Source organism: Bos mutus, chromosome 23 (assembly GCF_027580195.1).
Source record: "Bos mutus isolate GX-2022 chromosome 23, NWIPB_WYAK_1.1, whole genome shotgun sequence".
Classification (NCBI taxonomy): domain Eukaryota; kingdom Metazoa; phylum Chordata; class Mammalia; order Artiodactyla; family Bovidae; genus Bos; species Bos mutus.
The window spans coordinates 32,972,744-33,084,634 of NC_091639.1; the positions used below are offsets into that span (position 1 = coordinate 32,972,744).

Genomic DNA, 111,891 nt, shown 5'->3' on the forward strand with positions numbered 1-111,891 from the left:
CGGAAGAGCCAACTCCGCTCCTGCTAATCCTTTCCCTTCCGCTCGGCCCACCCCGGGCCGAGCGCTGGGGGTCACGTGTTCGCCGGAGGAGGGGAAGTGGGCGGCTCAGCGGCCGCCATCTTGCCGGCTTGGAGGCGGAGCGTGAGGAGCGCAGGTCGCGCGCTTCTCCTCCCCTCCCCTCGCTCAGCCTCGCACCGCCCTCCGTGCTCCTCCCCACTTCTGGCTCCCTTGGCCGCTCCCTGAGTGGAGGAACGGGGAGCCCCGGAGGGCGGGGGGGTGTGTCGGGCCCGTGATCGCGCCCTCCAACCGCCAGCCGCGGCCGCGGGGGCGCGCTCGACCGGGCCCCAGGGGAGGCGCGGGGCTGAGGGGAGGGGGCTGCTCCGGCTGCGGGGGCGGCGCACGGCGGCCGTGGCGGCCGGGGTTGCAGCTGCGGCGGCGCGCTGGGGGCCCGCGTCCGGGGCGCCCCCAGGTCGACGCTGCCGCCGTGGCCGCGGCTGCCAGAGCCATGTACCGCAGCGGCGCCCGCTCCTCCGTCTCTTCACACCGGCCTAAAGAGAGCGGCGGGGGCGACCCGCGCACCGGCCGCAGCTCCGGCTCCTCCTCAGGCCCGGCTCGCCGCACCTCACCGCCGTCCTCCTGCTCCTCCTCGTCGCGGACGCCGGCTCGCCGGCCCCGCTCTCCCTCCGGGCACCGCGGCCGCCGGGCCTCTCCGTCCCCTCCGCGGGGTCGCCGCGCCTCCCCGTCTCCGCCCCGCGGCCGCCGGGCCTCGCCGTCCCCGCCACGGGGTCGTCGCGGCTCCCCGTCCCCGCCGCGGGCCCGTCGCGGCTCCCCGTCGCCGCCGCGGGGCAGACGACTCTTCCCGCCGGGCTCGGCCGGCTTCCGAGGGAGCAGCCGGGGGGAGTCCCGCGCCGACTTCGCCAGGGACGGCCGCGGAGACCATCCAGGCGACAGCGGCAGCCGGGTAATCCCACCCTTTCACCCGGACTCTGTGCTCTAGCCCCCTCGCCCGGGATTCCCGCTTTCAGAAACGCCCGCCGCCCGGACGACCCGAGGCCTCCAGGCCGGGGTCCCCACATGGAAGGCCCTTCATCCCCATGGGCCCCCTCAGCGACGCCCGAACCAGGAGGTTCCTGGTCAGCCCCGGGAACTTCATTTGCACAATAACGGATTCGGGACGCGGCCGGGCGCCGGCTTGGGACGCCGTGCTGCGTTTCCTGGGAATAGGCTGGTTCTCTCCCTCTGTGTGAGGTGTGAAAAAGTTTGCCGGGCGAGGGGAAGCTCCTCCACGCCGTGTGCCTGGTACTTTTTCAGTAGTTGGTGTCCTTAGAGTTGGATGGTTTTGTGTGTGTCCCGCTAGAACTGAGCTGCGCCCTGGATCTGAAAAGGGTGAAATCTCTTTGTGGCGACTTAGGGTGGCTTAGACAGTTCCCAGGGTAGACACCGAGAGAATGTAACCTGTTCGTACTCTGTGTTGGAGCTGCTTCTCCGAAATCGAAGTATGGGTATCTACAGTCGTTGTAATAGGTGCCTCCACTTAACCTAGTTGTGTGGCAGGATTGATGCTCAGCCCTTCACTTTACACGTTCTCTGTGAACATTCACGCCCTTTCGCGGGGGGCGGGGAGGGTTCCTCCTTATCTAACAGCTGAGGAACTCACAGAGATTTAAGAAACTTAATCAAGGTGATGCCTGTAAGAAGTGGAGTGTGATTCAGTTCTTTACCTGGTTCCCAGTACCCTGAATTTAACTGTTAAGTTTCCCTGCTGAAGGGACAGAGCGTGAGGTTAAGAAGGTTAGTTTAGAGGTAATACTGACTTTTCATGCATCTCTCTGTTAGTAGAGCCTCTGGGCAGGATCTGGTGTTTTGGTATTTTTTTTTATTATTAGTTAACCAATCCTTTAAAAAAGGTGACAACGTTTCTGTTTTATTTAGTGGCTCTCTAACAGTATTTGGGTACTCTGGTCATAGGTGAATTGACTTATTAAGATTTTAAGATTTTCATAGCTGAGTATGATAGTCTGAATGTTAATCACTACAGAGAAAGTAAGGAAAACAAAAAACAATGAGTTTCCATAACTTCTCCTTTCTTCTCCAATGCACAACCTATTTGCTCCAGTCTTTTGTCTCAGTAAATGACATCACCCGCTGCTCAGCCAGAAACAGTGATCATCTCCCTTCTCCCAGTCTGTAGGGATAACTTCATCTATCAAACTATCAGCTCTACCTCCAAAATACATCCTCCAAACTGTTGTCTTCCTGCCATCATTCTTATCTAAACTTTATTATCTCTTGCTTAGTTTATTGCATTAGGCTCCATTACACTCCACTTTTGTTACCATCCAGTTTTTTTCTATACCTAGAAATAAAAATGATTTTTAAAGACATCCATTTTATGTATTTGAGAAATATTTATTGAACCCTTACCATGCTGTTCTGGGCACTGGGAATATAATAATGAACAAACCAGTCAAAAACCCTGCCCTAGTAGAGCTTATATTCTGACAGGGGGAGTTGGATAATAAGAGAAGTAAAGTGTCTTGGCATGTTAAATATTAAGTGTTAAGAGAAAAAACAGAAAGGAGTTACAATTTTTGGTAAGGTAGCCAGAGAAGGCCTTCTGGGAAGGTGATTTCTTAATAAAGACCTGAAGATGAGGATGTGAACAGAGTGAGCATCTGGAGGAAGTATGTAGTAATGTCACTCCCTGCTTGAACCCCTTCTGTGACTTGTTAAACTAAGAATAAAAATCCAGATTTCCTAACTGTGGCTTCTGCCTGTTTTGTGTCACTTCACTGCAGTCATGCTGGCCACATTTCTGTTCCCCCAAACATGCTAAGTTCATTATAGAACATGCTCTTTTGGCCTGAAACATCTTCCATCTGTTCTTTGCAAGACTGATATCTCATCATTCAGGCTCCAGATTAAATGGTATCACCTCAGAAAGCCTTTTCTAATCATCTTATCTGAAGTAGCTCCTTTTCCCCAGTCTTTCATATTATCATGTTTTAATGACTTTATAACACTTCACAGTGCCATCAGAAATATTTTTTTTTCTTAACCTGTGTTTGGCTTGTCTCCTTTAGTGGAAATGTAAAGATTCTGGTAGCAGACTTAATTTACTCCTCTGGCCCCATTCCTGGTACCAGGAAATTAAAGAATTTAGGAGGATTGGAAGTATGGACTTTCATCTAAGAAATTGATAATTTAAAATGTGTATGTGTGTGTCTGTGTGTATATGTATATGTGTGTATATATATATATAAATGTTTGTTTATTTGGCTGCACAAGGTCTTAGTTGGAGCATGGGAATACTTTAATTGTGGCATGTGGGATCTAGTTCCCCAACCAGAAATGGAACCCAGGCCATTAGACCACTGGTGAAGTCCTTGATAATTTTTTTAAAATCCTTTATTTTTGGAGTAGTATCTTACCATAATCATCTCTCACCCTGTGGACTATAGCTTTAGAAAGGAGAACAGTTTGAGTGTAGGAATGTCTTGACCCTATTGACTGTTACTATCTTTTACTCTTGTAGAGACGCTCTCCTGGTCTGAGATCTGACTCTTCTTTGGAACAGAGCTTACGGATCACAGTTGGCAATGACCACTTCTGTGTTGGCATACCAGAACGGAGGCGGCTTAGTGATCGACTGGGGTCACCAGTGGAAAATCTGGAGGATGCAGACAGGTAGGCTTCATCTGAGACAGGGCACTTCATATGAGTACTTGAAGGTAGAAATGTTGCTGTTTTCTGAATGATGTATTTGAAAGGGTGGTGCCAGCACTGAAGTTTATGCCCTATGTCCAGTACAAAGTATTACATTGGAAAGAGTGGGGTAGACTCTGTTGCTGAAACAATTATGTAGAAAAAAAGACTTTAAAAGATCTAAGACTTCCCTAGTGGTCCAGTGGTTAAGACTCTGTGCTTCCACTGTAGGAGGCATGGGTTCAATCCCTGGCCAGGGAACTACGATCCTGAGTGCAGCATGGCATGGCCAAAAAAAAAATGGTCATCCTGGCCCCAGCTGGAAAGGGGGAAGTTGAGGGAATATAAACAGTCCCCCAAATTAAAAACAGTTGAGATGATACAGATTCTAAAATAGTGGAACTAGGGGGGTCCCTTCTGCAAAGGAAAGTTCTGAACAAAATAAGATATCTAGGAAATCTACTTATTTATGGCTGCACTGGGTCTTCATTGATGCAATCGAGCTTTCTTTAGTTGCATTGAGTAGGGGCTACTCTAGTTGCAACCCACGGGCTTCTTACTGCAGTGGCTTCTCTTGTTGCACAGCACAGGCTCTAGAGCTTGGACTCAGTAGTTGAGGTACACTGGCTTAGTTGCCCCACAGCATATGGAATCTCCCGGACCAGGGATCAAACCTGTGTCCCGTGTATTGACTGGCAGATTCTTAACCTCTGGACCACCAGGGAAGTCCTTAGAAATCTTTGTTTAAATGGTGTTATTTTTTAGCTTGTCCAGGATGAAATATATATAGATTCAGAAAAGGTTTAGATAAATTCATGTTTATTATACACACACACACACACACACACACACATATAGGCATTAATAGAAAGTTAGAGATCTTTAAAAATGTTTAATTTCAGTTATTACTTTACAACCACTGAGGGCTAAGGAAGGGCAAATATACTCCACAGGGTGTTAAATATAGATTTCAGGTACTAGGAACTTAGTTATGTATGGGAAGTAAATAACGCATTACATGTTTTTCACCTCGCAAAAGTAAAAGAGCTAGAATGGGAGTGCAGGGAAAGCACTCTTTCTGAGAGCTGAGAACCATGTCTGTTAACGGTTTCTGCCAAGTATATTGGGAGTTTTCACAAATGTTTAGCAGTAGCAGTAAATCAATATAATGTTCTTTTAAACTGTGACTCTCCGTGAAGTAGTGCACAGAATATAGGCAGGCAGGTGGGGGACAGCTGGGCAGGAAGTGTGAGGACCAGTGCTGCCCTTTGGTAATATTTACTTCAAAGCTTCAGTGGCTATTCAATGCAGTGAAGCAAGGCAGGACAATCATATAACACAGAAGCTTCTGAAGATAGAGCTTCAAGGTATGTGACTATATCACTTAATTGAGGCAACAGCCCATGCCCTTCTAGCTGCTTCTATTTTGGGAGATGATTGAGTAGGCAGGCAGTCCGAGTAGGTGGTGCATGATGTGATTCTCTTCCTTCCTTAGGAGCTCAGGTTTTGGTGTGACTAGCATTTCCTCTTGCTAGTTCTAGGGTGTCAGCTCCCCTTTCCATAAACTTTGTTATGCATGTGTGCTTCAGGTAAACGATTGTCTGTTTATAAGTTATAAAAATTAAAAAAATTTCCTCTCTGTATTTAAGGTAGTAATTTTCTCCCTTGAATCCTATTTCAGAGAGAGAAATTTATTTTAGAGAAAGTGAGATTAAGGTTCTAAAAGGAGGTTCCAGGCCATTCTTTAGACTTTTTTGCCCTCAGCACTCTTGCTCAATCTGCTTTGTGTCGATAATTACTGTCTGCTAAAACCAGGCCATACGAACGTTGACATTCGCAAAGTGTCTTCCTGACTGTGAGTCCAGCCTTCAGCTAATGAAGCAGGCCATTTCCATCGTTTGTATGTAGGTGTGTGTTTATTTTTTCCTGAGACCCTGTATTCTTTCTCTTCCCATATTCGATCTGTTAAATTTTATACCAGGTTTAGGTTACAGTCAGATTGCCAGGGTTGTCAGTCTCCTCACCACAGCAGTTCTCTGTGCAGGACTGTAACTTATTCTGAAAAGGAAGTGTGAATAGGTTGTGTGAATAGGTTGTGTGAAGACTCTGAGTTTCTGAATAAGTGTAGATGTGAGGTTGATTTCCCTTGTTTATCAGAGTATTCTGCACATTATACATTCCATTCATGGTAGTCTCATCTCCTGACTCCTTCTTGCCTTGATGTAGGGAGTAGGATTTTTCCCTGTTACTTGCCTTAGGGAAAAGACAGAAACACAACAGCTTTCTTCAGGCATTTTGAGGAATCAGCACAGGAAAATAATGGGAAGTTTGAGCTCTGGAGAACCTTTTTTTTCTTACCATATACATTTTTTAGCAGCTTTTTAATTTAGCCATAATTCATATACCATGCAATTCACCCATCTAGAGTGTACAGTTCAGTGATTTTTAGTATATTCATAGAGTTGTACATATACCACTGTGATCAATTAAAAATTTTTTCTTTTTGCCTTATCCTTAGTCTCACCTACCCACCCCCCAGCCTATCACTAACCTTCTTCTGTATTTATTCTGGCCATTTCATATAAATAGTATCATACAATGTGTGGTCTTTTGTGACTGGCTTCTTTCACGTAGCATAATGTTTTCAAGGTTCATTCATGTTTTTACATATAACAGTGCTTCAATTTTTTTATTGCTGATAATTTCATTGTATATGTATTTTGTTTATCTGTTACCAGTGTTGAGTGGATGGATAGCATTTTAGTTGTTTCTACTTTTTGGCTGTTATGAATAATGCTGCTGTGAATATTGGTGTACAAACTTCTGTGGACATATGTGTTGGTTTTTTTTAACTTGCTTAAGGGAATTTGTAAACACAGAAAAAGTAGAATAGTTCAGTGAGCCTCTAGGTACCCATCACCTACATCATTCAGTCAATTTTTTAAGAAAAGAGTTGGACTTGACCAAAGCTTTCAGAGAGAGTTTGTCACTGGACTGTTCTGAGCTGCAGGAGATGGGGCCCTTTTTAGGACTCACTTTTATTGCAGTCAGTTCTCTCTCATCCTTTGGGAAAACTAGGGAAGGAGGACATGAGCTTCTAACAGGCAACCTGATTTCTGCCTGTATTTACACATTAGCGCATTCTTTTAACTGTTTCTATTCCTCCTTTTATTGGTTTTTGCCTCCTTTTGCAGGAGATTGCAGGTTTGGACTGAGTCTTTCTGAGAGCCATTTCATTATTTCTAGCTTCTCGATGTTTAATATTGGATTAGATTTGAGGCTAGTATGTCTCTTGGTGGAGAAAGCTGAATATAGGAGCAATGGATGAACTTGCCTACTAGCCATGGAGCTTGTAATTTTCCCCTATGCTAATGTGATCAGAGACTATGTATATAGATGGTGGTTTGGCAGTGGAGTGACTCAACTCATGGACATTCCTCCCTGAAAAAAGATGTGTTTATGGCTGGCAGACCTGCAAAGTAAAATATTTTACTCTATTTATGTTTGATTTCAGAGATCATCTTTGGTCATTCTCATTCTTTCCTATTATTTCATAGTACATTGAGACCACAAAATTCCCTAAATACTTGGGGAGGAGGTGAGTAACAGGAACCTCGATTCCCATAGATGACATTCTTATAGAAGAGGTGATAAAATTTATCCTTTATAGTCTTTCATAAAGTTACTTATAGCTGTAACCTCAGTGTAAAACTGAACAAGGGCTGTGCTAGTGAATGAGAAAAAGCAGCTCTTTGATGTTCTACTAACTTTAGTCCCAGAAATAGGAAAACAACTGTCATAAAAAAACAAAAGTCATTTTTCGAAACTTCAAAAAAGCAGAAATAGCTCCTAGAAACTGTAGAAGACAGGAATAATTACCATCCTGTAGATAGTAATTCACTCTGAAATGTGAGTGACGTGTAAGTTTTTCTAAGTTGTATGCTTAAAGTGCTTCATTCTTGTTTAGCTGCTCAGTTGTGTCCAACTCTTTGTCACCCCATAGACTGCAGCCTGTCAGTCTCCTCTGCCATGGGATTTCCCAGACAGGAACACTGGAGAGGGTTGCTATTTCCTTCTCCAGGGGATCTTCCCAACCTAGGGATCCAACCCAAGTCTCCTGCATTGCAGGTGGATTCTTTACCACTGAGCCACCAGAAAAGCTTGAAGTGCTAGGGGATCTTTGTTTCTGTGATTTAAATCAGAAACTTTTAGGGGGCAGTAGAAGCTCCCTGGGGCTTACCTGGTGGCTCAGTGGTAAAGAATCCATCTGCCAATGCAGTAAATGCAGATTCAATCCCTGGGTCAGACAGATCCCCTGGGGAAGGATAAAGCAACCCACTCCAGTATTCTTGCCTGGAGAATTCCATGGAAAGAGGAGTCTGACAGGGCTGCAGTCCATGGAGTCTCAAAGAATCAGACAGGACTTAGCAACTAAACAGCAAAAACAGAAGCTCTGTGACCATAATGCCCCAGAAGATTAGGATACTGTATGTGGTATAGAGATCTGAGCTGAAAGGACAGATGTTCCATCCTGTATTTTTACCTTCATGCCTTAAAAGTCTAAGACCTTTTTATTTCTATAATAAATCTAATAGAAATATATAGTGAGATAACCTTCACATACTTTTTTTCTGGGCTCAAGATTAACAAAATGCTTATGGATATTCAGGCAAGGCAGGAAAGAGTATAACAAAACAGACTGTGAGGGAGTTTTGTGGTTTTTAATATATGATCCAGTGAAATGAAGCAATTGCAGAAGCTTCTAAAACTTACAAGAAAATCGTGCCAATTGGATAGATCAGTGGTTAAAAACAATTTTTTTTCCCACAGTGAAACTCTTTTTTTTCCAAATGAAATATTCTGTAGAATTTGACAATATAAACAGGTAAAGTTGGCCTGCTCTAACTCAAATTTTGTTTTTACAGTTTTTGTTTTACACCTTAAAATTTTTTTTTTGGCTATACCCGGCATGCAGGGTGGTACCTGAGAATCTGCATCTCTAAAAAAAGTTCCTGGGAAATACTGATGTTGCTTATTCAGACCAAAGTTTTAGTAGCAAAGAGCTAGTGTGAAGTTGTGTGACCAGGACTCTTTGTAGTCTGGTAGTGGTATTTTCACATCTCTAAGACCTTTGCATGAGACTCTGCATCCCCAAAGTCTAATCAAAGAAAGAATTCTGTCCAGATAGATTAGCAATCTCTTCCATTGGTTAGAGGCTGCAGCTGCATATGCTCTGGGAAAAGGGAGAAGAAATGTTGCATGTATATATGTAGATTTGTTCTGACTTCATGATTACTGTCTTTTGTTCTAAGCATTCTACAGCCCCCTTGCCAGATGTCAGTCTCTCTTAGCCTTGTCTGGTCTTGCTCTTTCCAAGTCCATTATATTCAGTGATACTTGTCTCTTTCCTCAGGGATGACCTGACTGATGATTCTGTCTTCACTCGAAGCTCCCAATGCTCTCGAGGTCTTGAACGATATATTTCCCGGGAGGAGGCACCTCTCAGTCCCTTCTTGGGACAACTTGATGAGGACTACCGAGCAAGAGAAACTTTCCTGCATCGATCTGATTATAGTCCTCATATCAGTTGTCATGATGATCTGTTGCGGGGAACAGAACGGAATAGAGACAAACTCAAAGGCTCCTACTCTATACGACCTGAGGAAAGTAGCCGGGAGGCCAAACGGCCCCGCTATGATGACACAGAGAAGATGCACAACATGGGAAGTGATCACCCGAGTTTTACATCAGGGACTCGCAACTATCGACAGCGTAGACGGAGCCCAAGCCCTAGGTTTTTAGACCCTGAGTTTCGAGAGCTGGACCTCGCCAGGCGAAAACGAGAGGAAGAGGAGGAACGAAGTAGGAGCTTGAGTCAGGAGCTGGTGGGAGTTGATAGTGGCGGCACTAGTTGTCCCATCCCTGGATTGTCAGGTGTCCTAACAGCATCGGAGCCAGGATATTCTTTACATCGGCCTGAGGAAGTATCTGTGATGCCCAAGAAGTCAATTCTGAAAAAGCGGATTGAGGTGGACATGGAGCCTTCCTTGCAGGTCTATGCTGTGTTTCTTCTAGGGTGTCTTGCTTGTTTCTCTCAATATTTTAAAGCCTAGTTACTTTCCCGGGGGCTGTGTCCCTAAGGTATCTTTGGAATATATGTTGGCGTAACATTGTTATGCTTATGAGCTGTACCTTTCAGGACTCTAAGGGAATTGTAGGCCTCATAATGCAGTAATAGAGGGCTTCTGTTGTTATGTATTAGGCTTCCTAAAGGGCCTCCCTGGTGGCTCAGACCACGGAAGAATCTGTCTGCAATGCAGGAGACCTGAGTTTAATACCTGGGTCGTGAAGATCCCCTGGAGAAGGGAATGCAAACCCCACTCCAGTATTCTTGCCTGGAGAATCACATGGACAGAGGAGCCTGGCGGGCTGCAGTCCATAGGGTTGCAAAGAGTCAGACATGACTGAGTGACTAAGCACACAGGCTTTCTAGACAGACGTTTTGGAGAGTATCTATTATATAAAGTTTTTTTTTTCCTCTAAGTTGGCTAGTCCTGTAGGATCTTTGAATATAGGTTTCTCGGAAATGAAGCTTGAAAGCAAAGGGAGGAGCTGATTGAATTTTCCTCATCTCTTTAAAGAGAGGAAAAAATGTGTGAGTGGTAGGACACGAGCAGAAATCAGATAATTCTAATTCTGGATCCATGTCTATCACCAACTTGCTGTGCGATTTTTAGACAAGTCACTTAACCATTCTGGACCTTGATATTTTTTCCTCACTTACGGAAAGATGGTCAGGCATGAGCACTTGTTTTTACTTGTTCTCCTAGGAGCTAAATGTTTCTGAAGTGCCTAAGGGCACTTAGGAAAGTAAGAGAAGACTGATCAGTTAGGGATCAGAGTTTCCTGACTGTACTTCAGTCGTCAAAGTAGCTCTGCTTGTTTTTTTTTTTTTTGAAGATTCATAAAAAGAGAAAGCAAGTAAGCTAGGGCATCTCTAAAGTCCTTTTGAATTCAGATTCCTTGTTAAAGACTACAACAAATGGGCAAAAGTTAAGATTCAATCTGCCTTCTTTTCTATTTCCCTTTACTACAGCAGAACCATCTGGAGAAATGGGAAACCATATCTTGAACCTGGCTAAGGACCTCCCTTGCATCCACATGTATCTTTGCCCTGTTAATTCAAGAATCACAAAGTATTTATTTTAATCTCAGTTACTAGTTTTCTGAGATTCTATGTAGAGGCTAATTTAGTTATGTTTATCTTTGCAGCTTGAGAGTTTTCCCAGCAGTACCAGCTCCAGCCAGGATCACCCTCTTTACTCTGGACACTCATCTCTTCCACTAAGTGGTGCTATTGCTGCTTTTGCCTCAGAGGTTGAAAACAACAAGGGAACTATGGTAGAGACTACCCTGAAGGAGTCTCAGGGCAACCTCTACCAATGGGGCCCCCTCCCTGGGATACCCAAAGACAACAGTCCCCTCAGAGAGAAGTTTGGAAGTTTTCTGTGCCACAAGGAAAAATTGGATATGAAGGCTGAGGGACCAGAGCGACACACAGACTTCTTGCTTCCTCACGAGAGAGCTAGCCAGGATGGCAGTGGTTTCTCCTGCATTCTGAGCATGTTAGCAGATTCTACCAGTACGCAGGAAAAAAGGCGACTTAGCTTCCCTGACATTGAGGATGAGGAGAAATTTCTCTATGGGGATGAAGAAGAGGATTTAAAAGCAGAATCTCCACCAAAGCCCCTTGGGAGCTCTGAAAGTGAAGTTATGAGGCAGAAGGCAAGCTCCCTACCCTCTTCAGCTCCAACTGTAAAGCTAGAATCAATAGAAGAGACCAATCCAGAATATGCCAAGATTCATGACTTGCTCAAGACCATAGGGCTGGATATTGGGGTAGCCGAGATTAGTAAACTGGCTGCACGCACACAGGAACGACTTCATGGCAAAAAGCCGTCAGGTTCCTCTGCTGACCGCCGTTCCTCTGCTGACCGGCACTTTCCTGCAGACCGCTGTTCCTCCGTTGACCGCCGTTTCTCAGCTGATCGGCGCTCTGCAGATCCTCACAGACTGGAGAGCGTGGAGGTGCACCATAGCAATACCCACTCCCCAGAAGTGTCCCGTCCACACCAGGTCTCCCCTGTGGACCCTTACTTGCTCACAAAAAACAGCCCCCCGTTCTTAAAGTCTGACCATCCAATGGGTCATATTGTAGGACCTGAGGTGGTTGGCAGTGGGTTTCAGTCATCTGTTGCAGTCAGGTGCATGTTGCCATCAGCCCCATCTGCCCCAGTTAGACTTCCGCACCCTGCTTCTTTATCTCAGTTTCATGTGCCAAGGGCCTCTCAGTTTGCTGCAGCTCGGATACCTCCAAACTACCAGGGACCTGCCATTCCCCCTGCTTCCTTTGATGCCTATAGGCACTACATGGCATATGCAGCCTCAAGGTGGCCCATGTACCCTGCCTCCCAACCCTCAAATCACCCTCTACCAGACTCACACAGGACAGTGCCAGTTAGCAAACAAGCTACCCGCAGCCGTCCCAACCTCCGTGTGATCCCCACTGTGACTCCTGATGAGCCCAAGCATGAGGAGTCAGTGCTGGGCTCAATTCCTACTGCCCAAGTGCCTGTCCATGTGTCCATCCCATCACTCATCAGATATAATCCAGAGAAGATTTCTGATGAGAAGAACCGTGCTTCCCAGAAACAGAAGGTGAGTGTTAGCTTTGGGCCTCCTGTGCCTGCATCTTCTATTTTAACATAAATTTGTATTTGTCTTTTAGAGGGAGCTAAAAATTTGCAAGGTCCAAGGCAATCTTTAGAGACTGCTGTTATTACCATAATTTTTTCTTTTACTGTTTTCTCATTTGGCCTAAAGTATGGCCCTAGGTCCCACTGTGATTGCTAGACTTCTTTTTCCTAAGTTTATTTCTCTATCTCAATTACCAGCCTTAGTACACTATGGGTAGGAGCTGGGAGCCTTGAAGTCTTCAGTATGACTCATCAGAGAGTGAGGAACCAAAATTGGGTTCCTTTCCTGATTTCCATAGAAATCAAGGAATCTGTGTTTTATCCCAGTGAATTTTAGATCTTTTTTCTGTAGTGATTATGGAGTTTAAAAACTATTGACTAGTTGTTGCTTGGTGACTAAACCAAGAAATAAGCTTTGTTTGTTCTGGTTTAACTTAGAGTCCAGGAATAATAATATATTTTATGACACTTTTTTAAATTAGTTTTTATACTGTCAAGGTTCATTGGGTTCCTTGACTATAGAAAGCAAGCAGTGGCTGGGGTAAAGATATAATAATTTAGATGTTTTAAAGCAGTAGGTAAAAATTACATAGAGGTGAGGAATACAGAATAGAATTTTGAATAGAAAAATTAATATATACTGTTTATTTTAAAGGTACTTGATAGCTTACAACTCACTTGGTTAAACACAGTGACCTAAGGACCATAAAATTGTAATATGTGTTAATTTGGTTTGCTAATAAAATAATTAAGACCTGAGGAGAAAAATAGAAAAGGTGAAATTGGAAGGCTAATCTGATTTTTTTCTAGTTTAAAAGAAATTTAGCTAATCCTTGAGAAGACCAAAAACACCTCTTAATTTTCCATTGTACTTGGGTACCCTGAACTTCAGTGTTTTGTGTTTTTTGTTTGTTTGTTTTTTTGAAGTCTTTTGGGAAAGAGAAGAACTTCCATACAACAAAACCTAAGACTGCAGAGATACTCTCTGAAGACTAGTGCTTTTCCTTTCTTTTACCTTTAAGACCCTAGTACTAAAGTCAGGGCTGACAGTACACAGGGTTTTCACTTGAGTTCCTTATGGACAAGCCATATTTGTTTTTCCCGTTAGGTGATAGTAGTATAGTTGAAAGACCAGAGGCTTTAGGGCATGTATACCTGGATTTAAAATCATCTTACTATATGATCTTTGGTATGTTACTTAGTCTTTTGCAACCTCAGTTTTCTTACTGTGAAAGAGATAATATCATGATTAAATAAGATGATACATACAATGCAACTAACACAGTGCTTCATCCATAACACATATTCATTCCCTTCTTGATGGTTCCTTTTGGACTCAGAACTACTATCTAATAGTGTAGTGCTTCTACAAAAATAGTAGTTTCCAATCAATACAGTTCTGGAAAGGATAATTCTATTCTGGGACTTGAATTGGAATGAAATAATCATCTTCGTTATAAAGTCAGAGCCTCTGTGTGCAGGTGTTTGTACTCTTGCATTCAGATGTTATCTAGTATGATGCTTTCTGGAAAAGAACAATAGAAAAGGGGGGATGTTGTAGGCTAAAGGGTCTGTTACCATTTTTTATTTTGCAGGTTATTGAAGAGAGGGAAAAGCTGAAAAGTGACCGTGAAGCTCGCCAGAAGAAGATGTACTATCTTAGAACTGAGTTGGAGCGGCTTCATAAACAGCAAGGTATCAGACACTCCTAGGCTGCCCTTTTGTTGTAACTTTAGTAAGAGATCCAAATGAAGAGCCTTGGGGACTCTCAAACAGGTTCATTGACATTGAGGCTTCACTTTCAAAAAAATTTTGATATAATTAGACTTATAGAAAAGTTGCATTAGTAGTGTAAAGAATTCTCAGGTGTTTTCCATTATTATTAGCATTTTACCATATTTGCTATATTCGTTTTTCTCTTTCAATTGTGTGTGTGGGTGTGGGTGTAATTTTTCCTGAACTATTTAAGAATAAGCTGTAGAACGATACTCCTTTAATCCTAAACACTTAAATGTGTATCTTCTTCTTTTTGTAAATATTTTAAAATTTTTTGGCTGCACTATGCAGCATGTGGGGTCTTAGTTCCCCAACCAGGGATTGGGGTCTTAGTTCCCCAACTGTGTCCGCTGCAGTGGAAGTGGGAAGTTCTAACTCCTGGACCGCCAGGAAGGTCCCAAGTGTGTGTCTTCTGACTACAAGAATTCACTTGTATAACCATAGTACACTTACCAAATTAGAAAATTAACAGTAATATACCAGTCTACCAATCTTATTCATATTTTATCACTTGTTCCAACGATGTCCTGAAGCAAAAGAAAATTAAAGATTATGCATTGCATTCAGTTGTCATGTTCTTTTAGTCTCCTTTAATCTGTAACAGTTCCCAAATCTTGAGAGGAGATCACATGTTTTGTAGAATGTCCTCTAATTTTGATTTGTCTGATGTTTCCTTATGATTAAATTCATGTTGTGCATTTTAGCACAGGAACATCACAGAAATGATGCTAAGTTCGTAACAGGTGTTGATTTGTCCCATGCTGGTGATGTCAACTTTGATCATTTGGTTAAGATGATGTCTGCCAAGTTTCTCCACTGTAAGGTTACTATTTTACCTTTTTCAATTAGTAAGTATCTTATGGGGGGATACTTTGAGACTGTGTAAATAACTCAGTTGCTCTTCAGACTTTGGCCCACTAGTTTTAGTATTCATTGATGATTTCTTGTCCAAATCAGTTATTGATTGTTACATAGTAATTTTCTAATTTCATCATTCCATTTACCTTAATTGGTTAGCTTTCTACTATGAGGAGGTGCTTTCTACCCACCCCTCCTCCCCCATTTATCCATTTATATAATATTTTACTATTATTATTTATCTTTATGCTCAAACTGCCCCAAATTTGGCCAATGAGAGCCCCTTTAAGTTGACTCCTGTGTCCTTTTTTTAAAAGTTATTTTTAATTGGACGATAATTGCTTTACAGTGTTGTATTGGTTTCTGCCATACATCAACACAAATGAGCCATAGGTTTATACATGTCTTGTGTCCTTTTGATGTATCCCTATCATTTTTTGATTTGTGGGTGTACACAAAAAGATGTTGTATACACCCACAACAGAAAGATGTTCCATTGTGGCACAAAAAGATGTTCCATTATGCCTCTGTTGAGTATACCTCTTCACCAGTGCTTTTAGGATTTCATATATACACTAAGGAAAGAACATAGAATATGACAACTTGGTGATAACAGAAGAGCAGAGAGTGGGAGAAGATGTAATTTCTTGTTTGGCTTTGGACTTTTTAGGAATGAGAAGCTTAGTTATTAATCCTGTGAGGGTTAATTCATGAGAATCTGAAGTTTGAAATAACATCAGATGAACTTACGGTAAAATGTAAAACTCAATGGATGTGTTGGTGAAGGGTCCTTAAATCAGATAAAGTCAAATATGTGAATAATTATTTGGTTCTCTGAAGAGAACAGCCACAGAATGCATGTGTTACAGTTACAGCATATATTAACCTTTTTGGAGGACACATGCACATAAACTTGTATATACCCTTTTAGGGATACATGGAGTCTCTCTTTGAAACCTGTCCATAGATCTTTAGCTAATAACCCCTACCTAAGAGATAATGTAATCACTCAACCTTTACTTCCATAGGAGCATCACCTAAACCGGCCCATGTGGAGGGCCAGTCTCACCTGCTTTTGGATGTTTCATGGAGAGACATTTTATGAGCATAAAGTCTTAAGAATTAGTATTTATGACTGAAAAATGGCTTGTTAATTTTCCTGTGTTTCTTTCTGTTGACATTTGACTACTCAGGGGAAATGCTGCGTAAGAAACGAAGGGAGAAGGATGGTCACAAAGATCCACTCCTAGTAGAGGTGAGTCGGCTTCAGGATAACATTATGAAGGACATTGCAGATCTTCGACAAGAGGCAGAAGAGGCAGAAAAAAAGCAGTCTGAACTGGACAAAGTGGCTCAGATCTTGGGAATTAACATTTCTGATAAATCTCAGAAGTCTTCAAGCGACAGTAGAGAGCCTACAGAGAAGACTGGGAAAGCAGAAAAATCCAAGAGCCCAGAAAAAGTGTCGTCATCCTCAAACTCCTCTTCCAATTGCAAGGTAATGACTCAACTTTTCCATTTCTATTGTATCTTTTATTTCCATGGACTCCTAAAGCAGCCTTCTAACTAACCATTTTCTTAGCTTCCTTTTCCAAACTGTTCTTACTCTTGCTAGTTATTTTTGTAAAACATAGTTTAGATCGTGGTACTGTCCTTCAGAATTTTAGCAGTTCCCCATTGCCTCCAAAGTAGAATTCTGGGCCCTCCATGTTCTGGATCTAGCATTTACACCTTAACTCACTTCAGTCTAGCTTCTAGTCTTCTCACAACTTGAAATCCTTTTTGGTTCATGTTTAGCAACAAGGTCACCACCATGTTGAACAGCCTCAAATTTCAGTTCTTAAATCAGTATTTGATACAAGGAACCACTGTCTCCGAAAAACTGTCTTCTTCCTTTGGCTCCCATCACATTTCTTTTCCTTCTTATATGTTAGCTGCTGTGCTTAATTTCCTGATCTTTGAATATTTTAGTTCTTCAGGACTCAGTTCTAGCCCAGGTCTCCAGAATTCTGCTTTTTCCGTAGGTCATTTCATTCAGTCCTCTGCTGAAATACCATATTGACAACTTTCAGTTTTATATTTTAGCTCAGGTGATTCTAATAAGGTTCAAGTCTGAGTGTCCAACAGACTACTCACTATTTCCACTTGATTGTCTCTAACACCTTAAAATCAATGTATTCTAAATTAAACTAAGATTGTGCTCAGCCTCCCTCTAATCTTTCTTCCTCTGCTGTTTGTTACCTGTCTCAGTGAATGACATTACTGTCCAACAGTTTTTATGCCAACAAGTGGAAAAGCATTCTTAGTGCTCCCCCTTCCTAACTGCTCCACACGATTACAGAGTCTGCCAGTTCTCCATCCAAAATAAATCTCAGTTCCGTTCATCTCATCATCTCTGTTGCCATCCAAGTTCAAGCCACCTTCAAGTTTTTTTGCTTGTACTGCTACTCTCTTAATTCTTTCTCCACATTCAGCCAGTGGTTATGATACTACTTTGCCTACCTCTTCAGCCTCATTTCAAATCTTACTTTTCCTTTGCTCTCTGTAATTTCATTACTGGCATTTTCATTCCATAAATGTTTCATCATCTTTAATGTCTTTGTGTCCTCTCCTCCTACTAATTACTACTCTTCTTACCCTGTGTTCTCACTCAAATTCATCCTCAGATTTCAGTTTAAATTATTTCCCTGACTCCCTTTCTTGATTTTCCAGGTTGTTAAATTTGCCTCATATACACTCTCATACCTTCATTTTCCTTCTTAGCATTTATGGCCTTGTAATTATATTATTACATGTGTTCCCCAATTAGATTTTAAGGTTCAAGGGATCAGGGACCATATCTGTCTCATTCTCCAGTATAGTCCCCAGTACACAGTTCAGTACCTGCCACATAGCAAATAGATAGCTCTCAGGAAATCATTAATAATCCTCTTAGCCTGGAATGATCTTTCTCCCAACTCTACTCATCCACTAAGGCCCAACTTGAATACTCCCCTCCTCGGTGCAGAATTCCTGAATTCCACTGTGATTGAGTCAGACCTTTTTTTAGCATTCCCATAATATATTACTTTGTTCCTTTATAAAATGTATTTCATTCTGTCTTACTGAAAGCATGATTAAACTCATGCCTGATTTCATGCCTGTCTCTTGCACTAAATGAGAGCTTCTTGAGAATAACAGAGTATAACTTATTTTTGTGTTTTCCCATGACATCCGGTATGTCTAGTAGATAGTAGATGGTCAGTTAATATTGGGGTTAGAGAAGAAGATACTCTGTATTCTCTGTCAGCCAAGCTTTAATTTTTTTATGTCTTCCTGGGAGAGTTCTCTTTCTCAACCAGGTAGGACTATTTTCTTATACCAGGACCACTGAGTTCAGGGCCTTTGATGGGAGAAGAGCTTGTAGTTGACTTATACATTATTTGGGGTTCCGCTTAGGCACCAACCCCATGATAAACTATCATCTTGACTTGAGTGAGAGAATGTTCTCTGAAGTTAACAAGAATATGTTGCAATTTGATTTTCATTTCAGCAATAAGGAATGTTCTCTCTGCAAGCTCTGTTTTCTACCTGTCTTTGGTCTTTCTTCTTTCTTTGCCTCTTTTTAAAATGTGTGGTTAGTTTGATTTTCTTTCTCTTAAATAGCTCATTTCATAAAAGTAAACACATGCACATTTCCATAGTTCCATTCACTTAGACACAGTTGTTACTAATGAGTTGGTATTATTCCAAATTACCTTCTTCTGTTCATTCATTTAATAAATATTTCTTGGTCTCCAAAAAAGTGCCAGACAGTGTTTAGATATGGGAAGTATAAAAAGGAACTATGTAGTTGGTGGTGGTGGTGGTGGTGGTGGTTCAGTCGAAAACAGGCTAAGGAATATGGAGTAGTTAGGGAAAGTCTTTTGGATAAAGTGACATTTAACATTCTGTGCCTAGTCACATATCTGTATTGATTATTCAAATACATCTTTTAATAGATTTGTGTTGTTTTTTTTTTTTTTTAATTGGTTGCACTGGCTGTTTGTTGTTGTGCACAGATTTTCTCTAGTTGTGGCAAGTGGGGGCTACTCTTCATTGCCAATGCATGGCCTTCCCATGATGGTGGCTTCTCTTGTGGAGCATGGTCTCCAGGGCACACTGGCTCAGTAGTTGTGGCTCATGGACCCTGGAGTGCTTGGTGCTTGGGTTTAGTTGCTCCACAGCATGTGGAATCTTCCCAGACCAGAGATTGAACTGGTGTCCCCTGTATTGGCAGGCAGATTCTTATCCACTGTACCACCAGGGAAGTCCTATTCAAATGTATTTTGTTATTTCGTTGTTCAGTTGCTAAGTCATGTTGACGCTTTGCAACCATGGACTACAGCATGCTAGGCTCTTTTGTCTTCCACTATCTCCAGAGTTAGTGGGCGATAGTTGCTCACATTCATGTCCATTGAGTTGGTGATGCTATCTAACCATCTCATCCTCTGCCGCCCACTTCTTTTGTCTTCGGTCTTTCCCAGCAATGGGGTTTTTTCCCAGTGAGTCAACTCTTTGCATCATGTGACCAGAATATTGGAACTTCATCATCAGTCCTTTCAATGAATATTCAGGGTTGATTTCCTTGAGAATTGACTGGTTTGATCTGCTTGCAGTCCAGGAAACTCTGAAGCGTCTTCTCCAACACCACAGTCTGAAAGTATTTGTTACTTATTCTTGTAGTATTTCGTGACAGTCTTTCCATGTCAATAAATAGACTTATATAATACCATTTTAGCAACCTTATTTTTATTGTTGTATGGATAACAGTTTAACCAGTTAAATCACCCGTAGTTTGACGTAATTTCCTGAGGATAAATATCATGGAATAGAATTGCTTGGTCAAAGGTATAAAGAATTTTGAGGTATATAATTTGTGTTCCTCAATTGTCTTCTGGAAAGGTGGTGTCAGTTAGTACTCACCAGCAGTGTATGCATGTGCCCATCCCTTACCTGCTGGATATGATCTGTTTAGTGACCCTTGAATAGGACTGTAAATGGGAAAGATTATTGTTGAAATCTCAGTTGTTTCCCTTTCTCTATTTAGTCTTCCTTTCCCCACCAGCCAATATTCCAGGTGCTCCCTTCCCTGATTGTGTCTACTGTGGAACCTCCTTCATACTCACCTTCTCTGTGTTCCAGGATTATCTTTTTTATGTGCCTCAGTCCCCAATATTATCCAGAATTCTTATTTCCTGAATACCTTGTTCTCAGCTTGCTGAAAAATGAATTCATATTATTTATTATTGATCACTTAATGTTGGAGAGTTGATATATTTTAAAAGAAGATTCATGTTAACTGAAAGATGTTAAATTCTAATGGTGACATTTTAGGCAGTTAGAAACATTTTACCCAGATTCCTGTAAGTTATCCTAAATAGATGACTATCCCCTTTATCTATGCCAGCCTTGTTCTCTAGTTTTCTGTACTGGATGTGTCTGTGATGAGAGAGTTCACTATCATCTGGTTTGTTTGTTTTTTTTCACTTGCTTAATCTGTCAATTACCTTTTCCATTTCCTCTTCCCTTCCTAGTTGTCATCATGGTTGATAAACTTAACTAATGTATTTAGTTGTATAGGTAACACATTTAACATCTACCAAAGGTGATACTATAGAAGATTCCTATCCACTCTTGTTCTCTACCTTCCTCCCCAGAGGCAGCCAATGTTTCCATAATCCTGAGTATTCTTCTAGATATTTTCAGATATATAAGTAAATATAATGTCATTATGATTTATTCTTCATAATGACATGACACTGGAATCAAATTAATTCTCTTTGAGTCTTACAGACAGATTTCTCATGGGGTTTTCCCAGTTTGTGCAGCTTTAGGCAGTTTTAGCATAAATATCATCATACGGTCCTATTTCCGTTATTGCAGTAGCTACCTGCTTTTTCTGAGGGAAGACAGATCTAGATTGTCTTGAATTCCTCCTTAGTACAGGTTTTTCCCCCTCTAGGAATCAAAGGTAAACAGTGAGAATTCCCATACTAAGAGCCCCAAGCCTGCTGAGAGCCCCCAGCCAGCTAAGCAGTTTGATCAGCCTGTTGCTGCCTATGAGTATTATGATGCTGGCAATCACTGGTGCAAAGACTGCAACACCATCTGTGGGACCATGTTTGACTTCTTCACCCATATGCACAATAAGAAGCACACACAGGTAGGTATCTTGCCCTCTGTTATTTCCGTTCTTGCCCTCTTTCCCCTCAAACTCCTATACCCCCATCTGTATTACAAAGCTGGAAAATGCAACATTCTCATGTGGGCAGGAGCCCCAGTCTGAAGAATCAAGAGGTACCAACAAAGGAGACATCATCCCCAGGGCTCAGTCCAGGGGACCTGCCTGTAACTAAACACCATGGCAAGTGTAAGTGAGGCTGCTGCCTCTTTTGATTCCTTGAGTACCTGATTATTTGTTTCATTTTATCCATTGCTAGTACTTGCTCTAACATATGTTTACCTTTTCCACAGGTGATTTCCGTTTAAACAGTTGGCAGAGTGGGTGGGGGTGGGCAGCTGGGGGCTTCTGGTCCCCCCTGGTTGTTGGGGAGAAAAAGAAAAGTGGGTCATTGAGATTTTAGTGCTGTGTGTGAGCGCCTCTGCCTCTTGCAAATAGACACTGGATCCCTACAACAGACCTTGGGCTTCAAAGACCCAGAATGAAGCCAAGCAAGATGCTGTAAAGCGCACTGACAAGATAACTGTTCCTGCAAAAGGTAAGTTTCCTCCCTGCCATTTTTGTGGTTTCCTTACATTCAGTCAGGGAAGAGGTATCCCTGAATTAAGGTGCAAGGAAGCAGCATAGAGTGAAACATAACCAATACTTTTAGCAAAGCTGGAATATTGTATTCCATGTGCACAACTAGGTCCTAAAGAAATAAAGAGAGCTATAAGACAGGAACAATCTCTACCCATATGGCCAACAATCTTAACAGATGTTAAACACACACATACCACTCTAAAATAAAACTTTCTTTGTGCTCGCTTCGGCAGCACATGGACTAAAATATGACTTTCTTCACCACTGACTTATGTACTAAAACCTTATTTGAAATCCAGGGGAAAAAGAACAGTAAGAGGTGTAAAATAACTGCCTTTTTAGCTAAGAACTATAAAATATTTTTGAATAGTTGTTATTAGGGGCTAAGTTGAGAAATAGAAAGTTTCTTTGTCTTTAAACTTCTCAGTTTCTTACCTTTGTAAGTAGTCAGTGCTTCTACATCCTTTATATCTGTAGAAGATAAATTTCTAAGTAATTAATACCAACATGAGAGATTCTCATACAAATGGTACTGGGCTTTTGGGGAGTATAATTTTTAAATCTCCTAAGATACTTAGTGCTAGTTGGAATTTGAGGAGAATCAGCAACAGAAATGAGTCTGGCACAGAAAACTCCTGAATTAACCAGTTAGGGGATTAACCAGTTAGTGTTCCCAAAATGTAGAAGGGATGGAGGTCCTGAGTTTAGGCTTTAAGTTGGAAAAACACCATTGAGATTCTAAATGCTCCTTCTGACTTGAAAGTGAGTAAAGTCCTTTATACTGTTAATCATTTTACTGCAAAAGGGAAGTGGGATTTCCTTTGGTTGCTGTCATCTTGGGTAGAAATGACTTACTTTCTTGACTTTGTTCTACTTCTTACAGGCTCTGAGTTTCTGATTCCCATCACTGGATATTACTGCCAGCTCTGTGAGGAATTTTTGGGGGATCCAATTTCTGGAGAGCAACATGTGAAGGGTTATCAACACAATGAGAAATATAAGGTTGGTCTTTGTAGTAGCCTATGGAGTTTTCCTACTTTCTACAGTAATCCTTTTGATGTTGTCAAGCTCAGAGCAAGAAAAAGTCCTTAACACTTCAAATTCTGTATAACCACAAGGAAGTTCTCAATCCTAGTAAGAAATGCTCACCTTAGAGGACCATTTATTTATCCTTGAGGAAGGTGACTCAGAATTTTCATTAAATGAGTTCTAATAGTGGTAGGGCCAAATTTTCTCTCTTAAAGTATTTTGCCCAGTTATTGAGCCTTTATCTTTTCTCTTCCCTAGAAATATGTGGTTGAAAACCCATTGTATGAGGAACGACGGAATCTGGACCGCCAGGCTGGCTTGGCCGTGGTCCTAGAGACAGAACGGCGGCGGCAGAGTGAGCTGAAGCGCAAGTTCAGTGAGAGACCAAAGGAAGAGAAGAAAGAAAAACAGGCAAAGATTATGAAGGAAGTAAAGGAGGACGACAGGGTGTCTGAGGAATTAGAGGACCAGCTTTCTGAGGGTAGAAACTCCCCTGAAAAGGCTGAAAATAGAAAGAGGCCTAGCATCAAACTCCAATTAAAAGAAGAAATAAAGAAAGAACCACCAATATCTTCCTCTTTTGGGAAATTCAGCTGGAAGAAGCCGGAAAAAGAGGAGGAAAAAAGTTTAGTGATCCCAAGTATTCCCAAAGAAGAGATTGTGGAAAGTGGTAAGGACAAAGAGGATGGCAAAGCTGATCCTGGGAAGACAAAGCCTATCAAAATCAAACTCTCTGGGAAAACTGTTGTTGCACATACTAGTCCTTGGATGCCTGTAGTGACAACTTCAACCCAGACTAAGATCCGACCCAACCTGCCCATCCCATCCACAGTCCTCCGCAAATCAGGTTCAGCCACAGTAAGCAAGCCAGCTCCGCTTAACACGTTTCTATCCATCAAATCTTCTGGAACCACTGCTAAGCCTCTGCCAGTGGTTAAAGAGTCTTCAGCTGATCTCCTCTTGCCTCCCGACATCATCTCTAAAGCATTTGGAGGGGAAGAGGTGATTTTGAAAGGGTCTCCAGAGGAAAAAATGGTGCTGGCTGAAAAGAATGAGCCATCACATATACCTGAACAAATGCTACCACCTCCTCCACCTCCACCTCCACCGCCACCTCCACCACCTCCAGTTATACCTCATCCAGCTTCCCCCTCTCCTGCCCAAGCAAATGCTATTTTGGCTCCAGTGAAATCAAACCCAGCTGTATCTCACACTGTCATCCCTGGCTTCCTGGGTCCTAACATTTTGAACCCAGTATTACCGGTAGCCATCATGGCCTCAGCACAGCCTACTGCCATTCCTTCTGATGAGACGGCTCCTGGGGTGAGTGAGAGTGACCGGGACCAGACCCTGTTCTCTGTGTTGGTGCGTCCTCCACCTCCCCTCTCAAGTGTGTTCAGTGAACAAGCCAAAAAATTGGAAAAGCGTAATTCATGCTTAGCCACAGCCAATGCTAAGGATCTGTATGACATATTCTATAGTAGTGGTGGAAAAGGAGCCCCTGAGACTAAGCTGAGTGGTGGTCCATTAGCCAACGGGGAAAATAGAGCTGAAAATTCAGATGCCTCTTCCACTTCTACTTTGAACAGCAGTGCATCCCAAGAGGAGTTGCCTTCAGGTAGAAATTTGGTCTCTGCTCCTATGGTCAGCAGCTCTGAAAAGCCCATTTCAAAACCTCTGGTGTCCCTAGGAAGATTGTCAGCTGTAGAAAATGTAGATTCCAAAAACAGAGGCAGCAGCTATGGCTTCCTGCAGCCTCTGACAAGGTTGTGCCAAAACAGGCCTTATGAAACTATTACCCCAAAGACAGAGACTTTGGCCAAGTGGGCCTCTGGTTCCTTCCAGAGTGATGCTAATAAGGATGTAGCTCCAGTGAGGAAAATTGAACTTGACCTGGGAGACCCTGGGCCACCAGGTGTGGAGCCAGCCTCTGAGCTGTCAGATACACAGTGTCATACCATGCAATCTCAGAAGTTGGTAGAAACCCACCTTGTGGAATCTAGTAAGCAGCAAAGCCAGGAGCTCCACCAACCTAAGGACTGTGGGAAAAGTGAAGTAGAGACAAGCACTGAACTAAAAGAAGAAGGAGTGAAACTCTCTGAAAGGACAGTGAGAGAGGGAACAGATATCAATGTTGGGCCCAATAGCATAGAGGACTCTAATTTGAACAGTGGGAACAGATGCATGTGGGAGGAAGAAGTAGAACAGCCCAACTTGCATAGGACTGACAAAAAGGCTAAACAGTCCAGGAAATTGATAACAGAAAGTAAAACTCAAGGTAAAGTAGTACCTGAATTGAAGACACAAACTGTCTCTTCCACAAAGGCAAAAATAGACTCATTTCCGTCAGAAGTTAGGTCTTTACTCCAGAACCCACAAGATGTGAAAATTTCTGCCCCAGAATTGCTTCTTCAGTCCCCATACAGATCAGATATGTGCTTGAAAGACCATGAACAGAAGCAAGGAGTCCCAGCTTGTAGTGAGGAGTGGCTAGAAAATTCAGCACCAGAATCAGCTTCCAGAACTTCTAGGTACAGAAGCCTCAAACTGAAGAGAGAAAGATCAAAAGACTTGCAGGCTAAAATGACCTATAAACTGACTGACTGGGATGAGAACAAGAATCCAGAAACCTGGGAGAGCCCAGAGAAACCAAAAGCAGAAGCCCTGGAGCCTCGAGATGTCCATCCAGAACTAACAGTGACAATAGAGAGCAAGGCCTTAGAAAACTTTGAAGTTACAGATTTAAAAGTAGAAGAGCTTGCTGCCCTGGGAAGCCTGGGGGATATTGGTGTTGATTTCTGCAATACTCGGGTAGACCCAGCACATAGATCCCCAGTTGCCCTGTCTCAGAAAGTATGTGAAGAAAATTCTGTGTCTCCTCTAGGAGGTAATCCCTCCACTCTCACCGACTTTGAACCAATACCATCCTTTTCTGAGTTTCCCTTAGATTCTCCCAAAACCCTGGTGCTGAACTTTGGAGCAGAGGGTGAACAAAACTCATCTAATCCCAGAACTGGGAGGATCGCTCCTAACATTTTGAAAACTGGACTTCCTATAGAAAATGTTGGCCTTGGCTTGGGGAACCTAGAGGGAACACACCAGGCCCTGGACCTGTTAGCAGGAGGAATGATGCCTGAGGAAATAGAAGAAACATCTAAATTAGAGAAACAAGATTCACTCAGATTGGAATCAGAAACAATTAATCCTTTATGCCTTGGGCCATCTCCTTGCCTTCCAGACCTTGTTGATTTTGTCACACGGACATCTGGAGTTCAAAAAGAGAAGATACGTTCTCCTCTCTCTGAGCCAGGTGACCCTCCTGAGTGTAGTTCCCTGGAGATGGGACTACTGCAGCTAGAAATACCGAATGCATCCATCACGGAAGTAGCAGTTCCTCAAGTAGATGAATATAGTGACAACCCTTTGAATGTGGTAAAATCTGTGGCTTCAGGGTCCCATACAAGGGAACGGGTAGCCGGAGGCAGTACGATCCCTCAGGAAATAGCTGCACAAGAAGCTGCTGTTGATGCGCTCCAGGACCACACGGAATCCAGTGTTCACAGCTGAGAAAGCACTTTCAGAGCTACTTGTGGATGAATCCTATTGGCTTCTAGAAATCAGGTGCCCAGGTGACCCAGGACTAGTTGGATCTCATCTGGAACCTACACTAAGAGATGCAGTCAGCATCTTAGAGTAAATGTTCATGGAAGCTAAAAAATTTACCTCCGTTCCTTTTTTCCTTAAGAAACCAGACAAATCAATCATAATTTCTATACATATCTGTAAAAAAAGTATTTTCTGTTAATTATTATTATTTTTTTTTTTTTTGCCAATTTATTTTCTCCAACTTTGTCATTAAAATCAAATGTCTATCTGGCTCACCACCTAGTGTGCTTTGATTGTATTTTGGCTTTGACTCTGCCATTTCTGGGGGAGGAGGGAGACAGAGCTGACTTCTCCAATTGCTGTGTTGTATTCCCACCCAATTTCTTGGGCAGCTGATGGATCTCTGGGAGAAAGACAAGAAAGCCTGCTGAAATGGAAAACTACTGATGAAGGAAGGATTGTTCATCTCTTAGGCTTTCCATTTGGATGGGCCTGCCTTAACATTGTTTGAAATGCAGTGTGAGTAGCCCTTTTGTTTACTGTTTATTTCCTTGTGGCATGTCAGTCCCCACACTTCCTTCATTCTGTTGCCCTTTCTTGAGCTGGTCCTGCTAATCCACAAACCTATTTGGAAATGACCTCAGTAAACATAGAAGAAAATCTACCAGGCTCATTTTTGGAAGACAACAAATCGGTAAGGCTTATTCATGGCTTAGTGCCAGGAGCAGATATGCTTTTGGGGTCCCTTTTGTTTTTGAAATGGCCTTTGTTCATTGTACTGTGATCCACTGACACTTTGTGCAAATTATTTAGCAGCCATTTTCTGTTCTGAAGAGGTAGAGGATCTGAAGCTTGTTTTGGGATTGTACTCCTTCTCTGTTCCACACTTATATGTATTCCTCCCTCTACCTCTCCCTTTCCCATTTTTTCCTCCATAGTGTGATGTTTTGGGTTGTACATTTGTTCAAAAGATTAAAGATTTATGAGTTGACTTGGACAAGTTTAACTTTATTTTTATTGTGTTAATTACTTGGAATAAATGCATTAATCTCATGTTTCTTTCTGGATTTTTGTTTTGCAACCACACACATTTGAATTTTATAGGAAAGCTAGAACAATGAACTTCCTCTGCCCTATTGTCTGTCTCCCCCTCCCAACCTTCTTTCCCCAGTTGTTAGGGCTACTTCTGTTCCGATATTGTCTGTGCCCCAGTGCTTCCTGGATGGGTAGTGAGTAGGCAGCAGAGGTCTGGTTTTGGCATCTTTCTGTTATGCAGCTTTCTATATACTTTTATGTTGACTCTCCCAGTGCTCCTCTGGGAACTGAGCTCCCCAAAATACTCAGGTTCTTGCTGAGGGTGTTCTTGGGCAACAGGGAGCTTGGTCCTTAGATTTTCTAATATCTGTCCCAGTTTCCTCTTGACACTGTAACCTGGCTCAATAGAGGCTTTGATGTCTTATTTTCCCACATGCCTCAAAAATAATGCAAAGTTGCCGATCTTTTTTCCTAAGAATTCTTGTTTTTCCTGTTCCTTGTGTGCAGAGCTGCAGAATCCCTGAGTTAAGTTTATGAAGGCTATTTTTCTTCACTGATTTAGAAATTTAGAAGTTGTCCTGGCCTCCCTTCTTCATCTTGTGGAAGGGGCACAGATTTGGAGTAGTTAGGTCCTTGGATGATCCTGGGCCATTTGCCTTACTGTGGTTTCAGACGAGTTACTTTGCCACCCTGTGCCATAGGGATTTTTTTCTTTAATACGGAGGATCATTATCTCCATCTCACACCAGATGTGTACAAGGTCAGCCATCCTGAACTGTCTTCCAAAGTCTGCTTTTTAGGCTGAAACCTGAGTTCAGTGCATCTTTTTGGCCTGGAAACCATAAGCAGATTCAGAAGGTTCCCTTTAACAAAACATAAACCAAGGTAAGCTTCGGAGATAGATTTGTTTCTCCAAAGAACTGCTGCTCCCTCTCCATTCTAGGAGTTTATTTACAGGAATTCGGAGAACATAAGAGTTTAAAATGCCAGTTGTTACTGATTTTCAGGACTGTTCACTTAGTAAGTTCCACCTCCCTTTGGGGAGAGATGGGTGAGTTTAGGGTAAGCATGGAGAGGGGTTAATGCTATACAGATCCCAGTGCTAAACTCTTGGAGTCAGAATCTTACTCTCTGGTTAGAAGCAGGCCAATTGAGAAGGATGGGGAAGGGAAAAGACAAAATTTAGGAAGGGCAGAACTAATTTAGGGTCAGGAAGGTCCCCTGGAGAAGGGCATGGCAACCCACTCCAGTATTCTTGTCTGGAGAGTCCCATGGACAGAGGAGCCTTGTGGGCTACAGTCCTTGGGGCCCAAAGAGTCGGACACGACTGAAGCGATTTAGCATGCATGCGTGAACTAATTTAAGTAACTGGGGCTGGAGTACTTTGCGAAACTCTCTTGATAAAGGGCCCCTACCAATCTTAGGCTTTTTCTAGAATAATGCCCACTTTTAAGAGCTGAAGCAATGTGTTCTTCATATCTGCTTTAAACCAGCAGAAGGAGAGCTTTTAGGATTCTGTAGTTTGGGTGGAAAGTGTTGGTAGCTTCCTCTTTGATCAGTGGGATAAGGTTTTGGAGCTTATCTAGAGAAGCCATTTGAAAGGAAGGGCAGAACTTGAATCCAGTTGCTAGCACCTAGAGTCAGGGCCTGTTTCTTTTTATTCAGTACTATCACAGTACTGAGTAAATTTTCATCTTAGGAGACAGGCACATGGAAAGAGTGGACCCTAATCTTTACATGTGGCTTGTGGTGTCACATAACTTTTAAATATCAAACATCAGAGACAGTTTTTATTTGACTCCCTCAATTATGAGAACAGATGATCAGCAGTTGGGTTTTAAATTTTGGCAAACACCAAATTTTACCTAGGTTGTGTAAATAACCCCCTAAAACTTCCCCTTGGCTTTGTGAATGGAGGCCTTTGCTTTGTAAATCCTCTTTCTTTGCAGCTAGCTTCAGGGCACATAATATTCTTAATAACCCTTCTGCTAAGTATACCTGTTTGACGCTATGCCACTCCATCTCTGAAAAATGTCAACATGTTAGCTAATGTTTTGGTAGTAAACACACTAGAGTGTATACCCATTTATCAGACTGCCAGGTTAAGAGACTGAGGAAGAATGGGGAGGTGGGGCTGGGGAGTTTGGACATATAGAATGCAGGTGTCCAGTAGGGACATTAAGTGTTTTATTTTAAAAAAACAAAAATGGCAGGGGATCGAGGAGGAGACAGTAAGGTGGGATTTTGTAAAAATACATATTCCCAAGCCCTGGTTTTAATTTCCACAAAGCTTACCTTTGTTCTAACCTACAAAGAACCTAAGCAAGTTCTTCATTAACAATTCTGTGAGAAGATGGACAAATAAAAATAACTTGAGATTGTGAGCACATTTCTTCTTTATTTACCCTTAATTTTACAATAATGTCTGTAATTTTTAACCAAAGATTACCTATATAATAACAGTATTCATTGATATGCTGAGCACCTGAATTTACAATGAAAACCTACCCTTGAAAAATATCATCACCCAGATTTGCCCTCAACCCTTAACACTTTGCAAGACCATGTGCATTTACATTGTAGCACTTATTGTGGTTGTACTTTTTTATTTATGTGTTTCTTTGATTAATATGTGCCTCTTTCCCACTCCCTTCCCCCAACTAGACTATAAATTCTTGAGAGCAGGAAGTCTGTCTTTGCTTACTGTTTTTTATCTTTGTATTCACAGTACACAGTTGCCTGGCACATATAAGAGTGCTTGATAAAAATTCAGTAGAAGAATTAATTTGGTAGTAGTAGCTATTTTTTTTTAATTAACTGAATACTTAGCAATTTATAAGTGAGTAAAAGCTGTAAATTGCTGATTGTATTTGCTGGGTGCTTAATACTTCAGAAGCTGACTGTCCTCTTGCTTCTGTCCTGGATCTTTATCTACAAGGTACTGCCTTTAGCAGTGAGTGAATATCAAGGCTGCCATCATTTCAACAGCATTCCAGAATAAGGATTGGGACACTGCCCCTGAAGCTCCTGCAAGAAAAACAGGATGGGAAGGGGGCAGTGCATTGACTGGAGTTCACAATAAAAGACTCTGGGACTCTGATTTTCAGATGGCTCCCTTTCTCCTTTCAGCCAGATTTTATAGGCATGTTGAAGTAAATTAAGCCCCAAATCCTTCTGATTTAGCCAAAGGAATAATTCAACCTTTCACAGCCCAGCATCCTGTTGTCACTTCGTCAAAATTATAAAACAAGCTGTCAATTTTATTTCTGGAAGGAGACAACCAAAAGAGTTGCCTTTGGAAAAGGAAGGAGTGGTGCTTTCACTTTTTATTTTGTATATTTTTAGTTTGAACATTCTGACCATGAAAATGCATTTTATATAAAATACAAATATTTTATACCCATATAAAATATGTACCCATATAAAATATGTACACACACGGAATTTTTATGTCAGTGAGACTTATCTGGTGCTGAGAATTGTAGACCAAATTTTTTTTCCCCTTCTGTATATTTTTATGTATGAAAAAAAATTAATTTTTAAAAAAAGTTATCACTCAGGGTATTCCTGTCTTCACGGTCATCAGTTTTCTGTTATTACAAATAGGTCTTGGTGCTTTTCCCTTAAGACTTCTAAATTCCTCTATTTCCGTCAAGGTGGGGCAATATACATTGAAGAATACCACTCTTCTCTTCCTCTAACCTAGCTGTAGTTCCTACCTCTATGGAACAGGTTACGCATTTCCATTCATGCTGTATGGGCACTTAGACATTAAATTATATAAATCAAGATACCTGTCTTCACAAAGCTTACTTTAATGCAGGTATACAAAAGATACCACAAAGTCTTTGTTGCATTCAAAGGGACATAAGATAACGTATCTAGATGTGTTGATTAAAAGCTTTACAGGCTTTTGTTCCTTCCACTCATAAAGGATCAGGCAAGAAAAGTGTTTTGTAGTAAACAAGGGAAATTAGCATGTTTAAGAGAAGCGAATGAGCAGAGTAAACATAGAGACAGAGGGACTTCCCTGGGTATTCGGTGGTTAGGACTCTGTGCCTCCACTGCCTGGGGCACGGGTTCAATCCCTAGTTGGAGAACTAGGATCCTGAGTGCCGCACAGTGTGGGCCGCCCCCACTCCCAACCCATCAAAAAAAAGACAGTTACATTATGGTAGAGGAAGGTAGCAAAAAAATCGACCATGTTGAGGTACTGTTTTCTTTCGTCTTCTCTCCGATACTTTGCCCCTGCTAAAGTTCTATCCAACCCTCCATAGCCTGCCTACATAAGGATGATTATGATGACATTTACCGACTCTAACCCACTTATCTTCCTTTTTTTTCAGGAGCAATTGCAGAAGTCTAAAGATTTCTAGAAGGAAGGACTGCAGAAGACGTTTTTGTTCAAGGGAGGCAGGGACAGAAGCCACAGGAACAATGAGTACCCCTGGGGCCAGTGGGCAGCGTCACCTCTAGGTCTGACTTCCAGAAGGTGCGTATGATTGCTGGAGCAGGAATGGGTTGTGGAGAAGGTCCTGTTATTTTCGCTGCCAGGAAATGGTGAGTTGGGTGAACAAAATGTTATTTATGTCTGTATCTTTGTACCAGTAGAGGAGGAGCAAGATGAGGATAGGAACAGAAAGCATATATTTTAAACTTACCACTCCTCATCTCGAATTATCTCCTAACTTCTCTCTCTCATTTTGAGATTTTTTTTAATTCATTTATGGCTGCGCTGGGTGTTCGTTGCTGCATGCAGGCTTTGTCTAGTTGTGTCAAGCCGAGGCTACTCTTTAGTAGTGTGTGGGCTTCTTATTGTGGTGTCTGCTCCTGTGGAGCATGGACTCTAGCGTGAGTGGGCTTCAGTAGTTGTGGTGCACAAGCTTAGATGCCCCATGACATGTGAAATCTTCCCAGACCAGGGATCAAACCTGTGTCCCCTGCATTGGCAGACAGATTCTTTTCCACTGAGCCAGCAGGGAAACCCTCGTTTATGTCTCATTTTATGCCCTGATACTTATGTTACAGCTGTGGGTTCAGACCTTCTTATCCATCCTAGGCCCTGGGCCCAATGTTCCTAGCTAATAGAACATCTCCCATCTCAGTTTTAGCCTTCGTTACTGGTCCATACAAAAATCCTTGGAGGATTGGAAAGTGTTAGTCACTCAGTCGTGTCTGACTCTTTGAGACCCATGAACTGTAGCCCGCCAGGCTCCTCTATCCTTGGAATTTTCCAGGCAAGAATACTGGAGTGGGTTGCCATTTCCTTCTCCAGGGGACCTTCCTGACCCAGGAATTGAACTCAGGTCTCCCTCATTGCAGGCTGGCTGAGCCACCAAGGAAGCCCGTCCTTGGAGGAGTGGGATATAAATAGACAAAGGAGTCTTAAGAAAGGGGGAACGATCACAGAGGATATGTTTGAAAAATCCTGGGATTTCGGACTTCAAGACTACTATTAGCAGTTTCCATTCAGTCTTACTTGTCTTCTACACACAGTGAAACTTTTGGTATACAGAAAGAAGCAAGCATTTCAAAATACCAAGGAAACACCTTGTTCTCTGTGCATCTAAAATGCCTGTAGGTGCTTCTTTTACTCCCTTCTGTGCTTTGAAACTGGACTCAGGAACACCGGATGAGAACTTGACTTTTAGGACCTTCAAACTCTTAAGATTTATTTAAATCTGAGCTGCCCCAACTCCAGATTTACCTTTAAAACTGTTAGCCTAGTTTTGTTTATGATTTGTAAACCTGGTACTTTTAGAGCCATTGAGGTCCACTGCCCAAATAAATCTGTAGTTTGGATAACTTTGAGGACTACTCATAACACTATAAAGAACTTCATAATGTACAACCAAAGCCATCAATAGAAGAAGAAAGAAGTAAGGAGTGAAAAAAATCTCACAGGGCCTCTTTTTGCTGAACTTATATTCATTAAGGACTACTCATTCCTCAGGCATGACCCTGTGGATGAAGCAGTGGAAAGCAGCCTGGTGCCAGGGCTGCCAACACTTTGTCACCACTACTTTCTATCCCTTGCTCCAGCTCAAAATGTGTTTTTCATCAGCTACCACATTCCTCTGCTCAGGGACAATCAGTGGTATGGGTCACAGCTTTCATTCTAAAATGTGACTCACCTACCTACCAGCCTCTGCTTTGCTGCTTAGACCTCCCTTTGTCAGTGATGCCTGGGGGTCCGCCTTTGAGGTATGCTGATCTGGGGCATGGGCAAGGGAAAGCAAACATTTTTTAGAATAATATTTTTCCATTTGGAAAAAGATTTTCCCTTTTAAAATTTGATATGCTAGAGTTCACATGTTATTAATGAGTAATAATTAATTATTGATTAATAATAAACCTTTTTAATTGAAATATTTCTATAACATTAAATTTCACATAACATGATTCATCATTTTAAAGTGTACGGTCCAGTGGTTTTTAGTATCTTGAAGGTTGTGCAGTAACCCCCATTGTCTAATTCCAGAATATTTCCATCACTCTCTTAAAAACACATCCCAATTAGCAGACATTCCCAATTATCCCCTGCCCCAAAGCCACCAGCAGTCATCAATCTGCTTTGTGTCTTTATGAATTTACCTATTCTGGACAATTCATTATAAATAGAGTCATATAATATGTGGTCTTTTGTATTTGATTTGTTTCACTTAACATTTTCAAGGTTCATCCATGTTGTGCTATGTATCAGTAATTCATTAGTATTTTATAAGTGTAAGTGTTAGCTTCTCAGTCATGTCTGACTCCTTGCAACTCCATGAACTGCAGCCCGACAGTCTCCTCTGTCCATGGCATTCTCCAGGCAAGAATACTGGAGTGGGTTGCTGTTGAATAATATTCCCCTGTATAGATATGCCACATTTTGTTTGTCCATTAGTTGGTAGACATTTGGATTACTTCCACTTTTTGGCTATTATGCTGCTGTGAACATTTGTGTACAGGTATTTGTGTGGATGTATTTTTCAGTTCTCTTGGATATGTACTGGCAACTGCTTTTAAAAAATACAATTTTTATTAAAGTATAAAGTGCATACAAAAAACAAGCACACACATCACAAGTGTTAAGCTCAGTACTTTTCACAAAGTGTAACACTTTGTGTAATGCTTTGGGTGACCAACACCCAAATCAAAAAATGGAATGTGACCAGCACCCCTGAAGTCTCTCTCATGTTCTCTTGGCAGTCACTACTTTCCTGAATGTAACTGCTATCTCAAGTGGGTTTTGTTTTTGTTTTATGGAGGTGAAATTCACATAACATAAAGTTAGCCACTTTAAAGTGAGCAAGTCAGTGGCGTTTAGTACATTCCCAATGTTGTACATCCAAAACCTCTGTCCAGTTCTAAAACATTTTCACTACCACAGAATAAAACCATTATACAGTTAGTTCCCATTCCTGCCTCCCCTGGCAATCACCAGTTTTCTTTCTGTCTTTCTGGATTTACATATTCTGGATATTTCATATACATGGAGTCACACAGTGATTTTTCTGTTTTCTTTCACTTGTAATAGTGTTTCTGAGGTTCATGGATATACCATGTATCAATGTTCCATTACTTTTTTATGACTGAACAATATTCCATTGTCCGTGTATACCACAATTTATTGATACATTCATCCGTTGAAAGACATTTAGGTTGTTTCCACCTTTTGGCTACTGTGCATATTACTGTTATGAACATTTATGCATAAGTACTTGTTTTGAGTACCTGTTTTCAGTTATTTTCAGTATGTACTCAGAAGTGGAATTGCTGGGTCATATGTTATATATTTAGCATTTTTAGGAACCACCAAACTGTTTTCCCAGCACCTGAATCATTTTACGTCCCTTCCAACAATCCAGTTTCTCCATATTCATGTGTGCATGCATGCTTAATCACTCAGGTGTGTCCAACTCTTTGTGACCCCATGGTCTGTAGTCCCCAAGTCTCCGTCCATGGGATTATCCCAGCGCAAGAATACTGGAGTGGGTTGCCATTTCCTCCTACAGGGATCTTCCTGACCTAGGAGTCAAACTGGTGTCTCCTTTGGCTCCGGCACTAGCAGGCAGATTCTTTACCACCGCGCCACCTGGGAAGTCCCTCCATATTCATAGCACTGGTTAAATTCCTTTTTCATGTATTATAACCATCCCAATATTTTATTGTGGTTTTGCTTTGTATTTCTTGATGACTAATGATATTGATCGTCTCTTTGTGCTTTTTGGCCATTTATATATCTTTTTTGGAGAAATGTCTAATAAAGTTCTTTTCCATTTTTAAATAGTATTATTTGCTTTTTATTGTAGAATTCTGAGAATTTTTAATATATTCTGGATACTAGACCTTTATCAGATACATGATTTGAATATATTTTCTCCCAATCTGTAAGTTGTCTTTTCACTTGGTTTTGTTGGCTCTTTTTTTCCTAGTCCCTCTAGGTGTAAGAGTGAGGTTGTTGATTTGAAATCTTCTTTTTAAAAATGTTTACTGGACTTGGGTGGCAGTCCAAGACTTTACCTTCCAGTGCAGGGGGTGTGGGTTTGATTCCTCATTAGGGAGCTAAGATCCCACATGCCTGTGGCAGAAATCCCAAAACATAAACCAGAAGCAATATTGTAACAAGTTCAATAAAGACTTAAAAAAAATATTCACAGCTATAGTTTCCCTTTGAGCACTGTTTTCACTGTACTCCATACATTTTGATATGTTGTGCTTTTATTTTCACTCATCTCAAAGTATTTTATAATTTCTCTTGTGAGTCCTTCTTTGAACTGTTGCTTCTTTAAGAGTGTGCTGTGTAATTTCCACATTTTGTGAGTTTTCCTCCTATTACTGATTTTTAGCTTTATTCCATTATGGTTGGAGAAGACACTTTGTATAACTTTAATCTTTTTAAATGTACTGAGACTTGTTTTGTGACCTAACATATAATCTATCCTGGAAAATGTTTTATGTGAGCTTGAGAAGATTGTGTATTCTGCTGTTTTGGGGTATTCTGTGTGTATCTGTAAGATCTAGTTAATTTAGTATTGTTCAAGTCCTCTATTTCCTTAGTGAACTTCTGTCTAGATGTTCTGTTCATTATTAGAGTATTGGAATCTCCCAGTCTCCCACTATTGTTGTAGAACTGTTTCTCCCTTCAATTGTGTCAATATTTGATTCATGTATTTTGGGTTTCTGTTTGACACGTACGCATTTATAGTTTCTATATCATCTTAATGAGCTGACTCTGTCAATGTATGATGACTTTCTTTGCCCTTTAACAGTTTTTAATTTTTTTATTTAAAGTCTACTTTTTATTTTTATTTAAAGTTTTAATTTTAACACGGCTACCTCAGCTCTCTTTTGGTTACTATTTGCATGGAATATCTTCTTCCATCCTTTCAACTTATATGTGTGTTAGGATCTAAAGTGAGTTTAAAGTGAGTCTCTTGTAGACAGCATGTAGTTGATTTTTTTTCATCCATCTGCCAGTTCCTGTCTTTTAATTGACGGGTTTAATTTCTTTATATTTAAGGTGATTATTGGTAAGAAAGTACTTAATGATATCTTGCTATTTATTTTCTTCTGTCTTATGTCTTGTCTTGTTTCTTTTTTGTTTCTCAGTTCCTTCAATACTGCATTTTGTTTAATTTATTCCCAATGTATTGTTTTGATCCTCTCATTATTTCCTTTTCTATATATATTTTAGATTTCCTCAGTGGTTACCATAAGGATTATAATTAACATCTTAAATTTTATAACAGTCTCATTTGAATTGATACCAACTTAGCTTCAATACTGTACAAAAAATTCTTATTCTGCTCCTATATAGCTCCATCTCTCTCCTTATGTTTTGTCACAGATTACATCTTTATATATTATGTGTTGATTAACTAGTTTCATAATTATTGTTTTGTGTGTTTGTCTTTTTTTGTTTGTTTGTTTGTCTTTTTTAAATTAATTAATTTATTTTAATTGGAGGCTATTTACTTTACAATATTGTAGTGGTTTTTGCCATACATTGACATGAATCAGCCTGTGTCTTTTAAATCATATAGGAAACAAGGAGAGTGGTCACAAACCAAATAATACTGGCTTTTATATTTACCTATGTTACCTTTCCCAGATTTCTTTCTCTCTTTGTATGGCTTTGAGTTATTGAGTTACTGTCTGTTGTCCTTTGATTTCAACCTAAAGACTTCCCTTTAGCATTTCTTGTAGCCTGGCATTGTCTAGTGGTGATAAACTCCCTCAGCTTTCACTCTCTAGGACGGCTTAAGGTTTTAATTTCCTCTTTGTTGTGAAGGATAGTTTTGTTGGATACAGATTCTTGGTTGAGAGTTTCTTCTTTTAGCATTTTATGCCACCCCAGTCTTCTGACCTCCATGACTTTTGATGAGAAATCAGCTGTTAATCTTATTGGAGATCCCTTGTACATGATGAGTCACTTATCTTGTGCTGCTTTCAGTATTCTCTCTTTGTCTTTTGCCACTTTGATTGTAAAGTGACTTGGTCTTGATCTCTTTGAGTTTGGTCTGTTTGGAATTTGTCCTACTTCTTGGATATGTAGATTCATGTCTTTTGATGAATTTGGAGAGTTTTCAACCATTATTTTTTGCCTCTTTTCACTCTCTTCTCTTTCTGTAACTCCCATAATGCATATGTTGGTCTGTTTGTTGGTGTTCTATGCATTCTTTAGGCTCTGTATCACCAGATGGTCAACACCAAAATCAGATTGATTATATTCTTTGCAGCCAAAGATGGAGAAGCTCTATACAGTCAACAAAAACAAGACCAGGAGCTGACTGTGGCTCAGATCATGAACTCCTTATTACCAAATTCAGACTTAAATTGAAGAAAGTAGGGAAAACCACTAGACCATTCAGGTATGACCTAAATCAAATCCCTTATGATTATACAGTGGAAGTGAGAAATAGATTTAAGGGCCTAGATCTGTTAGATAGAGTGCCTGATGAACTATGGAATGAGGTTCGTGACATTGTGCAGGAGACAGGGATCAAGACCATCCCCATGGAAAAGAAATGCAAACAAGCAAAATGGCTCTCTGGGGAGGCCTTACAAGTAGCTGTGAAAAGAAGAGAAGCGAAAAGCAAAGGAGAAAAGGAAAGATATAAGCATCTGAATGCAGAGTTCCAAAGAATAGCAAGAAGAGATAAGAAAGCCTTCCTCAGCGATCAATGCAAAGAAATAGAGGAAAACAACAGAATGGGGAAGACTAGAGATCTCTTCAAGAAAATTAGAGATACCAAGGGAACATTTCATGCAAAGATGGGCTCAATAAAGGACAGAAATGGTATGGACCTAACAGAAGCAGAAGATATCAAGAAGAGGTGGCAAGAATACACAGAAGAACTGTACAAAAAAGATCTTCACATCCTAGATAATCACGATGGTGTGATCACTGACCTAGAGCCAGACATCCTGGAATGTGAAGGCAAGTGGGCCTTAGAAAGCATCACTACGAACAAAGCTAGTGGAGGTGATGGAATTCCAGTTGAGCTATTTCAAATCCTGAAAGATGATGCTGTGAAAGTGCTGCACTCAATATGCCAGCAAATTTGGAAAACTCAGCAGTGGCCACAGGACTAGAAAAGGTCAGTTTTCATTCCAATCCCAAAGAAAGGCAATGCCAAAGAATGCTCAAACTACCGCACAATTGCACTCATCTCACATGCTAGTAAAATAATGCTCAAAATTCTCCAAGTCAGGCTTCAGCAATATGTGAACTGTGAACTTCCAGATGTTCAAGCTGGTTTTAGAAAAGGCAGAGGAACCAGAGATCAAATTGCCAACATCTGCTGGATCATGGAAAAAGCAAGAGAGTTCCAGAAAAACATCTATTTCTGCTTTATTGACTGCCAAAGCCTTTGACTGTGTGGATCACAATAAACTGTGGAAAATTCTTCAAGAGATGGGGATACCAGACCACCTGACCTGCCTCTTGAGAAATCTGTATGTAGGTCAGGAAGCAACAGTTAGAACTGGATATGGAACAACAGACTGGTTCCAAAAAAGAAAAGGAGTACGTCAAGGCTGTATATTGTCACCCTGCTTATTTAACTTATATGCAGAGTGCATCATGAGAAACGCTGGACTGGAAGAAACACAAGCTGGAATCAAGATTGCCAGGAGAAAAATCAATAACCTCAGATATGCAGATGATACCACCCTTATGGCAGAAAGTGAAGAGGAACTAAAAAGCCTCTTGATGAAAGTGAAAGAGGAGAGTGAAAAAGTTAGCTTAAAGCTCAACATTCAGAAAACGAAGATCATGGCATCCGGTCCCTTCACTTCGTGAGAAATAGATGGGGAAACAGTGTCAGACTTTATTTTTCTGGGCTCCAAAATCACTGCAGATGGTGACTGCAGCCATGAAATTAAAAGATGCTTACTCCTTGGAAGGAAAGTTATGTCTAACCTAGATAGCATATTCAAAAACAGAGACATTACTTTGCCAACAAAGGTCCATCTAGTCAAGGCTATGGTTTTTCCTGTGGTCATGTATGGATGTGAGTGTTGGACTGTAAAGAAGGCTGAGCGCTGAAGAACTGATGCTTTTGAACTGTGGTGTTAGAGAAGACTCTTGAGAGTCCCTTGGACTGCAAGGAGATCCAACCAGTCCATTCTGAAGGAGATCAGCCCTGGGATTTCTTTGGAAGGAATGATGCTAAAGCTGAAACTCCAGTACTTTGGCCACCTCATGCGAAGAGTTGACTCATTGGAAAAGACTCTGATGCTGGGAGGGATTGGGGGCAGGAGGAGAAGGGGACAACAGAGGATGGGATGGCTGGATGGCATCACTGACTCAATGGATGTGAGTCTGAGTGAACTCCGGGAGTTGGTGATAGACAGGGAGGCCTGGCGTGCTGCGATTCATGGGGTCTCAAAGAGTCGGACACGACTGAGCGACTGAACTGAACCCTTTTTCCTTTCTGATACTCACATAATTTCAGTAGTTCTCTCTCCCAGTTTACTCATTTCTCTCCTGCCAACTTGAATCTAAAGCTGTTGAACCCCCATAGTGAGTTTTTCATTTCAGCCACTGTACTTTTCAGTTCTAGAGTTTTATTTGGTTCTTTTTATATCCTTATATTGATATTTGTTCATTCTCCTGGGGTTTTTTTGTCCATTAATTTCTTTAGCTCTTTGAGCATATCCAAGACAGTTGATTGAAAATATTTGCCTAGTAAGTCCAGTGTCTGGGTTTCCTTGGTGATGGTTTCTATAAATTTCTTTTTTCCCTATGAATGAACCATATTTTCTTTATTCTTTTTATACCTTGTGATTTTTTGGTTTAAAACTGGACGTTTTGACTATTATAACTTGTCACCCTGGGAATCAGATCCCCTTACCAGGGTTTGCTGTTGATTATTGAAGTCTGTGGCCATCATTTGTTTATTGAATTTTCCAAACTGTTTTTGTTAAGACTGTATGTTTGTGTGTGATCCTTAAATCTCTGTTCCATTATCACAGCAGTCAGTGACCTGATGGAGATTTCTTTAAATGCCTGGAGTGGAAAATCAGATAAAAACAGACTAAAACCCCACCTCTCCTGGTCTTTGCAGACACTGACCTGGGGGGCAATACTTCAGTGCTAAGCCAATTTTCCTAGAACTCTGCCTTAACCTTCACCTTCTGGCTGCATGAAGCCCAAAGTTTAGCTGAACATGCAAGCCTAAGGTCCTCTCAGGTCTTTTCTGAACCTTTATCTGTCCTTGGGCATGTATTTTTCATGCTGAATTTCCCCATACACCTGGTAGCCATCTAGAGTTCTTATTTCCCTGTGTGTCTTCCTCCTCAGTCTTCTCCTTTCCAGACTTTTAGATTTGCCTCCTGGTTGTTCGATTCATTGTTTCTTTATCTAGGCAGCCGCTGGTAATATATGTCTTTAAATGGTTTCAGTGAATGTTTTGAAAGCTGCTCCAGCTTGAGGGAAGCACAACAGGGTCAGCCTTAGCACAGATCCTTCAGGGAACCACCAAACAAGGCAGAATTCACAGCTACGATCTTTTGAGAACAAGGTGCATATTGCCATATTGCTTTCTCCTGGCACTAGCAAGCTATACCAGAAATGTGGACTGCTATCCCAATAGCCACCTCCAGGCTGTGGAATGAGACATGTTGGATAGGTAAGCAAAAATGCTGCAATGCTTTTTTTTTTTTGCAATGCTTTTTTACTGAAATTTTGCAGCTACTTTTTTCATTAAGCACACCACTGGTTGGACTCCATTGTAAAATTTTTATTAGATTCCAAAGTTCTCAAGAAGTTGATTCTGTCAGTTTTTGCCAGCTTAATGATAACTTCAGTGGAGGAGCTGATTCTTGGAGCTCTCTGCTCTGCCATTTCTGTGAAGTTACAGTATATTACTTTTTGAGAAACTGTCAATCTGTTTTCCACAGCAGCTGTACCACTTTACATTCCTACCAGAAATGTGAGGTTTAATTTTTTTCCACATCTTTCCAACACTTTTAAAATATATATATATATTTAAAAATTTTTTAAATCTATTTATTTTTGGCTGTGCTAGGCCTTCATTGCTGTGCATGGGCTTTCTCTAGTTGTGACAAGTGGGAGCTATTCTCTAGTCATGATGTGTGGGCTTCTCATTGCAGTAGCTTCTCTTTTACAGAGCGTTGGCTGTAAGGCACACAGGCTTCATTAGTTGTGGCACATGGGCTTAGTTACCTCATGGCACGTGGAATCTTCCCAGACCAGGGATCAAACCCTTGTTCCTTGCATTGGCAGGAGGATTCTTAACCATTGGACCTCCAACACTTGTTACTTTCTGTTTTTCTTTTTTAATTATAGCCATTCTAGTGAGTATGAAGTGGTATCCTTATTGTTTAGATTTGCATTTCTTTAATGACTAATGATGCCAAGCATCTCTTTATGTGCTTATCAGCCATTTGTGTATCTTCTTTGAAGAACTGTCCAAATCCTTAATTAGGACTGTTTTGCTTGTAACAGAAACTGAACTCACACTGCTTAAGAGAGAAAAAAAAAAAAAAAAAATGAATAGGTGGTAATTTGTGGTTTGGTAACTGGGAAACCAAGTCAGAGTTAGATCCAGGATGTCAGAGGTGTCATTGGGCCTCTTTGTTCCCCATTTCCTCCCCTCTGCTTAACTTCTCATTTTCTCTTCACTAAGGGGCAAGTTAAGCCCTGCAGTCTCAAGTTGCAATTGTTTTTACAGGCTTCTAAGTAGGAAATGAGACTGTATCTTTCCTTATAGCTCCAAAAAAAAATCTCAGGGAGGATGTTGATTCATGTGAATTGGGCTACATTTCTATCTTTAAACAACTACTGTGGCCAAGTGGATGAAGTATCCAGACCAAGCCCCGGTCATTAGCTCACCCTGGGAAGGCAGGGTCTACCTTACTGAGGAGTCTAGACTAAGTTGAATTAATGTGCACTAAGGAAAATGAGATTCTCCAAAAGAAATGCTTCTAAGTAGAAAATAAAACGTTCATTTAGTACCTTCTTTGTTTGTAGCCTTCTTCTTTGTGGCTTTTTATCAAAAGATGGGTGCTCAGGTTTTTATCTCCACTAAGATACTAGTAATTGCTGCCCTTTTTTTGGTGGTGAGGTGTGGGGTATAAGAGATTAGACATAAAGACCTTATAGCTCTACGTGTTCCGAAAGCTCAGGAGAAGAGGAGAAAGAACCCAATCATTTTGGAGTTGGGAAGAGGGTAGAACTTGGCTCCTGATTCTGTGAACTTGAACTTCATAGAGGAACTGAAAGACTTCTCTATAAAAAGGTAAGCATTTGCATTTATTGAAATTCATAAGATTAAACTGTTTTAGTCTTATCACAAAGTCTCATGACCTGAAAAGACTATTCTTGTGTATTATATATATAAAAAAAAATTTACCCCCAGACCTTAGCGAGAAGATGAGGAAGTTGCAGATAGTTTCCACCAAGGAGCACTGTCACCATCTATCAGATTTGTAAGTAAGCTGACCACCAAGTTTTACTCCTCTTCTCTGTTTCCAGCATATGGATACATTTTTCATGCTGCTGATTATTTGGAGGTCATTTTAAAATATACACTTTCAGATGAAATGCACATTCCCAAGTAATACTTGAGAAGCCAAATCCATCTTTGCATGGAAAACCATCATTTAAAGCTGTTATTGATTTCTTCACAAGCGTATGTTTTGGGCTTCCCTGGTGGCCCAGTGGTAAAGAATCCACCTGTGATGCAGGAGATGCAGGAGACATGAGTTCGATCCCTGGGTTGGGAAGACCCCCTAGAGGAGGGTATGGCAACCCACTCCAGTATTCTTGCCTGGGAATTCCCTTGGGCAGAGGAGCCTGGTGGGTTACAGTCCACAAGCATATGTTTGAAGGCAGCCATGGTGAAGGGTCAGGAAGTCCTTTCTGACAGTCTTGATTCTGAATTAGTCCAACTGATGCCACTGAGTCACAAAATGTAGTTCTCTCAGTTGCCCTAAGCAGCTAACCACAAGTAGCTAATACACAGTGCTCTCAACAGGTTCATCTGATGGCAAGTTGATGCTGGGAAACAAAGGAAAAATTGGACAGACTCTTGACAGCTTCATAAATAATGTTGATTATGCAGCAGCAATTATCTACAAGTGGGAGGATTAGTGTATTGTAAGAAAGTATTTCAGTTTTGTGTGTATGTTTCTATTTTTGTGGGGTTTTTTTGTTTGTTTTCACTTTTTGTTTATAAAAAGTACAGCTTTCTAGTTGGGAGGGGATATTCAAAACATGGAGTGAGAAAGCACAAGGGTTATGGGTAATAAAGGTTGAAAAACACAATGATAAAGAGATAAGACTGATTTTTCAATAATATACAGAACTGAGTGAAACCTTTTAAAGGAGTCATTGTAGATACAAATTTTGATAATGCCTTAAAAGTCACAAGCATATGACCATGTACTTGAACAAGTCTACAATAGTATAAAATGAGTGATTTATAGTTGTAATTAAAACTCATTGCAGCACTAACCTGACACATGATAACAACCATATCAGTAAGGTGCTTTACAGTTTATATAACACTTTCCTGCAGTCTCTCTTTTGCCATATATTTAATGATGGCATAATTGTGCTACCTGCTAATTTGACTTAATTAGTAAGTTCTTGTGAATAACTGTAATTAGAGGGACTGATTTACTGCCCAAGCAAATTTTTAGTTCTCTTTTTACTTTATTAGTTACCTAATATTTATAATTAGGATCAGTTTAAATCATATTCCATTTTGCATCATACATGCTGATCCTTATGTATATTAAGAAACAACTACTGATTCTCACTCCTTGACAGCTGAACTCCTCTTGCTCCAGGGCTTTTGTTATAACAAAACTTTCAACCCCTACCAGTCCACTGATAACTGTACATATCTCCCAGTGGTCCTCATCTACTCACACTAGAGGGATACTTGTGTGCAACATTTAACATTCATTCACCAAAAAATATTTATTGAGCACCATGTGCCAGAAATTGAGCAAGACACTGGAAGCATACATAGTCCTGGGTCCTGCCTTCCGAGGGTCACAGACTACTGGGGTAGACAGAGCCTAGATTGTGGCAGGAGAGGTGGGCAGGAAGTTGGCAGACCTATTTTTCCTCATTTGATTCAGCACTTAGGAAGGGAAAACATAGCTATCATAGGTTGCACTCCCTCTACCCCCAGCACAGGATGCTGTAGGAGGGGGTGCCTGGGGTGAATAGCCTGGTACTAAATAGGTGAGAGGGAGAGCTGAGGTTAGGCAGGAATTAGTGAGGTGAAGATATTGGAGAAGCAAGTTCCCAGAAAAGAGGTAGCATCTGCAAAGGCCCTAATGCAGGAAAGAACTTGGCAGATTAAGAAGCTTATTTAGTATAATTACAGAAATTGAGGCAACAGGAGAAATGGCTTAGAAGACTGGAAAGGTGGAGAATCCTAGAACCAAGTTGAAAATTTTATCTTGAGGGACTTCCTAGGTGGTCCAGTGGTTGAGAATCTGCCTGTCAGTGCAGGGGATACAAGTTTGATCCCTGGTCTAGGAAGATCCCACGTACTGCAGGGCAGCTGAGCCCACGCACCACAACTACTGAAGCCAGCATGCCTAGAGCCTGTGCTGTGCAACAGGAGAAGCCACCACAATGAAAAGCCTGTGCACCACAATGAAGATTCTCTCCCAACGCCACAACTACAGAAGCCCTGCACATAGCAACAGAGACCCAATACTGCCAAAACATACATTAATTAAAACAATACTTTATCTTGAAGGTGCTAAGAAGCCATGGAAAAGTTTTAATGACATTTCCCTGCCTCTTGTATCTCAACCCATTAGTTACCTGGATAGTCCCTCTTATCTTCAGGTACAGAGATGCTGTGCAGACAAGTGTAGTATCCTTTCAGACTGAAACACATGGATAGCTTGGCAGAAACCATACTTAGGAGCATCAGGTAGGAAAAGTATGAACTCAAGAGTCAGAATGCTTGAAGGTCTGTAATGTATAATGTTGAACACATTTCTTAACCTCTCCAAGCCACTTTCCTTTTCTGTACAGTTGGTAATGTAACATTGAAATCCATCACCATATTGTTAGATCAGAAATAACAAATACAGTGCCTGTGATTGCCATTCCATAGGTGTTAGCTGCCACTATTTTAGCAATGCTCCCTTGCTAACACAAATTTCAAACCCTCTTGGGGAATGGAATCACAAAATAATATATCATCAAATTGTGAAGAAACCTTAAAGATATCTGTATATGATGCTTGGATTCTTTCTGCAACATTGATGAACAGTTGGTTTGTTCTCCAGCATTACTTGTAACATCCAAAGACAGGAAGCTCACTACTGTCTGAAGCAGCCACTCCATGTTTGGCTCTATTAGCAGGTTCTTTTCTTGGACTGAATCCACATCTGCTTCCCTATGACTTCTGTTCAGGGGCCTCAGTAGCAGTTACACCTCTCCCCTGTGACAGTCCTCCAGGTGCTAGAGGTCATTATCTCCATTTACCACTCACCTAGAGTTGAAAAGCTTGTTTCTTCACCTAACAACAACAATAAAAGGGTCAATTAATCAAGAAAACAACAATTATACAACATATATATACCTAACATGGAGAAGGCAATGGGACCCCAATCCAGTACTCTTGCCTGGAAAATCCCATGGATGGAGGAGCCTGGTGGGCTGCAGTCCATGTGGTCGCTAAGAGTCGGACACGACTGAGCGACTTCACTTTCCCTTTTCACTTTCATGCATTGGAGAAGGAAATGGCAACCCACTCCAGTGTTCTTGCCTGGAGAATCCCAGGGATGGGGGAGCCTGTTGGGCTGCCGTCTCTGGGGTCGCACAGAGTCGGACATGACTGAAGCGACTTAGCAGCAGCAGCATATACCTAACAATACAACACAAAATGTTAATGGGAGATTTTAATCTTAGCTTACTCCTTGGAAGGAAAGTTATGACCAATCTGGATAGCATATTAAAAAGCAGAGACATTACTTTGATAACAAAGGTCCATCTAGTCAAGGTTATGGTTTTTCCAGTGGTCATGTATGGATGTGAGAGTTGGACTGTGAAGAAAGCTGAGCACTGAAGAATTGATGCTTTTGAACTGTGCTATTGGAGAAGACTCTTGAGAGTCCCTTGGACTGCAAGGAGATCCAACCAGTCCATCCTAAAGGAGATCAGTCCTGGGTGTTCTTTGGAAGGATGCTGAGGCTGAAACTCCAGTACTTTGGCCACCTCATGTGAAAAGTTGACTCATTGGAAAAGACCCTGATGCTGGGAGGGATTGGGGGCAGGAGGAGAAGGGGATGACAGAGGATGAGATGGCTGGATGGCATCACCAACTCGATGGACATGAGTTTGAGTAAACTCCCGGAGTTGGTAATGGACATGGAGTCCTGGTGTGCTGCAGTTCATGGGGTCGCAAGAGTCAGACATGACTGAGCAACTGAACTGACTGACTGACTGAGTAGTTGTTCAGTTGCTTAGTCATGTCCGACTCTGTGATCCCATGGACTGCAGCATGCTAGGCTTCCCTGTCCTTCACTATTTCCTGGAGTTTGCTCAAACTGATGTTCCATTGAGTCAGTGATGCCATCCAACCATCTCATCCTCTGTCGTCCCCTTCTCTTGCCTTCAATCTTTCCCAGCATCAAGGTCTTTTCCAGTGAGTCGGCCCTTCCCATCAGGTGGCCAAAGTATTGGACTTTCAGCTTCAGCATCAGTCCTTCCAATGAATATGCAAGATTGATTTCCTTTAGGATTGACTGGTTTGAGCGCCTTGCAGTCCAAGGGACTCTCAAGAGTTTTATCCAGTGCCACAGTTCAAAAGCATCAGTTCTTCAGCACTCAGCCTTCTTTGTGTTCCAACTCTCACATCTATACATGACTACTGGAAAAACCATAGCTTTGACTGTATGGACCTTTGTTGGCAAAGTAATGTCTCTGCTTTTTAATATGCTGTCTAGGTTGGTCATAGCTTTTCTTCCAAGGAGCAAGTGTCTTTTAATTTCATGGCGGCAGTCACCATCCACAGTGATTTTGGAGCCTAAGAAAGTCTGTCACTGTTTCCATTGTTTCCTCATCTATGCCATGAAGTGATAGGACCAGATGCCATGATCTTTGTTTTTTAAACGTTGAGTTTTAAGCTAGCCTTTTCACTCTCCTAGTAGTAGTGTACTAGTAATAATAACTATCATTTGCTGAACACCCCCACTAAACTTGGTACTATAGATACTCATAAGTAAGTCTCAACCTGTCAACTGAAGAAAGTTAGAAAAGTAAACAAGTATAAAACAATATTACAGATACTATGACAGGAATGTGCAGGAAAAAGCAGGGGGCAATTAGGGAAATAGTCATCTTGATAAAACCTGCCCTTAGATGGTATAAACTATACCCTCTCAGTTGAGTAGGTAATACTTAAACACTCAACTGGACTTATTTGTGGTATTTGTTAAAATATTTTAGAGGCTTTAGTCACACAAAGTATTCAAAACAACCACCGTCAGTAACTGCAAATGCATTCTTACAAGAGATGTTAATTTTCCCTGTTAATATTCTTTACAAAGACTCTTGGGTTAGAGTCAGAATAATGGAAGCCAGGCAAGGAAGAAGAGTGGAATACTGTGATTTGCTGTACCTGTACATGGATGGCAAATACTTGGAATATTTGAAAGTATTTGAAAGACTAGACTTGGCTAGTCTTTCATAAGCACTGAAATAGAAAAGATGAGGCATATTATGTTTGTTGTGGCCATTCAATATAGGAAGGCCACAGAAGATGGGGAGCAGTAAAGGACCTGCCCAGTTCAATGCTTGTTTCTTTGTGTGGAGCCCTATACTGGATGCCAGGATAAAGAAAACCCAACCAGGAGCCTGAGGCATGGGCACAAGGTGACCCAATGCAGGAAGAGGTAGGGAACCTTAGAAAAGGATTATTTGATGTGCCCTGGAAATTCTGAGGACAGATCCTTGGACTGATGAAGTTAGCCTTCCTAAAGGAGGCAGCATCTCCAGGAATAAAACAATGAAGTCCTCCCAAACTCCTAATGTGGGACTTTCTTCAGAGAGCCATAGAGTGCAAAAGGCAGTGAACCTCAAACTGCCTTTTTGAAGAAGAAACACATGAAAGAGGCAGAAACATGACAGTAAAATATCAGTGGAGAGTAATTTTTCAAGTTTATTGAAGAATCCTTTCAAGAAACATTTACAAAACTAAGGATCTTGACTATTCCCCCAAACAAGAAATGATGAGAAAGCATAGAAAAGTTTATTTCACATTGTGTAAGCCTTCCACCTTTAGAAGTCATTAAGGAGGATAAAACAAGTGTTGTTAGAAGCGGAAAATACTCACAGAGACAAGTGAGGAAACAGGAGTGTTGAATAGAAGTTGAGACACCAGTCGTATCCCCATTGCCCAGATGAGGGGACTGAAGTTCAGAGACATTCTCCAACTCCTAAGACACAAATAGGACTCCTTTTCCCTCAACAGGGCAGTTGCAGCCCAGTGATGGGTTTAGTACACATGCCCCCTTCAGCCTTTTCTGAACTGACTTGACAAAACAGAAGCATTTACTCCCCAAAACTCTAAATGATATTTCATTAGACTGTCTCCTCAGCTGGGGCCCTGGTGCAAAGTAATCTCTCTTCTGCCCCTCATTTGCTGAACTAATATTTTTTTTAAGTAGTTCCCTTCAGGCATTATTATTATTAAGGCATTATCCACATACCATAAATGTCACCCTTTTAAAGTGTACAAACCTATGGTCTTTAGTATATTCACAAGATATCACCACTGTCTAATGCCAGATTATTTTCATTTCCCTGTAAGTGAGGACCTGGTTCCTCACTAATAGATACTTCCAACTGTCCCTCCCCTAAACCCCTGGGAACAACTAATCTATTTTCTGTCTTTATGGATTTTCCTATTCTGGATGTTTCATATAAATGAAATCATACAATACATGGTGTTATGTGTCCAGCTTCTTAACAGTGTTTTTATGGTTCACTCATGTTGTAGCTTGAATTAGTACTTCATTTCTTTTTATGGCCAAAGAATAGTCTATCACAGATAGTCTATCATAGAGTGTGTTTTGTTTATCTATTCATCAGTTGATGGACTTTGGGTTTTTCTACCTTTTGGCTATTGTGAACAGCAGTTAGTCTAGTACTATGAATATTCATGTTCAAGTTTTTGTGTGGACAAATGCTTTTTGCGTTTGTGTAGTCAGTTGCCCCTAGGGCTGCAATTGCTGGGTCATATGGTAACTCTGAGTTTAACTTTTTGAAGAATTGCCTATTTTTCAAAGGGCTACACATTTTACATTCCCGTCAACATTGTATGAGGAGTCCAATTTTTGCCACATCCTCACTAACACTCATTTTTTTTAATGATAGCCATTTAGTAGGTCTAAAATAATATCTCCTTGTGGTACTGATTTTCATTTCCCTAATGACAAACGATGTAGAGTGTCATTTCATGTGTTGTTAACCTTTGTATATCTTCTTTGGAAAAAATGTCTATGCAAATTCTTTCCCAGTTTTTAATTGGGTTGTCTTTTTATTGTTAGGTCATCAGTTCAGTTCAGTCGCTCAGTCATGTCCCACTCTTTGCGACCCCATGAATTGCAGCACTCCAGGCCTCCCTGTCCATCACAAACTCCCGGAGTTCACTCAGACTCACGTCCATTGAGTCAGTGATGCCATCCAGCCATCTCATCCTCTGTCATCCTCCCACCCCCAATCCCTCCCAGCATCAGAGTCTTTTCCAATGAGTCAACTCTTCCCATAAGGTGGCCAAAGTACTGGAGTGTCAGCTTTAGCATCATTCCTTCCAAAGAAATCCCAGGGCTGATCTTCAGAATGGACTGGTTGGAGTCCAAGGGACTCTCAAGAGTCTTCTCTAACACCACAGTTCAAAAGCATCAATTCTTCAGTGCTCAGCTTTCTTCACAGTCCAACTCTCACATCCATACATGACCACTGGAAAAACCATAGCCTTGACTAGATGGACCTTTGTTGGCAAAGTAATGTCTCTGCTTTTGAATATGCTGTCTAGGTTGGTCATAACTTTCCTTCCAAGGAGTAAGTGTCTTTTAATTTCATGACTGCAATCAACATCTGCAGTGATTTTGGAGCCCCCCAAAATAAAGTCTGCCACTGTTTCCACTGTTTCCCCATCTATAAAAACCATGAAGTGATGGGACCAGATGCCATGATCTTCGTTTTCTGAATGTTGAGCTTTAAGCCAACTTTTTCACTCTCCTCTTTCACTTTCATCAAGAGGCTTTTTAGTTCTCTTCACTTTCTGCCATAAGGGTGGTATCATCTGCATAGCTGAGGTTATTGATATTTCTCCTGGCAATCTTGACTCCAGTGTGTGCTTCTTCCAGCCCAGTATTTCTCATGATGCACTCTGCATATAAGTTAAATAAGCAGGGTGACAATATACAGCCTTTACGTACTCCTTTTCCTATTTGGAACCAGTCTGTTAGGTCATAAAAGTCCTTTTTTTCTGATTACAAGATCCTTATCAGATATATGTTTGCAAATACTTTCTCTCATTTTATGGGTTTATATTTTTTTGAAATGTCCTTTGAAGCATTGCTGGACTACTTTTAACAAATATTAAAACATGTTAAAGTAAATTAGGAATATGTAATTGTTGTTTGAAATATACTTTTAAATTTAATAAGCATTATAATTTTCTGAGCAAACCATGTCTTGGGGCTTCCAAACTAAGAGTTTTGAATTCATTATGGGATCTATCATAATGATAGTTATCACTTAATAGCATTTAGGTGCCAGGTGCTGTTTGAGGACTTTGCACGTATTAACTTATGTAATTCTCACCACAATCCTATGAGGAAGAAATTTATTTCACTACTCATTGTACAGATAAGAATGGAGGCAGGTGCTCACTTTGGCAGCACAAACAGTAAAATTGGAACGATACAGAGAAGATTAGTATGGCCCCTGTGCAAGGATGACACGCAAATTGGAGAACCATTCCATATTTTTACAAATTGAAAGAGTAGCATTGAAACATTTATATTACTGTATGTAAACTTAGATAGCCAGTGGAAATTTGCTGGATGAGGCAGGGATTCAGATCCGGTGCTCCGTGATAGCTCAGAGGTATGGGATGGGGGTGGGAGGTTGTGGGGGGAGGTTCAAGAGGGAGGGGGCATGTGTATACCTACCCTACGGCTGATTCATAGTGATTTATGGCAGCAACCAACACAATATTGTATAGCAATTATCTTCCAGTTAAAAAAAAAAAAAAAGAATGGAGGCAGAGGAAAGTTAAGTAATTTGCCTTAAGGAAAGTTAAGTAAGTTGAGTAATTTGCTCAACAGAGATGAGCTCCGGATTCCGTTCTCAACCATCTGCTACTAGAGAGGCGAAATTAAACCATTTCAAAGAATGCCTAACTTCGGGGCAATAATAGTGTTTTCCTGGCGTCTACGCTGAGAAGGCAATGGCAGCCCACTCCAGTACTCTTGCCTGGAAAATCCCATGGTCGGAGGAGCCTGGTGGGCTGCAATCCATGGGGTCGCTAAGAATCGGACACAACTGAGCGACTTCACTTTTACTTTTCACTTTCATGCATTGGAGAAGGAGATGGCAACCGACTCCAGTATTCTTGCCTGGAGAATCCCAGGGACGGGGGAGCCTGTTGGGCTGCCGTCTCTGGGGTCTCACAGAGTCGGACACGACTGAAGCGACTTAGCAGCAGTAGCAGCAGCAACACTGTGAACAGTTTTCCCCTCTTTACCAACCAGAAACTATCGCCACCTTTCCAGGCGTCCTCATTACTCCGTCCCCTCCCAGTCTAGCCTCAGGGCCTTCTCTCCTGTCCACTGGTCCTAGACAGTAGTTGGAAGTAAAAGTCTCCTGCGTTCCCCAGGTGGAGTGGTCTAAATTTCTGCCGGCCGATTGGAACCAAGAAGCAGCAGATTCCGCCCTAAGAGGCTCGGGGCCAAGCCGTGGGCGGGGCCAGCAGAGGGGGCGGGAACTGAGCCAAGGCTGACTCGCCTCTACACTGTACGGCCCCTGCAGCTCAGAGCGGAGCCATGAGCTGGACCTGCCCGCGTTGTCAGCAACCCGTTTTCTTTGGTGAGGCCTGGGTGGAGAAAGGGGAGAAGACGGGGCAAGTGAGAGCTACTGGGTTCCCTGAGGATGCAAGGAGCTGGCGACCAGTTCCGGACCCTCTTTCCACCTGTGGGGCGCAGGGCACTCGGGCGGGATGGAGCTGGCCTCCCGGAGACACTCCCCCTCGCCTCTAGGAGCCAGGGTGGGCGGGAAGAAGAGGGGAAAGGAGGGCGCCTTCAGCTTGGCCTGGCTCCCCTCTGCCCGATTCCACCTTGTCCTCCACAGCAGAGAAAGTGAGCTCCCTGGGCAAGAACTGGCACCCATTCTGCCTGAAATGTGAGCACTGCCACAGCGTCCTGTCCCCAGGAGGGCATGCAGAGGTGAGGCCTGGCTAGTGCACACAGCTCTGTATCTGTTCATTATCCCTGAGATACCAGCCCCCCTGCCCCGTTTCAGTCCCATCTGCCCACCAAAGGCAGCCTCAGTAGCCAACTCCCAAGATCACCTACTCAATAGGCACCATATGAGCCAGGATGTGGGGAGCCTGAATTGTCCTGATAGATCCTGTGGCTTTTATGGGGTAGGGGAGGGAAGCAGCTGTGCTTCCTGACCTGCTCTTTCCCTTTTTCCCTGGCCACTGTGGCAATTCTGGCATGCCAGCTTACCCCTCACTCTTCCCATTCCCTCCAGCCCAGGCCAGTAGACAACCACACCTGGCAGCTGTCTTGGGGGAAAGCCTGTGGGGCACAGGAGAGGCCCTGTTGGGCCCTAAGCAGTCCTCTTCCCTCTGCTTGTACCTAGCACAACGGAAGGCCGTATTGCCACAAACCATGCTATGGGGCTCTCTTTGGACCCAGAGGTAAGTACCAGTTTGGAAAGGGCCAGGGAATAGCAGAACCCTCTGTGTGGCTGGGAGCTGGAGACTCAAGCTTGACCTCCCCTCTTCTCTCTGCAGGGGTGAACATTGGTGGTGTGGGCTCCTACCTCTACAAACCTCCCACTCCCACACCTGCCAGCATCACTCACCTTAGCCCCAGCAGCTTCAGCCCCCCCAGGCCCAGGACTGGCCTCCCTCAGGGCAAGAAAAGTAAGTGAGATTGGGCCCCAGCCAAGGAACTCCTCCTGACCCTTCCCCAGGATGGAACAGGAGGTGGGACCAGGTGGCAGTATTCCACCTAGTCCTCCGCTTCACATGCCTACAACTTGTTCACGGCAAAGTCTTCTCCGTGGCTCCTTTTCTGATATTTCCTCATGTCAGCTGCTGAGTAAGAGGTAAACTGGGCAGATGGCATTATCACCCCCACTTTACAGGTGAGGAAACTATGGTCTGTAGAGGGCAAGTGAACTTGTGCAGTCACACAGCTAATCAGAGGCAAAGCTGGCCTAGAACTCAGGCCTCTCCCAGTTCAGGGCCATGGAAGGAATAACCTAGTGTGAAGGGTCACTGAGATGGGTCGGCCCCTCACATTCTTTCATTTCTCTCTCTCCCTGTTCCTTCATCCCCTGAGTGGACAGTGACACTGTGCTCCCCAACACCTGACACCCCTGCCCTGGCCAGCTCCTGTATCAGCTCAGGTTTCCTGAGGATTGGGTTGCTGACAGAGTTGGGCTGGTGGGCACCTGAGGCCCTGGGAGGATGAGAAGGAAGCAGGTGGTCCCTCTTGCAGACAGGGATGAGGCAGGAGATGGAGTCAGAGGGGACTCAGCTCTGCCTGAGAAAAGCAGGCTCATGTCCATGTGGGTGGGAGGCTGTGGGATGAGCCTGGCTTTTGGAAGAGGACAGTGCCATATACAAGCCAGGGCTGATGGGCCCTGATTAGGCTTGGCTCCCACTTTAGCCCTAGCTGGGGGCCTCTTCCTCTTAAAGGCCCTCCCCACATGAAGACATTCACTGGGGAGACCTCGTTGTGCCCAGGCTGTGAGGAACCCGTCTATTTTGGTAAGTGACAACAGAAAGCTAGGGGAAGGCGGTGGTGCCAGGCAAGTGGGTCTTCCTGTTCTGTCCCTGGAACTACCACCTCTCCTCCACCAGCTGAGACGGTGATGTCTTTGGGCAGAAATTGGCACCGACCCTGTCTGAGGTGCCAGCGGTGCCGGAAGACCCTAACTGCTGGGAGTCACGCTGAGGTGAGCAGGGCAGGGGTGGGTGACTATGCTGGAGGGAGGCTGAAAAAGAGCCAAGCTGAGACGTCTCTCTTTTTCTCTGTGTCCCAGCATGACGGCGCCCCCTACTGCCACATTCCCTGCTATGGCTACCTGTTTGGCCCCAAAGGTGGGCAGCCCCACCCCAGACACTGGGCCTGAAGTATGGCATGTGGGTCTGTGTGGACAATTTCCCCTGTGGTCAAACACACTGCAGGCCCCTCCCAGTTCCCTTCAGCCTTCAGCCCAGCAACCCCCAACCCCAAGGCCCTTGGTGATGGGGTTCTCTCCTTCAGGTGTGAACATTGGTGATGTGGGCTGCTACATCTATGACCCCGTGGAGATAAAATCTAAATGAAATACTCACAGGAGAGGTCACACTAACCCGGGTCTTCCATCAACCCCTCCATGGTCCAATGGAAGCTACAGAATTTTCTAGTCCCATGAGAGTGGGAGAAGGTGGGATTCTGGCGGCCTGGGCCTAGGCTCCATGGTAGACCAGAGTCTAGACTTTCTCTGCCAACTCCTCCTTCTTCCATTCCTATCTGGTCAGAGGACACAGGCCACCTCACTTTAAGGGTAGCCTCTTGGTCTTTCCAATCGCTTGACCCAGCAAATTCTATAACTTCAAGGTACTCATAAAACATGTGTTTATTTTTGCTTCTCCAATAAAATGTTGGCTCCCATGCCTTCAATTCTTCTTTAGACATGAGGCCTAGACAGTGGGTTGCAGGGTGGGGAGTGTAGGGGTGAGGGGGTGCATTAGCCTGCAGAGTGCCTGGGAGGTAGCAAAGTCAGCCACAGGAACAAAGGGCTCTGTTCTCCTGGCTCCCTGGCTCTGGCACCAGGCAGCCCCAGCCCCACACAGTGGACAGCATGCCCACCAGCCCTACTGGTACCAGAAGTATCATAGGACAGTTATTTCTTTAGCACCATGTCTAGAAGAAGCACCTTAGCATCTCATTTGAGCATGAGAGGAGATAGATCCTGTGGTGAGGTCTGCTAAGAGGCTTCATTATCCATTTGAGAGATGACCAGAAAGGGAAAGTCACAAGCCCAAGGTCACCCAGAAGTCAGTAACAAAGCTGGGACCAGAACCCAGGGCCAGACTCAGTGGCTCTTCATCCAGGGCTTATCCCACAGCTCCAGGGGCACCTGTATTTACAAAATCCTCCCAGCCATGAGAGGGGCGCTAGACTTCTCCAGCAGCCCACTGCATTCTGGGAAGCTGCTGTGTTACTGGAGGCCAAATAGTCAGGCTGGATGAGAACAGAGAGAGCAACTGCAGCCCCAGGCAGGGGGCTTGCTGCCCCCAGCCCCAGTCCCAGGGCCTGCCCTTCTGTTCTCTTAGCCCCTGCTGCAGAACTTCTGTAGAGGGCCTGCCCTCAATACCACTCAGTCCTGGACCTGCTTCATGGGCATCTCTTCCTCCTGAAGACTGGATGGGGCACTGGGGAGGAAGGAGTCATGAGCAATGGTGGGGTTTAGCCTCTCAGCCAACCACCCCAGCCTGCCCCTGAGGGCTGGCCTGGGGCTCCCCCCAGCTCTTGACATGCAAACACATGCACTCCCACAAGTGACTCCCACACATGCCTGACACATCCCTGACATGTAGGCGTACCTGAGTGTGTGTACACATCCTCTTCTTCCTGGACACACACACAGGTATGGACTCATGGACACTTTTATACACACCTCAGGTCATGCTCCCAGGCACACTCGCATACATGACTGGATACACATGTGCTGACATGGCTCCCTCTCTGAATCTTATCTAAGATGTCAGGGACCTGGGCACCCATACCCACATGCACGTGCTCACACAGAGACAGTCCTGTGCACACACCTCTTCCTCTCCACATCTTGGATGGTCTCTGGCAACTGTGCCTGCTTTGTCTCTGGTAGCAGGAGGGCAGTGCAGGCAGCCAGCAGGGCGATCCCCCCATAAGCGAGCTTGGGCAATGACAGCCATACTCCATCCAGCAAGGCTGCCAGTGGGGCCAAAGACCCCCCTAGCCGGCCCACCAGTGCAGTCAACCCCATCCCCGTCTGTCTGTTCAGAAAAAGGACGGAGGAGAGGGCTGGTACCTGAAATTACTTGCAGTCATGCCTCACGGGGCTCCCCTTCTGGGCTGGCAGGCCCTGTTGCCCCCTTCTCCCCAGACAGCTACGAATACTGGGGATTCTTTCAGGTGGTCTTCCCACCCACCACCCGCCCAAGCCCAGGGGCCCCCAAGCCAGCACCCACAGGAGGATGGGCTCCTGTTCTGATAGTACCAATCAGGTACTGCAGAAGGAAAATAAAGAAGTCATTAGAAAGAGGATGGGGAGAGGATGGTGTGAAAGGAAGAGGTCAGCAGCTGGAACAGACTGCTGTGCTAGAGAAGACAGAGGGCTTTCTGAACATGCCCAGCTGTCTGCCCACCTCCTCTCCACCTGTCAATAGCTACCTGAAAGAAGAGCCTTATGTCCAGAGACAACCCCCCAAGGGCAGCTCTGCTTAGGCTGTGGTGAGTAGGATGGGATGGGTTGGACAGATGGGGCCTTTTGCGACTGTTTTCTTTTAAAGGAGCCCCAGAGAAGTTGTCTAACTTTGCTCAGGTTCACTTTGTAAAGATTAAATGCCCCACCTCTTCCCAGATTTAGACAAACTCAGACGGTTCAGATTAGGTCTGTAAGGAATGGATGACAGGGACCGGGGTACAGTGTACGTGTCTAGGATGTTAGTAAGAGATGTGACTAACAAGCCCTCCCTCCAGGTGGCTTGTCTGGGACCCCTCACCTGAGGACGGTAGGGTACAACTCCGACGTGAACAGGTAGGCAGTGGTGAAGGCAGCTTCAGAAAAAGCTTTCCCCATCACCGCCAGGGCAGTGCTCCAGGACTTCATCTCTGGAGGGAAAGGGGTTCAGGCAGTGAGCCGGCCTTGCGGGATAACCGAGGTTCTCCCAGGATAGGAGGTGCAGTCTCGGGAGAGGGCGGGACTTAACTGGCCTTGAGTCGGGGCTTCCGGGATGGGATGGGGCGGGTTCTCGGCCAGGGGGCGGGGCCTACGGGAATGGGCGGGGCTCACCGGGGGACACCAGTATCCTGAGGCCCACCGCGAGCGCGGCGCCAAGCAGCGTTCCCGCCATCGTGAGGCGGCGTCCCGCGTGGCGCACCGACAGATAGACCAGCAGCTTGGAGGGCAGCTCCACGGCCCCGAACACCAGCTGTGTCAGGTACACGTTCAGGCCTAGTCCTGACAAGTCCAGGCTCACGCCGTAGTAAGAGAAGTTCACTCCAAACCTGAGGGGGTCGCGATGCCGCTCAGGGTCCTCCTTCGCGCCCCATTGTCCTCTCAGGAGCCTTAGGCCTTTCAGAGGGACCATCTCTCCCCACCTTCGGAGCCCACTGCCCATGACCTTCCCAGTCCCCATAATCTCTTCTGGTGGCCCAAACGCCTTTACCTAATCTTCACAACAACCCCGTGAGATAGGAACTAATAGCGTCCTGTCGTACAGCAGAAGCACTGAGGCTCAGGGTGCTAAGTGACCTACCTGCCCAAGGGCTTACAGTAAGGAAGCAGCAGAGCTTGCATTTGACCCACATATCTCTGACGCCGGCTCCATCCTGACCTTCCAGAGTCCAATCCCTCCAGAAGCTGACCCTCCCAACACCCGCAGTTACAGTTTCACTTGTCCCGTGTCCTCTCACACTCAGCACCAGCTGGAGCCCGCCCCTCCCCCACCCCGCCTGGCCCAGGTCAGGCTCCCTCACCACACCACCATGCAGCACAGTGAGATGTATCGCAGCCGTGGTGTCCGGAACAGGTCTAAATACGAGGGTCTTCGGACCATCCGCTCCGCGGCAGCTACTTTGTTCAGGGCCTGGTGGGAGAGGAGGAGGGTTTGTGATGCCAGAGTTGGCTGTGAGGCCTGAGCAAGGTACCTTGTTCTCCCTGGATCTCTGTCCTCTGCTGCAGTAGGTGGGGAGGGGATGCCGGTGGGAGCTGAGTAGGGTGGGCCCTGAGCAAAGGGTGTGGCCCACCAGGGCCAGTAGGACATCCTGAAGAGTTTGGGATGTTCTACGGGGGTCCAGGAGCTTTTCTTGCACAGTGTGGACCCCAGGAAGGGGACCCTTGACACAACCTGCTGACCCCCACGCTCACACACAAACATGCACTTGCACACAAGCACATCATGCATTCACTCTCACCTCCCGGCTCAGGCTGTCCTCACCCACAGGCGGCCCATTGAGCCTGGCACAGCGGAGCAGGTACCTGTGGGCCTCTTCCACACGGCCCTGGGTCAGAAGCCAGCGGGCAGATTCAGGCACCCACCTGGGGGACAGGAGGAGGCCCTTCAGTCAGAGTCACCGCCCTAAGCCACATCTCCCTCCTGGGCACACCTGTCCGCCTCCAGGCTCTTCCCCACACAGTACCCTCAGCCTGGAACATGTTCCCTTCCCAAGCCCTCCTCATCTGATGAACTATTCATCCGTTAAGGCCCAATTTCATAGCCACCTCTGCGCACTCTTCTTTGCCCAGGTCTAAGTACCCCACAGCCTGGAATTCCCTGCTCTGCTCAAATGAATTGGTCTCACTCCCAAAACCTCAGCCCCCAGCACTAGCTATCACTTCTCCCACAGGTGACCAGGAGGGCATAGGATGAAAGAGAGACAGATACACAGACATACCCAGAGGGATCATCCAAAACCAGTTCATTTGGGGGAGGCAGTGAAATGGCCACCTCATCCAGCCTCTCACCCTCCTGTCTGGACTCCTGTGCTGGCTTTGCCCCCAGCCCCACTCGTCCTGGGCACCAGCCTGTTTGTGCTTCACTCTATCTCTCCATCCCCATCCCCCCTGTCGCTCTGTCTGTGCCTCTGAATCTGCCTTTCAGTCCTGGTCTCACTATCTCTCAGTGGTTCTGCCCCTGTCATTCCATCTCTATCTATATTTTGTTCTCTCTTTCTCTGCTTAACATGCCTGATGCCATCCTCTTTATACCGATGTTTGTCTCTCTTTCTCTCTCTTGGTCACTGACTATTTCTCTTCATCTCTCAGTTTCTCTTTCAAATCTCGTCCATGCGTGTGTGTTTAGTCGCTCGGCTGTGTCTGACTCTTTGCAACCCCACGGACTGTAGCCCACCAGGCTCCTCTGTACATGGGATTCTCCAGGCAAGAATACTGGAGTGGGCTGCCATTTCCTCCTCCAGGGAATCTTCCTGACCCAGGGAGCAAACCCGTGTCTCCTGCATTGGCAGGCAGATTCTTTACCTCTGAGACACCTGGTAAGTGATTCATTCTGTCTCTGGCTTCTGTATCTCCCACTCCCCAACTGCCCACAAGTCTCACCAGAGGGTAAGGATGCCTGGGACACAAGGCAGGGTGACAGTCAGCAGGAGCCACCGCCAATCCCGTATCAGGTAGCCGATCAGTGCCAACAGCATCACACCCCCTGTCCAGAAGGTGCTGCTCAGGACACCTGCCACGGTCCGGTGTCTCACGTCCAGCCACTCCAGTTCTGGGCCAGGGCAGGGGTTGGAGGCAGGAAGACAGTTAGCAAGGGCCAGATGGGCTCAGTCTCACCTTTGACTGCTGCTTCCTTCCTGTCCTCTAGGTCCTATCCATTCTTTGCGTGCCTTACCCAGTGGCATCACAATGATGGTGAAGCCAGCCAAAGCCATGCCAGTGAGGGTTCGAGTGATGGCAAACATGATGTAGCTGACCGAGGCTGCAGACGCCAGGCCCAGCACCAGGGAGCTCACATAGGCCACCAGCAGCAGGCGGCGCCGCCCAAACCTGCACAGGGGTCACGCAGGGTCAGCACCCTGTAGACGGGAAGTCCCATACCACAGTTAGTGGAAGAGGGTTCCCCACCCCACTCCGTATTGGCCCCTCTACCTCACCCCACCTGTCAGACAGGTATCCATAGACCACGGCCCCCACCAGCACACCGGCGAAGAAGAAGGTGGAAATGGCTTTGTTCAGGCCTTTCTGCTCACACACAAGGTCCCACTGCAGGAATAGGCAGGGAGGGGCCTCCTATGGGCATAGGCCCCTTCCAGCTGGTACCAATCCCTCTTCTCCCAGACCCTGGCGCTTTCTGAGGTCAACTGTGCCATCCTGGTACCTCCATGTAAGATAATAAGTCCCCAACTATTCCCTCCAGCTTGGGGGTGGAAAGCTTTGCCCCCCACTGCAGTCCTGCAACCTCAGTTTTTTCCCATGGAAGGCCTTGACTATGACGACAAGAGTTCTGCTCCTTCCCAGACAGACTGTCCCCCACCTCCTCCTCCATCCTCCAGATGAATTATATAAATCCTAGACCTGGGGCCTGGAAAAAAAAAGGGAGAGAAGGAGTCTTCTATTGTTTTTCCACCTTTTAGAACAGAAAAACCCTTCTCAAATCTCTGCCCCAGCTCCCTGGAGCCAACTTACCCCTCCCTTACCCTAATCACTTCCCAAGTGGTAATAGCAGTTCTCACACAGGGCCTTTACCACAAGCCAGGAACTAAACTCAGTGCTTTAAAGTTATAGACCCCATCTACAGATTGGTAAATGGAGACTCTCAAAGGTAAAGTAATGTATCTAATGCCCACATGGTAATCACCCAAGGCAATGGCAGACCCATTCACTCACATGTCCCCCAACCTCCCAGCTCGGGTACCTCGGTTGCAATGGTGGAGGAGAATTCCGAGTGGTTGTACTCCCAGCCCTGAGGACAGGGCACTGTGGAGGGCTCGCCCTCTGGTTGCTCCCCAGAGTTCTGCCCCTCTCCCCACAACGTGCTGTTGGGGAGGGCCTGCGGATGGGTGAAGCGGAGGCAGGCGCTGAGCCTGCCGTCAGGTTCCCGGGGCAGGTGGGCCTCCAGCCATGCATCCTCGTTGCTGAAGTTGTCCGGGGCCCCAGGCAGGGCACAGCGGTGGGCCGGCACAGCAGCCAGGAAGATGGGCAGGAGGAAGTGCATGGGCAGCAGCACCCGGGGCAGGGCCAGCAGGGCCACATTCCGCAGCTGGAAGGGCCCAAAGCCGCCCACCTTGTCTAGCAGCTCCTCGAATCCCATGCTGCTTACCCACCAACCTTCTCCTGCGCCGACTCCCTCTACAGTGCCCAGCACAGCTCAAACCACCCACCACTTGAACCCTTGGACTCTGGAGGCGGGAGAGACAGACTGATGAGCAGAGAGCCTTCAGTCAGAATCCAGCCCTCAGGGGCTGGCCCAGGATGGGGCCCTCCCAGGCCACCCAGGTCTCCAGGGATCCCTGCCTGTCTGGCTTAGTTCGCCGGGGGAGGAGGGGAAGAGGCGGGAGGGGCTGCCATCCACTCAGAAGTCACTGACATTGTGGCTCTGTGACTTACATATTGGTGCTCAAGGGTCTCCAGGGATCCCTGCCTGTCTGGCTTAGTTCGCCGGGGGAGGAGGGGAAGAGGCGGGAGGGGCTGCCATCCACTCAGAAGTCACTGACATTGTGGCTCTGTGACTTACATATTGGTGCTCAAGGACCAAGTGGGGTAACCTTGAGCTGCCAGGGGGTAGCTGGGTGTGTGGGAGATGAGGCCCTAGCCCCTTGGTGAGCAGTGCTTCCAAGGGTCCCTAAAAGGAGAAGTCCCCTGGAGCACAGTGCCAGCTCTCCCTGGATGCCCTTTGTCCTATGAAGCCTTAGTTCATCTGTGTCTATTTGTAGCCACAGCCTGGCCGGCAGCTCGGGATGCAAGACCGAGATCTAGGTCCTAACCAGGTGAAGGGTTCTTCCGGCTGAGAACCCTTCCTGTACACAGGAAGGGAACACAAGGCCTTCCTGTACTCCTACCTGGAGAGTATGTCCCAGGCAGAAACACACCTGAAACCGCACCAGACAGTCTGGCTGACCTGGGGATCCCAGACCCATCACCCTTTCATTTTTTCACTCAGGGTCTCTTCCCATACACACAGTCCCATCTGCCTGCCCTCTGACTCTATTTCAGGAGCTTCCCAGATTACCCCGTGGTGGTAGGGAAGGAAGGAGTTTGCCAGGGTCCTAGCATAGTTGCCTGCAGTGAATGCCTAAGACTCAGAATTTGTCTGATCTCCCCACTCAGTTCTCATTCATGGCCCTTGCCACGAAAGCACAGTGGAAGCCAGCAATGTCAGACTCATTCTGATCAGATTCTACCAGGTTGGCAAAGCTGGGAGATTGTCACATCATATTCCAAGGGCTCTAGATTTCTAAGCAAATAAGCTTCTCAAGGGCTTAAGCTAAAAAAAAAAATTTTTTTTTAATCTTTCATTTAATCTAGCCCCCACTTTGAATAGATAGGGAAAACAATTTGGGAGGCTGAGAACACCTCTGGCTGGGGTCACCAGCCACTGACTCAGCAGCAGAGAGAAGACCTGGACCCCTGACTCTGGCCCCAGTCTTTAACCCAAGCTGCTGAGCTGGAAATGGTCCAGTCTGAGCTAGGCTGGACTTCCTGAGAAAGCTCTGGGGAAAGAGGTACATTGTTGATATGGTGTGTGTTACTGGTGATGCTAGTAGACTTGGGAGTGATTTGGTGGTGATGATGGGAAGTGATAGTAGTATTAACAAGAGCTGTTGAGTCTCTAATGCAACCTCAGCATTTTGTAAGGTAGAAAGATGCCTCTGCCACAGTCCCTGCCCTCAGTGAACATGCAATCTGGCAGGAGGGTTAAAACAAGTGATACAAGCCCCTCCCACTGGCTCCAGTCTCATCCCTCTCAAACCGCCCCCACCCCCTACCCCAACCCACCCCCTCCCCTGCCCCGACACACCCACTGGAATGAACATTTTAAAACACAGATCGGACAGGGTAATGTCTGTTTAAAACCCTTTATCAGAGACTTCCCTGGTGGTCCAATGGCTAAGACTCCATGTTCCCAATGAAGGGAGTCCGAGTTTGATCCCTGGTCAGGGAACTAGATTCCATATGCTACAGCTAAGATCCCACAACATGCAACTAAGGGCTCACACGCCACAGCTTAAAGATCCTGTGTGTTACAACTAAGACCTGACATAAATAAATAAACAAATATTAAGGAAATAATCACAGTAGCCAAAAGGTAGAGGCAGCCCAAAGTGTATCAGTTGATGAATGGATAAAGAAAATGTGGTCTATCCCTACAACAGACTATCATTCAGCCTTAAAAAGGAATGAAGTACTGATAAGATCTAAACACGGGTGAGAACCCTGGAAATGTGCTGTGTAAGGAAGGCAGTCACAAAGAGCCACATATGGTGAAATTCCAATGATATGAAATGTCCAAAATAGGCAAATGATACAGACACAGAAGATAGACTAGTGGTTGCCTCGGGCTTGAGGGGTTGGGGAGAAATGGGAGTGACTGTTGAGAAGTATGGCGTTTCTTTCTGGGGCTGATGGAAATATTCTAACTTTGATTGTGATGACTGGTTGTGCAATTCTATGATATACTAAAAACAAGGAAGATCTGTGTTTTAAGATGTTGGGTGTAAAAATCGTGTTTCAGAATAGTAGGTATAATATGCTCCTCCATTTATAAGAAATACATATGGAAAGAGTGCTGTTATTATAAACCTAGAAGGTCTGAGATGGTACACACCAAGGGATTCACAAGGATTGCCTCTAGATGGTCATGTTTGTGGATGGGAGCCTTTTGTGTTTTATTTTACGTGCTTTTAGCACTTGCCTGTTTATTACAAACATGACCTGCTTTTGACATTTTTGAACAAGAAGGAAGGTAAAAGCATGTGGGGGTGAATCAGGCCCTAGAGCTCCCTTAGATCATGTCAAAAGAAAGAAACAGGAGATGGTTACACAGGCTCTGGGATGTCAGAGCTGTGGTGGGGTGGTCTTCTCAGAGGGAGAGCAGGACATCAAAGCCTGCGTCCTTTTCCCTCGGATCCCAGGCAGTGCTGGGAGTCTGCCCTGGGACAGAAGTTGTTTATGTATTGTCTAGGTGAAAGATTCACACATACTGAACCTCGGGTCCAAAATGCAGAAAATATAGCAAGTACACTCCACTGCAGCCTCCCTCCCCCCACCCCCCTGGCCTCCCAAAGCAACCAGAGGCCTGTAACTCATCTAAATAGGTGGACATTACACACACAGTCCTTTTACTAGATACAAAAAGCCCCTCATTCATGGCAGAGCTTCACAGCACCCCATGACATCACGCTCTACTAACAGGCCCCAATAAAAGGGACATTTAGATTGTTTCTCAGCGCTTGCTTTTTACAGGTTTACAGTCTCTGATCCAAACAATTGAAAATCTTTTAGAATTCAGAATACATTTAGAGTTAGAAAGGCAACTCAATGTATAGTCCATATGTTGGGAAACACCCCAGTAGGACCTAAAGCTGCATCCCATAATCAAACACATTAATACTTCACTGCAAATATGTATGGTAAAGTGGAATTAATAAAGACTATAAATGGTCTTATCAGGTTTCTATATCAAATGAGTTGATGCTGATCTAATGGGATGTCAGTTTTCAGAACTTTCTGGCTTTTGAAATTGCAGATGAGGCTTTGTGGAGCTCAAAGGATGCTGCCATGAATTACTTAGGACATATATATAATTTTGTGAGTTTACAGGTATATCCTTAAAGATACATTTATAGGAGTGGAGATGCTGGGTCAGAGGCTCTGTTCATTTGTGATTTTCATAGATTTTGCTAGAATAATGACCATTATTCTTCTTTGCCTATAAGCTGCTGTACTTTCTGGTTTTCCAAACACTTGTGCTTTTGTCTGTTAACTTGGGGGCAATGAAAATTCTTCCCCCCTCCCTCTCTGCACAAAGCTAGACTTAAAAGTCTCTTGGAGCCAGGGGAGCAGAGAGAGCCCGAGCTTTGCTATCAGAGACAGCAGGGCCATTCCCTTCCACCCGTGTGACCCTGCCCAAATCACCTGTATGCACCCTGAGCTTCCGTGTCCTCTTCTGTAGACAACCAACCTCCAGGACAGTCCCTCCTCACATTCCCACCAGTCTGCTCTCTCCCCTCTGCCTACTCCCAGCCCCAAGGCCTGGGCTTTGTCCTATCCCCCAAAGGAAAAAGAGTCCAAGCCAACAGAAAGAAAGGTCCACAGGCTTTTTAATGGTGTGATGGCTACTTCCCTTCCGAGACCCGATCTAATCATGACAGCGGCTTCCAGGGTGCTGGGGTGGGGATGGACAGGTGCGAGGTGGGCAGAGGCCATGCAGTGACTAGGAGGGGTGGAGAGGGTGTTACATTCTGTTTGGCATGTAAACATTCTTCAGTAGCTTCCCCAGGGAGGGGAAGGGCAACTCCCTGCCCCTCACCCCATGCTCACCAGGGCTGATTCCCCCTGACCCCACCCCAGCTGAGAAGACTGCGCAAGCCAGGCCCCTTCGAGGAGCTGGGAAGGGGGCAGCCCACATATTGGGGGCACAGCTCCTCACCTGCACCCTCTTCGTGCACAGTGCGCTGGGGAGGGGAGGCATGTTCTGGGGTGAGCAGACCTGCATCTGAGCCAGTGACACAGGCTGTGGCGATGGGGAAATGCTGGAGGGTGTGGTGGTGGTGTGACACTCTTTTATAGAGAAGGGGCTCAGGACTGGGAGGGCTTGGTGGGCAGGAATGGGTGCCCAAGCGGGAGGAGACTGCAGTGGGAGGTGGGGGCACTGGAAGGTGTGTTTTCCTCTGCCCTAGACCCTTCCGAGGGGGGCGGGGAGGGGCAGAGTCAGTACCCTAGCTCCCCCACACACTTGCCCCATCCCCTCCTCCCCTACCTCGGTGACATTCAATGACGCAGAGGCCTGAGGTCAGTTGGGAGCCCTAGGGAGGTCCGGAATCCCAAGGGCAGACAGGGTTTTGTGTCTCTGCCCAGCTCGAGTGCTGGGTGAAGCTAGAGTGTGGGATGGGTTTGGGGCTCTCTCAGGCCGCCCCCTTTTTCCTCCCAACACCAAACCAGGGTGTTGTTGGTCCTGGGGCAGGGGTGAGGCTGGGGGGCCCTACATTCACGGTTCGGTTGGTGGCAAGGAGCAGGCCCAGGACCTGGGCACCAGGGGTCATGCCCTGGTCCCCACCTGGCACGAGCTGATTGTCATTCGAAGAAGCTCTAGGTGGGAAGGCGTGGCCCCTCCTCCACCCCCTCTGCTGGACCCAGAGGGCAGTAGAGGCCTTGGGATGGGTCTCGGGTTGACAAAGAGGGCTCTGTCTGGAGAGGTTTCCTGAGTGTTCTGGGAGCTTCTGCGTCAGTGAAGGGTGAACCTTGAAGGCCATTCACCCTGGAGTCCTCCCCTGGGTTGGTCTGCAGAGAAGCCACTACCTTGGCATAGAAGCAGCAGCCCAAGCCTGCCAACACTCCATCAGGGGCTTCAGCTGGTGCCACCAGGCTTGTCTCGGGGCCGATTTCCTCATGGGCATCCTTCTAAGTGATGGAGGCTGGATGCTGCCAGACCACTGGGGCAGGCTGGGGCCTTTATTCCTCTTCCCTGGGTTGTCTTGCCCTGCTCTCTGTGACCCAGGGAAGAACAGAGGGGCCATGCCAGAGGACAGAAGCTGTGGGTGCGAGGATGGAGGAAGAACGCAGGGGACCTGTCCCAAATGGGCAGGGTTGACTATCCCCTCTGCAGCCCCTTGGCCCATATGTAGGCAGTTGAGGCTGATGATGAGTGGGGATGAGCTATGCAGGAGCCAGACCCAGGAGGAGGCCCCATATCCATTCATGGAGCAGCGTAGGCCTCGCCCTCTGCAGGGACTGCTCAGCTGCATGGGCTGGATTAGGATAAGAGGGGACAGGCTGAAGGGTGAGCTGGAGGCGGAGGGCACTGGGGCTGGACCCATCATAGAAACGTACAGTCCAGAAGTGAGAAGGGCCTTTCTGCCTCGAGTCCAGGGGCCAGCTGTCAGTCTGTCTGCCTATTTCTGCTCTCTCTCCGGCGGGGGAGATGACGGTCTGATCCAGTCCACTCTCCAGAGCCAGGAGGACAGAGAGGGTGATGCAGCCAGAACTGGGTTCCTGAATCTCCAAAGGGCCAGGGCAGAGAAGATGATAACCAGTCATTCTCCACCCCCATTGAATTCAGGAGAGAGAGAAGTTGGCTGAAACTGCAGTAGGCAAGATTGAGGTTAGATGGCAAGAAGGAATTCCTGATGGTGAGGGGTCCTGAGCACTAGATCAGGGGACCACGGGAAGGGGTGAAACGTTTTTTAAAGCCCTGCTCCCCCTGCCCCACCCCGCAACTTCCCACTGGGAAACACTTGCCCAGGAAAGCAGCCCCCGCACACTTGATGGTTCCCACACAAACTTAGGGGAAGGGGGTCATTGTACCCTAGAGGTGCGAGGGAGCACCCTTCTCCCATCACCTGCCCACTACTTCCCACAGGGGTGTCAAGGACGGTGCTGACTCTGGGGCAGGTCAGATCTGCCCCCTCACACCTGAGTAGACCAATGGCTCCTAGGTCTCACCTCTCCAACTCCAGTCTGGCAGCTGAGAAGAGGTCTTTCCAACCACCTGAGCTCCCAGGGGATGGTGGGATTAGCCCCTAGTGGGAGGCTGGAGCCTCCATTTCTGGAATTTGAGGCTGCCTTTCCAAAAAGGGGGGCAGTGGGAGGGGGGACTTTGGCTGGAAGAGGGTCAGGAGGAGGGAAAGACGCCGCAGGATGTGTAAGCAGAGTTCCCTAGTGGGGCATGGGGGACAGCAGAGGCCTGGTGGGTGAGCAGGGGTCCCCATTAGTGGAGTCCTTGGTGAAAAGTCGCTGAGCCTTCCCCGGGGCGGAGGGTGAGCCTGTCCCACCTGAAGGGCAGCAGGAGGAGAGGCGGAGAAGGGGAAGGATGGGGAGGCGGGCGCTCCCCCGGGCCCGGTGCCCCGATTGGCAGGGCTGGCGGGTGGTCGCTGCGTGTGCTGGCGCGCGTCCTCGCGGGTGCAGGCGGGAAGCTGGGTGCACGGGTGGCGCGCGTGAGGCGCCTAAGGCTGTGCTGGGAGCTGTTTCAGTGTGGCCGGCTGCGGGTGGGGGGCCGGGGTGAGGGTGGGGGGCCGCAGAGAGCCGCGCGCATCATTATCTGGCCCCCGCCCGACTCTCCGCGACCCCCGCCCGGCCTTTGGTTGCTGCGCGCTGAGTCTGGACTTTCCCTCTGGGTCCTTTCTTGGGGCCCCCCAAAGGGGAGGGGGTGCCTTCAGGCTGCGCCCGGGCCTGCGGGGCGCCCCGGGGTGGGGCGGGCCCAGGGCGGGCCTGGTGCGAAGGGGAGGGGCTCTCTTTTCGGGACAAGGACCGGCTCCGTGGGGACGCGCTGGGATGGTGCGCGGAGGAGGCAGGGAGGCCGGGACTACGCGGAGCTGGGGGCCTGGTGCCGGCTGGGGCTCGCCCGGGGCCCGGGCCTCGGCCGGAGGGCTGTTTGGGACGGAGGTCAGCAGCAATGGCCGTCCCTGGGGGCTTCTGCAGCTGGAGCCTGTGGAAGATGCGAGAGGAGGGCAAAGAAACAAAAGGAGAGACAGTTTCAGAATCTCCCTGGGCACTGAGCCCCGGAGTCGTGCATCCTCAGAGGTGGATGAGCCTGAGGATGAGACCTTAGCAAAGACGATCAAACCGAGGCAAACAAACTGAGGCGTGGTGCCCCGTCCTCCAGGACGGGGCCTCTAAGGGTCACCCTCCCCCACCCCATCCCCCCCACCCCCGACCCGGGCTGCTAACAAAAGAGCTTGCTGCATGCTTTCTCTGATGTTTCATCTTTACATTCTACTGTATTATATACTCGTGCTTATATTAATACGGGTCATGTTTTCTCCCAACTATTCTAGCCTTTATCTTTGAGCCTCAAATGCCCGGTGGCACACCAGAGACTGTATGTGGACCCCAATATCCCCCATCAACCTTTCCCAAGCCTGCCTCCTTGACATCCCTCCAGACACTCCTTTGAGCCCAGTGCCAGGGCTGGGACCCAAGTCAGAAGAGAGACTTGGTTGGGGAGGTGTCGCTGAATTATCAGTATCCCTTGCCTCCAGAAAAGCCTCCCCTGGAGGAAGCCTCTGCCACCCCCCCACCACCCACCGCCCTCCACCCCCCGCCACCCCCCCACCCCACCGCCCTCCACCCCCACCGCCCTCCACCCCCCACCGCCCTCCACCCCCACCGCCCTCCACCCCCCACCGCCTCCACCACCCCACCGCCCCCACCACCCCCACTGCCCTCCACCCCCCACCGCCCTCCACCCCCACCCCCTGCCCCGGGACTGGCAGCGGTTTCTCACCTGCTGGTGATGGCTGTGTCAGATGCTGGGGCCGCACCTTGGGGTCTGTCGGGGGGCTGCTGGGCTGTGGCAGGCGTGGGCATGCGGACGCTAATGGGGCGGGGGATCCGGCTCCGGGTGGCAGCTGCCCTCCCGGCTTTCTTGGGCACTGCAGGCTCGGAGGCAGGCGTGTCCTCCTCGGAGCCTGTGCCTGAGAGAGTCTCAGAGGCACGGCGTTGCTCCTCGCTGGAAGAAGACGAGGCCCCAGAGGCCAGGCGCAGTAGCAGGCGGCCCTGCCTCTTTTCCATCACCAGCCGCGCCAGGTCTTGCTGCGGTCGGGCCCTCTTGCCCCACCGCTCTTTGGCCGACAGTGAGCCGGAGGGCTCCGAGCCTGTGTCCTCCTCAGACAGCAGGACAGGGATTCGGCTCCTGGGGCGAGGGCCTGGCACAGCGTGGCGACTAGGAGAGATGGTGGCCAGTTTTTCGGGGCCTGGCTCCAGCAGGGACACGGGGGCAGGCCCATCAGCCAGGGCTGGGCCGTTGGGCAGTGAGTCTGCGGTCACCTCCAAGGGGCCACTCCCCGGGGGTGCTGACGGGACACAGCTCTCCAGCCCTGACAGGGCAATGCCGTTCTCCAGGTGTGCGGAGGCCCCTTCCTCCGCCACCCTCCCATCAGAGGTCACCTCCAGGCCCAGCTCACCCCCAGAGCTGAGCTCCTCAGACCGGGAGGCTTGTCCACCGGAAGACATGACATTGAGGTGGGTTTTCTCCGCAATGTGCACAAAGGTCCTCTCAACTTTGGTGAAGGGTGAGGAGGTGACTGCCGCTCCCCCTGCCCCCATGGCCACTGCTCCTGTCCCCGGCCCTGCCCCAGGCCCGGGGGGCTTGGGCTCGGACTTGAGGACGGAGGACAGGGTGCCTGGCTCCGACACATCCAGCTGGCTGCCAGTGGGCTGGGGCCGCTCTTGCTGTGGGGTGAGGACGGCCATAGTGCCCAGGTCGGGGTCGGGGGCCAGGTCGGCAGTGACGGGCGACTTCTTCATGTCACCAGGGGAGACGAGCACCAGCGTTTTGGAGCCCTCCTCAGGCTCTAGGTCCCCGTCAGCCATCGAGGCCCGGCCCCTGGACTCTTTCTGGTCGTCAGCCAGCAGCGTGGAAGGCGCACCCTCCTGGCTCCGGTCTGTGCTCCTCTCGCTGCCCTCACTGCTGGAGCCGCTGTGTGGCCCCAGAACCTCCCCCAGGGCCACTGCCTCCTCCTCCTCCTCCTCCTCCTCCTCCTCATCTTCCTCCTCCTCATCCTCTTCTTCCTCCTCCTCTTCCTCCTCTTCTTCCTCTTCCTCCTCCTCCTCTTCCTCCTTCCCATTTGTTTGAGGCTGAGCAGGAGCCAGTGGGACCTGGGGGGGTGTGAGTAGCATGTGCGAGAAGCCCACCCTCCGGACCCTGTTGAGCAGCCGAGCCCGTTCTCGGTAATCGGAGAGATCCTTCTTGAAGTCCTGGTAGGGCAGGCTCAGGGGCACAGCTCGTGGGAGACCGTTCACCTCAAACGGGGGTGCCACAGAGAATACCTGCAAGGGGCATACACAGGGACCCACTGAGGTCACTGCCCTGCTCCTGGGCCTGACTGCACCCCCAGTCTTGGAGGCCCACCAGAGTGTGAGTTCCACTAGAGCAGGTACGGAGGCTTGTTTTGTTCATTGTTCCATCCCCGGAGCCTAGGCTGGTCCCTGGGACCTAGTAGCTGCTCAATAAATCTCTGATGATTGTTTCCATGCTCCAGGTCCCCTGGAAGTCCCAGGCCTTTATCCCGGTGGCTTTTCCATCTCCCAGTCTCCCCTTTACCCCTACTCCTCTCCTGTATCCTACGTGTACCCTGAAACCCAGAGCCAACTGTAGTTAAGTCAACAGAAGAAAATGACAACTGCAAGCTATCATAGCCACCATATAGATCAACCCTTCCTTAGGTCCAGAGAGGAGCAGCAAATGTCTGGGTTGCCCTCACTGCCTCCTCATAGAGTATAGTTCCTCTGTAGCCAGGGAGTTGGCTGCAGGGCCACCAGAACCTGTCCGGGCAAAGTTTGGGCCATCCTCCACCCTGTGAAGTACAGGCTGGGTCCTTGGAGCTCCAGCTCTGTTCCCACCTGCCTGTCAGCCAGGAAGTTTTCAGCCCTCTGTAGGTGCATTTTGAGTCTACACTTCTCCAGAAAGTCACAGCCAGCCTATGAAAGACAGTTCCTTTTCACTTGATTACTTGTGTCCCTTGGAAGTTTTGGGCAGAGTCCTTGGCCATGCGATGGCATGTTCTTGGTTTTCTAGACTCTTACCACATCTCCCCTGAGCCTTCTTCCTTCCAGACTCAAAAGACCTGAGCATCTTACCAGGGCCTCCACTGCTATGTCTTCTCTAGCTCCACCCTTGTCAATCACACACATCCCTGGGCACCCACACAGCACCAGGCCCCATCAGGGCTGACATGGCTTTGTTCCTGGGGGGATGGTACTGACTTTGTTAGCCTTTTGAACACACAGGGCTTCTGTTTTCTGAAACACAGCCCTTGCAGACCCAAAGCCCTGGATGGGCTCCAACACCTTCAGGGGCCATCCAGACTCTCAGGGAGTCCTGCCAGGCATTCCTCTTGAACATCTGTGTCTGCTGTCCTATCCCCATGGGCACAGCCCTGTCCTGCCTGGTGGTTCCCCAGCCACGGGCCTGATTTTTTTTTTTTTTTTTCCATTCTACATTGCTCATCCGTTCTTCCTACAGCTGCCCAAGTGATCTTCCTGAAACTTAAATCGGATCTCATTTCCCCTTGTTTCAAACCTGCAGAAACCTATGGTGGGCCCCACAGCCCTCTGGAGATAGTCCCAATCCTTGGCTTGGCATATGAGCATCCTCACTCCTCCCCACCTCTCCCTACCTCACCCCACCCCAGCCCAGCCCATGATCTGGCTCCTACCTTCTGCTCCAACCTCACTTTGCTCCCCTGCTTACATTCCAGCAGCTCTCAAAATGCAGTTTTCTCGTACTTCTGATCCTTCCCTAGGCAGCTTCCTCTGCCCAAGGGTCCATCCCTCTCTCTCTACTGACATAACAAATTCCTCATCTTCTTCCAGCACCCAGCTCAAACAGCTCATTTGCCCAAAATCTTTTTGTCCACCCACCAAGCAGACTTCACCACTCTCCTTATTTTCCCACATCCCTCCTTCACAGAACTTTCCACCCTCTATTTCACAGGCACACCTTTACATGGTTCTCTCTCCTGATAAATGGTGAGCCTCCTAAGGGTTTTGCATTCATGCATACATGTGTAAAGTCCTTGAATGTCTATTGTCTTGGTCACTGTGTTAGAGGCTGTAAATTTGTGGATCAACAAGACAGACCTGGTCCTTGTTTTCATGGAGTGTGCAGTCTCTAGATTAGGAAGTGAGATGGGGATAATACATACTCCACAAAGGCTGTGACCAGAAACAAGGTCATATAAGCAGTGGATCTGGCTTATAGCAGTGGATTGATAAATGTTAGCTCCCTCCCAACCCCATCCCACCCCCGCCTCCTACCCCCTGCTCTGGCTTACCCTAGTTTGAAGATCATTACCTCCCTCCTCAATCCCAGAAACTCCTGGATGCCATACCTATGGAGGCAGGGAAAGAAGAGGCTCTCCAGCTGAGGTCTCTTTGCTCAACCCATAGGCAGGTGGAGGAGAAGGAATCCACAAGGCCAAGATTTTGCTCAAGGCTGTGACTTCTCCTCCTTAACTGTCATAACCTTCCTCGTGCAAGACAAGATAGTGTCAGACATCAGACAGGACCCCAGCACACTCCAGAGTGTGTTCTGATTATGTGTTTCTCCTGTCTGGCTCAGAACCCACCCACCCAGTATCAGATACATCCTACTCAGCAGGGGTACCCTTCAACCCCACCAAACCACTCTTTCTCAGCAGAATCTCAGCCTATTTTCCTGCCCATCTCTGACTCTTTGGGCATCCCTGTTAGAACGATCTTTGCCCCTGCCATCTGGCCAGTTCTTGGATCTCTCTGGAAAAGCCCCATCCAAAGGATGGATCCTCTGCTCACAGTGCCCACGTTAGATGCTCATAGGTGGAATCCTCTCCCCTTCCGTCTCAAAGCCCTCCCCTTCCATTACATGGGAGGGATGAGGGATCCCCACTGGAAATCAGGCATCACTGATAATATCAGACTAGGAAACTGAGGCCTAGAGAGAGGCATCAATAGGCCTGAGTCACAGAGGCACACCAGTCAGGCCAGCCCAGAACTCAGAATTCTTTCCACTGCCTCAGTGGCCTCTCACCATCCCAAGTGGCGAAACTCAGGACCCTCTGCCCTTCAGCAGAGCCGTGAACCTCAGAGAAGACACAGATTTACCCTAAGGGTCACCCTGGCCTGGGCATGCTTGGTTTTCTGTTTCAGAGCCCCTTCCCATCTGGCTCCAACTTGGGGAGCACCAGGCCTGGAGGCACCCCTCCTCCTCCTCGAGAGCAGGAAGCCCTCCCTCACCCTTTCTGGCCTCTCCTGGATGCCTAAGTCCAGTGAGTATTCACCTGTTCACCTGGGTGATCCTGTGCCCTTTCAATCAGCCAGCGATCCCTGGGCAGCCCCTGTGTGCTTGGCCCTCCAGGCCTGAGGACACCACGGGAGGGGCACAGCAGCGACACTCCCCTGTTCTGCCTCAGAGGGAAGAGACAGTGCTGGCTGTCAGCAAGGGGAAGCCAGCGTCCGGGGCAGCCCACACCTTCCTGCTCCCTTCTCAGGGCAGGGACATGGTATGACTTCAATTTGCTTTCTATGGTTCTCCAGCCTGCTTGGCATAGCGGTATTTGGGGATGCTTTTTAAAAATACAGAGCCCTAAGTCCTACTCCGCAGATTCTGCTAGGTCAGAGATAGGCCCAGAAATCTGTTTCACAGCTCCCTGGTGACTCGGATGGAGTTGGGCCAAAGGCAGATGCGGTGAGGGTGTGGGAGGAGGGGAGGCAGAGAATGAAAGCCTCAGCCCTCCCCCTTTGTCCGCTGAGCCCCGAGCAGAGGCATGTGGCCTTGTCAGCTTCAGAGCTCAGCCCAAGTCCATGTTTACTCCAGTCAGCCGGAAAAGTGAACAGAGGCAGACGGACCAGACTCCAAACTGACCCTGCCGCCAGCAAAACCAGGCTCTCCTCAGCCTTGACTCCCCTACTATTGACACTGGAGACAGGTTACTCCCCACACCCCCATCCGCACACAGCACCCATTGAGCAACTCTCTGACCTGGACCCAGGCCAAGCCCAGACTCATCAGTCCACAGTCCCAAGGTCAAAGAAGGCGGGCTGCCTGGGGACAAGAGGACTATGAGCTCCGACACCCCCCACTGCCCAGTGGGGAGGGCTTTGTGCCTCTCACAGCAGTGCCCCCCAGCCCCAGAGCAGCTGCCCAGCACATACCTCCTCGCCCCCGCCACAGGAACCCCCACTCCCATTGCCATAACTGCCTAGACTGACAGAGATGAGAGGTCAGCAGGGTACCTCCTCTGCTGGACTCTGCCTTTCCCAGAGTCTTTGCCCATCTGGGTCTCTACACTCAAACCACATCTGCCAGGCCAAGAGCCCTCCCTCTGCTCTTCACCCCCCATCCAGGGGTGCCACCCACACCTGGCACCCTGGCCCATGGCAGTCATCTGGGTGAAAGGGGTAAGATGACCTGGGAAGACAGCTGCTACCCTAAGTCTCTACAGATCCTCATACACTTGACCCCAGATCTCAGTGCCCGCCCCGGCTGCCCCAGGGCAAGGACCTCTCAGTGCCCTGGGGGGTCAAAAAACGCAGCTGTAGCTTGCCCTTTCTCACCACCACACTTGCTTTAGGCCCCAAGGGGAAACATATTAGTATCTTCCTCTTTTGGCGCTATGGCTGCAGGCCTGTGGGGGTGGGGTGGGGGACAGTGAGACGGTGAGCCCCCTTCCCCTTTGACTCCCTCTCTCTGCAATCTCTACAGTCTCTGCGACCCTCTTCTTTGGGTCCACCCTCTCCTTGACCTAGTTCTCCCTCAACAGGCATTCTAGCCCTGAGTTCCCTGGGTTCTGCACAATCCAATCTCTCACTGATTCCCCTCAACAGACCATTCTCCCCCAGGCCGGGGTTCCTTCAGATCCCGCCATCAGGGCAGGGGACAGGGAGCAGGAGAAGGCTCCCTGAGGTCTCCTCACAGGGTTCTCTGCTATTCTGGCTTCCCACCCCCACCGCACACTTGGCCATAATTGTCTGATCCACCGACAACTGATTATCACCTTCCGGCTCCCCATCCCCCCTCCAGCAAGCTGGCCATTTCCAGTCAGGCCAGAGACCAGAGTCCACCCGCAAAGCCCTCCTCGGGATGAAAGAAGACCGCCAGCCAGCCACAGCAGTTAAGTGTTGCTCAAGTCCAACTAGGTTGAAACTTCCTAGGGTCCCCTCCCTCTCCCCACTTTGGCCTGTCTTAGCTGCTGGCTAAGGTAGGAGTGGGGCTGGATCCACTGATCTGAAATTTGCCATCCCCCATCCACCACCCCATCTCTGATTCAGCAAAAGACTAGCCCCTGGCCTCTGCGCAGTCCTGCGACCCCAGAAGTGGTGGGTTAGAAAGGAGGAGGAGGAAAGAAAGCAGGCGAGGCGCGGGTTCCTGGAAGGCGTCTTTAATCAGAATTTGGTAGTACACAAGCTCTCCGGATTGTCTGCATTAACATACAGGGACTTTAAAAGGCACAAGATCCCTTGCACAGCGACACCTGACGGCGGGGCGCCCCCCACCCCCGCCCTGCGTGGCCGTGTGCGCGGGGGTGCAGAGTCCGTGTCCTACCCCCTCCCCCCAACCCCGGCGGCGCCGCGCGTGTGCGTGTCGGTTTCAAGTGTTGGATTTGTACAGTACTCGCAGTCTAGGGGCAGGGGCTCAGTGCATGCTCTTCTACCTGGGCCCTGGAGGGTGGGGGGGCCCTGACGCCACTCTGTACACTGAGGACACACCCCGGAGAGAGAGAAAGGAAAAAAAAAAAGCGTCCCATCTTCGCGCGTGTGTGGTTTTGAAGTTTTTCGTGCATGCTTATGGCTGGCCAGGGTCGGGAAATAGTGCAAGCTTATAGTACAGTATTATTGCAGTACAAAATGGGGGGCGGGGAGTTATGATGGGATGGGGAGGCCCAGGAATAAACAGGCTGGGATTCGGGACCTCCAGGAGGATCCTCTCGCCAACCCGCTTCCCATCCCTGCCTCCCAACGCCGGGAGGGGGCTCCTCGGGCCCCTGGAGGGAAAAGGCTGCGCTGGGCCCTCGGCGAGCCTCCCCCATCCCACCAGACAAACCTCCCAGCGGGGCAGGGGCCAGCCCTCTCCTCATTCAATACTGATGGCCACAAGGGCCCAGAACCCCACTCCTCTCCCACCGAAGCCCCTCCAAGTGGCTGGGGGTGGGTGGGGGGGGAAGGAGTCGACGGAGCAAGTGCAAAGGAAGCAGATGTTGGTCCCTGAGTTTTATTTGCGGGGATGGGGAGAGAGAAGAGCTGGAAGTGGGGGCATGTTTGGGGACCCCCAGGGCCCTCTGTGGTGTAAGTTGGGTGGGGCAGGAGACACGGAGGCTGGGGCTGGGGCCAAAAGGGGTGTTGGGTGGCTCTGAGAGACCTAGGCTCAAAGCTTGGCTCCCCCTCAACTCTGGGCTCTTTGGCATCCAATTGCAAGGCCAATTTATTTGGGGCAGGGAGGGGTAGGGGCAGCCCTGTAGGCGGTGAGGTAACAGGAATCCGGTGTGGGCGACCCGGGCTTTTGAAGCCCGGAATTGGCCAGCTCCCTCTCCCAGCCCTAGTCAGCACCCTGCCCTGGAGCACGGAAGGGCGAGCCTTCACACCCGTCCCGCTCCACCCCGGGCCGGGGACCCGGCGGCCCAGAGCCGGCGGAGGGGAGCCAACTCAACCTTAGCGCGCGGCGGGGCGGGAGGCGGCGGGCGGCTGTGGGGCGAGAACCCGGGAAGGACTTTAGCAGCAGGCAGCTCGGCGGGGAGGGGAAGCAGAGGCTGACGCCCGGGGGCGCCCGGGAGGATTACTCTGGCGACGTGAGCGGCGTGGCTCGAGCTGGGGGACTCGGAGGCCGGGCGGTCGCCTGGTCACGCCGCGTAGCAGCTAGTTAAAAAGACTGGAACGTACATTCGTGGTGCAACGGCCGCGGGGGCGGGGACAAAAGGGAATGTAGGGGATGGGGGTCCCAATACAGTGATAAACCTGCCAGAGGGGCCCGGAAACACGATCCTCGCGCTCTCCCGGGCCGGGCCGCTAGTCTGCTGTCCGGAGAGTGCATGAAGTGTGCGCGCAGCTACTTCATGTGTAGGGGGTGTGTGTGTGTAGGGGGTGTGTGTGTGTAGCAGAGAGAGAGCCTGTTAGTCGTGGCAAGGTGAACCCCAGACCCCGCACCCTGACAGCCTGTGCGGGTAAAAGGGAGAGTAGGTGGTGGGACGCACGGCGGAACCAAGTGGAAGCGGAGGTCTCGGAAGGTTTCCATAGTCCTTTGGGCTTCACTGACCCTCCTCCCCACGGCTTCTCAACTCTTCCCTTGAGGGCTGGGGTCGCCGTTCAGGCCCAGGGGCTCCCTAAACTGGGAAGCCCACTGGGTGGTGTGGGAAACCATTGGGGATGTTTGAGGGTTGTTGTCCTCAGTCTAGGAGCCTCTCCCTTAGGGAGAAGGATGCTTTAAAATTTTCAGAGGCTGACCCCACCAGTCCTGGGGGCACCTCTGTCCCTAATAGGAATAATGCAAACTTTGGGGACATGCCCCCCAACTTAAGGAGAGTGATCTGCCACGCTCCTTGTTACCAAGGACTGCCCATGGGGGTGGGCTGATTCCTGCCCTATGGGGTGGAATCCAGTGGAATTTGGGAGTTGGGTGGGGTGGTGTTCAGGCTTTCCTTAGAGGTCTATGCCTCCATCCTCAGGTACCAAATCAACCCGAGCAGGGGATATCGCATTCTCTATGCTTCCATAGCCAGTGACCCCCAGAGCCTACCTATGCATGGTCCTCTCTGATCACCCAATTAGACACACTGCCACGGCTCCTCTGCTCACCCAGTGGCCCAGACCTCCCAACCACTGCCTGGGAAGACAGCACCACCCCTCCCCAGAAAAGGGGACCTAAAGAGGGCAGAGGAGAAATAGCAAAGGAGGGTCCTGGGACTCCCCACAAAGAGGAACACAGGTTTTCCTGGGATTGAAGGGACCTGCCCCTCCTGGCTGGGGGAGCAAGGGTTAATGTACCAGCATGGCTCAGAGATTCCACCATTTCCTCCTTATGCTGGGCAGGGCCATTCCTTTTTTCCCCACAACTGGAATTGCAAAGGAGATGGCTGGGATTGGGATGCTAGAGGTTGTGGTGAGTATTGACTGGTTATTGCTGTGACCCAAGCTGCCTTAAGTGGGTGGGGGTGTCTATTCATTACCGGGAATTTACTAGTGCATTTTTCCAGTGACAGGATCCTAGGATCCTGTCTTACAGAGAAAATACTGGTCCTTTGAGGAGGACCCCACTTAACATGAACAAACCCACTGGCCCACACACACACTTAGGCATACACACCAAGAGCTCACTGACATGTACACACAGCACACACCACACATCCCCACTGGTCGTGAGCTGCCTGTTCTTAAGAAGGCCACCCAGTTTGTGTTCCTGGGGAAGAACACTGTCCCCATTTGAATGCTTACAGTTTTGGATAGACGGGGGTAGGGGGATCCTCAGGCTCAGAGAGTTTGCTCAGAGAGGTTGCAAACTGAGTTCAGGGTCTCTGCTTGTAAACCAATTTTGTTTAGTTCACACAGTGGTTTTTCTTTAAAAAGTTGTTTTTTAAAAAATTAGATGCCAATATTTAAAAATAGATTTCACATTAAAGGTGGAAGATACTGGCAACAGTTGGTTGAGCTGAGGATGGTGGGGGTCCCTTTGTTTACCACAGTCTCCACAAGTGCCCTCTCCCTGACACTGCTTGGCTCCTATTGACGTGAGTTGAGATGAGTTGGTGACACTCATCTCAAATCTCCATGGTCAGTGGTATGGATGCCAGTATCTGCCCTGCCTGTGAGCCTGACCCTAGGGATCCCACCGATGCCACTGAGGACAGGGTTTTAAGCACCTGCTTTCTCACTGGAACTCTTACTCCACCCACCTAATCCCCAGAGCTGCTATGGGCATGCTTGGGGCCATGTGGGACTGAGAGGTTGGGGGGTCTCTGGAGAGACAGGGTCCAGCCATTTCAACCAACCCCAGAACTCTGGAGTGACCACCCATCCACCCCCAACTCCATCCCATGCCCAGTGGGATGGAGAAGGAAGGAGAGTCTGATTCATAGATAACTTCCTTCTTCCTCAATAGAGCAAGGAGGGGCCAACCAGTAAGGACAGTAAATAATAAACAGACCATAACACAGACTGAAACACTTTAAAACTCCTATCAAACAAGTCCTCAGTTATTCGGCATTGGCGGGGGGTTTTAATATGCTTTTGTAAATTAGATATTCTGATTAATCCATTTAATGCAGATAATACTGGGATCTACTTCCTAGGCTATTAGGATTAAATGAGTTATTTTTGTAAAGTGCTTAGATCACTGCCTGGCACATGATAAGCTCTATGTGCCAGTGACTGTTAAATAAAATAAATTAATTAATAATTGGAAGCCACCACTACATGCAGGGTGTGGCTTTAAAGTACAAAAATAGCATCTTCTAATACATAAAGAGTGCTGTTCCTTTTCAAAGCTGACCTCAGGGAGGCTATGCGTTTGCCCCAGGCAGGATATCTTTTCTTGAAACGCTCTGGCATCTTCCTTGGGAAACCCTTAAGAAAAAAGCTTGACAACACTCTGGGCTCACAGCTTCCCTGCCCAGCCCAGGACCCAGAGACAAGCAACTGGATTCCAAACCACATGGGGGTCTGCTGAGCTTCACATGAACTTACTTCAGCACACGTGGCTTCAAATAGCCTTAGATGTTCCAAAAGTCAGAGCTACCCTCAAAAGGTAATAATATCAAGACCACTTCCTGGTCTTAAGACCACTTCTGGTTAGCTCAGAGCTTTATGGCTTATAAGACAGTTTCTCCTCCACTACGGAGGGCATATAAAAAGATGTCCCGCAGAGGACAAAATGTTTTGAGTCATGATCTTTAAAGGACACACTCTTTCCCACAATAGTCAGTTCTGGGGTGTGTGTGTTTGAAAAATTCAGCTACTTTGGGAATGCTAAACAGGATTCCCCACCTCCAAAACCTTTGGAAACACTGAAGAAGTGAAAGTGAAAGTCGCTCAGTTGTGTCCGACTCTTTGTGCCCCCATGGACTGTACAGTCCATGGAATTCTCCAAGCCAGAATACTGGAGTGGGTAGCCTTTCCCTTCGCCAGGGGATCTTCCCAACCCAGGGATTGAACCCAGGTCTCCTGCATTGCAGGCGGATTCTTTACCAGCTGAGCCACCAGGGAAGCCCTAATACATGTCTGATGCTAAATCAAGGCTGAAGCTAGTGCCGTCATCTTTGATAGGTCACAAGGCACTTTGGGATCTTAGAGTACCGCAGGGCTCTGGTCATGGTGTGGGAGCTGTGCTCAGGGTCAGGTAGTAGAACCCTCTGGAAGGAAATGCCGGATAACAGAGGGCTTGGTTTCATCTCATCCCAGACAGCGGGGGCCCTGCCCCCAACTGCTGCTGATTGTGGAGTGGCTGGTGGACAGACTCCCCTTCATTTCAGCCCCTGCTGCTTGCCGCCCGCAAGAGAGCATGGAAAGAGGGCCAGAGGAGAGCGAGGAGGGAGGCAGGCAGTGCCAGAAGGCTGGGAGTAGGGCTACTGGCCATCCCACCCCCCAACTTTGTGCTTTGATTTTTCTCTTTTCTTGAAGGGTCTACCCTGACCCCTCCTCTGCCTTCTGCCATCACAGGGCGCAGAGCCACCCAAAACAGCCCAGAGGGCAACAGAGTCTTGGACCTGAGGAGGTTCAAAAATGAGCAGTCAGGATGGCGGTGGGTCCCAGTTTGGCTTCCATTCCCAAACGGGGAGGGTGCTCGTGGCCCAGCTACCCTTAAGCTATCCTTTTGGAGAAAGGAGTGAGGTGGGTATGGGCTTGGCTCACATGGGTGAGCCACCTATGATAACAGTTTGGCTCAGGGCACTGTTCACTGACTGTGGCACCCTTAGGTTGAGGCAGGGGCCCTGAGGCCTCTGCTGGAATCAGAGACAGGAGATGAAGGGAGATGAGTTGGGAGGAAAGCAGACATCAAGTGAACAAGGAAGGAGAAACAGGAGCCAGGATGATAGTAGGTACATAGGGAACTACCAAGGATTACACAAACATCTTTCTGATTCCCTAAGAGACACACACACACTCACACTCATACACACCCACCTGCACAGAACTGCAGCACTGGGCAACTTCATTGGGTGCCATTCACATCAGGGGCTATGAAACTGGCACTCCCTAGAATTGTGCAGTGCACAGCCTGAGCATCTATCCATGGCAACCCTGCCACATGCACACATTCTCATACATAACCACACTCATGCTCATAAGTGTACCAGCACAAAGCACACACACAGAGGCAACCTTACTGCAATAAACACTTTGCAGGCCTTCAGGCCTCCTCCTCTCCTTCCCTTCCTGTACTGGCCCTGCCCTTCCTAGAGCCATCTTCACCACTGCCCCACTCCCCAGGGGAACAGAGGTGCTGGATGACATGAGCCGGAGTGAAGACAGAGGACCTTGGGGTCCCTGCAGTGACAGGCTGGGTGCTGAGAAACAGGCAGAAAGCGCAATCTGGCATCCTGATCCCCCTCCCATCTCCTGATCCCCCTCTGATCAGCCTACCCAGTGTTCAGTCTTCACCAAAGCCCCTAGGGACCAAAAAGCTTGGCTGAGCACCCACTGGAAGGAGTCACCCTCTAAGAGGGGCGTTGGTGGGACTGCTGCTGTCTGGAATTTGTTCTGAGCTCACAGTTCTCACATCCTTAACAACCACCCTCTCTGCCACTACTACTAGGCAGGGCCCATCACCCCGAGGCCCCAGCTTGCTTTGAGGGGCAGACCCCAGACCCCTCCCTGTGCGTCCCTCCCCAGCTCCTAAGGAGCTGGGCCAGGCAACATATGCCCCAGGGGAGGGGCAGCCTACAGTGGGCTGAGCTCCAGGACTCCTGGGTTGAGATGCAGGAGGGCAGGGCATTGTCCTCCGTGACCGTGGCCTGGGAAGGGCTCACTGAGTCACAGGGCCACTTCCTCCCACGTCACTGAGTACAGAGGCACTTTCCCACCAAACCCCAAAGCTGGCTGGCCATACACTGGGCCACACACCTCGCCCTGCCCAGAGAGACAGACACACAGCGCACCAAAAGGGACCGTCTCCCGGCATCCCCTCCCCAAGGGTGGACCATGCCCAGCCATGCCAAGAGATCACAGATTAAACAGAATAAGCGCCCTCCCAGACTGACTCTGACCCAGCACGCCTCTCCCTGACACCTTAGTTTCCACCGGACTCTGGACCCACTGGTGGCTCCAGCCCAGAGCCCCTGTCCTGTCCCAGAAACTGCACCAACAGCCCCACCCCTCCCTGCACCATTTGGCTGGCACCAAGCAGAGGGAGTCGATGGAGGGGGTGAGGGGTGGGGGGTTACAGTACCTTGGGCCAACGTTATAGGGGCTGTATTGCATGACAGGGAGGGTCGGGGTGTGTGAGTGTGTGATTATTGCGTCCTGGGAAGGAACCACGTCTCTGCCTGCTCCCCACCGCCCCCCCCACCTGCCCCCTCCAGGAGGGGGGGGGCCCAGCCTAGGTCTTGTGGGTGAAGCGGGCCCACACCTGCTGCAGCTGTGACCGCGAGATGCGGAGCACCGAGGGCACGAGTCTGTGGTTGCCGGCGGCCAGGGGCGCGTGGCGCCGGTGGGGCGCCCGCACGGGGCTGCTCTCCGCCGAGCGGCTGCGCTGAATGAGGGAACCGGAGGAGCTGCCGCCGCCGGGGTGAGGGTAATGCTCGGTCTCCAGCGTGGAGGAGGAGAACACGGAGGACGCCAGTCGTCGCAGGGGGCTGTACCGCGGGAGGGAGTGCCCCGAGAGTCTGTCCTCCTCCAACTGAAAGAGACCAAAAGAGTGGAGGGAAAAGAGGTGTCAGGCACAGACTCGATCGACAGCTCCGTCTCGGGGGCCACCCACCGCTGACAGCCCCTGCGGCGCCGGCGTCGCGGGCAGGTGGGCAGGGTCCGGACCCTCACGTTCTGCCTCACCACCTAGGCTCCGGCCTCCAACGCCCTTCCCCCGCCTCCTCCTCACACCATGGTCTCCTCCCGGAGACCTTGCTCACTCACCTTCTTCAGGAAGCCTTCCTGGCTTAGCTCTATATAGTTTGGAGTTCCCTCTGGGCTGGGGAAATCCTGCCCCCTCCCCCTGGAAAGACCGTTCTAAAATGTATCGGCATTTGTGCACCATCTGTCTCCCCAGCTGGACTCTGCGCCCTTCATGAGGTCGAGAGAACACCAGCTAAGTGCCCTCTGCGATGACAGCCCTGCCCCCATGCTCAGAGTCTCAGTGAGGAGGTGGCAGAAGGGAAGGACTCTGAAGTCCAACTACATTTTGAATTCCAACTCCACCACTTAATACCTGGGTGACCTCAAGCAAGTTACTTTACTTCATGCCTCAGCTTTCTCATCTGTAAAATGGGAGTAACTACGGTTTCCTAAGACTCTTCTTATGAGGATTAGGTGTTATAATATGCAAAGCCCTTAGAATGGTACTGGCCATGGTGTAAATGCTGTGTCATGTGAGCTGTTTATCACTCTCAAGAATGAAGAAAGAGTTTAGAGGATTGGGGGGTGGAGGAGCCAGTTGAAGTCATTTCTCCCAGGCAGCTTTTCCCTGTCTAAAGTTGAGAGACACGGCAGGGCTTGGCCACCTCACCTGGCCACCCCATGCCCCGCTGCTCTCATGCCCTCAGAGGGAAAAGAGAAAATGGGCTCTGTGTCCCAGGCATGTGGGGACAGGAACAATGACTTGCTGTCATCTGACCTTGCCCATCCTGACCCCAAGCTCTTCCTGGGACCGAGGCCAGTTTACAAAGCTTTAGGTGGCGCAGTGAGGACTGGCTGGGCCAGCTGCTAAAGGGCTGAGGAGGAGGGCGCCCCGTGGCCACTGAGTGGGGGTATCCAGGGGCCTGGCGTGGAAAGGGGGAGAAAGGATATGCTGTGGGTCGCCTTACACTCACTGGCCTCACCATGGTTTCCCCTCCTGCTTCTTTGTGGCCAAGTCTAGTATCCTTCTGAGCTAGTCCTGTCTGCACTGAGGGTTACGTGTCCATCGGCCCACGTGGCCATACCAAGGGCCAGCGGCACCCACCATTGTTCACACCCTTCTCAAAGCACATGTTGGCGGCTCCAGTTCAGCACCTCAGGCAGAGTTTGGTCAGCTGCCAAAGGGACTTAGTTCCAGCATGTCCTGCCCTTTCAGGCCAGGCACCACTTGTGGCCACCTCCCTGTCCTCCATGCCCAGCTGAAGTGTCACACCTGTGAAGCCACCCCAGCTTTCCTGGCAGGCTGGCTCCATTCCGAGCAGACAAGAGTCTGCCGTTATGTCCCTGTGGCCCCTTGAGTGTAAACACCGTCTCCACCTTTGCATCCTCGCCCTACCCCCTTGCCTGTGAGCCTGATTCATCTTTGTCCGCCAGCCTCTTGCACACGTGGCAGGGAAATGCTCTAGGGGCTGCCAAACAAATGTCCATGTCCTCAGGAAATGTTGACCCGCTGGGTTATCAGCCAGAGACAACTGGTGAAGGAGGGTAAACATCCCTCCCCTAGACCCCACACTCTGTCCACTGCCCTCCCCTCTGGCCTAGCTTTCCCGGCCACTTCTGATTTGCACGGTGAATTCCAGAGAGGAGAAATGAAGGTGTGTGTAAGAAAAAAAACATTCAAGGGTCATGGTACGCACACCAAAGAACAACAGATGCTCTAAGACTGCCTGGTTCCACACTATCCTTGTCCTTACTCCCCATGGAGACGTGCAAGTGTCCCTATCTTTAAAGCTTGCTTTTAGGAGGAAGTTCACACATCAGACCCCGAGCAGACGGAGCTGGGACTCGGAGGGGCTTCCTTGCACAAAGGTTGTAGGGTGGGGTCCCTGCAGGGACTTGCTGCCTGCCCTGAGCCACTTAATCTAGTTGTGTTACAGGATGCAGGGAGGTCCACAAACTGTGATTCCAGGTGCAGTCAGGTGTGGAGACCTCACCCAGGCTCAAGACTCTCTCCAGACCAAAAGAAGGAAAAAAATATGCCAGTCCACCCCTCCCTCTTCCCCTGCCCTCGGCGAAGGAAGGGCTAGGCTTCACTCTGCTGCACTGAAACCCTGGAAAACACATGTCCTGCCCCACGTGCTCACACCCAGACACACACAGAGATACCGACATGCCCACAGGCACACCTGCTGCCATGGCCCAGCCAGCAGGCACACACGTGTGCACACGCAACACAAACAGACACCCACACACCACAAAGGCTCTTTTTGACCCTGCACAAACCATCTGCTGTCTCTGGTCTGTTTGTTCTCTCTTTCTCTTTCTTTTTTTGTCCCGTGGCTTGTGGGTTCTTAGTTCCCCAATCAGAGACAGTGCCCCCTGAAGTGGGAGCACAGAGTCTTAACCACTAGACCACCTGGGAAGTCCCAGATTCAGCCTTGTTTTTTTTTTTTTGTCTGCACTGCATGGCTTGTGGGATCTTAGTTCCCCGACCAGGGATCGAACTTGCATCCTTGGCAGTGAACATGCCTAACCACTGGACCGCCAGGGAAGCCCCTGATCCTCTCTTAAACACACAGCCCTCAGACTGTGTGGCTCCGAGCACAGCCCTGGAGCCAGCTGGCTGGATTCAAATCCCACTTCTACCCCTTAGCAGCTGGTGACCCAGGGCTACACACTTAGCTCCTCTGAGCCTCAGCTTCCTCACCCTGTAAGCAGGGGTGGCCTCTGCACTGTGTCGCTGTGAGGGTTACGTGGGAAGAATAGAGAAGCTCAGGTAAGCAGCGCTGCTCTTTATTCTCATTAGAACCATCACTGTAGCGACTACCCCGCCAGTGGGGACACTGTAGATGTCCGGGGTTCTCCACACACCACATGCTGTACACACTCTGAAAGTGCACCCACATGTGTGTGCGCGGACACATGGACACACCCACACACCATTGCACACTCTTGGGTAAGCTGACACAGAAGAGCACACACGCGGCTGTAGAATGCTGCCCAAGCTCACTTCTGTGCACTGTGGGGAAACCAAGGCCTGCACAACCTAACACCCCGGCCAGACTCACACGACCCCATTGCTCGCTGAGACGGGCAGTACCCATCCTTGTCATCAGCAGGACCTGAGCCCAAGACTGACCGTACAGCAGGCCTGTGTCTGCTCCTCCAAATCTCACCCCCTTGGCTGGAATTCCCCAAAGTGAGGCTGACTCCCAGGACCAGGGGGGTATCTGAAGGTGAGAAAAGCCTCGCAGATGGCTCAGCTGCACAACTCTGAGACTAGAGTAGTGCACCAGGAAGAGACTAGAAGGGCCCAGGTCCTGTACTCGGCCTCCTGACTTTAATTCTGGGCTTTCTGTCCACCCCACATGCACCACCACCATCTGTCTCCCTTCCTAGACCCTGCACCTCCTGAGGGCCCAGCCTGTTGTGTGTCTGATCTCTGATGCCTCTGGTCTCTGACACAGAGGCGCAGTAGGTGTGGAATGATGAGGTGATGAATGAATGAGAGGGGATCAAGGGAGCCCAGACGGATTCTGCTCCACCTCCTGCTTACCCAGTGCTGGTTCTGATGGGAACAGAGCCCGGGTCAGCAACATAGCCATGCTGCCCAAGCCCTGCCCTGGCTGAGCCTCCAACTCAGGCTGGCTAGGACCTCTCAGGGTGGGGGCTCATGGTCCCCATTTTTTGAGCCTCCAGTTTTCCAGTGCCCAGGACAAGGCCAGGATGTACAGTCTCAGGATCTCAGGTTAGAAACTGTCTCTTCTACACACCGGGATGGGGCCTGAAGACAGTCCTGTCTGGAGCCGCCTCCTCCGGGGCACCGGGGTCTCCTGGCCAGGCCTCCCGACCTGAGCACTCAGTGGAACCGGCCCTGCACCCGGCATCTCCCAGAGTCTCCCGTGTGCAGGCCCCCACACGGGACAGTCGAGGGGAACGCACGTGGGCCCTGAGCTCTCTAGCATCACTTCCTTGGCTCTCCCCAGTCCTCTGAGGGGACATGGACCCCAGTCAGCACCCAGGGTGAGTGGTGGAGCCACTTCCTGGGTCAGAAGTCAGTCTCTGCACCACACAGGGAAACCCAAGCAGGCCAGGGACCTTCTGCCTGTTCGGACACCCCATATTTGCCAAAAAAAAAAACCCCAGAATACCATGAGACGGGCTGCAGCCCCTCACCCCAGCATTTATGATGCAGCCACCACCAGGCCTCTCTGTGCCCATCCTGTCTCGTCCCTTAGGCCTCCCACACGAGAAGGCACCACGGCAACCTGACCGGGTCCTCCCAGGGCTGCCAACATGCCGGCCCCTGTGTCCGGTTTACGGTCCCCCCCTGCCCTGGCTCCTTCCCTCCCCATCACTGTCCAACATCCTGGCTCTCAGAGCTCACCCTCGGCACAGTGCCTGCTCTGACCCAGCACACCCCCCGCTGCCCTCGCCCCTCTTCAGCAAGCTCCTTCTCGACTCAGGGAGCCCTCTTCCTGAGTGTTCTCGCCCCTTCGTCTCACTCTTTTTCAAGGTGTGAATCCCAGCTCTGCCTTCACCCTGGGCTCTCCCCACTCCACATAGTCCTCTTTTGAGTGACACCACCCACTCCTGTGGACTACGAGATCCCCAGATTCATATCTCTCACTGAGATCTCTCTCCTGAACCCCAGTGCCTCCACAGTGGACATCCCCCAGGTACCATGAGGTCATTGTGTCCAAATCTGAGTTGATGCTCCCTTTGAAACCATTCAGCGACAGCTCCGCTGCCCACCCAGAATGCCCGGTGTCAGCAGCGACTCCCTTGGTCCTCTCCCCAACACCCCCAGACTCCATCCACCCTGCCCCACATCCAGAGTCCCCTCCCTGCTCCACGCCCCCAGGGCGCTCTCCTGCTGGCGTATGCCCTGTGGCCTTCCTACTGATAGGTTTGTGCCCCTTCAATCCATTTTCCACACAGTAGCCAGAGGGACCCTTCAAAAGTATCAATGGCATCATGTCGCACCCCTGCTTAAAAGCCTGCCACGCCGTGCCGTGCTAAGTCGCTTCCACTGTGTTCAACTCTGTGCGACGCCATGAACTGCAGCCTGCCAGGCTCCTCTGTCCTCTCAGTGGCTCACCAAGCCTTCAGAATCCAGCACCAAGGCCAAGGCCCTCCTGGACGGGGCCCCGGGACTCAGCTCGCAGCCTCGTCTGCTGCAACCCGCCGATCAGTGTTTCTGATTGCCGCCTCTGGGCCTTTGCACACCCTGTCCCCATGCTCTGGGAGGTCTTTCTCCTGTTTTGTCACCTGGCTGACACTGCCCCGAAGGCGAGACTCGACTCAGAACCCTGCCCCCCACAATCATGCTTGGAGACCCTTAAAGCTGCCTCCCTTCATCACGGCTGCAACCATTGGGTGCTAGCCGGCAGCCCCCAGGGAGCATACGGGAGCACTCTCAGCTGCACGCCAGGACTGTGGGCATCAGGGGTGGGGAGTGGGGTGCAAGCCCAGCCTTACCTGTCTCTGCGGGCCAGTGGGATCCGACTCTCTCCGTCGGGGGCGGGGTCCAGAGTGCAGGGGCGAGTGGGAAGGGCTGCCAGGCGTCGGGGGCTGTGATGTCTCTGACCGGCCATCGGCCTGGCTCAGCTGGGGTGGCGGGGGCTGGGAAGGCGTCAGCCGCAGGTCCTCCTCGGCCAGCGTGTGCATGCCGCGTCCCCGGGGCCGGACGGCGGGCTCTGGCCCTGGCCGCCGCCGCTCCTCGGCCTCCTCGGGCAGCGGCCGCAGCTCCTCGGGCTCCTCGTCCGTGGTGCCCGATGTGCTAGGCTCAGCCCCCGGGGGGAAGTCCTTCAGCTCCGTCTCCTTGTCGATGATGACCCACTCCTTGCTGTCGAAATCCTCCTCCTCGGCCAGTGGCACCGAGCGGAAGGCATTGCTCAGGGCCTCCTGCTCCACAGAGGCTGACACGTCCATGCGGCCGCTGGCCTGCCGGTCGGCGTGGCCTGTGTCCACTGACAGCATCTGGGCTGGCTGCGAGGAGCAGGCTTGCCGCGAGGGTGAGCCAGGCAGATCCATCCGTGACCTGCAAAGCCACCCCACGTGGAGCTCAGTGCCCGGCCTCTCTGGATCCCCAAGGACCCCAAGGTGGAGCCCTATGCCTGGGACCTCCTGACTCTGCCCTTCTCCCACCCCGGGCCAGGCTCAGCCACCTCCTGGGTTGCCACCCTCCAACCTCAGTCCTTGCAAAGAACTCATGCATTCATTCAACACACATTTTCGAATGCTTACTATGTTCCAGGAATCTAAACAAGCAGTAAGTAAAATTCTTGGGCTCAAGGAACACTGCCCTCCAGAGCACTCCCAGAAATTTGGATCTTCCTAAAGATAACTTGATGCTTGCCCCACCAGGGCTTCCACCCGACCCAGGCTTGCGCCCGATGTGCCCAAGATAAACACACCCACCTGCCCTCGAGTGTGCTGATGGTTTTCTGGCCTCTTCTACCACCACCCTTCAGGCCTACCTGGCTGGTTTCACCTCCTCCAATAAACTCCAGTGACAGCCCCCCTACCAGCCCAGGACAAAGTCCACATGCTTTAGTCTGGCATTCAAGGCGCCTGGCAGCCAGACAGAGGCCCTGTTTCCCATTTCCCCTAGCCAGACCCATCTCAAAGTCACCTGCTTTTTCCTCTGTGCCTTTATAAATGCACCTCCCCCTACACAGCCTGCCCTTCCACCTTGGGCTGTCCACCCCAGCTTGGTGTCAACTCCTATAGGGAGCTGTTCCCTCTTGCATGATGGGGGGCTAGTTTGCCTTCCCAGGGCTGCCTCGGTCCCCTCACGTCAGAGCATGTGTGTGTTTATGAGTCTGCCGCCCCAGGAGGCGATGACTTCTGCCAGACAGGGGCTGGGTCCCCTCTGGCTTTTGCCTCTGGGACACTGATTCTACCTGGGGACATCTCTTTTGTTGTTATCTTAACCTGTGCTGTGAATCTCACATGGCTTGCTGAGGTTCTCAACTGGGGTTTACCGGCCCCAAGGTGAGGATATTCTTCAGGAATGCTACACAAGGAAGAACTGTCCTCCCCAACATTCCAGGGTGCCCTGCTGAGAACCGCGGAGAACTCACACTCAGGCTGTGGGCAGGGGGCTGACTGCCATCCTCCCCCTAGCATCGAGCCTGTGAGGGGAGTGGTACAGATCAAAGCCTCCTGTCAGCCTTTCTCAGCCTCCTCCCACCCTGGCCTATGTGGGTTCTGCCAACACTAATCTGCACAGCATTTTTATCGATTTGTTCATAAACATAAAAAAAAACAAAGAAAGGTCACCGGGTCTTACATTCACACTCCCATTTAAGTGGCTGACGTCACTTGCTTTCCCAAGATCATGGCTTGTTTTGATGGACATGAAGGAGAGAGAGGCTGAAGATGGGGTGGGGGGTGGTTGAAGCAAGCAGGGAGGGGCACACCCTGATCCCATCTGCTTCATACACTCTCCTGCTCCCTCGTGCCCCAGAGCCCCCCAGCCCTCCAGCCTGCTTGAGATCCTGGCCCTTCCCTTCCAGAAAATCTCCCCTTGACCCTCTCCTCCGCTTAAACAAGCGTTCACTCTGAGCCAGACCAAGGTGTTCTCCAGGACTGTCTTTGCTCAGGGCATTTCCCGCCTCCCTCTTCCACTCATCTCCCTTCCAAACTGCCCTTCCTCACTCCTCCCTGTTTCCTGAACCCTCTGGGCGACTGGGAGGAAAATGTGGTCTTCTGTCCCTGGGATTCAACCTGTGAGAGTGTGAGTATCTGTGGATATGAGTGTGTGTGTAAGGGCTGACGGCTCCCTCAGGACAGGGCCTGCATCCCTCCGTCCTGGGGTCACCAGAGGGACTGGCACAGGGCTGCCCTGTCTTGAGCACCCCAGAGGGGCACTGTGCCAGTCCCGGAGGTGGAGCGCAGTTTGGGGCAGAATCCAGAGCGGGGATGGTGGCTGAGGCGGGGCAGGAAGGGACAGGGGTGTGGACAAGACCCCCTATCCCGGGGCTGGGCCTTGGGCAGCAACTCCTTTCCTGGTGCAGAGAAGGCCCCCACCTTGCTGTAAAGCCCCACCCCAAACCAAGGGACGTGGGGTATTCTCTCCACCCGAGGTGGTCCCACCCACCAGATGAGGATCCGGCCCTGGTCCCTGGCGGCCATGGGGCACCAAGCTCCACCAGCCACTCTCATCCCACATCCTAAAGGCTCACCTTGGCTCTCAACTCTCCCAACACTCCCTCACATCAACCAGGTCCCCTCTCTCTCCCTGACATTCAGACTCCCAAGCCCTGATCCCCAAAGCTTGGTCTGTCTCCTCCTCAAACACGCCCAACACCCGTTGAATCTTCTCCAGGCCCTCCGCTGGAGCTGGAGGAAGCTTCCCAGTTGCTCTGAGGCCTCTGTAATTAGTCCCTAGGGAAAGAGGTTCTGGAAGCACACCCACCTACCATCTCAGCCTTCACCTCCTCCTATGCCTGACCCCCACCCCACGCCCCTTCGTGGCCTAAGCTGGGCCCTCTACACTCCCACACCCTCTCCAGGGCTGGTCAGTGATTCTAACCGAGTCCCCAGTCCCAAGCGTAAATCTCATAACCCTTCCAGGGTCCCCCACCTCTGCCTGGAAACTGCCCTTCCTCCAGACCAGCTGTGAGAAGCTGATGGGGTGGGGGGGGACCAGGGGCCCTGGACCACACCCCTGGCTCCAGACCCACCTCCTGTCATGCAGCTCCACCCGCCCGTCTGCCGTGGACAGCCTCTCGGACTCAGGGCTGTTGACCCTCCGGTAGCGCAGAGAACGAACTGGGGTTGTCGGTGAGTCTGGGGGAGCCCGCACCGGGGAGCTGGGGACCCCCACACCACGGGTCTGCTCCTCCTCCACCACAGCGGGGGTCTGCAGGAGAGGGGAGTCCCATGAGCTGGGGCTGATGGGGCGGCTGTGGGGCTGTGGTTTTCTCAGGGCGAAGGAGGGAGCAGGAGGTCTGAGCACTGGGTGCCAGTGATCCCGGGAGGGCGTCAGGCCAAGGAGGCAGGGCGACCAGGCAGGTGGCTGGGGAGAGGGACCCATGGGTGGGGAGCAAGGGGGCAGGGGGAGAAGGCCACCCATGTCGCCCTCCCTGGCTGCAGTTACTTTTCCAATGTTGATCCGGAGTTTGTTCCGGTTGACATCCGTCTCCTCCCAGACTTCAGCCTCAGGACCCCCAGGGTGGGGGACAAGGTGGGGGCTGGGACCCAGTCCCTCGGGGGGCCGACCAGGCAGGATCGGGGGTGCATTCTCCTGGTCGCTCAGGTGCTCGCCCTGCAACACGTCCTCGGTGTTCTCCCGGAGCAGGTCACCGGGCACTGGCGTCACGTTGACCACCCTGTGGAGGCCAGGAGGGGGCCGTGGGCAAGGCTGGTGGGGGGCTGCCCTCTCCTCTAGCCCTGGAGACCACCCATCACCCTTGGGCAGGGGCACAGGAGAGGTCCGGCAGGTTGGGGGCGTCCATAGGCCCAGCTCCATCTCTGGTTCGTAGACGCTCTGGGACCACAGTACCCTCAGGTGGGTCCGGTGGGCAGAGGCTTGGAGGCGGGCTACAGCACCACCTGGCTCTGTTTATTTAGGAGATTCGCTGCTTCGTGGCCCTGCCAGCTCCCTACTGCAGTTTGCTGTCCCGATTCCTCGAGACTAGGCGTACATGCCTGCTAAGGTGCGTCAGTCATGTCTGACTCCATACGACCCCATGGACTGTAGCCTGCCAGGCTCCTCTGTCCATGGGATTCTCCAGGCAAGAATACTGGAGTGGGTTGCCATTTCCTTCTCCAGGGGAATCTTCCCAACCCAGGGATAAAACCCGCGGGCAGGCGAGTTTCTTTACCACTAGCACCACCTGGGAAGCCCTGGGGATTAGGAAATGGGTCTAAAGAAAGAATCACTTTGGAGTTCCTCGAGCAATGTCATCACAGAACTGGCAGCACGTGTGCCGCCAAGTCCTGCTGAGTCTCCCCAGCGGGTCCCCTGACTCACTCCTGGGACGGTGGAGCAGGGGGAGACCTCCTCACTCTGGCCCCTCCCTGGGCCACTCAGTTTTGTGCTTTTCACTTGGATCTGAGTTCGCCGACTCATCGATTATAAACATCCTCCACTCAACTGAGAGAGAGCATTTTGAGGTCAGGGGCTATTAAATTTCTTCTCTGAGCCCTACAGGGCCCAGAGCTGGGGCTCAAGACCTGGCCATGTGTGATCACCAAACTGTGGGCCCCGGGGGACCCTCAATCAGGGATCCCTGCTCCCCAGAAAGGTCAAGAACTCCAAATAAGGATGTCCATTGCAGCCCCAGATTGAAGGTGGAGACATGGTAGGACTTCCTGGGATTCAAGAGCCCCGCTTCTGAGCATCGAGAACAGGAGAGACAGTCAGGTGGCGTCCGGGTAGGAAGAGGAGGAGAGGGTTGGCTTCCCAGGTGACACCGCAGGGCAGGGGTCGTCTGCCCCCCGACAGGGCCATCGCCCCTCCTGAGACTCACCCAAACATGGCTGCTGTCTGCCGGGTGTTCTGCTGGGGCGGGGTGGAGGTGCTCGTGGACAGGAGGGCATCATTGCCCGCCTTCTCCCAGTCAAAGGCCTCGTTCTCGGCAATGCCCCGCTCCTTCATGCTGTTCTCAAACACTGACATGATCAACTGCAGGGGGCGGGGGTGGCGGGAGGACAGAGCGGTGACCCCGGGGGCTAGCCAGGAGGGGGTGGGCAGGTGCTGGGGTCGCAGAGGGGAAGACAGGGGCCTTCCAGGACAGAGAGGGGCCAAGAGGGGGCATTGGAAGGAGAAGGGCACATTGATTTTAAATGAAAACATGCACACAATATGCAAATCAGCATGCAAATTATTGTCTGGACTTCAGCTCCCCCCCTGGCTGGACACAAGCCCTTGGAGATGTGTCCCGCTCATCCCTGTCCCCAGCCTCCTCTGCCATCGCCACCGGCGCCGCGGACGCCGCAGCAGCAGCAGTTTCCCCAACCCGCCACCTGGGGTCATACCTCTGCACAGAATGCTTCGTCTGCCTGCAGTGCCCAGCCCACCGTTCTCTCCCATCTGAAGCCTTCCCTGATTCCCTCGCCCACACAGCCTCAGTTTGAACTGTTCACAGGCCTACCTGCCGCCTCTACATTTCTAGCAGCCAGCCACAGGGCTCAGCACAGGGTGTGCTGGAAGCTGTGTGGTCTGGGGGAACCCCATGAGGCTCAGTTAGGACTAAGGGGCATGGTCTCCTGACTACCCGAGTAAGGGATCTCTGCCAACAACCGGGTCTCTGGGTTTAGGAGGTGGCAGTCCCCCAGACGTTCCCACTTTGACTTAGCTCTCTCTCCAGACAGTTCTCTCTGCTAGCCGGACCCCCTTTACTGTGGGCCCACTGTGGGCCTGACACTATCCGTGTTCCCGAGGGGTGTGGCCATGCCTGGCACACAGCAGGTCCTGGCAGAACACTGTATTCCCCATTCTTTGATCAGGGTCAGCAGGTCCCATAGGAGTGTGGTGAGGGCACCTTGGAAAGAGCCCTGGACTTGGAGGCAAGTGTGCCCGAGCCCTGCCCTGCTCCTCACCAGGCTACCAGGCCTCAGTTTCCTCATCTGTGAAATGGGGACAATCATCCCACTTGGTCTCCTACAGAGTTTCGATGTAAAGTCCTTGAAAGCACTTGGTTTCATTAATGATTAAGTGCTGGAATAATAACATGAAGAACACGCAATATCACCAAAGGCTTGTTTTAAAGCTTAAATGAATTAAGTGAGGAAAAGCGCTGAGAGCAGGGTGAGCTCTTGATAAATCAGAGCTGCGACTGGTGTTTACAACAGCAGAGAACAGTTTCTTTCGTGCAGTTGGAAGAGCAGGAGAGGTGCTCAGGACCAAGCTGGCAGGGGCGTGGGGCCTCAGCAGGAGAGATGGTGCTGGAGACGGCAACCCACAGAGAAGGGGGTGCAGGAGTGGGCGGCAGGCTCCCACCTGGTAATCGGGCTTCGTGAAGTAGTCGAGGCTGGCAATGTGGTCCAGGAAGAGGTGGAACTCGGAGGGCATGTGCTTCAGCAGCATTCGGTGCTCATACTTCTCCTTGATCATCCCTACCTGCTCCTGGAGGCAGGAGGGCACCGGGAGATGGAGCCCCGGCTGCCCTCCATGCCCTCGCCACCCCCAGGTCCAGCTGTACTGGCCTTACCTTGTCCTTGATCTTTCTCCAAGGCAGCTGACCCACTGCAAACTCCACCAGCATGTAGAAAAGGGACCACAGGTCATCGTGGCGGCCCATCTCCTGGGGGTGGGGGTGCGGAGGGGGGTCACCCACAGCTCTCAGGTCCTTCCCTGGGAGTGGGGGCTGACCCTTCACTGAGGGACCCCAGTCAGGGTGCCTGTAGGCAGAGCTAGGGTCTCCCTGAAGCTATGGCTCCACTCCTGACCCACCAACACACAGGATCCCTCAGTCAAAAGTTCTGTGTGAGTTTTCTCATCCTCCAGAGATTCGTAGTGGGCACAGAGAGGAGGGGATCCTCCAAGTAAGGAAGAAGGTGACGTCAAGGGGACACACCAGGGGACCCCTCCTCCAGGGTCTCTGGAGGGGCAGCTTCCAGCCCCTGCCTTGGGCTCCTCTCCACCCCACCAACAGCCGCACACCCCACCCCTGACCTGTGCCCGTACTGTCTTACCTTCCCCAGTCCCGGCCCAGCCACTCACCCGGTTCTTGTGGGCATTGACCGAGGCATAGCGTACAGTCCCCCGGAACCCGGCCACATTCCGAGGCTGCAGAGGGGAGGACACCAACAGGAATGTCACCCGCCGCCCCTGACCAGGGCCACATCTCAACCCTGCTTACCAAGCCTCCTCAGCCTACCCTAGCCCTGCCAGCCTCCCACTCCGCCCCCAACCCCACGCCCGCTCCGGATCACATGGGTCAAGAGCAGCCTGACCCACAAGCCCAGCCTTAAACCTGCCTCCTGCCCCTGCTTGATTCCCCTGCTCATCTGCCCTTGACTGGAGTGGGCAGACAGACCACAGGGCGTGGAAATGGCCTGCACTCAGGCCACGGGGGAGAGGGAACGGGCTGTATGTGGCTTCAGCGCTGAGTGACACTGAGGCCAGGCCCGTCTAGGGAGCTTCAGCAAAGGCTGGTGAAGGCTCCCCAGATCAGGGGCTGAGGTGAGGACGCCAGGATTCCGGTGAGCGGTGGTACTCACAGGCCGGACGTCCCCCGTGGTGTTGGTGTACTGCCGGGCCAGCCCGAAATCCAACATGTAGCACTTTCGGTAGGTAGAGGGCAGCCTGCCCATGGCAAAGTTTGACTGGGGGAAGACAGCAGCTGTGAGGGAGGCCGCCTGTGGGCTCCAAGCCCACCTGGCCCACCTCAGGAGACAAACAGCTCTGGTGAGGGCCCCTCCACCCCTCCTCACATTCACATGAGAGAAAAACATCGTGTGAGCAGGACACGGACCCTCGTCTGAGGGGCAGGTGTGCTTATCCTCATTTCAGAGGGGAGGAAACTGAAGGCCAGCTGGGGGCTTCTCCCAGATCACACAGCAGGAGGTGACCCAGCCTGGCTCGGAATCCCCGGGACTCCCGGCAGGACCACGTGGCCCAGTGTAGCCGTCCTGCTCTGTGGCACCAGGCGGCCAGCACTGTCCTTGCTGTGTGACTTTGGGCCCTTCAACCAACCTTTCTGGGCCTGTTTTCACTTTTTTTTTTTTTTTAATTTGTTACTTATGTATTTGGGCCTGAGCTGCAGCATGTGGAATCTAGTTCCCTGCCCAGGGATCAAACCCGGGCCCCCTGAATTGGGAGTGGAGAGTCTTAGCCACTGGACCACCAGGCAAGTTCCTCACCACTCTAAATCGGAGGCTTTTCCCCAACACCAAGACCCAAGATGTCACAAAATTAGCTACTTAGAATCTCTTCCCAAACCGCAGCCCCTAGGTCCTCTTCCTCGATCCCTCCATCTTTCCCCAGCCCCTTCACCTTTCCAGGTTCAAGGACTATTCAGGTCAGGGGTGAGAAAAGGGAAGAGGACAGAAGATAAGGGAGGCCATGGGCATGGCCAGGGTGGGCAGAGGTGCTCCTGGGAGGCAGCAGGGAGGAGGAGGCGGTGCTGGAGAGGGAGAGCAGGAGGAGGGGACAGGCAGAAGAAGCTGTCCCCACCCCAACCCCTGCTCTGGAGAAGAAACAGGGGGCCCAGGGAAGGGGAGAAGGTGGGGGGAGCTTCGGAGGAGGGGACCACCCTCACCGGCTTGATGTCGCGGTGCAGGAAGCCCACGGAGTGGATGGCCTCGATGGACTCCAGGATCTGCTTGCCCAGCCGCAGCGTGGTGCTCAGCGTGAAGGTGCCCCGCGGCTGACTGCGGCGCAGGTCAGCCAGGTTCCGGCCCTGCAGTGCGGGTGGGGCCCTGCTCAGCTGCCGTCCAGCAGTCCACCGCCACCGTGACGCTTGGCCCAGCCTCGCCACCCCGCCAAGGCTCGTGCCCACTCCCCGCTCCTCCGGAGTCCACAGTCTACATCCTACCCCAGGTGTCCCCACCAGATCTCTTGGGGGAGAGAGAGGGAGGGTGGGCTGCGGGGGCTCACCTGGAGCTGCATCACCACGTAGTTGAACTTCTCGTTCCGGCCACAGCCAATGAACCTGCACACGTGGTCTTTCCCTGAGGGGCACAGACAGGGGTCTCCCAACGCCCACTCCTTCTTCCTACTTCCAGCCCTAAGGTGGGCTCCTGGGGTGCTCTTGATCCCTGGTCCCCCAGCCCTGGGCCCTGGCCACTTCCCCCACCGCCCCCTCCACCTTAAGCCGATCGTGGTTCTTGGTACCATAGCCCCTCACCCATCACCTACCGGCCCTGGGCCCCATCACCCTTCCCCTCCCCTCCTGCCCTGGACCCATACCTTGCAGCTTTTTGAGCACAGCCACCTCCATCTTGAGGACCTGCTTGGGTTGCTGGGCCGACTCCACCTTGAGAGCCACATTCTCCCTGGTCAGCAGGTCCATGGCCTCGTAGATCTCACCAAAGCCCCCGCCCCCGATCTTTTTGAGCTACAGAGACAGGGGAGAGGGGAAGAGGGGGCATGGGGATCAGCTGAGTAGCTCTCCACCCAACCCACTGCTGGCTCACATCCTTCAGTGTCCTTGGAGAAGAGGATCCCCCACCCACCAGTGCTCCCACCTCCTCTCCTAGTGCTAGAGACAGCTCAGCAACCGCCCCCACCAACATACACACAGGGCCACACGTCACGTGGGCAGAGGGGGAAGTTATGAGACCTGAGACTCCACAGAGACATGGAGACAAACCCATGCAGGGTTCTGAAGAGATAATGGACTGTTGTGAGCCATTTAAAGGACATAAATACCACACTTCCCCCATCCCCCACCTAGACTGAGCAGCCTCCATCCAGAAGCAAAACTAATTTCCAGAACCTCGCAGTTTCAGGTGGGTCCCCCAGGGAGGCCGGCCCTTTCTGGGGTTGGCAGTCTCCTGAAAGATGACACCGGGGGCAGAGAGCATCTCGAGGAGAGTGTCTGTGGGGTGGGGGGCGGGTACTCAACAAAGGGTGTTCTCTGCCCACGTCACTCCTGAGGCCTGAGATCAGATGCCCAAAACCAGGGTGAGTCTCCTATCCCAGGGAACATGGAGGGGATGGAAGTTTGGAGAAAAATCTGTGTTCCCAGGGAGCACTGCAGTGGATCTCTGACCCTCTGGGCCCCCCTCCTCCAGCATCCTCAGGCAAGGAGTGAGAAAAGACAGAGGGGAGAACTGTGAGAGAGGAAGAATCGGCCAGGGGAGATGAGCAGAGCTGAGTTAGAGGACAGGATTAAAAGTCATTTCAAGTCAGGGGCCCAGGGCTCTTGGAGAGTGAGGGTGCTGCTGGCAAAGATGGGGGGACAGGGGAGAAGGTGCTGAGTTCTAAGTGGGGACTTCTTTGGTTTAAGAAAGATGCACACACGTTTCTGCCATCTTTCCACCAAAATAATGTGCATGAAGGTTCTGGCTGATGCTCTCAAGAGCATCAACAATGACAAAAAGAGAAGCAAATGCCAGGTTCTTATCAGGCTATGCTCTAGAGTCACCATCCAGTTTCTAACTGTGACGGTGAAGCATGGTTACATTGGTGAGCTTGAAATCATCAGTGCTCACAGAGCTGGCAAAATTGTTGTGAACATCATAGGTAGGTTAGACAAATGTAAGGGGATCAGCCCCAGATTTGAGGAGCAACTCAAAGGTCTAGAAAAATGGCAGAATAACCTGTTCCCGCTCCGTCAGCGTGGTTTCATTGTACTGATAGCCCCAGCTGGCATCATGAAATGTGAGGAAGCAAGACAAAAAAACACAGGAGGGAAAATCCTGAGATTCTTTTTCTAGGGTTGTAACAAATCAGGGCAAATAAAATGCCTCACTAGGGAAAAAAAAAGAAAGAAAGAAAGCTGTACAGTTCCATTCTCACCTCCCAAGGAAGCCCATCCATCATGAATAGCCTGTTCTCTTCCTGAGCCCTTACTCCTGTCCTGTTGGCTTGTAACTGGCTTGTAACACACCAGCCGCAGCTGGGCTTCCTGACTCTGAGCCTCGCGCATCTCCGAACCCTTCCTGTAGCATTTACTCAGCACTCACACGCCCAATAAATGTTTAATGGTGGTTGAAACATAGGAACAGCGGAGGAAAGGGGGCAGGGCAGAGCTGAGGACTGGGAGTTCCCAGCGGGTCACAGTGGTAAACGCTCTAGAAAGAGAGAGGAGGATGCCTGGAAGATGGAGAAGACAAGTGGAAGGCTGGTTGGGTTCTTGTGCCCAAGAAAGAGGGTGGAGGAAGAACAGGGAGACACCAGGGTCCCTCTCTGCTTGAGATAAAAGGTAAGGTCAGGCTTCTAGAAGAATTTTGAACAGGAGGAGACAGAGGCAGGCTCAAGGGAACCCATGGCAGGTCTTCTTTTGGGGAACATTAAACTCAGGGGAGATTCTAGTATCTTCTAGATACCTTTATGGTTTTCTTTGTGGCAATATGGAGAAAAGGGCAAGGGAGAGGGTACAACCACCACCCTTCGGTTCTGTCTGCTCCAGACTCACAGATTTCATCTCAGCTCATCCCCAGAGGCTCTCGACAACTCACAGGAGTTGTCATTTTGCACAAAAGGAAAACTAAGGCGCAGAGAGTTAAGTACCTTGCCCCAGTTCACACTGCTAGTAAGTAGCAAAGCCAGGTTTCATTTAAATCCAGGCAATGGTAAGGAACTCGCTTGCCAGTGCAAGAGACCCGGGTTTGATCCCTGGGTCGGGAAGGTCCCATGGAGGAGGACATGGCAACCGACTCCAGTATTCTTGCCTGGAGAATCCCATGAACAGAGGAGCCTGGCGGGCTACAGTCCATAGGATCACTAAGAGTTAGACACGTCTGAAGCGACTTAGCACAGGCAATCTAATGCAGAACCCATGCTCTTAACTGCAATTTTGTAGGAACTGTTGACCATACTGGCATTAACAGTATGAGTGCTGAGATTCAAGCCCAGATTTGCCAGGTTCCAAAATCCTTGCTAGAGATGGTAAGGAGAGCTTGGGGCACCCAAGACATTTCTGACATCTCCTCCGGAATTTCCCAGGAGACCAAAGGGTATTTCTCTACCACCTCCACTTCCAAACAGTGTTTCTCCTCTCTTAGTTACCTACTCACCCCTACCCACCCATTACAGAACCTCTGGGGGCAGAAAAGTACACCGGGCACAGAGGCTAGTTCCCTAATAATACTTTTAGAAGGCCATGAAAATGTTCTAATTTCTTTTAAAGTCAGAAGGGAATAAATAAACTTTTAGATAAAATTTTTATTATATAATATTAATTTATTCCTTATTATAGCAGTGCAATCACACAATTGCAATTTTTAGTACTTTATTATTTTTGAAGAGGCCAGTGGAGGCAAAACTGACTGCTCAAGCCCCACAAAAGTCACAGGACAGCTTTGCCCACGCCCAGTAACAGGAACATCCTCATAACTAGACCCTGTTCCTTCCCTCCTACATTTTTTCAGGAGCCCCTCCACTGCTGAAGGACCTCGATACAATAGGACACAGTAGGACCAGCATTCACTTAGGAAAAAGGAAAGCTGTTTTCTTGGGCCAGCTCTGGGTGACCCAGGATGAGTTTCTGCTTTTCTCCTTCTGTAAAATGAGTGGGACTACAATAGGTCACAATTCTCCCTTGGCTCTGTGATCTTGATTCTTGGAGAGGCTAATTCTTGGGAAATGAATGGCAGAGCTCTGTGACTGTTGCACCAGCAATCAGATAGACCTGGTTTCACCAGCCAGTCATGGGAACCTGGCAAGTTAGCTCATCTTTGTGTCTCAGTTTCCATACCTGTGAAATGGGAATAATAATGGTATTTATCCCATAGGTTGTTGAGGTCAGGCATGTAAGGGACTTTACACATTGCCTGGCCACAGTACATGCTCAAAATAAATGCTAAGTTTTTATTGTTATTATAGTTGTTTATTCTGATTCTGAGAGGCACCCCTCAAGAAGAAAGCTGTCATTTTTAAATACTCCATCTAGTGCCACGGACCCTCCTTTTCTCCTGGCATAGACCATCTGGGCGGCTTGTTCTTGGTTCCTGAGCTGTGCCTCCCTCCTGGCCCTTGTGGAGACTGGCTGACGGGGGTGCATCTGGCACCCCACCCTCTATTTCTCCAGGATCCAGGGAGAGAGTGAGGGGAAAGAGAGTTCACCCTGGCAAAGACTAAGGGCTTGCTCCCTGTCCCCCGACCTGACCTCTACCACTTCTCTCCCCACTCATCTCCCACCCCCTCCCTCAAAAAGCACAGGAAAGTTCTAACCCAAACTCATTATGCTGGTGAACACCCTCTTTTTCTCACCTCTTCAGTGCAAAAGTCCTCCTGCCCCCAATCTGCCAGAAACTGCCCTGAGCAGGACCTGGTGGGGGTGGGGCCTTGGAGGAACACTCCTCACTTTGCCAGACCCTCATTCCTTTGATTTCTGCCCTGGATCCTCCTCTCCTGATTTCTGTCCCTTCCCTTTCCCTCTCGAGAAGCCCCGTCTGGGACACAGACAGCCCATTCCCTTGCTCTCTGGCTTCTCCAGCTCCTTTCTCGCCCCCTGCTCCCAGTCCCAGGGACATCTCTAACAAATGGTTGTGGCTTTTGCCCCTCTCCCTGGGCCACTGGCAAACCAGCCCACGGGGTGGTTGTTGCCATGGTAACCTGCAGGGCAATCGGGCCGCCCCACTCTCCTTTGAACCGTGCACCTCTGGTGAGTTGAGCCCCCACCGTCTGTCCAGTGGTTAGGACTGTGCTTGCACTGCCCGGGAGCAAGGTTCGATCCCTCGTTGGGGAACTAAGATTCCCGCGTTACCACCACCAACAACAAATCAGTATTTCTACAGTAGGTCTCGTTCAGCATACACTGCACTGCCTTTGCCTCGACCCTCACGCCTCTCCCTCCCATCCGAGGCCCAAAGCCCTGAGGAGTCTCGGACTACAATTCCCAGCAGGCCAAGCAGCCTGAAGGCCTGGGCTGGAGGAGCAAGGCACGCTGGGAGATGGAGTCTCGGCATGTTGCACCTGCCGCAGAAAGCCGTGAGGGGAGGAGGGTGGATGGAGAAGATGGAGTGCGGATGCGGTGGGAGCCGCCTGCAGGGCCTCTTTCCCCGAACCCAGGCTTTTCTGTCCTCTGCGGAAGAGGAGGGGCTCACTCGCTGCCCTTCTCCAAGGTCCAACAGAGACAGAGCCCCCTCCCCCACCCCCGCCCTCTTCCCCTCCCTGAGCTCTGCAGCTCCCGCTCCGACATCCAACCAAGAGTTGTTTCAACCAACATGACCTAGCGGGGAAAGGGGTGAGAGACGGCGGGGTTGGAGAGGGGGCACCGGGAGAAAGCGATGGTCCACAAGTGTAGGCAAAAGAACTACCTGCAAGCCCTGTGCAAATGAGCTTAGGGGCACCTCCCTCTTAGGGTAGGGCCGCCGCAGGCACCTGTTTTAACAGGACTCCAAGCCCTCCCTTTCCATCCTCCCCGCTCCCCTCCCGCTGTCTCGCCGGGTCACTCACTCACCACCTTCCAGCGATCCTTGACCACGTAGTTGGCCGGCAGGATGTCGGCCTGCTCCCCTCCCCCACTCATGTTGGTTTCGTCCTTAAGAGCGGCCGCTAGGCACTGCATTCGCCAGCCGGAGGGAGGGGTGTCCGCAGGGCCTGCCCTGAGGGGGCCATCTACCTGGGGAGTGGGGAGGGACTGTGAGGGAGGCGGGCTAGGACCCGGGACCCACTTGCAGATATGGAAGAGGCGACTTCCGTTCTCCTGGCTGGCATCCTTCCCTGGCCCACTGGGTAGATGCTCCAGGGGTCACTGGGGGAAGCATTGTGTAAAAACCCAGGTAGAAGTCCACAAATGCCGTTCAAGGGGAAAGAGATGCAAACTGTAAACGGGAGATGTGAAAGCCAGCAATGGGGACACATGCGTTGGAAAAAGGAGAGGAAAATGGTGTGTGAATAGGCTGTAGGGAAAGCGTTTCCCAGAGACAGATGCTGACGAATGTGGGGAAGACTTGCTAACTGAGGAGGACACAAGACGGATGGGTGCTTAAGCAGGGAGACCGGGGCCAAGAAAGACCAGCATGGGGATCCGGTCTGTGATCCCCACACCCACACATTTTCCATGCCACGCAGTGCCCGGGAAAATGTGCATCTGAGGCTCATTGAAAGGGGAGACTTGATGACCCAGGGAAGACCCACCCCACAATGACAGGGCGCTCTAATCCACCCTGGGAGAAGTGATCATCTGAAAATGAGGTGCTACCCAACAGCCCTTGAGGATGGTGCTGAGTGAGGAGGCTGCCACCACTCTCAGAGCTGAGCCCAAACCACAGCCATGGCCACGGGGGGTGAGAAGCAAGGATGTGAGCGATGGGGTCGACATCAGGCGATGGATTCAAGATGTGGGTTTTAGAGGTAAGGCAGCCCTGTGGTCACTCAGAGGGAGAGAGGGAGCTAAACTGGGGGGGAAGTGAGGAGAGTGGGGAAGTGGAAGCAGTCTAAGAGAAGGCAGGAGAAATGCTGGGCGGCAGGGGGTCTGGATGGACAGTGGACGAGAGAGCCTCTGCCCACGCTTTTCTGTATCAGCTCAGGAAGGAACACAGCTCTTGTTACCTTTGGATAGGTAGAAGTTGGTTATCAGGAGGAGTGTGAGGGCTGGGAAAGCCCGCCAGTGTTACCCAGGGAAATGTCACTGGTGTGCATGCGTGTGTCTGTGTGTGTACCTTCTGTGTGAGCGTGTTTATGTCTTTGTGTGTCCTTCTGTGTGTGTGTGTCTATGTGTCTTTGTGTACATCTGTATCCATGTGTGCTTATATGTGCTTTTGTGTCTGCCAGTGGGTGAGGTGCCTCTGTGTAGACAGGGGCCAAAAGAGATGGCTTTTTGAGATCTCTGCCAACCCAGTACAGGAATGGATCTTTTCCTCTCTTCTTTCCCTCTACACTTTTTATAAGCACATGGCTCTGCCCTCCCAGTGACCCTGGACAGTCACAGATGGAAGGAAGTTCCTCAGGCTGGGAATGGTGGGGGATGTGGAGAGGAGGAAAGTGCCTAGAATACCTATGGACGGGGCAGGAACTCCATGAGTCTCAGTTTACTTGGGATGGACTCATTGCCCAGGGCTCCTGTGTCTGGCCATCCAGGCAGCGTGGGATAGTGAAGGCGGGGAAACCACCTTCAACAGGTCATGGTGTGCCATGAGGGATCTACAGCGGAGGAACATTGCCACTCTTTTTCTGCCAAATGACTCAGCTGACTGTTTCCTCCAATCCACGCAACTTCAGAGTGTCAGGACTGTGGGGATATCAAATAGGCTTCTGCCTTCCTTCTGCCAAGTGGCAAATGGGGCATCAGGTATTCAGAGGGCAATGGGGGCAATGGCAGGAGGGGGAGGGATGGGGCAATCTGGAATAAAGGTGGAGGAGACAGGTAGAGGACAAGATTGAAGAAGCAATTGAACCAGGGGGGAGGGAGCCTTAAGGAATTAAGCAGGGTGACCTCTGGTGGGCCCTCCAAGTCCTGTGATGGTGGATTCTACAGACTGAAGAGGACGATGTGAGTCCTGATCCCATTCTATAGATGGGCAAGCAAAAAAGGAACAGGTGAAGTGGGGAAAGGTGGAGTGGAGGCAAGTGGATAAATGAGGGTTCCCTGCCTCTCCCTGCCCGTCAGCCTCCCTGCTCTGCCTCAGAGGACTGCACTCAGCCCAGGCTAAGGTGGGATGACACAACATAAGGAACTTGCCTGCCCCATGATCGCCCGCTCAGGACCCTTTGGTGTGTAGAGGCATAAGTGTGTTGTGAGAGCGGGCTTGTGGAGGAGGTTTTATGAGTATCTGTCAGCGACTGTGTGTGTATGAGAGAGTGGGACCAATGATGTGTGTGTGTGTGTGGGTGGGGTGTACCCAGGTGGTTGGGAGCTCATCATGGCATATGCACATATAGGTGTTGATGTGCACCTGTGCAAGGTGTAAGCCAGGTGTGTATAGGAATGTGGGAGCCCAGGTAAAGAAAAGTGTGGGAGAGCAGTGAGGAGTAATGGGAACAGGTGAAGAGAGGTGTGCAAGGGGGCAGAGGGGAACGGAAGGGACAAGGGGAGACAGGATCAAAGGAGGGGGTACATCGGATAGAGACAGGTGAAGGAGAAGCATGACAGGTGAGGAGGGGAGAGCACCAGGAGAGGTGCTCCTGGGCACAGTTGAGGGGTGAGGAAGTAGGTAAGGAGGCTGCTGGGAGGAATGGAGGGACTGAGGACAAGGGAGAGGGGTTATGGAGACAGTGGGAGGACTGTCAGGGATGCCAGGAGAGTGAAGCCACAGGGACCGGGACTGGCGCAGCGGTGGGGAGCAGCACCCCGGGAGGACAGGCTGGAGAGTGTGGGTAAGTGCGGGCGGTGGGGCGCCGTTCCAGGCCTCGGGATGCGGCCCAGGCTGTGTAGGCCAGCGTCCCAGCTCGGGTGGAGACGGAGACAGAGCCGGCACAGGGAGGGGGAGCTGGAGAAGGCTGCACTGGGAGCTGAGCCAGGCCGAGGCCCGATGGGTCCCCAGAAGGAACCCCCTCCCCGACCCCCGCCCGGCCCGCCGGCCGCGCCCCGCCCCGCCTGGCCTCGCCTCGCCTCACCTGCTCTGTGCCCGCTGCGGCTGCGGCTGCGGCGGCGGAGGCAGCGGCTCGGGGCGGCGCATCCCCCGGGGCCGGGGCGGAGCGGGGACGGGGGCGGCTCAGTGCGGCGCTGGGTGGCCCGCTCCCTCGGGCGGCGGTGGCGGCGGCCTCCCGACCGGGACCATCCCGGCCCGGTCCGGCCCGGCCCCGATCCTTCTCAGGCGACAGCGGCGGCAGCAGCAGAGCGGGGAGCTGCCCACAATGCACTGCGCCGCCAGCATCAGCACCAGCCCTGACATCACCTCCTCACCGCCCCGGGCTCTTACATCATCGTCCTTGCTCTGACATCACATACCACTCTGCTCCTTTCTCCACTACTTCGACTCTACGACTCTCTCTCGGATCGAACTGCTCCGGCTCCTAAGGTTCTTCTCACTGGTCTCTGGCATTCACTTGACCTCCATCCCCCAGTAGTGCCCTGTCACTCCTTACCTGTCCCCACAAACCTCACCTGTCTCCATCACCCTTTATCTTCTCCACTCCCAGCGTGTCCCTATCACTCCTCACTTGTTTCCATCAGCCTCAACTGATTCTCCCACAACACCTTCCATACATTCATATTCCTTTCCTCTAAATTCATTCCCCTTCACCTGTACCCATTCTCTCATAAGTCCCCTCCCCTTTTCTTCTAACACCATCCCTCACTATAACTCTCACCTCCCTACCCAGGCTCAGCCTGAACCTTTCTTTCTTTGGCCCTTTCTTCTATCTGTTGACAAACTCTCTTGGTTTTTCTCACCAAATGGGATGAACACTCCTTACCGTGACATAAAACATTCTTCTCAATATGAGCCCAGAGGAGCTATTAATACCCTTCTGGACATATTGGATTACTCAACATTCCCTGAATATACTTTGCATTTTGTTTCTCTCAGTTCTCTTCCTTCCATCCCTCTTGTCCTCAACAAATGCACACTAATTTCAACAATCGTGATGACAACAATAATAACAGTAACGATTTACTCGTGCCAGACACTGTCCTGAATTTTCACGTGTTAATTCATTTAACCTTCATAACAACCCTTTGAGGTAGCATACTATTGTTATATCCATGTTATTTTACATATTAGCTTTAATTAATTAATTTGGCTGTGTTGGGTCTTTGTTGCTACATGGGCTTTTTCTAGTTGCAGCAAGCAGGGGCTACTCTCTAGTTGCGATATGCCGGCTTCTCACTGCTGGCTTCTCTTGTTTGCAGAGCATGGGCTTGAAAGCAAGCAGGCTTCAGTAATTGTGGCACATGAATTTAGTTGCTCCCTAGCATGTGGAATCTTCCCTGACTAGGGATTGAACCAGTGTCCCCTACATTGGCAGGAGGATTCTTCACCACAGGATCATTAGGGCAGTCCTTAAATTACTTTTTATTGGAGTATAGTTGCTTTATAATGTGTTAGTTTCTTCTGTATAGCAAAGTGAATCAGCTTAATATACACACATATGGTCTCTTTTCTGGATTTCCTTCCCACTTAGGTCACCACAGAGCACTGAGTAGAATTTCCTGTGTTGTACAGTAGGTTCTCACGAGTTAATTATTTTATACATAGTGTCAATGGTGTATAATGTATGATGTATAATGAACCTCCCAGTTCATCCTTTCCCACCTGTGTTCTCTAGGTCTGTGTCATTATGCCCATTTTATAGATGAGGAAACTAAGATGCGGAGAGGTGGAGTAATTTGCCTTAAGTTACACACACATAGCTAACAAGTGGCAGAGCTGAAATTCAAACCCTGGTCACAGGGTCTGTGCTCCTAACCTCCATGCTGGGAAGAAGGGTCACTGAATCTGCAAGAGTAGTCATAGGAGGCTTCTTGGAGGAGATGCACTCAACTGTAATTTGAAGAATATGTAGGAATTTTTCAATTGATGAATGGGGCCAGGGCAAAGGGTGGGAGGGACTTCCAGGCTGAGAAGACAGTATGTGGTGAGCTGGGGGTGACCTTGTGCCAGGTCATGAATGAAGGGCTTTGTGTGCTGGGCTAAGGAGATTGCTTCCTCTACATTTAGTTTTTGAAAGCTGGATAATGTGATGAGCCATCCAGATCCCCCTTCAGAATCCAGGGACTCACTTCCCTGGCTGCCTGGGATGCTGAAGACCATCTCTCACAGCTCACTCCCTCTTTAGAACTGCCCTTGACCAAGAGAGTTGCCATGCCCAAGATCACATCCCCTTCTGGGGGACATCCCATAGCCAGTCAATGATAGAGCTGTGAGTACAAAGGCCTGGCCCCGTCACCCCACCTCAGGGCAGCTCTGAAGGGACATCCCATTTATAAACCCCCCATAGGATGAGGCAAGGCATCTGCTGAGGCTGCATCAAAGCTCAGCGTCTCCTCTGTCCAGTTCTTCTTCCTTCACCCCTCCTCAGATGTTGATCTCAGAGCACTTCCCATAAGCCTGCTGCATGAGCATCCCTGTCCCAGACTCAGTGTCCAGGAGACCCAGACCTTTTGAGAAGAAATCACTGAAGAATTTTAAGCAGAAATAAGACACAGTTTGATCAGAGTATTAGGTTAGAACTCTAGGTTGACTTTTTTTTCTTTTTAAGGTTTTTAAATTTTTTATAAAAATTTTTTTTTTTTTTGCTGCACTGCATGTAAGATCTTAGTTCCCTGCCCAGGGATCGAACCTGTGGCCCCTGCAGTGGGGGTGTGAAGTCTTAATCACTGGGCCACCAGGGAAGTCTGAGCTTTATTAGTATTTTAGAAGTGTTGCTGTGCTGTCTTCTAGCTTGCACTGCTTCTGATAAAAGATCTGCAGCTGTCCTTATCTTTGCTGTTCTGTGTGTAATGTTTTCTACCCTGGCTACTTGTACAAGTTTCTCTTGATCACTGGTTTTAAGCTATTTGATGATGTACCTTGGTGTAGTTTCTTGCACTTGGAGTTTGTTGAGCTTCTTGTAAATATGGATTTATAGTTTTCATCAAGTTTGGAAAATTTTTGGCCATCAAATATTTTTTCTGTTCTTTTCTTTCCTTCAGGGACTGCAATACCCTGTCTACTAGGCTGCTTGAAGTTGTCCTGCAGCTCACTGATGCTTTGTTCACTTTTTCTCAGTCTTTTTTCTCACTGTGTTTCATTTTGGATAGCTTCCATCATTATTTACTCAAGTTTCTTAATCTGTGCTTCTGCGGCATCTAATCTGGTTTGAATCCCATCCAATGTATTTTTTTAACTGTAGTTTATATCTCTAGAAGTTCCATCTGGGCCTTTTAAATTTTTTCCCCATGTTTAATTTTCCTTCTAACTTCTTAAACATATAGAATAGTTATAATAACTCTTTTAATGTACTTGTGTATGAATTTATTATCTGATAAATTTACGAATCCATTTCAGTTGATGTTTCTCTGCACCATAGGTCATATTTTTCTGATCCTTTTCATTCCATAATTTTTTGGGGTGCCAAATATTGCTAATTTTACCTTGTGGGGTCCTGGATATTTTTGCGCTTCAGTAAATATTGTTGAGCTTTGTTCAGTCCCTAGAAACCTTGCAGGCAGTCCTCCACCTGGCTTGTTTCCGTCTTTCAGGAATCACTGTCCTAGGCTGCCTAGTGGCCAATGTTCACATCGTTGTTTTATCTATCCCCTCAGGTTTTTTTGGCTTGCTTCACTGATGGGACAGATGGTAAAGAATTTGCCTGCAATGCGAGAGACCAGGGTTTGATCCCTGGGTCAGGAAGAGCCCCTGGAGAAGGAAATGGCTACCCACTGCAGTATTCTTGCCTGGAGAATACCATGAACAGAAGAGCCTGCTGGGCTACAGAAGTCCATGGGGTTGCAAAGAGTCAGACACAACTGAGCAGCTAACACTTTCACTTTTGAACATACTGCAAAGGAAACCATCAACAAGATGAAAAGGCAGTCTACAAAGTGAGAGAAAATATTGCAAATTATATATCTGATGGGGGGGCTAATATCTAAAAAATACACAGAATTCATACAACTTTTAAAAGTCCAATTTAAAAATGGGTAGAGGAGACTTTCCTGGTGGTCCAGTGGTTAAAAATCCACCGGCCAATGCAGGGTACACAGGTTCGATCCCTGGTCCCAGAAGAT

General features: G+C 49.0%; 4 protein-coding genes, 1 non-coding gene and 1 pseudogene across 7 annotated transcripts; 4 read left to right on the forward strand and 2 right to left on the reverse strand.

Moving 5' to 3' along the window:
* The first annotated feature begins 360 nt into the window (after positions 1 to 360).
* Positions 361 to 27,567, forward strand: ZNF318 (zinc finger protein 318). The gene is made up of 10 exons (XM_070361327.1): positions 361 to 961; positions 3,536 to 3,687; positions 9,119 to 9,758; positions 10,978 to 12,423; positions 14,057 to 14,156; positions 16,289 to 16,593; positions 21,079 to 21,279; positions 21,736 to 21,835; positions 22,763 to 22,881; positions 23,167 to 27,567. Exons 1-10 carry the CDS (start codon positions 506 to 508, stop codon positions 26,473 to 26,475), a joined length of 6,828 nt encoding a protein of 2,275 aa, XP_070217428.1. The 5' UTR covers positions 361 to 505; the 3' UTR covers positions 26,476 to 27,567.
* A 24,371-nt stretch (positions 27,568 to 51,938) lies between these two features.
* On the forward strand, positions 51,939 to 52,045 carry LOC138985135 (U6 spliceosomal RNA). The gene has a single exon (XR_011462394.1). It is a non-coding gene; the product is annotated as a U6 spliceosomal RNA (small nuclear RNA).
* A 1,012-nt stretch (positions 52,046 to 53,057) lies between these two features.
* Positions 53,058 to 57,187, forward strand: CRIP3 (cysteine rich protein 3). 2 transcript variants are annotated; one of them, XM_005900107.3, is made up of 8 exons: positions 53,058 to 53,143; positions 53,405 to 53,499; positions 53,921 to 53,978; positions 54,075 to 54,206; positions 54,987 to 55,058; positions 55,152 to 55,246; positions 55,334 to 55,391; positions 55,558 to 56,372. In XM_005900107.3, exons 1-8 carry the CDS (start codon positions 53,101 to 53,103, stop codon positions 55,617 to 55,619), a joined length of 615 nt encoding a protein of 204 aa, XP_005900169.1. In that variant the 5' UTR covers positions 53,058 to 53,100; the 3' UTR covers positions 55,620 to 56,372. The 2 variants fall into 2 exon arrangements, with proteins under 2 accessions (XP_005900169.1, XP_070216865.1); XM_070360764.1 differs by lacking the exon at positions 55,334 to 55,391 and having other exon boundaries at positions 55,558 to 57,187.
* On the reverse strand, positions 56,583 to 62,309 carry SLC22A7 (solute carrier family 22 member 7). 2 transcript variants are annotated; one of them, XM_005900106.2, is made up of 10 exons: positions 61,914 to 62,309; positions 61,158 to 61,261; positions 60,891 to 61,045; positions 60,599 to 60,767; positions 59,458 to 59,581; positions 59,020 to 59,129; positions 58,334 to 58,548; positions 58,044 to 58,152; positions 57,108 to 57,314; positions 56,583 to 56,711 (listed from the first exon to the last, which is right to left on the reverse strand). In XM_005900106.2, exons 1-10 carry the CDS (start codon positions 62,307 to 62,309, stop codon positions 56,657 to 56,659), a joined length of 1,644 nt encoding a protein of 547 aa, XP_005900168.1. In that variant the 3' UTR covers positions 56,583 to 56,656. The 2 variants fall into 2 exon arrangements, with proteins under 2 accessions (XP_005900168.1, XP_005900167.1); XM_005900105.3 differs by having other exon boundaries at positions 61,158 to 61,285.
* Positions 62,310 to 69,250: 6,941 nt separating this feature from the next.
* TTBK1 (tau tubulin kinase 1) lies at positions 69,251 to 104,805 on the reverse strand. Its single transcript, XM_070361163.1, has 14 exons — positions 104,698 to 104,805; positions 99,537 to 99,684; positions 99,225 to 99,298; positions 98,887 to 99,027; positions 97,847 to 97,951; positions 97,347 to 97,412; positions 96,835 to 96,927; positions 96,624 to 96,749; positions 95,152 to 95,306; positions 93,777 to 94,008; positions 93,361 to 93,539; positions 90,149 to 90,710; positions 70,440 to 71,983; positions 69,251 to 69,641 (listed from the first exon to the last, which is right to left on the reverse strand). The coding sequence occupies exons 1-14, from the start codon at positions 104,803 to 104,805 to the stop codon at positions 69,251 to 69,253; spliced, it is 3,924 nt and encodes a 1,307-aa protein (XP_070217264.1).
* Positions 100,622 to 101,008, forward strand: LOC106701049 (small ribosomal subunit protein uS8 pseudogene; annotated as a pseudogene).
* Positions 104,806 to 111,891: the final 7,086 nt, after the last annotated feature.

Excerpts from the sequence above, each read along its gene's own strand:
- CRIP3 (XM_005900107.3), top strand. The coding sequence starts at position 53,101 with ATGAGCTGGACCTGCCCGCGTTGTCAGCAACCCGTTTTCTTTG. Across the intron at positions 53,144-53,404 it reads TCAGCAACCCGTTTTCTTTG|CAGAGAAAGTGAGCTCCCTG; the intron begins GTGAGGCCTGGG and ends TGTCCTCCACAG. Across the intron at positions 54,207-54,986 it reads CCTCCCTCAGGGCAAGAAAA|GCCCTCCCCACATGAAGACA; the intron begins GTAAGTGAGATT and ends TTCCTCTTAAAG.
- SLC22A7 (XM_005900105.3), bottom strand. The coding sequence starts at position 62,309 with ATGGGATTCGAGGAGCTGCTAGACAAGGTGGGCGGCTTTGGGCCCTTC. Across the intron at positions 61,286-61,913 it reads CCTCCACCATTGCAACCGAG|GCCCCTCCCTGCCTATTCCT; the intron begins GTACCCGAGCTG and ends TGCCCATAGGAG. Across the intron at positions 56,712-57,107 it reads CAAGATGTGGAGAGGAAGAG|TGCCCCATCCAGTCTTCAGG; the intron begins GTGTGTGCACAG and ends CTTCCTCCCCAG.
- ZNF318 (XM_070361327.1), top strand. The coding sequence starts at position 506 with ATGTACCGCAGCGGCGCCCGCTCCTCCGTCTCTTCACACCGGCCTAAA. Across the intron at positions 3,688-9,118 it reads AATCTGGAGGATGCAGACAG|GGATGACCTGACTGATGATT; the intron begins GTAGGCTTCATC and ends CTCTTTCCTCAG. Across the intron at positions 21,280-21,735 it reads ACAATAAGAAGCACACACAG|ACACTGGATCCCTACAACAG; the intron begins GTAGGTATCTTG and ends TCTTGCAAATAG.
- TTBK1 (XM_070361163.1), bottom strand. The coding sequence starts at position 104,805 with ATGCAGTGCCTAGCGGCCGCTCTTAAGGACGAAACCAACATGAGTGGG. Across the intron at positions 95,307-96,623 it reads TCACGAAGCCCGATTACCAG|TTGATCATGTCAGTGTTTGA; the intron begins GTGGGAGCCTGC and ends CGCCCCCTGCAG. Across the intron at positions 69,642-70,439 it reads GACACAGCCATCACCAGCAG|GCTCCAGCTGCAGAAGCCCC; the intron begins GTGAGAAACCGC and ends CATCTTCCACAG.